General features: G+C 36.9%; 9 protein-coding genes, 1 long non-coding RNA gene and 3 pseudogenes across 10 annotated transcripts; 7 read left to right on the forward strand and 6 right to left on the reverse strand.

The window, feature by feature from the left end:
• The first annotated feature begins 1,376 nt into the window (after positions 1-1,376).
• LOC121731419 (cuticle protein 7-like) lies at positions 1,377-8,885 on the forward strand. The gene is made up of 4 exons (XM_042120832.1): positions 1,377-1,518; positions 5,510-5,656; positions 7,482-7,578; positions 8,506-8,885. Exons 1-4 carry the CDS (start codon positions 1,411-1,413, stop codon positions 8,658-8,660), a joined length of 507 nt encoding a protein of 168 aa, XP_041976766.1. The 5' UTR covers positions 1,377-1,410; the 3' UTR covers positions 8,661-8,885.
• Positions 8,886-10,491: 1,606 nt separating this feature from the next.
• LOC121731405 lies at positions 10,492-16,168 on the forward strand. Its single transcript, XM_042120812.1, has 4 exons — positions 10,492-10,885; positions 11,069-11,155; positions 14,234-14,330; positions 14,567-16,168. The coding sequence occupies exons 1-4, from the start codon at positions 10,838-10,840 to the stop codon at positions 15,532-15,534; spliced, it is 1,200 nt and encodes a 399-aa protein (XP_041976746.1). The 5' UTR covers positions 10,492-10,837; the 3' UTR covers positions 15,535-16,168.
• Positions 16,169-19,630: 3,462 nt separating this feature from the next.
• On the reverse strand, positions 19,631-19,998 carry LOC121731425. Its single transcript, XR_006036230.1, has 3 exons — positions 19,979-19,998; positions 19,815-19,893; positions 19,631-19,715 (listed from the first exon to the last, which is right to left on the reverse strand). It is a non-coding gene; the product is annotated as an uncharacterized LOC121731425 (long non-coding RNA).
• A 9,608-nt stretch (positions 19,999-29,606) lies between these two features.
• On the forward strand, positions 29,607-44,747 carry LOC121731165 (cuticle protein-like). Its single transcript, XM_042120522.1, has 7 exons — positions 29,607-29,663; positions 30,789-30,854; positions 37,873-38,160; positions 38,222-38,446; positions 43,983-44,033; positions 44,107-44,409; positions 44,505-44,747. The coding sequence occupies exons 1-7, from the start codon at positions 29,652-29,654 to the stop codon at positions 44,745-44,747; spliced, it is 1,188 nt and encodes a 395-aa protein (XP_041976456.1). The 5' UTR covers positions 29,607-29,651.
• A 4,428-nt stretch (positions 44,748-49,175) lies between these two features.
• On the reverse strand, positions 49,176-50,002 carry LOC121731414 (cuticle protein 19-like). The gene is made up of 3 exons (XM_042120827.1): positions 49,914-50,002; positions 49,505-49,828; positions 49,176-49,418 (listed from the first exon to the last, which is right to left on the reverse strand). The coding sequence occupies exons 1-3, from the start codon at positions 49,923-49,925 to the stop codon at positions 49,176-49,178; spliced, it is 579 nt and encodes a 192-aa protein (XP_041976761.1). The 5' UTR covers positions 49,926-50,002.
• Positions 50,003-54,635: 4,633 nt separating this feature from the next.
• On the reverse strand, positions 54,636-55,396 carry LOC121731416 (cuticle protein 19-like). Its single transcript, XM_042120829.1, has 3 exons — positions 55,385-55,396; positions 54,962-55,264; positions 54,636-54,878 (listed from the first exon to the last, which is right to left on the reverse strand). The coding sequence occupies exons 1-3, from the start codon at positions 55,394-55,396 to the stop codon at positions 54,636-54,638; spliced, it is 558 nt and encodes a 185-aa protein (XP_041976763.1).
• Positions 55,397-58,413: 3,017 nt separating this feature from the next.
• LOC121731424 lies at positions 58,414-61,055 on the reverse strand (annotated as a pseudogene).
• A 6,767-nt stretch (positions 61,056-67,822) lies between these two features.
• On the forward strand, positions 67,823-83,370 carry LOC121731166 (annotated as a pseudogene).
• A 3,588-nt stretch (positions 83,371-86,958) lies between these two features.
• On the forward strand, positions 86,959-111,375 carry LOC121731168 (annotated as a pseudogene).
• Positions 92,604-93,475, reverse strand: LOC121731413 (cuticle protein 8-like). Its single transcript, XM_042120826.1, has 3 exons — positions 93,464-93,475; positions 92,983-93,327; positions 92,604-92,895 (listed from the first exon to the last, which is right to left on the reverse strand). The coding sequence occupies exons 1-3, from the start codon at positions 93,473-93,475 to the stop codon at positions 92,644-92,646; spliced, it is 609 nt and encodes a 202-aa protein (XP_041976760.1). The 3' UTR covers positions 92,604-92,643.
• Positions 111,376-115,479: 4,104 nt separating the features above from the next.
• LOC121731169 (cuticle protein 8-like) lies at positions 115,480-116,267 on the reverse strand. The gene is made up of 3 exons (XM_042120523.1): positions 116,256-116,267; positions 115,816-116,160; positions 115,480-115,731 (listed from the first exon to the last, which is right to left on the reverse strand). Exons 1-3 carry the CDS (start codon positions 116,265-116,267, stop codon positions 115,480-115,482), a joined length of 609 nt encoding a protein of 202 aa, XP_041976457.1.
• Positions 116,268-116,908: 641 nt separating this feature from the next.
• On the forward strand, positions 116,909-117,763 carry LOC121731415 (cuticle protein 8-like). The gene is made up of 3 exons (XM_042120828.1): positions 116,909-116,920; positions 117,106-117,426; positions 117,509-117,763. The coding sequence occupies exons 1-3, from the start codon at positions 116,909-116,911 to the stop codon at positions 117,761-117,763; spliced, it is 588 nt and encodes a 195-aa protein (XP_041976762.1).
• A 1,499-nt stretch (positions 117,764-119,262) lies between these two features.
• LOC121731170 lies at positions 119,263-121,620 on the forward strand. Its single transcript, XM_042120524.1, has 3 exons — positions 119,263-119,274; positions 120,401-120,567; positions 121,164-121,620. Exons 1-3 carry the CDS (start codon positions 119,263-119,265, stop codon positions 121,618-121,620), a joined length of 636 nt encoding a protein of 211 aa, XP_041976458.1.
• Positions 121,621-121,896: the final 276 nt, after the last annotated feature.

Below are 121,896 nucleotides of genomic sequence, written 5' to 3' on the forward strand. Positions count from 1 at the left end.
AGTAATACACCTTTTGCGCAATTACTTCACAGCTCTTGTAAGTTCCAGTTTTGCTCAGAGTTCCAAAAAGGAAAAGTATATTTCATTTACATTGAAAAGATATTATTTAATAATTAATCTAAAAATAAAAATTTATAAATTATAATAAAAATAATTTTAATATTAAAATTAGAAAAATCTGAAATATGGTTTCCCTGGGATAAGTAATAACTAATAAGTAATAGCACAATTTACACTTTTTTGTCTACATGTATATTTTATTTATAAATCAGATGATTTCCGAAACTTTGTGCCGAGTGGAGGAATACCGTAAAATCACATCTTGTGTATACTAATTAATATTTTTGATGACCTCTGTGGCTCAGTTGGTGGGCTGTTGGTAGCTCAAGCCGGGGGACGCGGGTTTGAATTCCGCCGACGGAACAAAAAGTTTTCTAAGCTCCTGGGTCATGGATGTGATATTAAAATATATGTGTATCATATAATAAAAATATTAAATATACTTAGTATAAAAGTATGAAATATATTTTCCGTTGTCTGGTACCCGTAACACAAGTCCATAAGGTAGTTACCACGGACTGACTGGTGTGAAGCGTCCATAGATATTATTATTAATATTATCAATACTCATATAATAAATACGAATGTATGTCTGTCTGTTTGTCTGTTAACTTTTCACACCTAAACCGCTTTATCAACTTTGCTGAAATTTGATATGCAGATACATTTGACTGTCGGCAAAGGATATAGGATACTTTTTATCCCGAAAAATGAACAAATTTTCCCGCACGATAAACAAATTTTCTTGCATCGGAGTTGCGAGCATCATGTAGATTGTAGAACAGGGGTCACCAATTAGTTTTGCTCGGGGTACATTTTTAGAAATGAATTGACCTTCACGGTCCGCATATTTTATAAAAAAATATATAAAACTAAGGCAATTACGGAAATTACAAAGGTATTTACTAACACATCAATGAGAAAAGTGAAAATTTTTGTAGCTAATAATTATCTCTCTGATGTTTGGTGTGAAATTGGTGCAAGCTATTGACATTAATTAATCGTGGAGAGTAAGTCAAGACTCGAGGCCGAAAAAACTATTTGTAACGAAAATCATTTTCGAAAATATTGTTTGCGGACCGCGGTCCGCCTTTGGTGACCCTTGTTGTAGAACATTATTAATTGCCTTTTAATATTATTTCTATAGCGAATTAGGATTAACGTTTGTAACATTCGTTTGAAAGCTGGATGCAGGATAGTCTTCAGAGTGACACAGGGTAATCGTTTATGTTTTTTGTATTAAGCCTTTTTTATGTTGGGTTTACAGACGATTCGGATGTATTTCACCTCCAATGCAACATTTATGCTAACCACATAAGGATCACTTATAGAAACTCAGAGGTAAAACAAATGAGAATAAGCTGGAGTGTACGATGTTATAAAGGCTGGCGCGGTCCACGCAGCCTCAGTGCGTGCTCCCGGCAGTGGTCAAGAGGAAAGATGACGCGCGTGTATCAAGTAAGTCGCGATAGTGATAAGATTTTGATAAGAAGCCTAATATTATGGTCATCATTTTGAAAAATATAGTCGCAAAATAAAAGATAAGTTTAACAAAATTTTAAAGCTTAATCGCTTGATAGTAATTTATATCTCTAAATCATAAACGGGGAAATAACATTTTTGGTTTTTTCACAATACACTGATAAAAAAGATTCACTTAGCCATTTAAAAACCTAATTGAATTAGAAACCAGTATTTTCAGAATAATTATTCTACTTTATTGACTGATTTGGAAGCTAACCCGGAGAGAAGAACCGACGTATGTATGAGTAATCGCTTGTTATTGTTTTTTTTTTGCACGGAATATTTTTCCAACTAACACTAATGAAAATTTTGAAATAGGTATACTTAAGCGGTGACTACTTGTATCTATCTAAATAAGTTTCTTTCTACTATATTTGCATTCATACTTAATTCACCAGAATCTTTTGAAACCCGTAGAAACCGACTAGCGCAGTCTTAAGTAGATGTTTCTAATGAATTTTCTTCAGTTTTTGAACGTTGTAATGATAATGATTAATGAAAGTTGGAGCAAAATTAGTGATAATGATTTTTTCTACCAAAATTAAAGAATATTAATTACAATAATTAAAGTTGAATATAATACTAATTACTCATCAAAATATTAATGTCCTGACCTAGGGGTCAAAATACTTTAACAAGAAAAAAAAAACTTACCTTTAACCAATTTGTAACTACAAAAACAAAGTATTGTCTGTGTTTATTCGTACGTGTAATTGTATTGTATAAATTGACTGCTAATGGATACGATTGTTACGTGAATTATCGACAATTATTCATAACTTAGGCGTTGCCCGTAAGTCTGTTAATTTAAAAATTGTAAAAAACCATACTTATTCTAAACAAAAAACACGAAAAAAAACATAATATATCCGAAAATGACGGGTTTTAGTGATTAGGTTAAGATTCGAAATAGGATATAAACTTAATAAATAATAGGAAAGAAAATAAATAATAGACAGACCTGCAAATATCACATACATGCACTTGGATTACATTATGAATAAGTCATGTGAAATACCTGCCAATCAAAACGTCAACAAAGATCAGTTATAATATAGATGATGATTCGGCTACAGGCAAAATCAAACATAGATGACGTTGACAGGAATAGGATAGATGACGTTGAAAGGACAGGATAGGAAGGTTGTGCAGCGAAACAGCTGTCTCTCACGTCATGGTTTACAGGATTAGTTCTTCTTAAAGCGCCAACATTGAGATAAAAACTAGCCTCCTTTCTTAAGGCTCAAAGGACGATACTCAAACCGGTGAAGTAACAGCAGACAGACAAGCAATTCAGAATATTAGTATGAATCAATGTAAACAACAACAGGGAACACAAAGTATCATCAGTCACTAACTATGACGACAATATTTCATACTTTTCCGCGAGTGCGTCCACGCGTGGTATCCGACTATCGAATATTATATCGAGCTGATATTTCCGATATTATGAAGTATTGGTTTCCAACATCGGAAGTGTGGTGTGGCTTGGGTGTCTTAAATTACACACTGGCTTAGGATACTATAGGAAATTGTTTACATAACATTAGTAATTAATGATGACCGTAAAAAGATTTCCAACACCTTTATTAGTTACACTAATAATATTTTATTAAAAACAATCACTCCTAAAGTATTATCTAAGTGTAAAATTATACAAAATGTTGCAATTCTGAAAGTGTAGGCGCATATTATAAGATTCAAGAGTGAAGAGACCTTACATTCGTTACTATAAAACTACGAATAATAAAAATTAAGGAAACGTAGCTCCTATACTATTACCGTTTTAAAGGTTCATTTCGAACTGTCATGTAAAGTATCAGCCTGATACCGCTGAAGGCCACCTAAATATTGCAAATGTATTGAAAATGTATACCTAGCTAGGTACATATTTTGATAGGTATTGTGAAGAACATGTTTTTTGACGGAGTTACTTTTCATCCGTTTTTATTATTCGTAGCTATAAAGTCATAAAATTTTCAAAAAAAAAAAAAGAGGGTTTTTTTTTATGAAATAAGGGGACAAACGAGCAAACGGGTCACCTGATGGAAAGCAACTTCAGTCGCCCATGGACACTCGCAGCATCAGAAGAGCTGCAGGTGCGTTGCTGGCCTTTTAAGAGGGAATAGGGTAATAGGGGAGGGTAGGGAAGGGAATAGGGGAAGGTAGGAAAGAAAATAGGAGAGGGAACGGAAAAGGGTAGGGGATTGGGCCTCCAGTAAACTCACTCATTCGGCGAAACACAGCGCAAGCGCAGTTTCGCGCTGGTTTTCTGTGAGCCCGTGGTATTTCTCCGGTTGAGCAGGCCCATTCGTGCCGAACATGGCTCTCCCACGTCAGTCAGTGTTACAGTTTCTATGTCGTTCTGTCTATCATTTTGTAACTTGTAACTTTTAATGGGAATACTTTGACAAAAATATGGTTTGTGCTCAATAAACCAATTCTTTTATTCGTTGGTTACCTACCTAATTTATCAACTAGTTGTACTGTCGGGGAAATTGATTACTAAGGTATTGACGGACCTACCTCATTTTGTAAGAATATTGTGTCAATTAAATGATGTTCGCAATCTATCTGCTGGGCTGGGTGGGTTTGACATAACACAACCAAATTACGTGGGCCCGCCATCTGCTTTCTAAAGTAAGATTTATAGAAAAACAGTTAAGTGCATTTGCTTTGTGTTAATTATGGGTCTGTTTAAACATAGTATCAAATTAAACTTTGCACAAGGTGCACTACTTAGTATGATTTGTATAGCATAGTGAGCTTGTTGTTATGCAGTTAAAAGTGCTAATTGTTCACAAAGTTAGGTAATTCTTGAGCAGATTTCCACAAACATGCGTTGCAGACCTTACCGTTAAGATGAGCAGACGTTATTATAACCACTAACACGTGACATGACCTGAAATCTACAGATGGTACATAATATTATAATGAAATGAAAATATTTATTTCTAAATAGGTTAACAAAGTTAACACTTTTAGAACGCCACATCTACATGAGCCCTATCACCGGTTCGGGAACTAACCCAGCGAGAACCGGCGTAAGAAACTCGCACGGGGCCACATTTTACCAAAAAGGCAAATAGGTGGAAAATAACTTAATATGGATGTTTCTTTTTTTATTTATTTCCCAATGCTCAATACTTTCCTAGATTGATGAGATTACTTTCTGACCAAATCGATCAGATAGGACAGTGATAAAACTACTAATCAATAAAAAAAACCTTTTATCTCATGTATGTGTTTTTTCTTTATAATCCGAGTGTACATACTATGAGAAAAAATAATATGGTTCTAGCTCACACGAGATAGTCGTAACAAATACTTCCTGTATGTTTTTACATGCTCTATTGTTATGATTTAATGGCGTCCTTTGTTTACTGTGTATTTTCTGATTCATTTAATTACTTATGAGTCACAAATATGATTCATTTGTCATTACTACGATCTAATTACTTATATCATTTCATATTGGGCATTTAAATATGTAGATCATATTTTGTAGGGTTCCGTACTCAAAGGGTAAAAACGGGACCCTGTTACTAATATTTCACTTTCTGTCCGTTTGTCTGTCACCAGGCTCTTAAGAAGCACAATAGCTAGAAATCTTCCTACTCCTCCTATTTTCTTCTGATTAATTTCGTTGCGGGTCCCAAGACAGCTTTAGCATATCCCTCGGGCTCCCTGAGATCATATCAAAGGGTTTTTGTGGTTGGATACCGCTGTCGATCCTGGCGACACAGGAGATACAGTGGTGGGAATGTGTGGTGGGCCAAAGCCCGTTAAAAAAAAGCACAATAGCTAGACGCTAGATTAGGATTGTGTAGGCCTAGCCTAGTACAGTTAGTCTATTCCGAAAGCGTAAATTTGATATCAACTTAGAAACAAGACATTTTTATTACCTACTTCTTGAATGTTACAGGTATTTGTCATAGCAGCCGTTGTGTCGACAGTGGCTAGTGGTTATGTCAGCTACCCCACGTACTCCGCACCCCCCGTGGCCCCCGCGCTCGCCGCGCCCAAGTCGCCTGGAGGATACGGCTTCTACAAGGGAGACCAAGGCTATAATGTACGTATTTTGATGTGAAGGATACGAAATGGCACATCATTTGACAGGCTGACCGTCGGATAATTTATTAGAGTATCAAAGGTGGATACTTCTACAGTCTACTTTTCAAATAATAATAGTTAAAAAATCTATAAAACGCGCTTTATTTTCATCTTTTGCTAGAATTATTAGATTTTTTTTTCAAAAAACAATTAACTATTGCATTGTCATTGGCTAATACGTATGCACATGTAACAGGGGATGGGTAAAAATCGTGCTCAAAGATTCCGTTACGTACAACAGGCCAAGCTAGTAAAAGCTTTTAAAATAGACGAGATAGGTAAAGTATATGGCCAGAACTCAAACTCAAACTCAAAATTTTTACAACCAAAAATCTATAGACGACTAAAATAAAACAAAAAACTTAAGAATTAACACGTTTAACTCCGCTTTTAAACATTTAAATTCTTGTGTGTTATTTAATTTAATTTTTTAATCCTAGTCAGAGGATTTAACGGACTAAGGGCCTGTTTCACTACTTCCTGATAAGGTGCCGGATAGACTATCCATAACTTATTTGACAGATGCCCCATACTATATCTGTCAAGTGAAGTTGTGGATCCTGCCGGTCCTATCCGACACATATCAGGACGTGATGAAACATGCGGTAATTGCCATGGAAGCCATGAGACTTTTATTTTTCAACTAATACAATTCTTGATTTCTATTTCTGTAAGACCTCACTAACAGAATTAAGTTTCATAAGTCGTCAATCACCATGCATTATGGAGCTAACAAACCATAACTGAGTCACCACCGTAACATCCTGCTTGCGTTACTAGTCACCAATCACCATACGATGCAATACATGCAGTATTCAAAGACTCGAATATTCCCTGCACACAAGCACGATTAAACTACCATGGCCTTAACCAGACCACCACAGCTTAGACCCTTCCGAAAAAAAACTACGGACAAGCTTCGTGGAATTAAAGGGAAATTCAAATAAGTGCTAGGTATATACGGTATACCTACTTGAAAGTGGCCGGGTACTGGCCGAGCCCCAATTTAGGAGGAATGCATGAAATCAGAATGATTAAACCTGAATTTAGATTCAAGTACTTTTCTATAGATTTCATTGCGAAGATTATTTTTTGAGAGCACTAGTATAATATTATAAGTAGATATAGCATATCCTCATTTTTTTGCTCTATTAGAACTTTCTTGTTATTTGTTTTGTAAAGAGCAAATAACTAAATAACAATAAATATAATAATAATAATATACTGACATGACAGTCAAAGCGCCTACAAGAAATAAAATAGCAATGTTTATCCACGCAGTACAAAAGACTTCAACGCGGTAGAAGCTCTTATAAAAATATTTTACTCATAGTAAAATTATATTACACATTAGCTGTCCCGGTGAACTTCATGTCACTTTTAAACCTTCCTACTACGAATATTTTAAGACTAAAATTAGCCCAACCCGTTCAGCCGTTTTCGAGTTTTAGCGTTACTAACATAATTGAAAATCCATTTTTATATATTTGACTTTTAAGTATTATCACAAATCTTTTGTATGGGAGTATAGAAAAGTGTTGTTTTTAGACTTTTTCAGGAAATTATTTTTTTTTTAGAATTTTTCTCTCCGTAAGAACCATCCTCGTACTTCAAGGAATATTAAAAAAAAAGAATTAGCGAAATCGGTCCAACCGTTCTTGAGTTTTGCGCTTAGCAACACATTCAGCGACTCATTTTTATATTACACATTACACTTATTGTATAATTTAGGTATATTAGTGACAATTTTCTTAATTTTTAATGTATTTTGTGTATATTTTCAGTCGTATCCGAAATACGCCTTCGACTATTCAGTGAGTGACCCGCACACCGGCGACCACAAGACGCAGTGGGAGACTCGCGATGGCGACGTTGTCAGAGGTAACATTTTCACGATTATTTTATTTATTTAAAGTATAATATTTAGTACATTGCCTTAGATTTTTACACTTTTATTACAATAACTTATCATTACTTCAGTCTATAGAATTAGGAAATTTACAAAAGATATATATATTTTTTTTTTATTATAAAATTGGGGCCGTCTATGGACTGTTCGTCCATATCCTTTTTTTGTTATTTTATTATTTAGATTTTTCGCACCAAGGATATTTGAAATAATATTATGCATTTTAATTAATTGTGGTCCATCACGCCATGGACACTTTTTTTTTTTTAATATATATGTATATATATATATATATATATATATATATATATATATATATATATATATATATATATATATTTAATAGAATAGAGTATAATATGTTATACATACAATAAATAAATATATATTTATTGTTTTATAAATTGCATAATAATAATATTAATGTTTTGAACGGTGAGGTCCCAGTCGGTGTGGCAGCCAGTAGATCCGACATTTTCCGATTTCCTTAGATTTTATGCTGTTCCACCCTTTGCCTTTAGATGTTGTGACATTGGTTTGGTGGAGAGGGGTCACTCAAGCTGGGTGGAGTTTCTAGGTTGTTAAAAAGATATCGTTCTGTGTCGAATCTACCCGCCATGTGGCTTAGGACTTTATTTACAAAAGATATTGTAAAGTATTTTAGTTTGGATTGAATAAACACTGCAACTACCAATACTTTAAGATTTAAATTATCGTTAGTTATAATAATATGGAATTTTTAACCAAAGCCAAAATAATGTTTTTCCATGTTAAAATTTTTAGCGCCCTATAATTGAAAAATATTTTATTAAAGAATGCTTACTCGTATACCTAAACAATAGTGCCTCAAAATTTAAGTGGCAACATTGGTATGTAATATTTCCTGATAAATTTTTCAGGTGCTTATTCCCTCGCCGAACCCGATGGGACAATAAGACTAGTCGAGTACACCGCTGATGATGTCCATGGCTTCAGGGCTACAGTGAGGAAAATCGGCCAACCGCGCCCCCAAGTGTATAGAAAACAATACTTTGTTCCTGGATACGGCCGCTAGATGTCACGTCTTCGAGCTTCTAATAGATCACGCTAGATGGCGTTGTTTAGTTACAAAATATTTGTGTCATCTGCTAGATGGCGCTACGATGCAGTTATATTGCATTTTATAAGAGTTACCAAAGCATATTAATTATTAAGTACTATTTTAGATTTACCATTTCAAATCTAATTATATGTCTTACCTGTTTGCTACTTACATTTAAAATGTGTAATTTATATACCTATTATTTATTAATATTTTTTGTCTCCTTCAAGCTACATTTTTATTTCAAGTTATATTAAGTGAGCCTATATTTTACCACATATTTTTACTAAGTCGATTTTGTAATTATGATGCGAGAACATAAATATGAACGAAATGTATCAAAATATATACATTAAAATATATTTTTATTTTATAAAATATTTTAATTTATAGTTTTAAATCATAACAATAATTTTATATTAACCAGAATCACTGTGTGCCAGGTAACTAAAAATTATAGAAATGTGTTAATGAATAACATTATTTTTTTTGGAAAATATTCTTATACCTTACCTAAAGGAAGTGCAAAGTCCAACAACGCACAGTGGCAATCTAATGAAGTATAATATCCTAATATAATATATCGCCGTAGGAAGTAAAATTAATATAATGAGCACTTACTGTAAATCATTTCAATCGTTACGATAAGCGTCATTAATTGCCGATTAATAGTGTTCAATTACTTGATATCGCTTTGTAAAATTTTAACAGGTAGCTTAGTAGGCGAATGCGCTGTTTATGCTTTTTCATACCAAAATAGAGACAAAATACTTATTAATAATAATAATTATTTTGATCATCAGTCAATAGTAGAAAAAGTTTATAATTGAAACTATCTAGACTTTTTATTAATATATGTATTTCTATAATATTATCTCATGTAGCTGGATGAAATGACAAGACAAAATGACACCAACTGACTACCTGCAATCTTAAAGACTATGTTCAATTTCTTTTGTCTCTGTTCAAGCTGTTTAGAAGCGAGATGACAATTTTCTCATTAACATGCAGAAGTCTTCTACGCTGGCATTTACAAATAACTAATGTTATGTCCCTCACCTCCTAATATAATATGTGATATAATCCTGGTACATCATTTTCGTGGATAAGCTTATCAGTGAATCAAGACTACGGTAGTAATTTCGTGCGCGCACGCAACCCCGCCCCTCGCATCTCTCTTACGCATTCACTTTCAGTACATACTATTCAAATGTGATAAACATTTATTATGTATGCATTTCTTCATAAGATCACAATACTTGAACAGATTTTGCCATACAATTATTGTTTTCTAATGATTATAAGTGCGAGTGATACCACTTTGAAAAAAATTGATCAAAATACCGATTGTAACAGATGATAGAAATTTAAAACTGTTATAAAGAGGTATATAAAGTCAGAAGATAAATGGAGGAGTACAATAAAAATAGTTTCATTGTATTAAAATACTTTATGTGCAGTCACAATTTACGTATTTTTAATAGGTTTTTGACCAACATGTTACTTTACTTACACTAAACTGTAAAACTACAGAAAATATATTTAAATACCATGGTTTATGCATCATAATCAAAATATCACTTACCTTTATGAGTATCATGTGTTTCATGTTTAATTATTTCAATAGTTTTTTAATGTTTTTTGATTAACTTTTTATTTTTAATGAAAACTACTAGTAGTACTAACGCAGTCAGTGTTTAATCATACCTTAAAAAGTCACAATATCATTCAACTTCATAAAAGTAATACAAATGACTGAAGTGCATTTAACATTTTATTTTATTGCAATTACCACGATCTTTATTAGGCTATATTTTTAACATTGTAGGAATGTGCGGATTAGGTTACATAAATCATAATATTATCTAGGAGTAGGAAACATCTATTTTCCATCCGGGGTGCTACATTGTTTATACACCACAATAAAGCAATTATAATGCACATATCCTATGTGTGTGTATATAGGCTAGAGCCGTATAGTGTGTACGTGTGTATATAGGCCGAGATGCATGTGTGCACACATAAATAGGTGGGTGGTGGTCATCCTTCGGTGTCTTCGCGTGCAACCTTGGATATGGACAAGTTCATGTTTTGTTTTTGTAGAAAATAAATAAAAAAATACACACAAATACAGTGAAAAAACATAGTGGATGGGACAGAGAAAGACAGTGATTATGGCTAACACACTTATGGTTATGGTAGGTTAATTAAAATAATATTACTTTTCTTTATCAGTGAAACACTGTTAGATAGGCATTTTTTTTTTAGATCTAACATTTTAAGGATTCATGAGTCTTGGCTTACTTTTCTATTATTTACCTTCACGTGCTTCTTGAATAAATTATTACTTTAATGAACTTATAGAAAAAACTCTCTTATAGGTCTTTCTTACCAAGATCTTATCATCACTTGGACAAGAGGACATAGCTCATCATGAAATCGCGTATCCTCACTCTCAGGTGAACCAAGTAAGTAAACTTTTGTATTTATAAGAACTTACTAGATGACGCCCGCAACTCCGTTGCGCCAAAATTCGTTTATCGTGAGGGAACTGTACATTTTTCCTGGATAAAAAGTATCCTATGCCCTTTCCTGGGACTTAAAGTATCTCCATACCGAATTTCGGCAAATTTGGTTCAACGGCGGTGGAAAGAGGTAACAGATAGACAGACAGGAAGACAGACAGACGCACTTTCGCATTTATAATATTAATTAATTCGTTAATTAATGTAAATTAACGTAAAAATGTACATTACATTTTTACGTTAATTAAAATATTATATAACGTTAATTATATTTTATAATAATATAATTATTAACGTAAAAATGTGATGTCTTCACACTTAAATCACTAGGATCTCATTAGTATGAGACGTGGAGACACTTAATCCCGGTTAAGGACTTATGATGGCTTTTATTTCCTATCCCACGGTTCCCGCGTACCAAATTTATTTATTCTTAAAAGTCTATTAAAAATAATAACTTTAATATATTGCCTAATCTAAAAAATAAGATATCAGATAGATACAAACTGGATAGAAATGAAATTTATGTGACCAGAAATCAAAGGCACTGAACGTTACAGTATGTGGAAAGTAAAAGGTTAGTTAATTAAACATCGCGTTCGCGATGATTGTTAGCTTTGTAATTAAAGTCTGTGACAGTTTAATTAATGTGAGTGGACGTCTGACTTGCAGTTTTACGTAATTTCTTATTGTTTTATGGAGTACGGAACTGCTTCGGAACTTAGGCAAAAGACATTAGCACAATATTCATTTTACCTAATACTAAGTTTTGGTTCTAGAACGTTTTTTTTTTTATGAAATAAGGGGGCAAACGAGCAAACGGGTCACCTGATGGAAAGCAACTTCCGTCGCCCATGGACATCAGAAGAGCTGCAAGTGCGTTGCCGACCTTTTAAGAGTGAATAGGGTAATAGCGGAAGTTAGGGAAGGGAAGGGAATAGTTGAGGGTATGGAAGGGAATAGGGTAGGGGTTAGGGGATTGGGCCTCCGGTAAACTCACTCACTCGGCGAAACACAGCGCAAGCGCTGTTTCACGCCGGTTTTCTGTGAGAACGTGGTATTTATCCGGTCGAGCCGGCCCATTCGTGCCGAAGCATGGCTCTCCCACGTATGAATAAGATTAAGAAATAAATCAAGTTCTTTCATGAAAGGTATCAGAATGATAAGTCTTGAAATTTTCAAACATGAAGACCTAAAGTGACCATTTCGTTTACGATTCAAGCTTACGATACTTCTATACAATTTACATTGCGCTACTTGAGTATTTAAAAAAGTATATAACAACGTCAATTTGCGAAACGCACGTAATATTATGTTGTCGTAGGCAAATATTGAAAGTGAGTCTGTTGAAACTGTATCGCCAGATGTGGTTCACCCACTTTTCTCTGGACTCGTTTTATGTAGGTAAAAGTAATTGGAACTGGTTCACGTTTTTAATATTACTATTACAAATTATGTAATATACAGTAGCACTTAATTTTTATTGCAATTGTTTAGTGCATCAATTTAATACCATATTACGATTATATTATAATCAATAACTTGTTATGTCTGGTTTTTTTTTAATTTATTTTTTTTAAAGCAATAAAGAATAAACACAAAACTTTTTACTTAAAAAAACAAAGCTTTTTTGCAATAAAGTAAGTTGAAAATAAACTTCAAAGCAGTTTCAGTTGGCAAAAAGAAGTAGATAAAATTGAAAGTACTGATACTAATTACTTCAACTTGGAAGTAATAATTACCAATGAAGAATAAATAAATACGAAAATAAACTTTAATTCCAAAATACATTCTATACATTCGTAAGTGGTAATAAAATATTTAATACGTAATGGATACGGATATGAATGAAAGTGAATTGTCATGGTATTTAAACAGTGTAGTGAGTACTCATACTTCACACATACTCGTAACAGCCTCTTCAGTTGCCATTCATCTTGAACTTGAACTCGATGAAATGTCAGAAGGTAATGACATGATAGCACTTAAAAAGCATGAAGCGTTTACGCATTTAATTCGCTATGGTGCTGACGCGTTTGATAATAGTAGATCAAAACACAAACGAGAGAATATTGCCATATCACATCATAGTTAAAGGTTTTAATCTTAACAAAAAAATACTCTGAAGATGCTATACAAAATATTTCCAGTCATTTTTAAAATTTCATTTAATTTTCATCGATGCTCGTTGTTGTTTCTCGTTAATAAATCAAAGTCATGCGACCATTAAGAGGCACATAAAACTTAGTTACCAGAAAGAAACTGGCATTCATGAAGCGTATCGCGAATGAAAGTGTCTAGTGCGTGTTATAGCGATCAGACGGACGAACTGACATCTAAACTCTCACGTATTTTCGATTCTTACACAAGTGACATAGCGACTTTATAGAAACGATAAGACTCATTTGTTATTCTGAATACTAATACGAACGGCTCGCATGCAACAAATTGTCATAATTGAAGCTTAAAACAAAATTAATGCACGCGAGCTCATTACTCGTACTTTTCTTTTGCGAGAAAATGTCTGCGAAATATTAATCTATCTATATATCTTCTTCTTCTATATATATAAAACTCAAAGGCGACTGACTGACATGGTGATCTATCAACGCACAGCCCAAACCACTGGACCGATCGGAATGACATTTGGCATGCAGGTAGATATTATGACGTAGGCATCCGCTAAGAAAGGATTTTGATCAATTCCATCCCCAAGGGTTTAAAATAGGGGATGAAAGTTTGTATATAATAATACTTCTTAACGCAAGCGAAGCCGCAGGCAAAAGCTCGTTACTTAATAAAAGTCGTAATCATCGATGTCAGTCCTTCTTATCATTGAGCAAAAAGTATTAAACGTCATCATTATACTTGTATCATCATTATCATCATAAAAATAAGTTTTATGATACTTGTAGTATAAATAATTACATATATACTATTAAGAGTAATTATAACCAATATGACCAATGTAATTTAATTGTATGTTTTATAAATAATAAAAATATAATAATGACCTTTCAGGAGCATCCGAGTTACTCTTTTGGTTATGGCGTCGCTGATACTCATACTGGTGATATAAAAACTGTTTGGGAAGCTAAAGAAGGTGATTCCGTTAAAGGTAACAAATAAAATACCCTATTTAATATTTAGTGTTTGGTGTCTCAACTTTGCTATCTATGGATAATAAATTAAGCACAAAAATAATATTATTCCTTGTAAGTACTTAAAAACGAAGTCGATTCAAATTTGTCTCAACTAACTGGTCATAACAATGATAAAAAAAATATATATAATTTTATTCTTAATTTTTATAGTATCTGGCATATTATGAAAATTGTGCAATTTTCTTTTCAGGTCATTACAGTGTTGTTGAGCCAGATGGGTCTATGAGAAGTGTTGAATATTCCACTGGTCCTAAAAGTGGATTTTCTGCAATGGTAAATAACGAGGACATACAAATACCTAATGTCCCTGTGAGTAGTGACGCCATGGAAGAGAAAGCTCTAAGAGATTACGGAAGACAGTACGATTATTCTGAAGATCAAAATTATGAACCACCATCAATGCGCGAAAGAAAAAGAAAACGACACCCTTACGAAGCTTTGTTCAGAGACTATGAGTTTGTTAAAAGGCCGAAATATCCCGCAGATTTAGAACCGAGTGATTATACCCACAGCATCAGCATAAAACATCCCCGAGATGACATTGGGCCCGAAGCTACTGCTGAGAGTCATATCGGATTTAATTTTGACCCCGACTGTAAGCACAAGCACAAAATAAAGGAAAGTAACTATTATCCAAATGTTCCAGATTTCGATTTTCGTCGTCAAAAATATCCCCCAATAGATAGTTATAAAAGCGAATATGAGAAATACATGAGTGAATCGTCTAATAATATGGAAAAACTTGCACACATGTACAAGCATAATGACCAATATAAGCCAGTTAAACCACAAGATGAGTTCGGGGAATGGTCCCCAACGAAAAATGATTATCATGGAATACCCGATATTCCACCGGAAAAACTATTTGCAGATTTACCTCCTTTACGCCCCAAAAATAAGCACAGACCAAACAAGAATCCAGAACCGTACGAAGATCTGGATGATTATATTTTAGTACCCAAAAGAAAAAATAAGAAGCCTCCAAGGTTTGCAGAACCACCGGAGTATGCGCACGAATCAGATGAAGAATTTGACGATGCATTTGATGACGACCGATACCACAAGCCGCCTCGACCTTCCAATCAGAAGGAAGTTGTACGAAAAATTGTAAAGAAGAAGAAGCCAGTTATTAATTTACTAGATATATTCGATATTTAGGCTGTAAATACAAATTAGAAATAAGCAAACGCAGAATTTCACTTTTCGTTGTAAGCAGTGTGAAGTGGAAAGTGAATTACAGATTCCTTATCGTCTTCCGATAAAATCTCGAATTATCTTTCAATTAAGAGCTGCGAAATAATTTGTATTAAAAACTCAGACTTTATAAGTACCTATTGCAGAGCAAATAAGCTTTCACGGCTTTACTATGTATCATAGTGAATAGCACTGTGCTTTTTTGCTCTGTGTTTTGAATTCTATAGTTTATGTCCATTTCTAAGTTGAAAAACAACATAAGCTGTTTATAGCAATCCGCTGAAACCAAAGCGAACATTTGTATTGAATGCCAGACTTTTATGTGTATCCTGACGGGCATAATCTTTTTTATTATTTCCATAACTCATTGTTAAAATGAGCAAAAATCATCAGACTGTCTTAAAAATGATTATAATAATTACATAGACTGAATATATTTAAGTGTGTTTGTATTTATTTAAGACGTTTTGTATTATAGTCCTTGTTAATCCTGAATTGAATAAAGTTGTTGTAATACTCTTAGAAACATGTTTGCAACGATTCATCGTTTCTATCCAACATGACATTGCGATCCTGGTGTTTTACATTCTTTACGTAATACATAATGTTGTATACAAAACTGTTTATATCATTAAAAATCCGGCACATGGTTAACTACAGATTAAAATTATGAGATCTCATATCAAACAAATGCAATTCATAAAAATATAGTTACCGGCTACCGTCTCATTATCTTATATCTTTAAACGAGCAATTCTTGTATAAATATATAATTGGAATCTCGGAATCGGCTCCAACGATTTTCATAAAATTTAGTATATAGGGGGTTTCGGGGGTGATAAATCGATCTAGCTAGGAATCATTTTTAGAAAATGTCTTTTTATTCGTGTTTTATCGATAATCGATAAACTGAAAAATATGACTTCCTGACATCTATTGGCGAATAATAATACTATTTTGTGAGCAACTAATTACTTTAACAACACAACAACAGCTAAAGCTATTCCGGCAGATGGCGTTGTTAAGTAACATGAAGTCAATAAGTGTTTGATATACCGAGCAAAGCTCGGTCATCCAGGTACTGATATTTGAACAAAGTTGCAGAAAATATAACAGTTGTTAGTTGCACTATTTTATCTCACCCGTTATTACTATGCAAGTCGCAACGTGATTTTTAATCGATATTTTCAGTCATTTTGGCATTGTGCTCGATTAGTTGCGCAAGCGACCGTACAAAGTAAGTGAAAGTGCTGTAACTGGACCGAGCGGGATTGTGCACCATGTATTACTTCACAAGGACATTTAGGTTGTTTCATATAGATATTTTTATAACTGGTTCGTTTAGCATTAATCGAGGTTCTGATTTATGGCTTAACCTCAAAGCTATAAGCACGTAAAATATGTTTTAATCAGTTAATTACTTGAAGATCAGTGTTTTACCTTTAGTATTTAAAACATAATATTACCTATCACTGCTAGTATTAAATGAATTTGTTAGAAAACTCATGGCTCATTTTCATTGGTCGTTAACTCGTTCGTTATACAGCATGCGGGCAGTCCCCGCAGCCGAGATAACGACCAATTAAAGTTACAAGTCGATACGTGTTCGTTACACCGCCTGCGGGGATTGCCCGCATGCTTTATACCGACCGTGATATCGACCAATGAAATTCATCGGTCGATATACAGCTTGCGGGACGCGAGTTGCCACGTTTCCAACAGTTCCCAATGGCCGCCATACTACTGGCCATACAACGCGAAGAGCCGAAATTTCGCGGCGTAATTTTCGTTGCGGAACGCGCGCGTAGTGAGTATTTAAAATTCTCAAATGTAATGTGTGCGTTAACGATTTGGAGTTAAGGTTTGATTTGCTATGTTCGGTTTTGATAATTCCGTCGCGTATCTAAGTGTGTTCCTATACAAAACATTACCGCCGAATCACTGCCGAACTTTAAAATTCGGCTGGCGACGGAATTTCGGCATAGTGTGTCGTCTGTCGCGTTACGTCCGTATTTTGTATGTGTTTGATACGTGACGTAAACGCGGCGGAATTTACGTCGGAGTAATTCAGCTTAGTGTGCTTAGACACATACTGTAACAAATGATTTTATGCCTTGTACCTTGAAATCAGGTTGTTGTTCCATGGCAAGAACGTCTGTATTTGACTTGATGGTCCTAAAATATGGATTGTTCTATTTGTAGGACAATGTTACTCTAAACGAGTGAGCACACTGAGATGGGCCGTGCCGGGACTCAGCGTGCCGGGGCTCATCGCAAAAATTCGCCTCCTTACAATTTGTATGGAAGCGGATGCGCGTATCGCACACTGTGTCGGGGCGCAGCGGATTTCAGCTTCCATACAAATTGTATGGAGGCGGATTTTTGCGATGAGCCCCGGCACGCTGAGCCCCGGCACGGCCCGTCTCAGTGTGCTCGCTCCTTTAAAGTATATAACTATTAATATATCAATACACAAAATATTAGCTTGTCAGGGTTCCGTTTTAGGGTTCAGTAGTAAACCAAGTTTTGTTGATGACAAGGGACAAAAATAAATATAATACATGTGGTAAGTACTCGGGGACTGCCGCGGTTAGGCTAGCATAGCATTTTCTATCAACTTATGCACTATGCAATTATAACTCGCATACGTCTAGTTGCACGCACACAAACACCGTGCCAAAGTCTGGCAATGGCGAGCACCACACCCCGAGCCACATCGAACCGAAATCTGCCGAACTGAAACGACGTTAGACAAATGTTAGGTGTTTTTCGTCACGGAATTTCTTAATTCGGTCGCCGCGCTCAAAGCTTGCGATAAAAGCAATGCAGTAGCTTAAAAAGCTCAAGAAAATTATTGACATGTCATACACATCTTATGTATATGACATGTCAATTTTCTTGTTATATGATAAAAATTTTCGGTGTGCATTCATTGTCTGATTGCCATAACACAAGTTTTACTTAGCATGGGATTAGTCAAATCCGATTAGACGACGTGATGTACGCTACCTAGCTTTTATACTATTTTATATTATTGTATGCTTAATAAAGAATTTGAATTTGAATCTTCATATTGATACAAAAATTCTATAGCTCGTCTCATAGTTTTAGCTATAGTGTCAACTCCAGCCTGGAGACCATCAGACCACAAAGGTCCTACACACGTGCATGGAGTATGGACATTCACCTGTGGGCGCGGCCCTGACACAACCGCCATTGTCGCAAGACACCGCCACATGTTACTACACTTTTTAATTATAAAGCACTGGATTAATAAACAACGACCTAATAGCATATGACTAATTTAAGGCGTGGTATGGAAGCTTAACTTTTTGGATGTTGCAACACATAAATGGAGAACTTTTATAAATCTAACGAGCTTTCGCCCGCGGCTTCACTCGCGTTAAGAAGTATTATTATATACAAATTTTCATCCCCTTTTTTTACGAAATAAGGGGGCAAACGAGCAAACGGGTCACCTGATGGAAAGCAACTTCCGTCGCCCATGGACACTCGCAGCATCAGAAGAGCTGCAGGTGCGTTGCCGGCCTATTAAGAGGGAATAGGGTAATAGGGGAGGGTAGGGATGGGAAGGGAAGGGAATAGGGGAGGGTAGGGATGGGAAGGGAAGGGAAGGGAATAGGGGAGGGTAGGGAAGGGAATAGGGTAGGGGATTGGGCCTCCGGTAAACTCACTCACTCGGCGAAACACAGCGTAAGCGCTGTTTCACGCCGGTTTTCACACCTTGGGGTTAGAATTTATCAAAATCCTTTCTTAGCGGATACCTACGTATTTGTATTTGTTTTATGTGAATTATTATTAGATATCTGACATATTATGTAATCTTGACATGATTTAATTTATAATTTATTGGTATGTAGTATTATGATTTATGACATATTTAGTATGAGATAGGTAAGAGAATAGGTATGACATGATTACTATTTAGACATTAGATATTATTGTATTTGTTTTATGTGAATTATTATTAGACATCTGACATAATATGTACTTTTGACATGATTCAATTTATTTATTGGTATTTAATATTATACTTTTTGACATATTTAGTGATTGAATTCGCAAACAATGATTGACTGACTGAGGGTGCTTCCAATGTTAGACCATTTGTGACATCTGGTGTGCTGAAAATAAAAATAAAAAATAAAAACTAAAGTTTAACATTCAAATCAAGTACCTAGTACTTCAAACAATCAAAGATTACAGATAATTCTAAGGGTTACCTGTATTGTCTGCACCACATGCAAAGTCACTCAAAAGGTTTTTTGATGAGCTCGACATGGCTCTCCTATGGTTTGGGTGCTAAAAATATTATAGACTATAGTAAATGATGAGAAACACCAAGGACCATAAAAATAAACTTATTAAAAATTATGTAGTACCTTACCTATCACGCGCACCTCTAAGTCAAGCTATAAACGAATCATTGTATGGGATGGAATAGCTCAATGATTTTATATTAATTATCGTTTTCATGCCCAAAAATATGTTCAAATGTTGTTTATTATGATTTCATGAACACTATTTACGCCACAGATTACTAGTATATATTTGTATTTACGCATCCACATCCGCTGACATTATTTTTCTTTTTTCTTCTTCTTTTCCTTTGTCATGTCGTTTGTTCTTTATTTTTATAATGTTGACATATTATTAAGTAAGATGGAAATTATTAGGCATGCATTTATTAATAATTATTATGACAAATTATATTTAAGAATTTATCCTAAATTAATAATAATAATACTCCCCACACCGGTTTCGGTGACGGTGGCCGGTTTCATTGAAACCAAGCCAGGTACGCAGGAGTAATTTTATAGTGCCCAAGTGTGTGCGCAGTACACAAGAGCACTCTCTATTCCTTTTACTCTCATAACCCAGTGGGACGGAAGACCGACACGACTGGCGAGAGATCAGGCGCAGGACCGACTTTTTTACATGCCCATCCGACGCATGGATCATCTTACTTGTCAGACAATCAGGTGATCAGCCTGCGTTGTCCTAACCAAACTTGGAAATAACATGTTTCCAACGCGGGATTCGAACCCACGACCTCCGGAGTCGAGAGCGACGCTCTAACCACTAGACCACGGAGGCGTTATCCTAAATTAACATTTGCACGTCGAGAAAATTGACAAAATATGTGAAGCACTGTTAGAATTATAGTAACACCTTATTGTACCATATTTACGCAAATAAAGAATATTATTATATTATTACGTCATAACATCTACCTGCATGCCAAATTTCGGGCCGATCCGTCCAGTGGTTTGGACTGTGCGTTGATACATCACCATGTCAGTCAGTCACCTTTGAGTTTTATATATATATATATATATATATATATATATATATATATATATATATAGATGTAATGTTGTTATTAGGTATCTTTATGCTTATGTTTTTATGCTTTTACTTTTTTTAATATAATACATATCTATACCAAAGATCTAAATACACTTTTAGTTAGTATAAAAAGAAAAATAAGTGCTTTCTGTTAACAAAACCTTTACATTATAGAATAATACTTTAGAATAATTAAATAAGAGTCACTAATCATTAGTAACTCTTATTTTATTTGCTATTATTTTATTTGCTTGCAATACATTACAATATAACAATTATTATTATGTACAAGAATTTCGGCTATTAAAAAATCTAGATCTGCAGGTTGCGGACTAAGTCCTTGATATGCGTGACTTTTTACTGAATTTTTTGTGGTCACGACTTGCTGACACTCTAGATATTAAACTTAAACCATTTTTTGTCAAAACTCGGCCAAGGCGTTGCGGCTTTCATTCGCATTAATATCAATAAATTTTCCACTAATTAAAGTATTTCGCTATCGTAACAGAGGATATCTGCGATAAGACCTGCCTTGATATCAGGCACTTTATCATATACGAGCTTTTGCCCGCGGCTTCGCTCGCGTTAAGAAGTATCATTATACACAAACTTTCATCCCCTATTTGAACCCCTTGGGGTTGGAATTTATCAAAATCCTTTCTTAGCGGATGCCTACGTTAGAACATCTACCAGCATGCCAAATTTCAGCCCGATCCGTCCAGTGGTTTGGGCTGTGCGTTGATAGATCACTACCTTTGAGTTTTATATATATTATATATATATATATATATATATATATATATATATATATATATATATATATATATATATATATATATATATATATATATATATATATATATTCATCCCTACCCTCCCCTATGCACGCACCTGCAGCTCTTTTGATGCTGCGAGTGTCCATGGGCGACGGAAAACGGAAAAAAAATAGTCCCCTATATAGAGTTCACAGTAGCGCTAAAAGAGTTTTTTTTTTCCATCCATTCCTTCTTTGTATGGAAAAATCGATGACGCGCGGGCGCTTGCCCATACAAAACACAAATATAATGTTCTTTCAGCGCTGCTGCTTTCACAATGAACTCTATATAAGGAACACATACACATCGTAAATTATTGTCACTTAGTTTTGTAGTTGTATAAGTGACTGAGTGAAGTAACTTTCAAGAAAGAGAAAAGAATATAAATAGACTAGCTGTTGCCCGCGACTTCGTCCGCGTGGACTTCAGTTTATAGCGCGCGATGTCAACAAAATTGGTGTCAAAAGCTTTTATAAAAAAACCCTGGTACCCCTTAAATCAATACAGCTGTGCAGTGTGCACACAATAAGTATTTAATTTTTTTATATTAAACTTTATATTTTATGCCAAATTTTAAAGCTTATTTAGCTCCAATTACACAACTTTACCCATAAACTATTTATCATTGATAGATTTAAGGTTACGTCACTGCACAGATAAAGTACTGAGTTATTTAATACCGTAGAATAGATATAACAATCGAAAAAAATCGAAACTTAAATGTAAGATGATACCACGTTTTATAGGAAGACTTTTGAGCAAGCGTCAGCGCGATGTAGAAGACGCACGGCGCCATCTATTATGAATTGTTGGAATTAACTTAATTTGAACAAATTTACGCATTTTCACCCCCTTACAACCCTTTTTTCCAGTAAAAAAGTAGCCTATGTCCTTTCTCAGGCTTTAGACTATCTGTATACAAAATTTCATTACAATCGGTTCGGTAGTTTTGGCGTTTGGCGTGAAAGCGAGACTGACAGACAGACAGACAGACAGAGATACTTTCGCATTTATAATATTAGTATAGATTACGTGCACACTGCACAGCTGTTTTTGGGTATTTTGATTAATTAAGGGCCGCGCTTCACCGGAATGGCAGCGGCGAGGCGAGCACTTTCAGCGCTGCCATTCCGGTGCAGCGCGGCCCTAAGAGGGGTACCACTTACCAGGGTTTTAAAAAGTTTTTAAATTTGACACAAATTTTGTTGACACCGCGCGCTATAAACTAAAGTCCACGCGGACGAAGTCGCGGGCAACAGCTAGTATTATACATAAAATATGTTTAAGATTTTTGAAATTTTATTTTAATACACATCCAAGACCCAGGAACATTGAAAACTTTTTGTTCCGCCTGCGGGACTCGAACCCAGGACCCCCGGGATGAGCGCTGGCCACGCGCAATGCGAATTCATTTTCATCGATATTTTCATGGAAATAAGATATTTTCCCACATCAAAATGTAGCCTATGTCCTTTCTCAGACTCTAGAATAACTGTGTACAAAATTTCATTGCAATCGGTTCAGTAGTTTTGGCGTGAAAGCAAGACAGACAGACAGACAGACAGACAGACAGACAGACAGACAGAGATACTTTCGCATTTATAATATTAGTATGGATACCATAAGATAAAAAAAGGAAATCTTGCTTTTCATATTGAAAACCAGCGTGAAACAGCGCTTGCGCTGTGTTTCGCTGAGTGAGTGAGTTTACCGGAGGCCCAATCCCCTAACCCCTACCCTATTCCCTTCCCTACCCTCAACTATTCCCTTCCCTTCCCTACCCTCCCCTATTCCCTCTTAAAAGGTCGGCAACGCACTTGCAGCTCTTCTGATGCTGCGAGTGTCCATGGGCGATGGAAGTTGCTTTCCATCAGGTGACCCGTTTGCTCGTTTGCCCCTTATTTGATAAAAAAAATGAAAATTGAAATTGCTCTAGTTTCAAAAAGAAGCATATACAAAAATATTATATAGCACCATGGTTTCAGACGTAATACGTATATTGATTAAGCGTAAATTTAAATTATCTTGACCTGCTCCGTATCAGAACTTACCCTGATTAAACTTATATTATTATATACCACCGTACCGTTAGTTAATACTAATAGGCGTAAAGCGATACTAATAAAAGTGATTTCGTGTGCAATGCTTAATAATAAATCTTCTCAAAGTCGGGAAGACATTATGACGTAATTTACCTAATTTTAGTAGTAGTTATATTATTATGTCGTCTTCACTACAGTCCGAGTGGATTTTTGTGATGCCTTTATTATTAAAATACCTCAACCGTCCATACTCACGAACACAGGTCTTAGCCAACACGTTTTCTTTACGTCTTCTTTAAAGGACCACCAATAAAAATGTATGGAATTGACAGGATGTCGAGTTGATATTATTGAACGCGCATGTCAATCACATACATTTCTATCGGCGGCGATTGCATAAAGAAGATTCAAAGAAAACGTGTTGGCTAAGCCCCCTGTTCTTTTGCTCCTGATCTAAATCTTGGTCATATTTCACATTATGATAATTCTTAAAGTTTTCACAAAAATAATTACATACATATTGGAATATACCTACATAAGGTTTTTTTTTTTTTTTTTTTTTTTTTTTTTTTTTTTTTTTTTTTTTTTTTTTATGAAATAAGGGGGCAAACGAGCAAACGGGTTACCTGATGGAAAGCAACTTCCGTCGCCCATGGACACTCGCAGCATCAGAAGAGCTGCAAGTGCGTTGCCAGCCTTTTAAGAGGGAATAGGGTAATAGGGGAAGGTAGGGATGGAAAGGGAACGGAATAAGGGAGGATAGGGAAGGAAATAGGGTAGGCTTTACAATTACACACGTTTTTAACAAATATGTGTAATTGTAAAGTTGGTTAAACATAGTCGTTATTACTTAAGTTTATTGTGTTAACAATAACTAAATATTGATTCATCAAACTCTATTCATTCTCGTAGCTGTTTATCTTCAAACTGATCTCTACATCCTTTAATTGGCTATGGTTTCAGCATTATAATGGATCAAAATTAGAATGGATGCTGCTTAATAGCTTCGTCTACCACAATAAAGTTTCATAAGTTCATTATTCATCATCTGCTTGGGTAAGTAATTAATAATATAACGCTTTTTATCGATCTAAACACGAAACAAATGTTCAGTACTGATTGGTTATTTTATTATTATTAGATAGTAGTAATTATCAGAAAACCACTTTAATTCAATTTTTTTTTTTATGAAATAAGGGGGCAAACGAGCAAACGGGTCACCTGATGGAAAGCAACTTCCGTCGCCCATGGACACTCGCAGCATCAGAAGAGCTGCAGGTGCGTTGCCAGCCTTTTAAGAGGGAATAGGGTAATAGGGGAAGGTAGGGATGGAAAGGGAACGGAATAAGGGAGGATAGGGAAGGAAATAGGGTAGGGGATTGGGCCTCCGGTAAACTCACTCACTCGGCGAAACACAGCGCAAGCGCTGTTTCACGCCGGTTTTCTGTGAGGACGTGGTAATTTTAATACTTGTAGTTCATTGAAATAAACTACTACATGGCTGTCTTCTAGATTCTGTACTAAAGATGTTTACTTAACGCTGCTAAAATATTATGATGTCCTTTGTGAAATTTTTATAGAATATTCCATCAGCATAATTTTTCAATCTTTCTTCAACGCAACAATATAAATGACACTCAAATAAACACAAACAAAACGCATTTTATGAATGAAGCCCACAACATCTCGTTAACATTAATTTATGCAGCGTAAATGGCTGAGTTGAAGCGACATTAGCGTTACCCTTTGTGAACTGTAGAGTAACACGACCGGTCGTATTTACATATTCAAGCGCCAAAGGTTATTGACACCTGGATGAGTCATGACTGCTTAATTATATTAAGTTAACCTTGAATTCTGAATGTAGGTAGGTAACGTGCACTGAAAAGTGATTTACTTAATTTTTAAAAAGATCCCCAGAATAGCTTTCATCTCCACTAGTCACTAATTCAAGTAATAAGTTAAACATATTTTAATCTATATAATATCGCTAACAACTATTTGATTACTGGTAGCATATTCAAATAAGAGTTCTCTTAAAGCACTATACATATTATAAAACAAAGTCGCTTTTTTCCCTCATGTCCTTTTGTTTCCTTTAATCTTTAAAACTACGCAACGGATTTTGATGATCCTTTCAGTGTTAGATAGCCCATTTATCGAGGAAAGGCTATATTTCATTATGCTAAGTCTAATAGGAGCGAAGAAATAGAGGAAAATGTGGAAAAAACGGGGAAATTTATTTGAAAGAGCTAACTTGAACGCGCTAATCTCAGGAACTACTGGTCCGATTTGAAAAAAAATTTCAGTGTTAGATAGCCCATTTATTGAAAAAGGCTAGAATAGGCTATATTTTATTACGCTAAGACTAACAGGAGAATGTGGAAAAAACGGGGGAAATTATTTGAAAGGGCTGATCTCGCAAACTACTGGAGCAATTTTTATGTTATTTGGCACAGATAAGAAGTAGACCACGTGAAGGATCATAGGCTATCGATTTTAATCATTTTTTCACTGGCTATAATATATTTTATACCCGTGGGACGCCGGGGCGGGTCGCTAGTATAGTATATATTATATCACAAGTCTTGCGGCCGCACTCAAAGACATATTTTAATGATTACATACTTAAATAAAATTAAACTTAAGTTATGTTATAGTTAAATGTCTCTGACGTCTTTAATGCACTTTCAACGTCTTTAATGGCCGCAGCCAATAAAGACGTTGAAAGTGCAAGTGCATTTTATATCCAATACATAGGTGGTCAAATTCTTATTACATTACTTACATACTACAAAAGTTCAACGCTAATGAAATTAGAAGAAAATGTTTCTAATTCGATCAACAGTTGTAAAATTCCTCTGCACTTAGACGCCCTTTGAGGTATGTGAACCTGGTCTAATGGTAGTTAATAGGTATGGTGAGCATTCGTGTAAAATGGTTTCTTACAAACATTTACTTAGAAATCCTTTTCAATGTTAAGCATAGCCATTTAATATTTTTTTTTCACAAAAATAATTTAAGTTGACACCTTAAAATTACGTGACGTCGCAAATTTTAATATTATTGATACCTGTGGACGGTACCATCATTGCCAAATTATATTTTACGATTTGAGAACTCATAAAACCGCATCAGTAGCAAAAGTTTTATAACAAAATTAATATGCTGCTATACATTCATTATTTATTAGTAGTTGAAGGATAGTTAATTTATTTGTTTATTTCATAAACATTTTAATAAAAAAAATATTAATATTTAATTACAAGATGACCCGTGAACTTCTTATCACTTAAGTTTTAAATTTTCTCGCCGTAAAAAGGTTTACTAACTTCTACGAATATTTCAAGACTAAAATTTGGCAATTCGGTTCAGCCATTCTTGAGTTATAGCTACACTAACAAATGTTTAATTCATTTTTATTTATATAGGTATAAGATATTTAGGTAACCAAGCTAATATTTACTGTATTTTAATAACATTTGCAAACATTTACATAAGAATATTTGTATTCATTGCTATATGTCTCACGTAAGATATTCACGATTAAATCTTTCACATAAATATCTCTTTGTCCATATTACCTAACACACTTTCATCTAATTATCATCTACGATCAGAACTAGAGCATTTATAGTCCGAGTGTGTAACGCAGGTGACAGGATGCTAGCTCAATCGCTACTGACTTTAAATAGGTTTAAAATATTTGCTTGTACCAGCATAGAGTTACGCGGTGCAGATGTAATCATTATTCTCCTATTTAGCTTTTGTCGTAGTCGTATTTAAATGTATAAATTATAAAATTAAAGTGATAAAAATACTTAATTCCAATAAAACAGAAGGCTTTTCAAATGAAGTCTTCTGTTAATAACAAAAATGCAAGATTTAGGTAAAAATCTTGTGTTTTTTTAGCTTAGATAGCTAACGTTCAAAAGAATAGTATATATAACATTTTGTATCCTAGTCCTTGTGCCTGGCATTTTTCAATATTTCTCTTACTAGATTAACTTACGGGTGTGTATAGAGAGAACTCACTTTTTTATTTAGTGAACGCGTTTTGCGATTTATATAATGGCCTCACCTTAACATCCTTCAACGATGTAAAACCAGCCTTATTCTGTGAAATGTCAATAACATGTATGCAATCAGAATATAATCTATAACGCATAATGTAAAGTATGCACTATGCAGTATGTATGATAGTGAATGGCTGACCCGTTTATCAAGACCCGCCTTTGTAATGCAAATTTGTCTCCACCAAGGTTGGACAAACTTTAACCTATTTTAGGCTCTAGGGCCTAATTCTAGTAGAATTTGATTGGGTGTTGAGTTAGGTTAGGTTGGGTTGTACTTGGTGGAAAGATTTATTTAACAGATAAGTATAAAAGATAAGTTATTTAACATAATACTTTTTATACACTTCTACTTTATTTTGATTTTTACAATAAACTGATATGTACACCACCAGTTTTGAATATTTACTGATTCTGGTACGTTAAAAGCCGCATCAATCTCAAGCTGTTCTATTAACATACACACTCGAGTGAACTAAACAGCCTTTGAAATGACATTCCAGGTATTGAAAATTGAACCCTGCAATATTACATGTGAGAAAGAATGCGATCTACTTTGGTAGACTTAACCTTAATTCAACCTGTCTGTTGCCGATACCGGGTTACAAACTTTTTTAATAAAAAATGTCATTGAGATATCAAATATACTTTTATAAACGTTTTTGTTAAAACCACAAAATAGTAAGTACAGTCAGCACGAAAATTCTACGAGACAACATTAATTATGTATTGTTGGGAGCAACGCATATTGTTATGTATATTTTATTTTACTCTGTTAATATATTTTTTTGATGTTTTATGCATAGTTGCTTGTGTTTAATATTATATTAAGCTATATTTAATACAAACACAAAAATAAATATTTGTAAATATTATCATAAACTTATAACATGTAAAAGCAAAATATTGGCACATAAAATAATGAAATGTTAAAACTAAACACTTATGGCGTTAGTTGTACTAAGAGCTTAATTTAATCTAACCTACAGACACTATATAAATTTACAGATATCAAACCAATTGAGTTCAACTATAGTCGCGGTAACTTAGTATGGATAGGCCGGTATATAATCTCGTTATAGTAAAATAAAGCTTGTGTACTTTTTTATGAGAAAGTAAAAATAATTCAATACAATATTGCCTGCCACCTATACATAATGAAACCTTAAAGCGTTGTTTATAGCGGTTTAATTTTTAATATCAAATTTTCGCTCAGAACGTTTGCTATCTAATTTTAGCAATAGCCGGCATACAATTTTTGTGAGCAGTTCGAAAGAAAAAAAATAACACAATTTGTTACAACTTTCACCTATACACACCGATTCTTACTCATTAAAATATAATAATAATAATAATAGAGATTTATTCAATAAAATATGCACACATTATGGAAAATTATAAAAAGAATGATGAATGATTTTTCAATATTTTTTTTTATCTTCTATTATTTTTATTCGCAGATACATATTGTGATGTGATTATATTACGTCCATAAACAATAAATCGAAGTTTTTTTTAATCAATTGTTTTATTTAATTCACGTTACATTTAGTCGCAGGTAAGTCCATACAAATCTTTCTATTGAGAGTAGTGTTGTGTGTTGACTGCGCCCATTATACATATACACATATTTCTGTGGCCCTGCGGGCGGGTCCTAGGGTTTGTACCTATAGGTTATGTCTAATGCAGCTCGTATATAAGCACTAGTTATCTCAAATTTAGGTACAGATTAGGTTCTAGTGTCAAAGTGAGCATACGTGCAAAATAGAAATTTAAGGAAAATGTTCGCAAAGGTAAACAGTGCTTTTGGATTAGTGATAAAATCGTAAACTGAAACCCAAGGTGTCTTTAGTTCAAAAAAAATCTAAAAATTTACTTTATATTTGAACGCTGTTAAGCATTCGTGTACTAACCCACACAAAAATTACGTATTGAGTTATGAATGGAGTTATGTTCTGTAGATTATTTAAAACAAGACTGCATTCAAAATTTAACAACAAAAAAAATTGTGGGTTAGGACACTAATGCTTAACAGCGACCATTTTAACTTTTTTCTATGCTTATACTCACTCATTGTAAGCTGTTGTGAGGTAAATTTGGGATCCTGGAAGCATAATTTTTACGACATTCTCGTAGTTCATTGCACTCAGATTACGCGGTTAAGTTTTTCATCTTCTAATTGTAACGATCCGTGTGGTTTTCATCATAATCGTATAACCTCTTTTATGTTAACTACTGAGTATTTCAACTTTATTTGAAAAACGTTAACTTTTTTCGCGATTTCTTCTCTTTGAGCTAAATTGAAAATTTAAGGGTTATTAGAGGAGCTTTATCGGTGCACGCTATCGCAACAGCCACTAGCAGGGCTAGCATAACAACAGTAGACTTGGGAAGAAATCGACATACTGACAGATTTTATCAGCAAAATGGCGGATTTCCATTGTCTAACTTTCACTGTCTTGTCTAACTGTCACTTTGACTATTCTTCCGTAGAAAGAAACCGTTTCTATGGTGACCATGCTACGCCTGCAGGTCTCTGGTAGTCCTTCTATCGTATTATAAACTAATACAGCTTAATAAAGCAACCACTCAACGAGGGATACGATTAGCAGCTCCGTTAAGTTGTGCACACGCTACTTAAAAGTACGTAGTTCAATATTACCGCACATATTAAACTCGTACAGGACTTTTACCGATAAAAATCGAAAATCTAATTTATTAAATTCTCGTGTCACAGTGTTTGTGCCTGAGAACTCCTCCAAAATGGCTCAACCGATTTTAATAAAATTTTGTACGTACATTCGTTAGGCCTGAGAGTAGGTTTTTATCCACTTTTATTTTGATATTCTATGGAAAAACAACATTTGCCGGGTCAGCTAGTATTTTCTAAAATAAATTCTTAATTTCTGTTTCCCCAGGTGCTGTTAGTTTGCTCACTGGTGGCGGCGGCGCAGGCGGGGCTCATCGCAGCCGGCCACGGCGCGGTGTCCTCCCAGAGCATCGTGCTCGGTCACCCAGCGCCTGTTGTCCGTGCTGTCGCCCCCGCCTGGGGTGCACCCGCCTGGGGCGCACCCGCTTGGGGTGGACCTGCTTGGGGTGGTGTTGGTTTAGGTAAAGTAAGAGGCAGAAAATGAATCAATTGAAAATGAAGTGGACGTTTGGGTGGAAAATCTATGAACAGCGCCTACTTGACGCGGGCGTGCGTTAAGTGCTGTTCATATATTTTCCCCCAGCGTGGAAGCTCTTATTTAATCATTCGATGGTTACAAGAAATTTCTTGAATTGATATTGACGAAAAATCTATCAACTGGTTGATGGCACTATAAGACCGAAAAGGGTGACAACTGACAAATTATCACCTTTTGTCGGTCTAAATTCTAAAAATATGCAGATGATAAGAACTGACCGACAACGGACGTTTGTAGGACGAGAAGCTTTTGAGCAGCAGTGGAATATGGTAGGCTAGTAAAAATGTTCGTAATAAAAATAAATACTGAATATTTTGACTACTAACTATTATTAGCAAGTAAAAATAATTTAGTAGTCATAATGTTTTTTCTATAAGTGCACAAACAAAAAAGTTTTTGTCACTACCATTTGTGGAAGAAGTGCCATTTGCATAAAATGAACATTTTACTTGCCTGTCTTTAATGTTTTAATTATAATTTAATTATATTATGCAATATAAATATTTGTCTTAGCCTGACTTCACAGCTACAGCACAGGATTCGCGTGCGGATCAATTCGTGTCGCTATAAAACGATGTTCTAGCTTTTCATTTGTGCTCCCGCTCCGGGCGCCCGTATTGCCACTGTACGGGCCCATTTAGCCAAGACCTTTTCTTTGTAGCTTCTTTATAGAATCGTCGATCAAAATGTAGGAAATTGACATAAGCGTTCTTTAATATGAAGGTAACGTTCGACTCATCTAATGTCAATTCCATACATTTTGATCGGCAATTCTATAAAGAAAAGGTCTTGGCTACAGATTCAGGTATCCCGGATAGCTGTGAAGCTAGCCTTATTACAAATACTGTGCTGTAGTGTCGTGGTTGTTACCCAACGTGAACGCCCCCCAACCCCGCACCCCGCAGGTCACGGTGCGCTGGTCTCGCACGCCCCCGTCGCACCGCTCGCCCCCATCGTCCACGCCGCACCCGTGGCGCACGCCGTTGCCGCTGAAGTATATGTAAGTTTGAAGCTATTTCATCTTACAGTCCATAACAATAAACACCTAACATTCGTCTGATGTCGTTTCAGTTCGGCAGATTTCGGTTCGGTGTGGCCCGGATTGTAGTGTACGCTGCGTTTTGGCACGGTGTTGGTGGTTGGTGGTGTGCCATGCGTATTTTTTTATATTTCGCATTCCAAGCTGAAATCCGTTGTGTTTCTGTAAGGAAGAGTATGTGGCGATAACCACAATTCGCCTAACATTCCTGCATCGCGCTATCGAAGTTTCGGAGAACGGCAAGATATATACAACGTCTGAAATGACGTCAGTGGGCTTCGGCCTGACCGAGTATGCTATCTCTCTCGGTCGGAAGATCTTCCTTTTCGGCCGCCACGAACAATGTTAAAAGTATAATACTGGGAATGGCAATAATAGGACTTTCTGTAGGTAGTATGAACCCTTAATATGGCAATAATTGGGTGTCACGCTGTCCGAAATAAAGGCAAAGAAAATTCAGAGCGTTAAAAGTTGCGATTATAGAATAGAGCAAAAACTAAAACGAGTGTATGCTTAAATTGTCAATATCAAATAACATAACATTGAATTGCTTATCGGATTTTCTATTGTTCAGTTTTCCCGCATAAGCAAAATATCATTTCAGAATTTTCTGAATTCAGAATTTCATACACTATAGGACCTTAAAAAGAGTATACCGTGTAACTAATGATTATTATTTACTAGCTAATTAATCTAATTACGACTTGTCGTCAACGTAAGGAGATAAGATTCCTAAGAAACGTTTGAAAAGCGTTCATTTATAGAAGTAGTCTGACGGTTGGAAAGTGGATGTATAAAAATACCGATGGAAAATGTTTATGCTTTTTATTGAAATAATAACATCTCGTTAAATAAGAAATCTTATATAAGTTACTTTGTTAAATACTAAAACTTTATATTGTTATTTTGTTCTCCAGGCGCATCCCCGCTACCAGTTTAACTACGGCGTCGCTGACGGCCACACGGGTGACCAGAAAAACCAGTGGGAGGCGCGTGATGGTGACGTAGTCAAGGGCTCCTACTCCGTCGCCGAGCCCGACGGCACCATCCGTACCGTCAACTACTCCGCTGATGACCACAATGGGTAAATATAAGCATACATTTTCAGAAGGATTGATTCTACTTCTAGATAGGATCACGCAGCAAACATAACATGTAATATCAAATATGTTTTGCTGTGTAGGCTCCCAGTTGCTCCGCAATAATATCTTCTAGTATGAGATTTGAATCAGACATAACAAAATATTATTTGTCTTTGTTTTTCTCATACCTGTTTTGACTGGAAATTATTTAATCACCAGCTCTTTTCGCTAACGTCAAAATTTAAACTAATGAACAATTTTGCTAAAGAGGCTCTTGTTAAAAATTTCAGAAAACTGACATTAATAAATGCGCGCATTGGATAATGTATTATCTATACATATAAATAAAATTGGAGTGTCTGTTTGTAATATTGAAAGAACCGTTTCTTACTACATGCATACGAATACGCTACGCGCTATACGCTATATACACCAAAACAACATTTTTTACAATTTTTGTCTGTATGTCTGTCTGTCTGTCGGTTTGTTCCGGCTAATCTCTGAAATAGCTGGAGCGATTTTGACGGGACTTTTATAGGCACATAGCTGAGTCTTCCGAAAAGGAGGAGGATATATTTTACTTATTATCTTTGTTATCACAATATTTTGTTGACGCGGACGAAGTCGCGGGCAACAGCTAGTTTGCCCTAATTATAATAATCCCCGTGTCTACATTGAAGTACACGCCTGTAAAATACTGACAATGAAACTATCCCATAACATTGATGCATTCATAATGTTTTCAGTTTCAACGCCGTAGTGAGCAGGCACGGTCATGCGGCGCATCCCGGAGTAGTGGCCCACGCGCCCGTGGTCGCCGCCCACGGGGCCCTACTCCACGGTTAAACACGCCTCTGCTACGCTTAACTTAGATTATGGAATACGGATAACGGATGGACTATGGCACAGCATTTCATAAGGTGTATTCACAGTGGGACGACGGCCCAAGACTCATGCTTCAGAAAGCGATTCAGTTTGCTATCTTTTGTATTATATTTTCTTTAGTTTTAGTCTTTTACCGTTTTCTTTTGTTAGTGTTAATGTAATTGAATACATTTTATGAAACGTTTGAAAATGTTTAATGGGTGCTGGGCAAAGACGATGTTTTTGCTGAATGTTAAATACATTACTTCATACAACTCACATCTTTTATTTCCCAAAATCATATAAATATGGTGTAATCTTATCAAAGCTATGTATTGTTTCATTAAAAATGTAAATAAGGCTACAATCAGATAAAAATCTACAAATCTCTGTTACAGTAAACTTGTCTTTTTAGAAGTTATTGATACTTAGAACATTTTTTTTTTCTCTTTTCTTTTTTCTCTTATGAATGATAGTCATATGCTAAGTACTCACATACGGTTTTGCATAATAGTTTTACTCCGAATCGAAAGAAATGACATAGTTGACATATTTAATTCCATCGAGCCGGCTCAAAGCGAGCCTTCGAGCTGTCAGTTTTGCGGTCCACACGGTGGTTATTGCTCGATTTGGAGTAAAACTATCGAGCAAAACCGTATGTGAGTACTTAGCATTAGAAACTGTCTAAGTAATATTTGGGTGAATTTCCCAAACGGCTTTTTTTTGTCTTCGTTGAAATTACTATTAAAAAAAGGAAATATTGCTATAAATTATTTGTTTTACTATTCAATGGGTAGCTATAGGATTGTGGCAAAAATATAATATGCCTAGGACTATTACAAAGGTAGAAATAAATAACTTAAATATCTATTTTTATCAAATCGGTGCTGTCCCTCTACTTTTTTTACAAACAAAAACGCTTACACACTAGCAAATATGAACAATTTAAGGATATAACTTATATTATATTATTATATTATATTATGTTTCATAGAATATTAGTTTATCTATTATTATAAACCATATTTTATTATTTAATTAACGATTATAGTTACTTAGAGGCACAAATGTACTTGTCCTGAGAATTTTTCTCATATCGCTGGATAAAAGAAATTTAAGCATTATTTTTCATCGACCAGTCAGACAGTCCCCCCACCCCAATTTTAATTTACTCCTTAGTGTGTGCTTCCACGCAGTCAAGATGGATTTGTGTCAAAACGCTGCATATTCCCGTGAACAGCATAAGTATGCCATTAAAATGCTCTCGGTCAATTATTTTATAATGTCGGTGATTAAATTTTTTTAATGTAATTAATAGTTTTAAAATTGTTGTTTGGTTCTAATGAATGTAGTAAGTGATTAAGCTTCATTATCTGTAACCAAATTTATCTTAGATATAATGCATTTTTTATGATTTCCTAAAAAGTGCGTTTTTTCTCACGTCGCTGCTCTCATATCGGTGTAATCGGTGGTCATTTTAACCTCCGATATGATAATTTACACCGAAATGATAAGAAAAAACGAATCGGTGTCTTAAATCTAATATCGGTGTTTGGAATCATGACCAACGCACAGTTTTGTCACATCGGTGGATTGCTTTATCATATCGATTGATAATTTTACCATATCGGTGAATTGTTTTATCATATCGGTTGATCTAGTGGCATTTCGTTAAGTATACAAAAAAATTACAAATGCGCAAGATTGTAAAAATGAATGGATGTAAGGATGTATTGGGCAATTTAAAGTTTTTACTCAATTTTTCTTTTCACATCTAGTTCATTTTATAACGGATTCAATGCGGCGCACATTTTTGAAGACTTTCAGTCGTGGCGGCATACAATTTTCTCGTGACACGTGAGCCGTATCATACGCCATAGAAGTGGGTGACACGGCTACCGTGTCACCCGCCACGTTCAAAAAGGTTTATTGTTTTTCTTGGTTTTTAGGCGTTTTTTAACTTATTTTATTTAGTTGAAACCAAACTATTGATGTTAACGGAAGGTTACGTAGTTTTGAGTTGATTTCGAGTAGTTTTACTAAGTATTAACCTGAAAATGGCATGCAAGCGATTTTTTTATTCAGATGTTACAAACCTTTTGTAGGTTTCAAAGTTAGAAAAATGAGTACTTATATTAAATAGATCTGGGTTTCCGATGTAGATTATACGTTCGTAGATAAATTTAAAGAAGTTCGTTGTTAAGTTTTTTTTAACCGACTTCTAACAAGGAGGAGGTTATACGTTCGGCTGTGGATGTTTTTTTATGTGTGTTCAACGATTACTCCGCCGTTTGTGAACCGATTTTAAATTTTTTTCTTTTATTGTATAGAGTACTTATTCCGATTAATCCGGTTCCGAGTTGGTGCCATGTTCACAAAAGTGATGGTCTGATGATGGGAACCATGAGGATCCAGTGGACTTCTTGAAAATCAAATAATAATATGGTTATTTTGGTTATATGGGATGTATTATGATCATATGCTACCGAATTGTCTGTCCAAATTTTTCTGATCTGAAATTTCGGATAATGTACGGCCGGGCTAAAAAAGGGGACAGCCCCTACTTCCTTTCAATTCACTGAATATTCAGAGGCGAAGCCTATTGGCTTGTTTTACGTGGAAAATTAAGACGGTTTTGTTCAGAGTAGAACCTTCTAAAGTGTAATTTGAGGGAGAAACAATCGTTTCTATATGACACGGCTCACGTGTCATACTCCACACGTTAAAAACCCATAAGACACGGCCGCCGTGTAATCTGCAATGAATGCACCTTAAAAAAAGGTTGACGGCCCCTACTTTTTTTCAATTCAAAGAATATTCAGAGGCGAAGCCTATAGATTTGTTTTACGTGGAAAATTAAGACGATTTTGTTCAGGGTAGAACCTTCTAAAGAGTAATTTGAGGGAGATACAATCGTTTTTTAAATGACACGGCTCACGTGTCATACGCCATACGTTAAAAACCTGTATCACACGGCTGCCGTGTCATCCGCACTGAATCGGTAAAGACAACGATGATATATATTTTTTTAATTCTAAGTCCTTACATCAAATATTGTAAAACATTTTAAAAATATTTTAATTTTATTTTAAGTACTCTGTTCTTTATCAAAATAAATATATTACAAATATAATATTATGAAGATAATATTATCATATCGCTGGATTAGTATGTCATTTCGGTTGTTAAACTTATCATATCGGTACACAGAAATAAAAATCGGTGCCTGTTTATCATATCGGTGGAAATCAGAATTCAAACTAAATTTTCTCGTTAGTCTTTTAAGACTAACGTATCATTTATGATACGTTAATGATATTAAATTTGGGAACATTTTGTGTCCTAAAGAATACATAAATCCTGAAAAGTATAGAAATTATGTATAAATAAAAAAGTTCACCGATATGATAAAAAAGGTCATTTGTTGAAATTCACCCGTTTATAAATTAATTACACATGATTAATTTTTCATATCTTTATCAAATTATGTATTCTACAATGCGTCGTAGTGAGTGTAAGTATTATGTTAGGTCATGACTCGACTTCTCAATTAAAACCAGTTCAATGTCCCCAAACAAGTATAAGCATGTAATTTAATTTTCGAAATACTGTTGCAGATATTAATATAAAAATCCGAGTTAATACTCATACAGCATCATTCAATAATCAAGTGTACTACAAGAACCACCAACATGATTGCCAAAGTGAGTCTTTGAACAAAGTTAATCAGGAATATCAAGGAGTCAGCTAAAGAACTGCAAACTAATCTAATACGTATCATTTTCAGATCGTACTTCTGGTAGCGGGAGTGGCGTGTGTGAGCGCGCAGCACTACTCTCACGGCGCGGCCGTGTCCTCGCAGTCCATCGTCCGCCATGACCTGTCGCACGGCCAGCAGTACGCACCCCTCATCCAGCACGCCGCCCCCGTCATCCAGCACGCCGCCCCCCTCATCCAGCACGCCGCTCCCCTCATCCAGCACGCTGCTCCCCTCATCCAGCACGTCCAGCACGTCGCGCCCGTGCAGCAAGTCGCCCACTCCGCGCCCCTCGTCAGCCTGCAAGGCGGACACCAGATTGAGGCGTACAACGTGAGTCTACCACCTGACCTTACATATATTCGAACACGCAATGTGATCGAGCACCATAACTAATGCCGCGTGACGTTTCCAGACCCACCCCAAGTACGAGTTCGAGTACAGCGTGTCGGACCCGCACACCGGCGACATCAAGTCCCAGCACGAGGCCCGCGACGGAGACGTGGTCAGCGGCTCCTACAGCCTGCACGAGGCCGACGGCTCTGTGCGCACGGTGCACTACAGCGCCGATGACCACAGCGGCTTCAACGCCCAGGTGGAGCACTCCGGACACTCGGCGCACGCGCAGCCCGCGCATCAGCTGCTCGCCCATCATTAACTCTCACCACCTCAAACAATACCTGTAGGAATTACGTGTTATGTAAATAATTGTTACCAATAATAAAGTAATCAAAAATATTTTTGTATCCTTGATTATCTCAATCGTAAAAGCGTGATCAAAGTGAATAATTTGAAGCTCTATTTGTATTATTATAGTACAGTGTTCCGAAAAGGTGTGCCGCGGCACACTGGTGTAACATGGCCAGTAGTTGGTGTGCCTCAAAAATGTCGTCGTGTTATTATAATAGTATTCCTAGTTTAAATAAGAACCAAAAAAGGGAACATTTTAAGACGATCGACGAAGGGATGGAACCACAGAGCACCCCTGTACAGTGTACCTCCAAAAATTTTCATTTTACTAGATGTACCTTGAAAACAAAAAGTTTGCGGAATACTGTAATAGTAGATACTGAAACATCATCGCCATCGAAATTATTTTTCCGAAATTGGTTGTCCTGACTCCTGAGTCTTGACTTGTTTTATATGAATTTATATTTCTTTCTTTTAAAAAGGAGAGGTTACGTTTTATCGCTAAATCCCTATACCCTGATTAAGAATAAAGATTTTTATTTCGACAATTTTTGAGTTTGACACGTTGACTAAGGTGTGCTCAATACTTTTCCTTTTCAAGACCAGTTAGCGACTCATTTCTTATAGTTTAGATTTTCAGTCATACCTTAAAATACTTATGAAATATATTTAACCCTAGACTACTAATATAAAATTTCCACCGCTTAATACTAATGATCGCCTGGGAGGCTACTTTTGTTTTGTTTATTGTATTATTTATTTGCTACATTTTTTAAAATATAGCATAAATTAAAAGGCTAACCACTTCTTTTTTGAAAGCTAAAACTCAAATTCTTCTTTAAGAAATGCATTAATAATAATAATATCTATGGACGCTTCACACCACGTCAGTCTGGCCCCGTGCTAAGTACCTAAAGGACTTGTGTTACAGGTACCAGACAACGGAAATATATTAAATACTTCTATACTATACATATATTTAAGATTTTTATTATATCATACACATATTTAATACACATCCAGACCCGGGAACATTGAAAACTTTTTGTTCCGTCGGCGGGATTCGTACCCGCGACCCCCGGCTTGAGCTACCAACGCGCTCACCACTGAGCCACAGAGGTCGTCAAGAGTCGTCAGACTTAAAACTTAAGCTTTAAGTCTAATTTTAAGACTAATGTAAGTAACATGATACTTTTATCCACACAATAATTTTAAGTTAGCCTTTAAATTTTTACTATTTGTTGATCAACCGATCGATCTTAACTGGTGAACTTGACGAATTACTTGTGGTTTGGTGTGGTACAGAAATATTCGAGGGTCATCTACTGCTTTATTTTGTAGGTCTTCTTTCAGCCAGAATAGAACAGAAGAAGGATCTACCGCGCTATCGGCATAGTCAATAGTCATACAGATCGACTCCAGTTGATCCTTAGTTTCGCTGTCCGAATACCTATTTAATAAATATCTATGATCTGGTGTTCATTAGGAATTATATAAAAATAAAATAAGCATTTGGTAGATTATAATATGCTACAAGCTGTAAAAAATCGCAAAATAAAACATGTTACGGGCGAAAAAAATTTACCTCGATATAACCTACTCGATCGCCTCCAAGGCGATCGAGTAGGTTATATTTTGAAAACGGGAAGTCTGGACCGGATCCTGTTTAATCTTAGGTCTGCAGCAATATGTATGTGGAGTTGGCGCGAAAGCACAATTTGACTCGCGAACGTGTTTATGAAATAATTGAAAAAAACTGACCGTACACGGCCTGTCAGGCGATGATTAGATGATTAGTTAAAATACTAGCTGTCCCGGCAAATAAAGTATTTCGCCCATATTATTTTATTCATCGCTATCCCGTCGCACAAACAATGGTCGCCGTCAGTCTCGAGTTGTACTCATTTACTATTATTTATTCAAAAAATGCACCTATCAATATAAAAAGTAGCCGATTCTCAGATCTATTGAATATGCACATAAAATTTGGTAAAAATCAGTAAAGCCGTTTCGGAGGAGTACGGTAACTAACATTGTGATTCGAGAATTTTATGTATAAGAATAAATTATATTTTTATATTCAAAATATTTAAAATCTAGACTAGTTCCAAGGAAACCATCACCAACCACAAAATTGACGAAAAATCTATGTTATAATGGACAAATCCATAGGCCGTTATTCTGTAAAGTAATAAAATTTGCTACGTCTATAACAACCTTTTGTTGTGATTTATAGAAAAATTTGCTCTCTGAACACAGGTGAAAAAAAATTGTGGCCAAGTGCGAGTCGGACTCGTGCATGGTTCCGTGCCGTTATAGAGCGAAAATAGAGAAAAATTGTGTTTTTTAAAGGGAGCCCCCCTTATTGTTTATTTTATTTTAGATAGATAGATAGATAGATTCTTTATTGCTCACATTAACTAAATAATACAATAATGTTACTAAAACTAAACATAACAAAAACATAAATGTGGGCAAGGGCGGCCTTATAGCTATGAGCGATCTCTTCCAGGCAACCCTACGAGAGAGGAAAATTTAAACTAAAAGTAGTAGGTATGCGGGGTAAAGAATAAGTCAGCTAAATTAATAAAAAATAAATAATAATAAAATAAAAATGACAAGAATATTAAATAAATATAGTTTACAATTGGATATCAAACTGAGCAAAAACGCTATAAGTAATGTAATGATTGTTAAAATAAATATATTTTATAGACTTACATTCTACTTGTAATATTACATACTTATTATATAATATTCTAAATAAATAAAGACATTTATACCCATTATAAAATTAAACAAACAGTTAATATCAGCGATTACTAGCAAGAGACCTTACTCCTCAGATGGATATGTAGCTTTGATTTAAAAGAAGCTAGTGACTGCGACTCGCGAATCTATAGTGGCAGATCATTCCACAAGTGGCCTTCACGGCGAAAGAATCCGCAAAATATCCCGACTTTGTAAAAGGTGCTAATAGTTTATTATTATAAACAGATCGTAACACACGCTTATGGTCTGCACTACGATACTGAAAGCGATCCTTAAGGTAGGGGGGAGAGCGGGGATCATTAAGGATATTATATAATAGGACCAGGACATGCTCCTCCCGGCGGAGTCTGATGGGCAGCCACCCGAGTTTCTGGCGAAATTCAGTGACGTGGTCGAACTTGCGCAGTCCATATACGAATCTGATGCAGATGTTTTGTAATCTTTCGAGTTTATTGAGTTGTGCTTCGTTGAGATCTATTAAACAAACATCTGCATAGTCGAGGATAGGTAGAAGTAAAGTCTGCGCAAGCTCGATTTTAGTCTTTACAGGGAGTAAATTTTTCAAGCGATTTAGTGAGCCCACCGCCGCAAAAAACTTTCGACTGGTTTCAGAAATGTGATGTGACCATTTTAAAGTGGAGTCGAAGTATACACCCAAGTTTTTTGCCACATTACTACAAGGTAAGGCTACATTGTTAAAGGTAATACTAGGCAGAGTATCATAATTAGGCCGGTTTGTTTCGAACTACCAATAACAATAATTTGAGTCTTTTTGGGGTTGACCATCAGACCATGGCCCTGGCTCCAACGAAGTATAGTCGCAAGATTCATATTGATAGCTGCAATTGCAGACTTCAAATCATTTGCAGGTGCATGGGTGTAGATTTGAAGATCGTCTGCATAGAGGTGGAAGAGGCAGGTGAGGAGTGGAGTGAGGAAATTAATAAAAAGGGAGAAAAGGAGAGGGGATAGGACACCACCCTGAGGAATGCCAGCTGCAATATCACAGTTACCAGATATTCGATCATTAATTCGTATACATTGCTGCCTACCAACAAGATAGCTACGAAACCACTCCATCACAGGATCCGAGAATTGAAGCGCACCTAGCATAGCGATGAGGATGTCGTAGTCCACGGTATTAAAAGCATTACTGAAATCTAGCAATGCTAGAACAGTAAGTTGCTGGTTAGACATGGCAAAGCGTATGTCATCAGTCACCTTGGTTAAAGCAGTCACAGTACTATGTCCCGGACGAAAACCATATTGGAAAGGACTAAGCAAACCATTGTAATTTATGAAAGAATTTAATTGCTGGTAAACAAGGCGCTCGAGTACCTTCGATAGGAACGGGAGAATGGAAATGGGTCATTATTTTAATTGTATTATTAAATATTAAAGTACACACATAATTGAGGGTTGCATGAAAATTTCTCTAGAAAGTGTCTATCATGTTGCCATTATGGATTACGTGACAAAAAGACCAAAAAAGTAACGTTTGGTGTTTGGGAGCCCCTCTTAAATGTTATTTTTAGTCTCAGTAATAGGGTCCCGTTTTTACCCTTTGGGTACAGAAACCTAAAAACCAAATTAATTTTGTATTTTATTGAAATAATGCATTATAACCTAAAATATTTTGTTTTGTTTTGTAGATACAGTTATACATAATTGTATTGATACATTTTGCCCCATACTTAACTATATTATACTTATTTGTAAAATTATTACGTCCTGAACTGTGAAATTATCAACAAATACAAGGATTTTTTTAAAATCTTATATCTTTAAACGAGCAATTCTTGTATATATTATATATATATAATTGGAATCTCGGAATCGGCTCCAACGATTTTCATGAAATTTAGTATATAGGGGGTTTCGGGGGCGATAAATCGATCTAGCTAGGAATCATTTCTAAAAAATGTAATTTTCATCGGATACCGAGCAAACCTCGGTCAAACAGGTAATTACAACGTAAGACGTGCGGAAGGGAATCATAAGAAATCTATTAATTATAAACTTTTTCATATTTTTGTTCGAAGTAGAATTCGTTATGATATTTGGTGAGAAATCCTGATATTTTGTCAGATCGAACAGCTACCTCATGTATCATCACCTCTATTTATTCGCGACACACTTTGTTTCAATTTTGCGTAACGCCTCCGTGGTCTAGTGGTTAGAGCGTCGCTCTCGACTCCGGAGGTCGTGGGTTCGAATCCCGCGTTGGAAACATGTTATTTCCAAGTTTGGTTAGGACAATGCAGGCTGATCACCTGATTGTCTGACAAGTAAGATGATCCATACGTCGGATGGGCATGTAAAAAAGTCGGTCCTGCGCCTGATCTCTCGCCAGTCGTGTCGGTCTTCCGTCCCACTGGGTTATGAGATTAAAAGAAATAGAGAGTGTCTTGTGTACTGCGCACACACTTGGGCACTATAAAATTACTCCTGCGTACCTGGCCTGGTTTCAATGAAACCGGCCACTGTCACCGAAACCGGTGTGGGGAGTATTATACAATTTTGCGTAGCTAAATTAATAGCTATGCTTGCTGCAAATTGACACATTATGAGTTATCTTGTTGGGTCATAACACACGTAGCACCTTCTCAATTAAAACCAGTTCAAAGCCCCGAAACAAGTAATAAGTATGTGAACAGTAATTTAATTTACGAAATACTTTTGCACATATGAATATAAAAACTGAGTTCATATTCATACAGCATCATTCAATAATCGAGTGTACCACAAGAACCACCAACATGATCGCTAAAGTGAGTCTTTGAACAAGCTTAATCGGGAATATCAAGAAGTCAGCTCAAACAAATAATATAGTTTAATTTTCAGATCGTACTTCTGGTAGCGGGAGTGGCGTGTGTGAGCGCGCAGCACTACTCTCACGGCGCGGCCGTGTCCTCGCAGTCCATCGTCCGCCACGACCTGTCGCACGGCCAGCAGTACGCACCCCTCATCCAGCACGCCGCCCCCGTCATCCAGCACGCCGCCCCCCTTATCCAGCACGCCTCCCCTATCATCCAGCATGCCGCTCCCCTCATCCAGCACGTCCAGCACGTCGCGCCCGTGCAGCACGTCGCCCACGCCGCACCCCTCGTCGGCCTGCACGGTGGACACCAGATTGAGGCGTACAACGTGAGTCTACCACCTTTTTTTTTTTTTTGACCTTACATATATTCGAACACGCAATGTGATCGAGCACCATAACTAATGCCGCGTGACGTTTCCAGACCCACCCCAAGTACGAGTTCGAGTACAGCGTGTCGGACCCGCACACTGGTGACATCAAGTCCCAGCACGAGGCCCGCGACGGAGACGTGGTCAGCGGCTCCTACAGCCTGCACGAGGCCGACGGCTCTGTGCGCACGGTGCACTACAGCGCCGACGACCACAGCGGCTTCAACGCTCAGGTGGAGCACTCCGGACACTCGGCGCACGCGCAGCCCGCGCATCAGCTGCTCGCCCATCATTAACTCTCACCACCTCAGGCAATACCAGTAGGAATTATGTAAATATAGTCTTTCATCGTTAATATAAATATTAAAAAATATGAACTGTGTTTTAAATATTGAACCAGATGCCTTTATCAAACTTACACAAAATAAAATTATGTTATCACTAGAAATTACGATTTCTGTTACTGTAAGCACAATGCACATCATCAAATATAAAATGAAACAGCCAGTAACTTTAGATAATTTTAATATTGTGTAAATTTAACGCTAGCACCCAATAACATGCCCTAGCACTTTACACATGGCAAATCAATGGGAGACATGGGTCTGGCGACCCCACTAGCTGACAGCTAGTAGATTCGTCACATAACGATATCTTTCTAACATCCTTGAAACTCCACCCAGCCTGAGTGACCGCTCTCCACCAAGCCACAACATCTGAAGGCAAATTGGGCAGCATCTTACCTGAAGAAATCCAAAAATTTCGGATCGGCTGGCTATACTGGGACCACACACGCCCCTTCAGGGCATCAAACATTATAAAATAGTGATCAATACATGCGCGGTCCGAAAGGGGGGGTCACAGGGGATATGACCCCCCCCCCCAAATCTAAGGTCAAATTGAAAAATCTCAAAATCTTTCCAAATAATAAAAGGAAATTTCTAGTTAATAAGACAAAGATAATTGTTAATTGAATGTAAAAACAATATTTACTTACATTCAGTTTTAACCACTCGACATGCTGCTTCAAAAAAGGTGCCAGTCGATAATAAATTTATTACATATGATTAAAGTGTGATGGGTGCTAGTGTTTTTTTATTACAATAATAATTGGGGTCGTCTACGGGCCAGTCGCCCATACTCGTATCTTTTGTTTGTTTCATTTACATAATTTTGTCGCGTACCAAGATTACGTTTTCTCTTAATCTACTGTAAGTCCATCACGCCTTGGACCTTTTGAATTATACATTATTATACTCTTACTATTATTGAAAACTACCTAACTTAATAAATATAATATATTGATCCAGGCGCGGTCACAGCCTGAAATTTGGGGGGGGGGGGTCACTCACTAGTCACTTCACTAATATTTTTTTTTATCTGCCCCCTTGGACGGTTCTGGGTTGACAGCTGTCTAAGGTCGGACGCAGTGGTGGTTAGGGGTTAATAACTATTCATAATATGCAATAAAATATATCAAAATATTAAAAAAAGTCCTCCTTGGATGAGTACGTATTCGTAGCAACCAAGGTGCCTGTTTCTGCTCTGTAGTAGAGCAGGACAGTCAAGGAGAAGGTGTATAGATGTCTCGTCCTCCTCCTCGCTGAATCTGCAAGTTGTTAAGCTACTAACACCTATTCTGTTAATTAAGCTTACAGTGTCCAGTTAGGCTTCTGGTAAGGATTTTTAAATGATTCCTACTCAGTGAGCACTAATTCTAACAGTTTCTTTTTAAAGCCAGGAATTAGTGCCTTGGAGTATTCGAGGCCAGGGATCTCAACCCATTGTTTTCTGCTTAGTTTGCGAACCCATTCCTCGAGCACTTATTTTGTAGTTCTGGGAGATATTCCACAGACTGGTTCTGGGTCATGTTATAATATGAGACTCTCAGCCCCAAGCCTAGCCAGTTTGTCAGCGGTTTCGTTGCCGGGGACGTTACTGTGGCCCGGGACCCATACTAAGCGGATGTTGTTGTTTTCTATACACAATGTTAGATTAATAATTATTATCTGCGCCAAAAGTAGACTGGCCAAAATCTGATTGAAATTGACCACAGATTGATTATAACTGGTGTTATAACGACCTCTATATAGCTTTCTTTAAGTCTTAGACTTTAAGGTGATCTGGCAGTGGAAAACAACTATTTAAAATGTCCGGCATTCGAAGATGAGATTTCTACAGGTATCCCCAAGAAAATAAGATAAAAAATGAGCTTTTTCAAGCCGTTACAACCCCTTCATCTAATAAAAAAATAGTCTATGTCCTTCCTTTAAATCACTTTCGAAATTATTAAAGAGAACGGCATCAAAAGTCGTATTGTTATTTTAAAAATTTAAGCATACTTATAGTGGCGGACAAAAAGCAAGTTTATTGTTCTATTATATATTAGACTAAGAGCCTGTTTCACCACTTCCTGATGAGTGCCGGATAGGCTATACACCACTTTACTTGACAGATAAAGTATGGTGAGTCTATCAAAAAAGTTGTGGATAGCCTATCCGGCACTTTATCAGGAAGTGGTGAAACAGGCCCTTAGCAGTGATTTCATTGATTACTTGATAGTATTTCTTTAGTACTTTTAAATTTTATTTATATTATGTAAATATTATAACGTAAATAAAATAAGGTATAAAAAAATAAAAATAAAAAAAAAATAAAAAAATGTTTTATTTCTGAGTAAATTTGAATCAAATTTTTTCAGAATGTCTACCTGATGCCTACCACCGGTTCGGAAACTACCCCGGCGAGAAGAACCGGCGTAAGAAACTTGCACGGGTTCCACTTTTTACCAAAAAAGTGAGAGAAAAATTATTCTTTTAAAATAAAGTTTACAATTTTGTAACTTAATATTATATACAATGTCAACATACATAATTGTAAGTCATAATATAATGATGTAGAAGTAGCCTTGCAAGAAGCCATCCTACTCCCAAGATGTGCCATCTTCTATGAAATCATTGACCTTATAATAAGCTTTGGCACACAAACGCTCTTTGACTACTTTTTTAAATTTATTAATGGAAAGATTTTGAACGTTTTCAGGGATTTTATTGTAAAGGCGTATACATTTACCTTTAAAAGATTTACTGACTTTACTAAGTCTGATCACTGGCATGTCCAGCTTGTGCTTATTTCTAGTATTTCTACAGTGAATGTCACTTTTAACTTTAAATTTATTTATATTTTTTCTAACATATATTACATTATCCAAAATGTATTGAGAAGCAACAGTTAGAATACCAATTTCTTTAAATTTATCTCTCAGAGATTCTAAAGCAGACATTTTATAAATAGAACGTATGGCTCGCTTCTGCAGCACAAATATTGTATTAATGTCGGCAGCGTTTCCCCATAAAAGGATTCCATATGACATCCTACTATGAAAATAACTAAAATATACTAATTGTGCCGTGCCTTCGTCAGAAATTTCCCTAATTTTTCTGACTGCATATGCTGCAGAACTGAGCCCACCTGCTAGATTAGCAATGTGAGGACCCCACTGTAATTTACTATCAAGTGTAATACCTAGGGATACAGTGTTATCTACCAAATTCATCTTCTCATCATTTAATAGCACATTGGTTTGGACTTGCCTAACATTGGGCAAAGTAAACTTTATACATTTAGTTTTACTAGAATTTAAAAGTAAGTTATTAACATTAAACCAATATACTATTTTTGAGAGAGCACTGTTTACCTCGTCGTAGTTCGACTGTTGTCGCTTCACTTTAAAAATAAGTGAAGTGTCATCAGCAAAAAGCACTATCTCATTATTATTATCCTTTACTAGATAAGGTAAGTCATTTATATAGATGAGAAAAAGAAATGGGCCTAAGATAGATCCCTGTGGGACACCTAATTCTATTTTGGTTCCATTGGACCTTTTACTATTTACCTCAACCCTTTGAGGTAAATAGTAAATATATCGTATAATATATCGTAGGGTTGTAAAGTGAGGTACCGTATAGTTAGAAATTTCACTCTGGAGTGAGGACAGATAACATTTTTCATTGGAGTGAGGACAGATAACATATTGCGCAGAATAGAAGCATACCTACATAATACTAATAGTGCAGTCAATATATTTATTTAAATAAGTTGTCTTCTAGGATTTTTTTCTGTGTTATTATATTTAAGTTGCAGGTACCTCCCGTTTGTTTCCCTAATTTTTGACTTCGTAAATAGGCTAAAATTTTTAACATTTAGATTACAGTAATATGGGTTTGTTGGACTTTGCCCTGTAAAGTCGCAAATGACGAAAAATATTTATTTTGTATTAAAAATGTAATGCTAATTACTCACATACGGTTTTGCTCAATAGTTTTACTCCGAATCGAAGGAAATGACATATTTGACATATTTAATTCCATCGAGCCGGCTTGAAGCGAGCCTTCGAGCTGTCAGTTTAGCGGTCCACACGGTGGTTATTGCTCGATTTGGAGTAAAACTATCGAACAAAACCGTATGTCAGTACTTACCATAACGTTATGAAGTACATAATATACTTGTTATAAAATCAAGGTCGTATAGGATGTATAATATTACAAAATAGAATAAAATATTTTATGTATCTTTCACTTTGATTACATAATTTTATTTTGTGTAATTTTGATAAAGGCGTCTGTTTCAATATTTCAAACACAGTTCATATTTTTTATGTTTTTATTAACAATGAAAGACTATATTTACATAATTCCTACTGGTATTGCCTGAGGTGGTGGGAGTTAATGATGGGCGAGCAACTGGTGCGCGGGCTGCGCGTGCGCCGAGGGTCCGGAGTGCTCCACCTGGGCGTTGAAGCCGCTGTGGTCGTCGGCGCTGTAGTGCACTGTACGCACAGAGCCGTCGGCCTCGTGCAGGCTGTAGGAGCCGCTGACCACGTCTCCGTCGCGAGCCTCGTGCTGGGACTTGATGTCGCCGGTGTGCGGGTCCGACACGCTGTACTCGAACTCGTACTTAGGGTGGGTCTGGAAACGTCACGCGGCATTAGTCATGGTGCTCGATCACATTGCGTGTATATTATAACATATGTAAGGTCAGGTGGTAGACTCACGTTGTACGCCTCAATCTGGTGTCCGCCTTGCAGGCTGACGAGGGGCGCGGAGTGGGCGACTTGCTGCACGGGCGCGACGTGCTGGACGTGCTGGATAAGGGGAGCGGCGTGCTGGATGAGGGGAGCGGCGTGCTGGATGAGGGGGGCGGCGTGCTGGATGAGGGGGGCGGCGTGCTGAATGACGGGGGCGGCGTGCTGGATGAGGGGTGCGTACTGCTGGCCGTGCGACAGGTCGTGGCGGACGATGGACTGCGAGGACACGGCCGCGCCGTGAGAGTAGTGCTGCGCGCTCACACACGCCACTCCCGCTACCAGAAGTACGATCTGAAAATTACAATAATACTTCATTTGTTTGCACTTCCACAGCTAACTTCTGGATATTCCCGATTAACTTCGTTCAAAGACTCACTTTGGCGATCATGTTGGTGGTTCTTGTGGTTCACTCGATTATTGAATGATGCTGTTTGAATATGAACTCTGTTTTTATATTAATATCTGCAGGAGAATTTCGTAAATTACTGGTCACATATTTATTACTTGTTTCGGGGCTTTGAACTAACTGGTTTTAATTGAGAAGGTGCTACGTTTGTTATGACCCAACAAGATAACTCATAATGTGTCAATTTGTAAAACTTATCAGTTAACGCCCCATTATTTTTAGGGTTCCGTACCTCAAAAGGAAAAAACGGAACCCTTATAGGATCACTTTGTTGTCCGTCTGTCCGTCCGTCCGTCTGTCAAGACCCTTTTTCTCAGGAACGCGTGGAGGTATGAAGCTGAAATTTATATCAATTACTCAGGTCTACTGTCCCTTGAAGCTGTGAAAAAATCAAACTTCTAAGCCAACGCAATCAAAAGATACAGCCGTTTATGCCGCAAATTTTCGACACTTGCAAGGGAATCAAAACCTACAGGGTGCTTCCCGTGAACTCAGAATCTTGAAATTTGGTACGAAGCAACGTCTTATAGCATAGATAAAGGAAAAATTACGAAAACCATAAATTTTTAGTTACATCACATAATATATATTTTTTTAATAATTTTAAACTTACTACCCATTTCCTCATAAACGCGTAGAGGTATTAAATTGAAATTCATACCAAATACTCAGGTCTATAATACCTTTAAGCTGTCGGAACCCTCGGTGCGCGAGTCCGACTCGCACTTGGCCGGTTTTTTATTTATCATCATACGTAAATATTATGTACTATCAGAGAAATTGATTCATAGGCAGATGATGGACCCATGTATTGGGATATGTCAAGATGAACTGACAGATTACAAATGGCATTTACTTGATACGAGTACAACTCAACCAAATTACGTTCGTCAGCCCCGCCTATAAAAAGGTTTTTATAGGTAGACAGAGAGAATTTTATAGTTAGAAACTTATTCATGATAATCTGTACTAATTATTCCACTTAGACGTGGGAGAGCCATGCTTCGGCACGAATGGTCCGGCTCGATCGGAGAAATATCACGTTCTCACAGAAAACTGGCGTGAAACAGCGCTTGCGCTGTGTTTCGCCGAGTGAGTTAGTTTACGGGAGGCCCAATCCCCTACCCTATTCCCTTCCCTTCCCATCCCTATCCTCCCCACCCTATTCCCTCTTAAAAGGCCGGCAACGCACCTGCAGCTCTTCAGATGCTGCAAGTGTCCATGGGTGACGGAAGTTGCTTTCCGTCAGGTGACCCGGTTGCTCGTTTGTAAATATGTTTTGCGTTATTTCATAAAAAAATGATTATATAATAAATATGAAAGTGAGTCTGTCTGTTTGTTTGTTTGTTTGTTTGTCCGTCTGTCTGTCTGTTACCTCTTCACGACCAAACCGTTGAACCGATTTTGTATAATTTTGTATGGCGATACTTTGAATCCCGGGAAAGAACATGGGATTCTTTTTATCCGGTAAATATGTATGTACGGTTGTCGCGCGATAAACGAATTTTAGCGCAATGGAGTCGCGGACACCAACTATAAAACTCAAAGGTGACTGACTGACATGGTGATCTGTCAACGCACAGCCCCAACCACTGTACAGATCGGGCTGAAATATTGCATGCAGGTAGATTTTATGACGTAGGCATCCGCTAAGAAAGGATTTTGATCAATTCTAACCCCAAGGGGTTAAAATAGGGGATGAAAGTTTGTATATAATAATACTTCTTTACGCGAGCGAAGCCGCGGGCAAAAGCTCGTTTAAAAGTAAAGACAATCATATCGTCGCACGGCGCATCTTCGAGGCAGATCGCATTTAGAAAATTTTCGGCTCGACCATTTTCAAAGTAATTTTGTTGATAGTATTGTAGGGACCTCAGTAGGGACAATGTTCGTGTGAATGTGCAAATGTCATCAGTTTCGTATCTAGAAGTCGATAATTGTTTGTGACGATGGGCATTGGGCAGTAACTGCGTTTGGCCTTATCAGTATGTACTAGTATTAGTTTCGGGATAATAAAAGGCCAACTAGAATATGGAATGTTTGTTACATTATTGCAACCTGAGGACCAAGTAGCATGAGTTACTAGTCTGATAATACAAAAAAACTCTATTCATGTACTATCAGAGAAGTTGATTCCTAGGCAGATGGGGGACCTACGTAGTTTGGTTGGCGTTACGTCAAACCCAGCCGACAGATTACAATTAACATTGAATTGACAAGATCCCACCAAATGACGTTGGTCTGTCAACTGCCTAGGAATCAATTTCCTCGATGGTACAAACATTTTCAGAATTGAAAGTTGTAAAGTTTTTGAACTTTAGAACAAAACAAGACATATATTATTTTTTTAAACTATCCATGATTCCAATATAAGCTATTCAATCCTTCGATCGTGGATTCTTGGAAATCTTTTGTTATTCTATTGTGTCTCGCTCATCGGTGAGCTTATGGGGCTTGATGGGTTAAAATGTTTGTTTAAAACATGTTTTTTTAAATGTTTCTTTTTGTGTCAAAGAAAATAATAATAATACTTGCATGGTAGGCTAATATTATGTATTCCGTAGCAACTACATTGAGCCCTTTATTACTTTTTCCTATTCTTCGTTGTCTCTTAACAACTTCGGTATTTATAAATACTAGAGATCGCCCAGTGGTCGAAATTCGACCTTAATTTCAACGACATTAGGACTACTACGTTTAATTTGTAAAAAAATATTGACTATCATTTTTTTTCAACTCTTGTCTCTGGGACTCAGCTGATCTCAGACTGGCTGTGTGTAAGCATAAGTATCTAAAGGGCCCCCAAGACGATCAAACGGTTTGATTCAAACCTTACGTGTTTGATGCAACCGTTGGTTGTCGGTTTGAATGGTTTGTCAAACGACACTGCGCAGTTTCATTCAATACGCGCTGTCGAGTACACGTCTTGTGATGCAGAAGATGCTCTAGACTCTAGAGTTTAGATTCTAGAACGAGGATCGCGATTTTCTTATCTTATGTTTATAACGTTAATGTCCTGCGTTAGAAGAGAAAAAAAAGAAAACGACTTTGGTCCAAATTAATGGTATGGCGGTATGGCCTATCGACTAAGATAATATCGTTTTACCCACGAACATCTACAGAAAGTGCTAGAAACTACAGGTTCTTTTTTTCTTCTTCATAATCTAGCACTAAACTAAGAGGGTTTGATCAAACGTGTCGGAATAAGATCAAACGGCGCGTCAAACACAACGAAAATATGAAATTTCATTAAACAAGCTTCAAACAAATGTTTGACAAACCGTTCAAACTAGCTATGTAAACGATCAAATCGGTTTGAGTCAAACCAAAATTTACGTGTTTGAGTCAAACCGTTTGATCGTCTTTGGGGCCCTTTATAGATTCAATAAAAAAAACTATAATCCATTTTCAATTTGTCAACTTGTTGTCAACAGACTTTAACCATAAATAAAAGAGTATAATTCGTATGTATAGGCTTGTCACTCAAGAATCTGTCATTTCTCATGTGTGTGTGTTGTAGTGTGTGTAATGTTTTATTTGTTAAAAAAATGTATGATAAAAGCATAATTTCAAAATAATATTAACTCGATGCACTCCTTCACCATATAAACTATAACTGTGCAAAATTTCATGCACCTACGTTTCCTAATTTTTCGTAAAAAGGGTTACAAAGTTTTTCGTTCGCGTATTATGATGATGATGATAAATTGACCAAATAGTAATCGTTCTATTTTAAGGTATAAATGGCTTTATTTTTGGCATCGTAAAATAAATACAATTTTGTGTTTTAGGCGCTTTGCAGACGACGGCGCGGGCGGGCGATAGCAGATAGTTGGAAATACACTTGTGTTATACCGTATTATTCCAGTGCCTCCTGATAGTACCTAACTGCATTTCCATTAACTTGGATTTTCTTTGTTTTAGTCGACTGATAGTCAACAAGCCTTAGGGCCTGTTTCACCACTTTCTGATAAAGTGCCGAATAGACTATTCACAGCTTTTTTGACAGATTCTCCATACTTCATCTGTCAAGTTAATTGGTAACAGTGACAGTGGGAAACTAGATTACATTTGACTTGGCTAGTTTTCATCAAAATTATAATGTTCAGTAACTTTATGAAATGACTGATGTAATGAAAACTGACTAAGTTAGATCTAATCTAATTTAAGATCTCACATTATTTAAATAACATCAATTGTTATAGATATTCAATAAAGCAAAGAATTATACTCTATTATATTTTGTTCATAATGTTATTTGGTTCCTATACATACATATTATATTTTAATTTTCCATAGAACTTGGCACTCATTTAGATCTCCATCCTTTTTACGGCGAAGTCCATAGACCATAATAATGTTTGTACGGAACTTGGCTCTCCATTTTTACATTTATGTTTTTGGTGGGATAATAATAATAATTATTATTATTATAGAGAAAATGAATAGTTTGCGAGTATGTATGTTTGTTAGCTCTTAACCCAAAAACTGTAAAGAGATCATTGTATTTCCTAACCAAGTCTTAGGTAAAGTTTTTAATAATGTACTGAAAATAAAGTTATTTCACAAAACTCAAATGATAATATATTTTTGTAAAGAATACGATAAGATATTTTTGATTTCTTTTATTATTTGTAACAACTATTTTACTTAACACGTAATTCCTACTGGTATTGTTTGAGGTGATGAGAGTTAATGATGGGCGAGCAGCTGATGCGCGGGCTGCGCGTGCGCCGAGTGTCCGGAGTGCTCCACCTGGGCGTTGAAGCCGCTGTGGTCGTCGGCGCTGTAGTGCACCGTGCGCACAGAGCCGTCAGCCTCGTGCAGGCTGTAGGAGCCGCTGACCACGTCTCCGTCGCGGGCCTCGTGCTGGGACTTGATGTCGCCGGTGTGCGGGTCCGACACGCTGTACTCGAACTCGTACTTGGGGTGGGTCTGGAAACGTCACGCAGCATTAGTCATGGTGCTCGATCACATTGCGTGTTCGAATATATATAAGGTTAGGTGACTAGACTCACGTTGTACGCCTCAATCTGGTGTCCGCCTTGCAGGCTGACGAGGGGCGCGGAGTGGGCGACGTGCTGCACGGGCGCGACGTGCTGGACGTGCTGGATGAGGGGAGCGGCGTGCTGGATGATGGGGGCGGCGTGCTGGATGAGGGGGGCGGCGTGCTGGATGACGGGGGCGGCGTGCTGGATGAGGGGTGCGTACTGCTGGCCGTGCGACAGGTCGTGGCGGACGATGGACTGCGAGGACACGGCCGTGCCGTGAGAGTAGTGCTGCGCGCTCACACACGCCACTCCCGCTACCAGAAGTACGATCTGAAAATCACATAGTTAATTAGGTATTTTAATTGTTATCAAATAGTGATTTTATTGTGTTATGAATATGAAAACAAATATTATTAAAAAACCAAAAATATTTTTGCCCAGAAGACTTACTTTGGCAATCATGTTGTTCTTAATGTATTCACTTTTCTGAATGATAATATTACGAGTATGTATCTGGTTTTATATTAAGTCTCAATTAGCAAATTGCTGATATTGCAAAGGTTCAACAGGTTTTAATGTATTACATAATTCCGAAGTCACTTAGTAACATGAGTTAGCTATCGGGTCGCATAATTGCAAGTAATATTAAAGAACCTGTTCTGTGAGGCAGTTTTCAGTGTCAAATTTTTAAGACATACCAAATAAAAGGTATTTAAAAGACTTACTCGTACCTTGAAAATTATTTAAATTTAAATATAATTGTACTAAGTTCTACTGTGATACTGATGACTGTAAGGGTATCTAAACATATACCTTAAAACTGTAGAGACCATCATTTTGTACATAGAAACGTTACATGAACCGCATCATGGGCATGCTATAAGTAAACTACAGTACAATCAGCTACATTTTGTTCTTTCATCCGTTTGTAAATATTGTGTTGTGTCATGTGTGATGTGCAAAATAAACGTTTCGTATTCTTATTATGTTTCTTATTCAATATAGTTTCAGTCTAAAATAAATGCGAAGCAAGCAAAACAATTTTAACATCACCAATCAACAGAATTATACTTTTTTTTTTAATCTACACATCTACATTTCAATTAGATGTGCAGCTGTATATATTATTATAGCTATACAGCCTTTGAATAATAAAAACTATATACAGCTATAACCCTATTATTATAATTGAAGGCGTGACTGGAAGAACCAGGTAAGTAACAGTTAAAAAATTCCCGCATTTTTTTTTTTAATGAAATAAGGGGGCAAACGAGCAAACGGGTCACCTGATGGAAAGCAACTTCCGTCGCCCATGGACACTCGCAGCATCAGAACAGCTGCAGGAGCGTTGCCAGCCTTTTAAGAGGGAATAGGGTAATAGGGGAAGGTAGGGATGGAAAGGGAACGGAATAAGGGAGGATAGGGTAGGGGATTGGGCCTCCGGTAAACTCACTCACTCGGCGAAACACAGCGCAAGCGCTGTTTCACGCCGGTTTTCTGTGAGGACGTGGTATTTCTCCGGTCGAGCCGGCCCATTCGTGCCGAAGCATGGCTCTCCCACGTCAATAATTTTTGCATAAATGGAGGCTTTAGGGCCGGAAAAATGATTTGAAAAAATTTGTGGATTTTATGAGTAGCCAGATATAGTACCCAGATGGTAAGTTTGTTCAAATTCAAAAGGTTTGTTCAAATTATATGGGAAAAATGAGTAATTTTACTTGTGTTATAAACTGTTAGTTATCTTATACTCACTTCTTTAATTATAATCCTCCATCGGCTCGGGTCAAACGCCAAACAGATGGCTTCTGACAACATGAAGTATAGGTACTAGTACAGTCTTAAAACATGTACGTGGCAGAGCCATGCTTCGGCACGAATGGGCCGGCTCGACCGGAGAAATACCACGGGCTCACAGAAAACCGGCGTAAAACAGCGCTTGCGCTGTGTTTCGCCAATTCAGTGAGTTTACTGGAGGCCCAATCCCCTACCCTATTCCCTTCCATACCCTTCCCTATTCCCTTCCTTACCCTCCCCTCATAAAAGGCTGACAACGCACCTGCAGCTCTTCTGATGCGATTGCGAGCGTCCATGGGCGACCGAAGTTGCTTTCCATCAGGTGACCCGTTTGCTCGTTTGCCCCCTTATTTCATAAAAAAACACAGTCATGTCACTTGTCATTGTCATGTCAGTATCTCAATTTTTCAAGACCTTTATTATCTATCTTTAGAATTGACATTTTACAAGACACTAATTCCAAAAGACCCTAGTCAGTTAGTACAGTAGTTAGTCTGTACAGGTAGTTAGCTAGTACAGTATTAAAACATAATGTAACACAGTCATGTCACTGACATTGTCATGTCAGTATCTCAGTTTTTCAAGATCTTTATTATCTGTTTTTGGAATTGACATTTTACAAGACACTAATTTAGACACTAATTCCAAAAGACCCTAGTCAGTTTATAAGATCATTCTCTTTTTCTTCCTAAACGGCAAAAGGATCGAGATAAATTTTTCAGAATTTTATTGTACTTTTTAACGCACAGTTGAATAATAATGATGACATTAGACAATTAACAGTAACAAGTAGTGTGCTCAAAGAGGAAGGCTCTTTATACACTCAACTTGTTGCTATCGTTTACTAAGACCAATAACGAGAAGAGCCACAAAATTCTATACAAATCTGGACATTAATTCATTAAGTTTTGTGGAGGTTTTGGACCAAAATAATATAAGAATAATCCCTATACTTAAATTTAGAATGGAATATATCATATCTCTTTTTTATTGTCAAACAAGTATCCTTTTAATTCATTAGTTTGTAACAGTACTCCAAAATTAATAATGCGCATGGAAATCTTGGATGCGAGTAGCAGGAGATCGGTCATCTTGGCGTTCATTGAGAGAGGCCTATGTCCAGCAGTGGACGACTATAGGCTGACATGATGATGATGATGGAAATCTTCGCTAATTGTCGTAATCACGAAAACATCTGAATCTATGAAACTTGCATTTTGCACCTTGTTCAAAGGAAATAGAAGTAAATATCATATAGCCGGTGGCAAAAGCTCACCGGGAAGCCATCGCGGCGTTACCACGGTAACGTCCAAGCAACGTCAGGCGCCTCTACGTCGCTGCGAAGCGCTGTTTTTCTTAAAATTAAGTTTAAAACAGCGCTTGCAGCGACGTCTTCCGACGCTCGGGAAATACGACCGTTGCCGAAAAATTAAGATTTCAATGCGCATTATCACTTTGGGAGCACTGTAAGTAAGGAGCCTTCTTCAATATTTTTGAAACTCTCAAAATAACAGACAGTACTTTATTTTATAATATCATGTTACGAATTAAATTAATTGGTAATCAAAATTAGGAACACAGAAAGTAATTAAAAATCATAAAACGTTATGTATATTTATAAGCATTACATAAATATAAATTACACATCTAAAAACAAGTAAAAATAAGTTAACAACAGTCTTGTATTATGTAACTAGGCATCGTGGTGACTTTCAATTTGTGCGTGATGGCTGGGAGCTGAGTGTTTTACTACTGCATTGAATCTGAAAATAATAAACAACATTTTAATAAATATTATAATAATACTAGCTGTCCCGGCAAACGTTTCTTTACCATATAAAAGGCCGGCAACGCACTTGCAGCTCTTCTGATGCTGCGAGTGTCCATGGGCGACGGAAGTTGCTTTCCATCAGGTGACCCGTTTGCTCGTTTGCCCCCTTATTTCATAAAAAAATAATTGTGTGATGCTAAAAATAAATCCATTCTTATTCTTATTCTTATTCATGGCAACGTCCATCGCTATCCCGTCGTACAAACAATGGTCGCCGTCAGTCTCGAGTTGTAATAATATACTATTATTTATTCAACAAATGCACTTATCAATATAAAAAGTACCCATTAGCCGATTCTGAGACCCACTGAATATGCATACCTATAAAATTTGGTTAAAATCAGTAAAGCCGTTTCGGAGGAGTACGCGGCCTAACATTGTGACACGAGAATTTTATATATAAGACTAGCTGTTGCCCGCGACTTCGTCCGCGTAAACTGCATACAAAAAAAGTAAGATATATCATCCTCCTTTTCGGAAGTCGGTTAAAAAGTAGCCTAAGTTATTCCTTACTACATCAGCTATCTGCCAAAAAAAGTCCCGTCAAAATCGCTCCAACCATTTCGGAGATTAGCCGGAACTAACAGACAGACAGACAGACATACAGACAAAAATTGTAAAAAATGTTGTTCTGGTGTATGTAGCGCATATACATTTACATGCATGTAGTAAAAAACGGTACTTTCAATATTACAAACAGACACTCCAATTTTATTTATATGTGTATAGATGTGTATAGATTAATTACGACGACTTCAGTGATATTTTAATGTACAAAACTGATTTGCTACTTATCAAATCCACTTTCCTGCTACAAAGCTTTTTTTTTGTTTTCAACAATATTATATAACAGGATTAGTAACTGAAACTAACATTGGCCATAACGTTATTCAAAATGCATCCTCCAAAGGTAGTAAAGGATCATGCTAAAATTAAGGATTTCATGGCTAGGGTATAAAAGCCAAAAAAGTCCTAAAAACATTGCTGTTAATATTTATAGTGTTACGGTACGGCATCAGGTGCGCAAGTACATACTCGAACCTTCTAGAAAGGTCCAATGTTTGTTTACGTGTTTACCGTTTATTTGTTAGCGTGTTTACGTGTTTTAATTTAGACCTTATGGACTCAGTCATAAGGTCTAAATTAAAACATCCTCGAACCCTAGCACGTAACAATATTACACTATTTTCACATCAATGAATTTTTTGCCCTAAAATCACTACACCTTACCCGTGCAATTTATCGGAAGTATACTCCACAGTTCTGATGGATCCGTCCGGCTCTATGAGGGAGTAAACTCCCTTCACGCTATCCCCATCTCGGTGCTCGTGGTGGAATTTATTGTCTCCAGTATGAGGGTCCTCAATTTTGTACTCATACTCATATTTGGGGTAGGCCTGAAACAAAAATTAGAACATTTGGGTTCACTTTTGCCGATTCAATTTAAAAATAACCCTGTGTTAAAATAGTGTGCATTTTTTGCGTAAAAAAATATGAAAGAAAGAAATATCATAATATTATAAATAACTTCATCCAAACTGGTGCATTTGGGCCTTATGATCTCAATTTAACACCTATTAATATTAATTGCACACTACATAATTTAGTTTATTTTATTAGTGATTTTGCAGTAAACAGTCGTTTAAATTAGAAAGTGTTACAAAACTTTCGAAGACAAATTGATGTTTTGAATGAAATATAGCGTGTGCACTTACATAATAGTCCACGGGCTCATCGTGCGACTCGTGTTTCTCAGTCGAGTGTTCCGATTCGCTGTGATGGTTGGAGACGTGATGGTATTTCACCTCACTCTGCTTTTCGCTATGGGCCGAGTGAGGTACGTACTTCTGCACATGGTCTTGCAGGTTGACGTGGTTGCTCGGTATGTACTGGTATTTGATCTCACTCTTCTCCTCACTGTTAGCCTGGTAATGCGGCTGGTACTGCACATGATCCTGGATGTCAATATTGTTCGAAGGTGTGTGGTACTTGACCTCGCTCTCTAGTTCACTATACTCCGGGACGTGGGTCACTTGATAGTTTTTGACCTCCTCGTGTTGGTACGCTGGTTCGTTTCCTTGATAATATTGGTTGTAGGACACCGGGTAAGCCTGCTGAAAAGCGTAGGATTCAGCGGAAGTAGCTTCCTGCGGTAGGAAGTAGTTAAGGCTCTGAGTGGAAGCGGCCGCGTGATTTTTTAGTGCGTGCTCCACTTCCTCATTGGTAGGCGCAGGTTCCCTGTGCTGGTAGACTCTGTGGGTTGGACTCTTTATCACGTACTTCGCGGGGCTCACATGATGAGGCTTGTATCGATACACAACACGATCTCCACAATAACACAAGTTCACTGTAACGGCCAGCAGGATTATCTGGAAAAACATTTTTCGTTAGATACATATTTCTTAAACTTCAATTTTGTTACAAAGTATTTTTTTTTACTTTTGCTAACGTCATGTTGATACGGTGACTTCCGAGCTAATACTGATGATTCAGCATACAATTAAAGCTTAATATATACTAGAGACGTCGGAAACGTGACAAGAGAGAAATGAATCAATCTCAACGTTGGAGCTCACAGTTTGATAGTAGCAGCACGTGCGCGCTTTATATTGTATGACGTAATTTACGTAATCAATGTGAAGGTTCGATTGACAGGAAGTTATCCCGATATTTTGTAATTTAAATACAACATTTTTTGCACAATCTTCTAGACCTATATATGCACTAGGTACGTTATTTTTATCATCTCGATAAAACCTATATGTCTTAACAAATTTTTCAATGTTTCACAATTTGCATGACTAGCCAAGACTTCTTAGGAGAAGACACTTAAGCAATTATTACTGTTCGATAAACCTCTCGGACAGAAACATTTGGGATTCAAGATACTGCTATGAGGCTTACTATGATAATTGATAATACAACAAAACACCATAGTCAGAATTGCATGTCATTATAATTTTTGCAAATTTAACTTTCTACAAATTTTGAAAGCGTAAAATTGTATTATATTACATTTATGACTTTATTCTATTTAATTATATTATAAGTGAATTATTTTTGAACAGATAACAAACAACATTTCAAACCCTGTCATTGGATAAAATCCTAAAGGTTTTTAGGACATCACGGAAAACTTAGTTATATAATAGAAAGTTGATGAAATATTCAGTTTTTTAATATCTGACAACGACAAATTGCCGATCATAAACATTTAGTATCGTAATGAATTAGAATTATACTTTTATTATGTGTTATAAAAAATAAAGTGACAAATTATTAAGTGATAATATAAATTGTTTCCGCAGTTAACACAACTTAAAAATGTTGCGTTAGAAAATAAAATTTGGTACCTGCATTTTACGTAAATAGCTAGATGTATTTTTATTATTAAAATTTAATTTCCTCCTTTCCCTCATAATAATAATTAACATGACTATTAATTTTAAGTAAAAAAATTAGTCAATTATGATTTTCAAGTTTTACGCCAAAAAATTTGTTTATAATTATATAAAAATTAGCATATTTTAATAAGTTGCTTGAAATAGCATCAAAGCTGTTAGCTATGATCTACGATAAAAATAATAATAAGAACATTTTTATTTTGTCACCACACAACACAATATTATGTAAAACACAATACATACATAATATTGTGTGATGTCAAAATTGGCCCAAGCTCAGCTATACGCAGCAGCCAGCAAGCTAGCTCGCTGCACTGGTATTCTGGTATGATCACGAATAAGTTTTTCCAGAAATACGTAGCTTACGTATAACCTACTTAAATTCTATTTCAAGTTTTTTTTTTTACAAATTAAAATTGGCTAACTGCGAGTTAGACTCGCGCACGAAGGGTTCCGTACCATTTATAGAGCAAAAATAGGTAAAAAATATGTTTTTTGTATGGTTGCTCTTCTTCTTGTTTATTATTTATTTTATGTTTATTTTTTTATTAAAGTATAAATACAAATGAGTATTTTGTGAACATTGCAAGTGCCTACATATTGCCATTATTAATATCGAACAAAAAAAAGCAAAAAAAATACGTTTGTTGTATGGGAGCCCCCCTTAAATTTTTGGTATTTGTTGTTATATCGGCAATAGATACACACAATCTGTGAAAATATTAGAAATCTAGCTATAGCGGTTCTTGAGATGTATCTCAAGAACCGCTATTGCTAGATTTCCGTCCGTCTGTCTGTCTTCAGGCTACAGCCTGACAGACGGACAGACAGACATCGAAGTCTCAGTAATAGGGTTTTTTTACCCATTGGGTACGGAACCCTAAAAAGTCGCGTGACACAAATCCAATGCACAAATCCATCATATTATTTGATAAGCGACCGTCACATATAAAGTTGTAGAGCCACAAAGACAAGATCGAAGTGTCGTTGAGCGTTCAACTTGACGATCCATAGTCGTCAACAGTGATACAAAATTTTTCTTTTTTTTTGCATAAGTAGTGCCTCGTTTCATTTCATTGCGTTGTGAACTGATCCTTGTTACAATAAATCTGTTGCGATTTGCGACCTTTTTTAGGGTTCCGTAGCCAAATGGCAAAAAACGGAACCCTTATAGATTCGTCATGTCACAGCCACTTTTCTCCGAAACTATAAGAGCTATACTATTGAAAATTGGCAGGTAGATGTAGTCTGTAATCCGCATTAAGATTTTGATACAAAAATGGAAAAATTATAAAAAAATTTAGTGGTAACTGAAACAAAAATTTTTTTTCATCTAACCTATACGTGTGGAGTATCTATGGATAGGTCTTTAAAAATCATATTGAGGTTTCTAATATCATTTTTTTCTAACCTGAACAGTTTGCGGGAGAGACTCTTCCAAAGTGGTAAAATGTGTGTCCCCCCTCTAACTTCTAAAGTATAGATAAGTCTAAAAATAATATATGATGTACATTACTATAAAAGCTTCCAACGAAATTTGGTTTGGACGATATCTAGCAAGTAGTTCTTTTATATGTCATAAATGGTAAACCTTAAATCAACTGAAATATAAAAATAAATCAAAAACCTTTTAATTTCATTAAAATAAACCTTATTGCTGCTGCGGAACCCTTCATGGGCCAGTCCAACTCGCACTTGACCGATTTTTTTAAATTGAACGTCCAAATAGGATCTGAAATCTGTCATTTTGATGCTACTGATGCAAATAAATTTTCCATACTTAATAGTAATTACATTTTGTATAAGGTGATGTTTTTCTTTTTCATAAGTCGAAAAGTCAACTACTGGAAAAACGAAGGTATATCTACATATAACTTCAAGCATTTGGGTATTAAAATAGTGTTTTTATTCCAAGCTATCTAGAAATTTACTACTTTTAGTGTCTAAGCACATTAAAACACAATATATGAGTATTCAGTACACCCAATCTGAATAATAATAAGAACATTTGAATTTCAATCGTTCTTTGATCACTTACTTTATATTTAGTTTCTCTTTATGTTACTCACCATTTATATAACTTTCTGGATTAAGCACTTTCTGGATTAATAACTTCTTAATTAGTTTATGCTAAGAACTAGGTATGTGTCAAAGAAAAATGCAGAATATTACCAATGATATATTATACGAATTTATACTTTGACTATTCTTAAGACATTTTTTTTTCATATTGCGACTTTCAACACGTAAATATGATGTTTTTTTTAAATATGAATCGAATTAGCTAGACATGCCTTACTAGAATATGATTTCAGGGCGAATTCACTGGAAGTTTTAAATAAATCTATGCTATAATATTATGAATGCGAAAGTGTGTCTGTCTGTCTGTCTATCCATCCGTCTGTCTGCCCGTCTGTCTGTTACCTCTTCACGCCCAAACCGCTGAACCGATTTTGCTGAAATATGGTATAGAGATACTTTGAGCCCCAGGAAAGGACGTATCATACTTTTTATCCCGAAAAATGTACGGTTCCTTCGCGATAAACGAATTTTGGCGCAACGGAGTTACGGGCGTCGTCTAGTAATTGTCATAAAAATAAAGCTCTTAAATTAATTGTCAGATCGTGACTTAGGTAATGTCACTGAATATTATAAATAGGTCCATTATGTCGGCACTACATATAGGCGAACGCGTTGGCCGACGCGTTGGCCGGCGCGCTGGCCCAATGTGCAGAACGGGCGTTCGCGCGTTGGCGGTAGGAATTTCGCCCGTTCTACACATTGGGCCAGCGGGGCTAAAATGGTCACATTTAACAATTCCTCCAAATCAATTCAGCAAATGAATTGACAAAACTGTCAAAATGACAAATGTCAAATCAGTACAAAAATACAGAAATGAATTGCAAGCAGAGTTGCATTTTGCGATTTTATAAAAATGAATAATATTATGATTCATATCATGATTCTTCAAAGCGACCATATTAGCCCCGCAGCGCGCTGGCCAACGCGTCGGCCAACGCGTTCGCCTATATGTAGTGCCGACATTACAAAAAACTTCATTATAGATTATCTGATTTAATTTTGCGATATAACTATAGAAAGGGATCTTACCGCAAGTCATGGTAAAATATATTTTTTCTCTGTCAATCAGATGAGGTCACCGTTCATAATAGCTTTATTAGCATTCTACGATTATGCAATATCACTGCACCAGAATTCGTATACTGTATACAAAAAGTACTTAAAATACTATGGTAAATTATTATGCCAAAATAAAAAATGAAACAGGACGTGGTTATGAAAAATTATGAAAATACACACAATATGTTTTTTTTTTTTTTTATGAAATAAGGGGGCAAACGAGCAAACGGGTCACCTGATGGAAAGCAACTTCCGTCGCCCATGGACACTCGCAGCATCAGAAGAGCTGCAGATGCGTTGCCGGCCTTTTAAGAGGGAATAGGGTAATAGGGGAGGGAAGGGAATAGGGGAGGGAAGGAAATAGAGTAGGGGATTGGGCCTCCGGTAAACTCACTCACTCGGCGAAACACAGCGCAAGCGCTGTTTCACGCCGGTTTTCTGTGAGAACGTGGTATTTATCCGGTCGAGCCGGCCCATTCGTGCCAAAGCATGGCTCTCCCACGTATAAATATGTTACATAAGACACATTTTTTGTGTGATGTAAGAAATGTAATACATTTAAATAGTCTACCTTTATTTTTTAACGATGGTATGCGATGATTGCACATCCTTCGATTGGGGATTCTTGGATATGCTATTGTATTCTATTGTTGTCCTTATGATGCTTGAAGGATTAATGTAAGCTAATAATATACAGTTGACATAATATAATATTAAATATACAGTATATCATGTCATATTTTGACATTTGCTTAAAAAAACAAAGATTTTCGCTCACAGTGTATCTTAATATACATCGAGCTGGATTACATACGATGGTTGATCACAGTTAAGCAATGTATACTGAGTTGATCAATCATTATTAACGTTTGGCACCTCCTTTGCGTGATTTACTGACAGACGTTCATTAGTGTATCTTTTAAATACATAGCTGATAGCACATATATCTTGTAATTTAATAAGGGAGTTTTACGTAACCTATAAAATAATAGCTAGATTTCTAAGTAGCATAATAGTCCTAAAATTATATATAGATTGTGTTTTTTTTTATGAAATAAGGGGGCAAACGAGCAAACGGGTCACCTGATGGAAAGCAACTTCCGTCGCCCATGGACATTCGCAGCATCAGAAGAGCTGCATGTGCGTTGCCGGCCTTTTAAGAGGGAATAGGGTAATAGGTGAGGGTAGGGAAGGGAAGGGAGTAGGGGAGGGTAGGAAATGGAATAGGGTAGGGGATTGGGCCTCCGGTAAACTCACTCACTCGGCGAAACACAGCGCAAGCGCTGTTTCACTCCGGTTTTCTGTGAGAACGTGGTATTTATCCGGTCGAGCCGGCCCATTCGTGCCGAAGCATGGCTCTCCCACGTATATACGTGTTTTATACATTTTTTGGTATTAAAACTATCCACGTGATAATTTTATGTCCCTTAGATAGTTTTATAATAGTTTCAAAACTATAGTCTCTTTCGAATTGCTTATGAAGTTAAGTTTATTACACATGTATTTTCCTATGAACAATTTTTTTTTAATTAAGTGTCAAAAGGAACCAATTAATAAAATTTACAAAATTACATTAAAATAAAACCATAGCATAATATTAAATAGAGTAAGTGGCAGTTTGTCGGGTTGTCTAGTATAAAGATACCCTACTGTATACAATAATAATAATATCTATGGACACTTCACACCACGTCAGTTTGGCCTCGTGCTTCGTACCTGAAAGACTTGTGTTACGGGTACCAGACAACGGAAATAAATGTAATACTTTTATACTACACATATTAAATTTAAGATTTTTATTATACGATACACATATTTAATACACATCCATGAACTTTAAAAACTTTTTGTTCCCTCGGCGGGATTGGAACCTGCAACTCCCGGCTTGAGCTACTAACAGCCCACGAACTGAGCCACAGAGGAGAGAGATAACCTGCACCGTTATCGTATATTTGAATGAGTACAAATTTAATTGTCTTAAACATTTGCTAATTAGTTATAATAGAATAAGTAATGCTGTAATTACGTGGATTTCTAAGGCAGGAATGAGCAAAAACTCGTTCAAATAACCGCATTAGTTATATAATTATATCCGGTGTTTAACCATTGTTTGCCTTATTAATTTTGAAAATAAAAATTAAATATTTTTTATTCTTTTGCTAAACAATTTTTTCTTAAACTTTCTTTCTTAACCGACTTCCAAGAAGGTGATGGTTTTTCTTTTTTATGTTTATTTCTTACTTTTATAATACCGCAGATTAAAATATAAAAGCCATCTACTACGTCATACGCATCTATACGAAGTCACACAATCCTGTTTAAAAACATGCTGTATGTATTATGTAGTTATGATAAATAATGTACTTTTGATGAATTATCTTCTGATATGTTCTGAGACATTACGTCATATTTCCATATAGGTTCATAATAATTAATATTATTTTTAATAGTTTCTACTAAGTAGCTAGTGATTAATTTAAAAATACCTTAAGCGCTAATTAGATTTACTAATATTACATCAATGCCTGACTTTAAGGACAAGGATAAACAAATTGTAGACAACAATAACACGCGAGCATGTAGTAAAATAATAGCTAAAATTATATTAGATTATAGTGAAATCCTAATTCACCTTAATCGTATTAAGTTTGGATATATAAGACGCGATTTTTGTTAACATGTATCAGTTAGCGAATAGCTACTAGAACAAAAATCAAAATGTACTCAAAGGTATACATTTTATTAAAAATGTTTTCTTGAATATTCATTAGGAAAAAAATAAGTTTTAATAATATATTTAAAGAACAATCGCAAAAAAGTTTCATTTCTCGTTTTGAGTGATTTTAGTTGTGATATTGTGCTACCGACATGTCAAGTGAAAATAATTGTCAAAATAAATAGAATCTAGCTAACACAATAATTCCTGATATAAGGGAGTGAATAATTATTCTACATCTTTCGGGGCGTCTTTTATCGTCAAATTTTTTTGGCTTTAGGGTTCCTTATATTTTTAAAAGCTAATAGTTTTCTTAACTGCAACAAAAGTTCGTTCCTTTTTAAATATTGTGTCTATTTTGTGAAAAATTACAGATAGTGTGCCTCGCCGCCATAGTCGCTGTAGCGACAGCGAGCATCATTCCCGTGCACTCGCCGGCGTTTTCGTCCGTGCACATCAACAAACACGACGGCCACGCGGTCATCGTGCCAGTGGCGTACGCGCCGGCGCACGGCCATGGCTACCACGGGCATGGCCACGGACTCGGCCACGGTCACGGACTGGAGCATGGCCACGGACACGGACATGGCCATTACAGACATAGCCACGACTACTACGTAAGTTTGATGTTTCGATATTGTTATTACTTTTTCTCTGCTAACGATATCTGCCAACCTGAACTTTTAAATTGTTGAATGAGCAAAAAAGAGCCGCTGCAGTTTAACTTATTTTGAACGTAACAAACAATTTCTTCAAAATTTTGCTACCAATATAAGACCTAAAAAAATAAAGTAGCTACAAAGTTAACGTTTATTACCATAATTATTTATAATTACTTTTACTTCTCTATTTTATGTGCCCTAAACAAAACTTATTTTCACAGGCTTATCCCAAATATGAATTCGAATACAAAGTAGTAGACCACTACACCGGGGACATCAAGGCTCAGGCCGAGCGTCGTGATGGCGACGTAGTGAAAGGCTACTACGCGCTCCGCCAGCCTGACGGCTCTGAGCGCTCCGTCCACTACGCCAGCGACGATCACGCTGGGTGAGTGGATCGTTACGATGCATTACGTTATGATATAATATAGCAGACGTAGTACGGTGATGCAGTGAAGGGCTACTACCTCCACCAACCCGACGGCTCTGAGCGCTCCGTCCACGTTACGATGCATTACACTACATAATGTAACAGGAGTAGTAGAGAATATCTTCTCTTCTTTTGAAAGGAAAGTATGCTGTTGGGATAATTATAGTGATATTGAATGACTCTTATGTAGCTCATAACATGATCCTAAAATATTGTTTAATCAGATAGCTTAGTGTATATCCATAGATTTATTGCTGTAAAAGTAAAAACGCTTGAGTGTAACAATAAACAGCGAAGTAATGAAGCAGCCAAATAATATTTGTACAATCGAGGAAATTGTTTCCTAGGCAGACCAACGCCATTCGGTCGGATCATGTAAATTTAATGTTAATTGTGATCTGTCGGCTGGGTTTGACGTAACGCGACCAAACTACGTAGGTCCCCCATCTGCCTAGGAATCAACTTCTATGATGGTACAAAACCGCAGGGGAACTAAATGTATTATTATATAACCAAAAGTGGCGCATCGTGGTATGACTCCACTGAAATGCAGCTACGCCTAACACAGCTGTGCCAAATAGAAAAATAATTATATATTTATTGTTACAGCTTCCGAGCTGACGTGAAATACGGCACGCATCACCTGGTCCCCAGGCACCACGCCCCTCTGCATCATTGAGCCTACCGACATGTTAGACTTAGATGGATTAAGACGTCACCCTAAATACCTTCCCTACTCCCTTCATATGCAATTTTATTTAAAAAATAGTAAAAAATATATCAATAAAAACTATGAATATTTATATTGTTTTTCATTATACAATTTTTTAACTCTTATCTTCATAGTTAAGTGTAAAATAAACGTAATATATAAATATACAATAATAGAAAAATCAAACTAAGATTATAAGTAGGCTTTCTCATTAATAACATCTTGAAATTACAATTGAAATTTTAGAATATCTTAAATAATTTCTCATATCGTTAAAACTGAACCTATAAAAACGGCGGAGCTATCCCCAAACAAACATAAAATGAACATAATATTATGTACGGTCGAATTGAGAAACCTTCTCCTTTTTTGGAAGTCGGTTTAAAACAAGAAATAACTAGTTTTAAAGTGTTAAAACTTGTTATTTCTTGTTTTAAACCGACTAGTAAAAAAATATAAAACGCATTTCAAGATGATAAGTGTATCATCTTGAAATGCGTTTTATATTTTTTTACTTATTTATACTGCCAAAATAATAATAAAAAAACAAAGAACAATATGAGACAAGCGCGTTGATGTCTTTTGGTCGAACGCACTACGCACCCACAAAAGACTTCAACGCGCTCTCACCTTGACCGTGGCGAGATCTAGTTTCCTCGGTTACGATATTGACATCGATCTCATACTTATTGTTACAACTAATTGGTATCGTATCGTTTCGTAAATACCTAGTTTAAATATCTAATAAGTATTTTGTAATGTTTCGTAAGTACAGTCACGATACATTTTTATTACACATTGACGAAGTCTATGATTTTGGTAATTATTTTATTCAGAACTTAATTTAATCCTACTAATATTATAAAGGTGAAAGTGTGCATGAATGTGTGCATGTAAATATAGATGTAAAGCAATTTTTTTATTTAAATCAAACAATGAAAAATAAGTTCAAGGTAGTAATAACGAATTCAGTACGAGTTCATGAACTCGTTTTACTTGAATAGAAACTGACCAGCGCTTCAATTGTTTTAAGAACTTTTTTCTTAATGACAGTTATCGAATTAAATACACACTAGCTATTCGACCGAGCTTTGCTCGGTATTCGATGAAAATGACATTTTATAAAAATGATTCCTAGCTAGATCAATTTTTCGCCCCCGAAACCCCCTATGTACTAAATTTCATGAAAATCGTTGGATCCGATTCCGACATTCCGACACACATTTTCATAAATAAAAGATTCTTTGATAACAATAATAATAATAAATTAAAATATCGATTAGTATTTCGATCTGAATCATGAATCCGAAAAACAATGCACTTATAATTTATACACTCAATTAATTTTGCAAAAAACTTTTATCGCCATCAGATATAAAATGACACTGATAGGTTAGCATTAATATTAGAAGCTTTATTTCGTAAGTGATAACAAAATTAATTCAAAATTACCAAAACATTGTCAACCAAAATACCGCGAATGCTTCTATGAACACTCAAAGACAGATTAACCATTTTTCGATATTTTTGTAACAAATTGGTTCCAAAAAGGTTATCAGGATCATAGTCAACCGCAGCCGCTGATATGCTTTCCTGACCAACACGAATACAATATAGGTCTACCAGAATCTGATGGCAAAAAGTAAAAAAAAAAAATTGACTGTAGCAATACCGAGGTAATTGGAATAAAACATTTTGATCCTTTTTTTTCTTATAGCTGCTGATTATGTTAAACATGCAAATATAAAAATTTATCCAATGATCAAGTATATTTTTTGAAAATCTGTTGTCAAAAGATAAAAAGATCAAAAAAATAAACAATACTCTTTTTGACACAAATAAATAAAATGTTACTGTCTTAAAGTATTTTTTTTAACTCTTTTGTACATCACTCATCTTCTTGCCTAAAGGAATATCTCACATTCAAAAATGAAATTATTTTTAACATTTCCACCTTATTTAAGATACATCTTTGCCTATATACTATACATGAGCTTGTGACTAACCAGAGCGTGCAAGTGAAAAATATTTTAATGAAAGAGTTGCCCAAACCGAACGTAACACCCTCCACCGCAGTTGCGATACATAGACAATTTGCTACTCTAAATATATCGAACAATAAAGCCAATAATTTTAAGCGATCGAGAGAAATCTATATTGTCAAATACCCTTGTTATTTTAATATATAAAGCGGGCGTTCCAACGTCACAGCATCAGTTCGCCAAGAAACTAAACAACACAATGTTCTCTAAGGTAAGACAAAAAATTATTACCTCGGTATCAATTGTGCATATTTATCGGTGGAGTTTCATGCTTCATGGAGCTGTAATTGTTACTAGATCTGGTGTAACATGAGCACTAGAACCCAATAATTACTTTTCGATTTGCAATCGCATCAAAGCTTCGCATAAGCTTTATACTGCTATTTCAAAAACTTACTTCATATGTTTTATAGTTATTGATAACAATTTTGTCTAAAAGCTTTATTTTAATTATCGTGATAATATGCTCATCATTAAAATGTTTTCCTGAAGACTTCACATAGATCATTAGACATCAGCAGCTGTGATTATTAAGCGATAATAATCGTTATTTATAATTGATGATAATTATTAATTGGCATCATCGTCATGGCAATCAATTGATGATTAAGTGATAATTCATCATCATTACCATCACCATCTCTAACATCTATCCCATGTCAGGTCGTGTGCATCGCCGCCATGTTGGTCGCCGTAGCGGGACTCGTCCGCGGTCACGGACACGCGTACTCATCCGCGCACATCTCCCGTCACGACGGACATCCAGAAATCGTGCATGTGCACGGACACGGACATGGCGGATACGGACATGATCACCATGGACATGTTGACTACCATGTAAGTAGTGCTATTGTGGTAAACTGGGCTATTTTTCAGAAATTCAACAAAAATTTTAAACACAATCTGTTAAAAAAACACGACAGCCGGGATTAACATGAAATGTTGCTTACGCCAAAGAATACTGTTTAGTGTGTCTTTTGGCAATGGCAATATCTTCCAAAAGTTTATTTGCAATTCTCCGATAGTATCTTGATTCTCGAATACCTATAATTTATCTATTTCAGGCCTACCCCAAGTACACTTTTGAGTACAAAGTGTCGGACCCCCACACCGGTGACATCAAGTCCCAGCACGAGACCCGCGACGGCGACGTCGTGAAGGGCTACTACAGCCTGCACCAGCCCGATGGACATGTCAGGGATGTGCACTACCACGGCGACAAACATACCGGGTGAGTTACACATCAAGAAAGATTTAGATGATGATTATAGCTCTTGTCTTATTGACAAGGTTCCTAAGTAATATAGCCCTTGTTATGTTGTCATAACAAGGGCTGGAACTATATAATACTTTGAAACCTACGTCTATTTGCTTCTTCTACAGTCTTCTAGTTAAATCTAAAATCTACAAGTGGAAAATGGCTGTAGTCGTAAATCGTAATATAGTAAAGTTGTCATAATATTATATTCGTACATCTTTATGTACAGTGTATATGAAGCTTTAATATAGCTTATGAAGAGACCAAACATTTGCAATGTTATTCTTTTCTTTGTTCTTCATCAAACACTTTAAAAACAATGCATAAGACTTCTGCAGTCTCAGGGCTTCTTGACTAATAGAATTTTTTTGAATATCTATTAGTCAAGTTACCGTCAACGTTCTTATTTAAAAGAACAAGCATCTGTGCTTGTCCAGTTTCAAAAATTCTTGTCTAGAGAAAAAATGAGCCCATTTAAAACAGGTTTTATTTAAATAGAAAATCTATAAATAGTTTTTTCTTTTTCAGTTTCCACAGCGACGTGAAATACTCCACCCACCACCTCGTGCCCCACCATCACCATTACTGATAATATTTTATGAATATTATTTGTTAACGACTTGTTTTCTATTACTATGTTTTCTAATTTTCTAATACACGTTTGAAAGAAAAAGTTACAGTTTTAATAATACTTACCTTATCATAACTTAATCTATGCAGTTAAAGTTTATGAAGCAATTGTATAAGTTATGTGTATTATGATTCTAAGAAAATATTGTGCATGATAGTTCTCACACTCCACGTGCTACGCAAATTTCTGCCAAGTAATTGAAAAATATTAAATAAGACATTCAAAATATTAATTAAATAAGAAATAAGTCTTCTGAGAAAAACATATTTTCTATAGAACTGCTATTATTTTTTAAAATAGTTACTATAATATGTTTTGTATTTGTTATTTATACAAGAAAATCGATGATGATCGACATTTACCATAAAACTACCAGCGGAAATTGGTTTGAATGAAATCTAGCTACTCAGTAGTTTTATTTAAAAAGTCGCAAATAGTAAACCACAATTTATCTTTTACTTGATCAACTTTATTACAAAAAAAAATTGCCTATTTATTCCTCGACTAGATGCCGCAACTTCGTGCGCCAAAAGTTACTTATCTTCGCTTGTTATTACGCGGGAACCGTACATTTTTCCGGTGGAAGAAGTATTCTATATACTTTCCCGGGACTCAAAGTATCTCCACACCAAAAAGCAAAATCGTTTCAGTGGTTTGGGCTTATAATAATAATAATAGCTCCCACACCGGCTTCGGTAACGGTGGTCGGTTTCATTGAAACTAGGCCAGCTACGCAGGAGTAATTTTATAGTGCCAAGTGTGTGCGCAGTACACAAGAACACACTCTATTCCTTTACTCTCATAACCCAGTGGGACGACCGACACGACCGGCGAGAGATCAGGTGCAAGACCGACTTTTTACACGCCCATCCGACGCATGGATCATCTTACTTGTCAGACAATCAGGTGATCAGCCTGCATTGTCCTAACCAAACTTGGAATTAATATGTTTCCAACGCGGCAATCGAACACACGAACTCAAGAGCCGCGCTCTATACCACTAGACCACGGAGGCAGGGCCCCCGCTGCCATATGTGCAATGTGTGCAATGCACACGGGCGCCATCCTCTAGGGGCGCCAAATCGCCATCTTTAGGGGCGCCAAAACCAAGGACCCAAAAAATTTGCCTAAAGGGGCGCCAAAATGCTTTTTTTTGCACACAGGTGACAGTAGCACTTACGGGGGCCCTGCATGGAGGCGTTAAGTTTGGGTTTGTAGAGGCAACAGTATAATTTCTATGGTAATTTTTACCCTTCAAAAGCAAGTTAAGGGTTTTTAAGTAAGTGTCTACTACAATGTCAAACTAAATAAAGATCCTTTTTTATGGTTCCGTACCCAATTTAAGGACGGCACCCTATTACTAAGACTTAACTGTCCGTCCGTCCACCTGACTGTCCATCCATCTCTCTGTCACCAGACCATATTATCTAGGAACCACGGCTAGTTTAAATTTTAACAAAGTATTGTATGTATTTTTATTTTTGCTTTAACAACAAATTCTAAAAAGAAGGAAAATAAATAATAATTAACCCTTAAACGCGATTAAACACGCAATAGCATTTTACATTTAATAAAAATAAGAAAATTATGGAACAAATTAAATATAGGTATTTTTTAAAAGAGCTTCTGTATAAAAAATGTCATTTTATGTTACCTTTGTTCGTGAGTTCAAAATTCGAATCATGGTACTTATTGTTTAATTTTAAGATAATATTATATTTTTTTAGTTCTAATATCTATCTAAATAATGCATCAAAATGATAGAAGTTAACTTTAATCGCATTATTATACATTGATCAAATTTGTAATGAGAGCCCGAAAAAAACTAAATCTGTCTCTCACGGTTGTAAAATTAAAAACTAATTTTACAACCGTGAAAGAGAAAAACAATGTGAAAGCCAATTTGTGCATAAATATGTGATCATGATATTATTAAAGGATCGGACACTGGTGTCGGGACTCGGGACATATCGCTGGCCCCGGGCAACAAAGCGGTAAACGCCGGTTACGCCCTTTTCAATGTTATTTGATTTTTGGCTTCTCTGAGTATTAGTCTATCACCCCTATTTATTTCATATTTTTAAAATAATATTTTGGGTATAATAAATGACAAAAGCTTTATTTAATCGAAAATTCTCTTACGACTAAAACTGTATTCTTGCATTACTCTATGAAACATAACTAAAAAACCGGTGAAGATACGATACAACTAAGCTTTCGCTGTAAGATTCCCCAGAAGAACGGAGTAATCGGCTGGTACGCTCGAAATCTAAAGCAAAAAATACGTCGTATTATGTTCTTACAGCCGTAAATCTCAAGCGGTTTGGTGTTTATAAAAAGTCAATAAACAATGTTACAATTGAAACAATGTCGCTTATTAGTTGTATTATACTTTTTTTTTTATTATTTCAATATTTTTTATACTATTACAATTATTTGGATATGGTTAAATAGGTTAAAAAATTAACTTTCATATGAGACATCACACATTTGTTTTGGACCACTGTACGCTGCACTATAAACAAAATAGCTTATTTTGTCTCTCTTGAACAAAACGATTTTTGATATTACGCCTTTATTGCCCGGGGCCAGCGATATTGTATAGTTTTAACATTTGAGAAAAATATAAAGCTTCATATTACACACATCAACAACGTCTTGAAATATTGGCTATTTCATGAAAGAACATAGTATATGGCAGCGTAATGGCAGTTTGTTTTAAGGTGTTTAAAAATAAATAAAATTACTTTTCTGGATTCCTTTGTTCCGAAGTAAAATTCAAATGTTTTTGGTAGGGAAATTAAAGTTAAAATTTACTAACAAAACATTTTATTGAGGCTCAACATTATTAACAAATCATTCAAACGTAACAATAGATTTTGTCATTCAGTAGAAAGTCAATCAGTGATGATGATGATGCATTGGCACTATGTGATGAGTATCATACTTGACATCAGCGTGGAATCTGTAACAAAAATATATAAAAATAAAGAAATGGAAAAACTTTATTCTCTACTTAAACTTATAAATAATTACCATCATGGTAGGCACATCAAAAATGGTAGCACCATGGTAGCATGATACCTTGACCACGTTACTATAGTTTTTATCCCCCGAGGAAAACGTAGGAACAGAGGGGTGTTATTTGACAGATAAATAGACATGTTTATCTGTCTGTCTGTTTATATTTCTGTCCGTAGCATTTTAGAATCCACACAGGTAGATGGATTCTGATCTAGTTTTTTTTTGCTTGAAGGCTGACAAGTGACATGATTCAGATTTTTCTGGAATATAATTATTCATTATCATCAGCTCTCTCCCTGCTGAAAACACTCCCAGGAGTAAAATGTGAGAACTCTGAGAAATAGACGTAAGGTCCAGAGCAATATATGTGGTTCTTGTTATCTAAAGCTTATGAGCGACATTAATGCTCTGAGTTTGTCCTAATGGGTTTTACTTACCCGGTATGGTGATCGCCGTGGTAGTGCACTTCCCTGACATGTCCATCAGGCTGGTGCAGGCTGTAGTAGCCCTTCACGATGTCGCCGTCGCGGCTCTCGTGCTGGGACTTGATGTCGCCCGTGTGGTCATCCTTTACTTTGTACTCGAATTCGTACTTCGGGTGGGTCTGAGGTAAAAATACAATAATTGAAATATAGTATACATGAAGATGGAATCCTCTTACTCAATTGCAAGTAATGAAGGGTTTTCCAAGTGTAAGCACATAAGTTTTTTTTATGGCACGTTCTTAAATCAAAACGGCTAGTCGCTTTTGTGATTGAGAGATGAAATTCTGCGCGAATTGACAATGCAATAAAAGCAACATAAAACGTACAAGTCAGACCCCCTAACATTTAGATTTTATATCGTCATGTCTCGTTTTGCCGTGAACTGACCGATAAACATTAAAATGATACTGTACTAAAAGCACTCAGTTGTTTAAGTTATTACAACAATACTAATTACATGATAATCAACATGGTGATGGTGACCGTGGATCGTCTCTGGGTGGCCGTCGTGTTTGGTGAAGTGCACGGATGAGTAGCCTTTGTCGTATCCATTGACGAACGAAGCAATGACAGCGAAAACGAAGAATACCTGAAAAGATTAGAATGTAAATTTTAAGTTTTTACTTTTTAGAAGTTAAAGTAGTTTTTAAGATAAGTTTGGTATTTATTTTAATACTTATTTAGCTACGTATTTTTATGACTAAATGAGTGTCAATAGAATTCATAGCTGAGCAGACAGATTAGGTATTGAGTTGTTTTAAAAAAAAGTATAATTTAAGGCAATAAGTTTTAGTTGCTATCTACATTTTTCGATCTCTACCTTCTACGCTACCGTAGAATTCTACGGCACACAGAAGCATTCAACTTATAGACCACGCATAAATAGCCTTGTTCTTAGTTTAAATTGAACAATTTTGAAGTTTTAAATATAAGTTTTTGTATATTTCAAAAGTGTACCTGTATTTGAGACATGTTTACTCGAGTAGCTCAACGATAAGTGATACTAGACCTAAGAATGGTACTCAATATATATCTACTGAAAGCTATAAAATTAATTGGCTAGTTATTGATTTCATACAAAACTTTTTGCAACACCAACAATAACTGTATGAAATCAACCGCGTAATCAATTACAATATCTAGACTTAAGTGACGTAGTACGTAACTTAATAAGAAATATAATATGAAATATAAGAAGGCAGGTACTTCAGATTAATTAAGATGAGAGATGAGTTCCAACAACAACTAACTAACAAACTGTACGTGGGAGAGCCATGCTTCGGCACGAATGGGCCGGCTCGACCGGAGAAATACCACGTTCTCACAGAAAACCGGCTCGAAACTGCGCTTGCACTGTGTTTCGCCGAGTGAGTGAGTATACCGGAGGCCCAATCCCCTACCCTATTCCCTTCCCTTCCCATCCCTACCCTCCCCTATTTATACCCTATTCCCTCTTAAAAGGCCGGCAACGCACCTGCAGCTCTTCTGATGCTGCGAGTGTCCATGGGCAACGGAAGTTGCTTTCCATCAGGTGACCCGTTTGCGCGTTTGCCCCTTTATTTCATAAAAAAAGGTGAGGTAACAGAAAAAAGCTACCCCTACATAGTTCATATTGAACACAACTACAATAATAATTTTAATAGTGCTCGTATGTGTATGTATTCAAAAATGAAAGTATATCTTCAGATGTCCTCTAAACTATATTGTGTAATTGTGATTATAGAAGTGACTTATTATCCTTTCTACCATTCAAAACCATCATAATATAATAGTATTTATTGCACATACATTTTTTTAAGCTTAGCACTTTAAATTATTATATTGGTATTTTAAAAATCTCAACTTTTAACTTTTGTCGTTGCCACAAGGTTAACAAAACGGGTTACCGCCGTTAAAATTACTATAAATACGAAGTGTAAGTAAAGAAATGTATCAATTAAGTCAAGTGCACGAACTGACCAAAATGTTCTCAAAAGTAAGGCAAATCATAATATTAATAAGTATTATATTTTTTGTGTAAAGCTTAAAAGTTCAACAATTAATAAATTGAGTCTGCTGGTGTTTTTTGCTTCATAGTCCGCTAATTTTGTTACATATTTACGTTTACTGTATTTAAGTGTCCTAATTGTTCATAAACAATTGATTCATGGGCAAATAAAGGACCTACATCATTTGAGCGGGCTGTGTCAATTCAATGTTAGGTGATCTGTCGGCTGGGTTCGACATAATCTGATCATAAAATGTAGATCCGCCATCAGTCTATGAATCCATTTCTTTCATAGTGATAGGGAATAATAATTAATCTGTAATTTTTCAGATCGTCCTAGTGTCGTGCGTACTGGCCGTGGCTAGCGCCGGGCTGCTACCAGCCGCGCAGTACGCGCCGGCAGCCGCCGTGTCCTCGCAGTCCATCATCCGTCACGAGCAGCCGCATGGAATCGCTCCCCTGGCTTACCACTCCGCACCCGTCGCCTACGCCGCCCCCGCCAACTACGCCACCCAAACCGTCCTCCGCAATAACCACGGCCCTCTCCTTGCCGCCACCCCCGCGATTACCCTCGCCCGCTCCGCTCCCTACCTCTCCGCCGCCCCTGCGATCACCCTCGCCCGCTCCGCTCCTTACCTCTCCGCTCCCGCCCTCGCCCACTCCGCTCCCCTGCTGCACGCCGCTCCCCAGGAAATCGACACCCACCCCGCCTATGAGTTCTCGTACTCCGTAGCCGACGGGCACACCGGCGACAAGAAGGAGCAACACGAAGTCCGCGACGGAGATGCAGTCCAGGGCTCCTACTCCCTCCTCGAGGCTGACGGCTCCATCAGGACCGTCCACTACTCCGCCGATGACCACAGCGGCTTCAACGCCGTCGTCAGCCACTCCGCACCCGCCGCGCACCCCGCGCCCGCGCCTATCGCCGTGGCTCACGCGCCCATCTTAGCTCATCACTAACTGATACATGCTACGTACCTCACGATATGATACGATTTACTTAATTTAAATAATTGTTGTGTAATGTTGTAAATAAAGTTAATGTAAAAAAAGTTTTTTTTTCTTATTTAGAGAAAAATTGATCGTGATTATTTCTGAACATAAAGATAACAAAAATCCTGATCCTCGTCATTATAATTGACTGATCGGTCATGGATGATGTAAATTAAGTAACAAAAATTTACGGATGGGGTGACACAAAATTGAGTGTAACTGAGGACTAAGATCTTATATTGTTTTCTTATCAGTATCCGATTTAGAATGTTTGACAACAATTCATAATTATTGATAAGCAAAAGAAACCGCAAAATATATTTTTCTAAATGCCTATAACAAATATCAAGCAACGCAACATTACGACACAATAACAATTAGTTCTACACTTATTCCATATAAAATAGTGCTCAGGCATTCATATCTATCATTTACAACTAAATTTATCAAGAAACATGTTCACTCAGGTAAAAAGTACTTAGTTTTTATTTCTGTTTTCTAGAGTTTCTTTATCAAACATCAAATCTAAAGTCCAAAACAATCTTTTATCAACGTTTTCCTTTTATTTCTTTGTTCAATCATCAATTATGTCATATTAATTTGTCGTAATGTTTAGTTTTTTTAATATACCCAATCAGTTTTTTGGTTTGAAGGTAATTTTCAGTGCCGCTATCGCGCTGGCTGCAGCTCAGTTTGTAGTCGCGCACAGCACAGCGCACTCCTCTACGCACTTCTTCAAACACGACGGTCATCCGGAGACAGTACACGGTCATGGTCACCACGTTGATTATCACGTAAGAATTTTAAAAGGGTTTCAAAGAAAGTGACAACATGAAATCCATAACTTAGTTCGACGTTGTTAAAAAGAAAATTAAAATTGTATTATGTGTTATTGTGCTCTCGTTACAATCGTTAAGAGAGAAAAAATCATTTGTCTAGACGCATTTCACAGGGAATAAATCGTTTGTTATATAGGAATACGTTTGTATGTAAAAACAGTGTAAGGGCCGCTCTACACCGGAATGGCAGCGGCGAGGCGAGCACTTTCAGTGTCATGATGATTTTAAACTTTATCTTCATTAGTGTAATACATAGTATCGCTTGAGAAGTTTACGGCCGCCCGTGGCCGCTCGTGGCCGCTGCCGTTCTGGTGTGGAGCGGCCCTTACACTGTTTTTCCATACAAACGTATTCATATATAACAAACGATTTATTCCCTGCAAAATGCGTCTAGACAGATGATTTTTATACAATATTGGGATATGTTAAAGCTATGCCTCTACGTTCGATTTTTTCTAAATTTAGTAATGAATAAAGAATCCCTTCAAAAATCGCAAAAGATAAAAAAATAAATGCCCCGTACCCCGCCAATCCACCGACCATAAAAGATATTTGAAAGATCTTCAAGATAAAATAAAAACGTAAGGGCATAGACTCACTCTTCCTGAAGATAGTTATAAAAATAATAATTAGATAGGCTCTATTTTGAAGGAGGAATCAGAGGACTACGTTACCTCGATTTAGTGTATCTGTCTCTATCACAATACACGTGCCGGCGCAGGGTGAAGCGTGAAGGCAATAGTTTCTTAGTTTAAATTCTACTGCACCCGCGTTCCCTCTTAATAAAATTCTTTACATACTGAGCATAAACACAAATATGGAAAATATAGTGACTTAATGTCATTTTATTTTCTTCCTCTGCGCTGCTACTTTCACAGTTCGATCTACAGAAGGGATACATACACACCCTTAAGAATTATTATTTCTGTAAGTTACGTCATGTATGTATGTACCTTCGAAGAAATTGATTCATAGGCAGTTGACAGACCAAAATCATTTGGTCGGGATACGTCAGTTTAATGTCAGCTGTAATCGGTCGGATGGGTTTGACTGAACGCGACCAAATTACTTATATTATAGGTCCGCCATCTGCCTAGAAATCAACTTTTCTAATAGTACATTAATATGTTATCCCAAGGTACGAGTATATCATATTCACCTTTTAATATAAGAAGCCTTCACCCACACTGTATTGACGGTTTCCAGACGCACCCAAAGTACTCGTTCGGTTACAACGTGGAGGATCCCCACACTGGCGACATCAAGTCCCAGCACGAGTCCCGCGCTGGTGACGTGGTGGAGGGGTACTACAGCCTGCACCAGCCCGATGGCTCCGTCAGGAAAGTGCACTACGAAGGAGACCATCATACTGGGTAAATGAGACAATATGATTTTATATTTTGACTAGCTAAAAGCCAAGCTTTGTGCTTTTCTGCCGAGCCGAGTTTTTGTGCGTGGTAATAATCTTTAAGGTAGTTTCTTTTTTTTTATATTTTAATCTACGAATAATAAATAGTTTTTATTATTCGTAGATTTTAATAGTAACCAAACCTTGAATGACCGATGATAACACATCTGCATATCTTAGATGTTTTTCTTAGATGTTAAAGCACAAATCAATAGGCGTGATAGTTTTTCCGTAAAGTGTACCACAAAATGTTCAGGTTGTGGGATATACTAGACGTATATGACGATAATATGACGTACATACTAACAGGTCGTACAAATAACTTTAGATATACCAACTATGTACCAACAGAACTGTTGTAACAGGGTTGGTTATTTAAACATGTTTCACTGCGACCCCTTTAATAATAAGCAATTTTGTGCCGTTCTTTAAAACCTATAAGTAAATTATTATAACTGACTGATTAATGCAAGAATTAATGTGCTTGTGTTTCTGAGCACAGCTTATGAAATCGAGACTCCAGATTAGAAATGTCTGCTCATATCACTTTTTTTAACACATTTTATTTTTGAGTTGTACTTGTAAAATTACTAAAGACAGAATCAGTGAGCAAAAGTCTTGTAAAAATAAGTAAACGACGAATCCATGTGCAAAAGTGTGTTATGTATTTGCCTTATTTTGATGAAACTTTGAGTCACGAAAAAGGACATTGGACGGTTTTAATCCTGGAAGAATGTACGGGATATTGTGGTTATTATTGTATGTAGCAGCTAGTATTATTCATTTTCAATAATTTTGTTAATGTTCTTCTAAAAATGCATTTAATAGGCGCGTAAAGTAAAACGTCAGCGCAGACACAATATTTCTCATGATATCTTTTTACAAATAAAAATGAATTTAAAATTTTGTTAGTCTCACTAAAACTAAAAGTTTATATTAGAAGAAAAGTGATACGAAGTTCACCAGGTCATCTACTTTTAAATAAAATAAATTATAATATAATTATTGATTGTTACAGATTTCACGCCGATGTAAAGTATGACACTCACCATATCGTGCCGCATCATCATCATTACTAAGAATTTGTTAGAAATAAACAATAAATATACAATTAAAATTAAATACTTTTGAGTTTTACACTTTTTATCACTTTTGTCCATTTGTGATAACATCTTTGCCAATTTGTACAAGGGCTACGACTTAATGTCATAGCTCAAAACATCTAGGGTATATTATAATAAGAATTCATAAAATTGCACTAAAAGGAAATCATCAATTTTTTATAAATAGGATAATTTTTTTATATAAATAATAAAAACTAATTTTTTTATAAATATTATAGTGCAACCTATTTCAAAGTATTAACTATTTCATGCTGTTTCACGACTTCATATTATTATTTTTAAAAAGAAATCATACAAATATATTTTTTTCAGACTACATTTGGCCCAACTGTTAGTAACACTTTGTTCATAATAGCTAAGGTTAGTAATTAAAAAAACATGAATTTTTGAAATAACATGAGTTTTCTGATTTTGAGCATACTTTCTGCTCTATTGCATGCCTTCATTACACCCAGTGCCTATTTAATGTAAATACATTCTTCAATATTTGTTCCTATGATAGATGTAAAACCTATAGTGAAAGGTTTGCTTGAGGGCATTGTTAGACTGAGAACACATAACATCGATACGTAGACATTTAATTATGAAGTTATATAACAAATGACTACTAATGGTAGTATATAAAAGTGACAAGATAGTATTCGGAACTCACTTCCGATCCTGCCTCTGTTGGTTTGTTGGTCGCAACATGTATTATACAGTGAGTATTGAATTTATTAAATTATTTTATCATTATTTTTCTAATCTACCCAAAAAGGAAATTTTATATTTTTAATACAAATTCATTGCCTGTCGCGTCTATAATAGTATGTTGCCTATTATTATGTCCTACTGACCCGTGATCTTCGTATTACTTAACTCCTAAATTTTCTCACCGTTTAAACCTTCTCGAGATATTCACGAATATCTCGAAATAAAAATTTTGCATGTCGATTCAGGCATTCTCTAGTTTTAGCGAATCTAACAAAAAATTGAAAGTTCATTTTTATTTATATTCAAATATTACAAAAACAAATAAAAAAATCAGTATAATAAAATACTGTAATAATTGCTATGAAGCGGTCTGACACATTAGCCTTATAGGTTTTTTTAGTTACAAACGTTTTTTTTTCAGATCTCAATCAGTATTTGCCTAGCAATACTATCAGCTTGCGCTGCTGATAAAACAGAACAAGCTTATTCCTCAATAAGTTACCATAGACACGATGTGCCGCTATCATATAACTTTAGCCAAGTTCATATTTACACCAAATACCCAGAAAATACTCGAATGAAGCAGATAAAACCACATAAATACCAAATAGAGCAACATACAAACACAATTGACGTGGAGAAGAAACATGAAAACATACAAGAAGATATTCCACAAGAAAACGAACATGATGACAATGAAAGAAATACACAGTCACAACACATTCATATCAATTTGCCTTCTGATATCCTACAAAACGTTGAAACTTTAGAGGCAGTCAATCATCAAGCACAGGAGGAACACATAAAAGAACATCCACAAGGGTTTGCTTCTCAAACTCAAGAGCACAGTACGGCCGCTTACGTAAGTAATATTTTTTAACAAACATTTTTTGGTATTTTTTTAATTATTTAAAAAATGTTATTAACAGCAATTTAGCAATAATTAATGTAAATAATTAAGCATGCACATAAAGTAACAACATAATTTTAGTAATTTTTGTTTTTTGCAGAATAATATTCATTTTCACGGCATTCCCATACAATATTACCTGAACAGAGCTACGAATCTAAAATCGAAAGCTCCTGAAGAAAGTATTAATACAAACAGTTTGGGACATCAAAACGAAAATGTGCATTATCTGTAAGTATTTTTTATTAACAAGCACTTTTAGTCTAAACATAGGTATTTCTCCTAAACAAAAGTAAAAGGCTTTGACCTATCAATGATTTTTTTCAGCCAAAACAACATAAGGAACCAAAATGTGCAGCACCCCAGCTTGCAACGGCCATACGATATACCCACTGTTCAACTGAGCGACGCGTACTCTCACAACATTGCAAATGTTCCTCACAAGGCGTTTACAAAATTATACAAAGTAGAAAGGCCTCAATACTATCATGAACGACATTAGAGAGATGTACTATCAGAGAAAATAATTCCTAGGCAGATGGGAGACCTACGTAGTTTGGTCGCGTTACGTCAAACCCAGCCGACAGATAACAATTAACATTACATTGACATGATCCGACCAAATGACGTTGGTCTGTCAACTGCCTGGGAATCAATTTCCTCGATGGTAGATACTATCAGAGAAGTTGATTCCTACCTAGATGGGCGGACCTAAGTAATTTGGTCGCGCTAAGTCTAATCCACCAGACCGATCACTGCTAATATTGAGCCGACCAAAATATGACGTAGGTCCATCAACTGCCTAGGAATCAATTTCCTCGATGATACAAAAGACGTATTTTATAAGTTGTTATTTAATCTTAAGGTCTTTTATTTATTCAACATTTTAAATATTGTTTCCTGTGTTTTATTTATATAATACTTTCGAGTTTCTTATGACGGTTCTTCTCACTGGGTTAGTTTCCGAACCGGTGGTAGGTCTTATGTAGACGTTCTAAAAGTGTTAATTTTTAACCTACCACGGCAGTGCCCCAGCCAAGCTTTTTAGCAAAGGTAAACTATTTGCGACCATTGTTTGTGCGACGGGATAGAGATGGACGTTGCCATGGTGCCATACTTATTTAGTCACTTCAATAAAGTAATATGAGCGAAATAGTTTATATATGGCAAAACAACGATTGCCGGGACCGCTAGTAATATATAATTTTTTTAACCAATTTGCATCTCAACTTTCTTAACTGCATCGAAAAACAGAGATTTTTTTCCATATAGCCTCAGTTAACTTATTTTAGTAGATGGTAAAATAGGTAAATTATTTTCATAATTTATATTACTTTTTTTTAATCATGTTACTTGTAATAACTCGTAGCGACAAAGATCCTTCTGACAGTGCAAAACGTGTAATATTCTAAACATTAACTACGTGTTCGTCGTTTTAAGCAACAAGCTGGTTCCAACCCAAGTAGGTAAATTGTGAATAGTGTATGGTATCAAGTTAATGACAATCGAATCCTAATAACTGCAGAAAAATATCCTGCATATTATTATTATGTACTAGTACGGGAGCCCTAGAACATTTTTTTTATTACTATCAAGGTAATTTTTTGTGACTAGCTTCATTTTGATAAGACGAACAACATTTTTATTTGCGAAAAATCTCGAAAGAGGTAGCTAACAGAAATAGAAAGGATTTCATACTTATCTTTCATTTCTATAGATAAAAATGTTGTTCGTTTTATCAAAATGAAGCTACTCACAAAAAATTTGCTTGATAGTAATAAAAAAAATTGTTCTAGGGCTCCCGTACTATACCTGATGAGCACCGAGCAAAAGATGACATGACTCGTGCCTAATCGTCGAGGTCTGAGAAAGCAAAGTACAAAATCTAATATTACCAGTTATATGTCTCTAGTTTAAGGTCACGTGCATTTCATTCATTTGTTAATGCTAGAAATATTTGACAGACACGATCGATGACAAGGTGATCTAAAGCCGGTTTTTTTGCCAGTGGCGTTCATACACGCAGTATAAAACTATCGTTAGGTGTCCACGAAATTATTCAGTGATCAAACACAGAACAAAATATATCCAAAATGTTTACCAAAGTAAGTGCATTTTTACATTATATATTTATACTAGATGTCCCGCGCGGCTTCGCCCGCGTAAATTAGGAATTTTACAGAAACCGTACATTTTCCCATAAAAAAATATTTTCCCCGTTTTTCCCGCATTTTCCTGAGTTTCTTCGGTCGTATTAGTCTTAGCGTGATAATATATTATATAATATAGCCTATAGTCTTACTCGATAAATGATCAATCTAACACTGAGATAAGTTTTTAAATCGGACCTGTAGTTCCTGAGATTGACGCGTTCAAGCAAACATACTCTTCAATGTTGTTATATTAGTAAGTACCTGATGGACTTGTGTTACAGGTACCAGACAACGGAAATATATTTAATACTTTTATACTATACATATATTTAAGATTTTTATTATATGATACACATATTTAATACACATCCATGACCCAGGAACTTTGAAAACTTTTTGTTCCGTCGGCGGGATTTGAACCCGCAACCTCCGGCTTGAGCTACTAACGCGCTCACCACTGAGCCACAGAGGTCGTCAAACTATTTTTAGACATAAAATAAAGATTTTTTTTAATTATCGCTTGACAAACTCGAGTCTCGATCTAAAAGACTATGAAATGGTATAATATGGTAGTGATGATGATGATGATGATGATGATGATGATGAATGTAATTTGCATAGTAGCATATGGTTCCTGTTCTTAAAACAACGCCGAAACTCCCAAACTTGTATCTATAAAGAATCAAGAGTTCTCTCAGCACCTTCCGAACCACGGTATACCAGGTATATCTCGGTGCAAAATCTTACTTGTTGGTAGCATATGCTTAGAATACTTCTCACGTAACCGAAGTCACCACACGTTTCCCTATAAGTTTTGAGGAGTTCCCTCGATTACTTATGGATCCTTCATCAGATCACCACTTTTGTGAATATAAAAATCGGGTAACATACGGCGGAGTAATCGTTGAATATAAGAAAACGAACATAACACCTCCCCCATTTTGAAAGTCGGTTAAAATTGTAGCCTATGTGTTATTCTGATGTATAAGCCATATTATTGTAAAGTTTCATTAAAATCCGTTCAATAGTTTTTGCGTGAAAGAGTAACAAACATCCATACATCCACACATCCATACATCCAAACAAACTTTCGCCTTTATAATATTAGTAGGATGTAGCCTATAATATATTATCACGCTAAGACCAATAGAAGCGGAGCACCAATGAAGAATGTTTCAAAATCGGGTGATTTTTCCTATTGTGCTGCGTAAACGATAAAAGTTTCGCAAAAATTGGCAGAATTTTCTTTATTTACCCATGAATTAGTTACTCTCTCGGGTCTGTGGCTGTTTGGTTGTTCGTTTTGTTCGGTGTTGCTATGTGTCTGTGCGGATGATTTTCTTGCTCTCTGTATTCGATGCCTATCCCTATTCTGGCTGAGGCGAGCCTCACGCTCTACAGATGATTCTCTTTCTCTCTGTATCCGAATTCTATCATTTTTCCGACTGAGGCGAGCCTCACGCTCTACAGACGATTCTCTTTCTCTCTGTATCCGAATTCTATCATTTTTCCGACTGAGGCGAGCCTCACGCTCTACAGACGATTCTCTTTCTCTCTGTATCCGATTTCTATCACTATTCTGGCTGAGGCGAGTCTCACGTTCCGTTGACGATTCTTCATCTCTTGCTGAACGTGCTCTTTTGGCATTCACTGTACTACGACCTAAGCAACAAATAACCCAATCGCAAAGCAAAAACAAAAGTCCGTTTTTCTAACGCAAGTCAAATATATTTTTATCGACAATTCAGAAACCAAAGAACCAGAAACAATGAATATCTGAAAGAAAGCGCTGTGGTTGCTCCTCTGCGTTACCGTCTGCACAACCACACAATGACGAAATACACTATCTACTACAATAACATAAGCCCGAAGCTTATGAGAGCCCCCGGCCGGTTCTGCCGTAACCGCTATGTCCCTCGGCCGCCGCCGCGCGACATATTTTTTGATTCCGCGTAAGTTTATACGTTTGAAAACTTCTAAAGTATTGATCGAAATTGTATAGTGTAAAAGACAATTATAATCTACATTTAATGTCTTAGCTTCCAAACATGTTTATTTGGATAAGGGTTAATGTTGTAAATTGTTAAAATCGCTTCGTAAATAAGCCATTATTTTTCGTAAAAAGTAAAGAACAAAAATGGCTATTGTGAGTTATCCCTAAGAAATAGACATATACCATCGCGGACTTTTTTGTTTACCTAATTAAGGTGTACAATACTGTAGTACATTATTTTGATCTATCTCGTAGGGTTTAGCCAGCGTTTGCAATATAAACGCAAAAAAATGAATTTATTTACGACATAACATTAGAAACCTCTAAAATTATCAGTGTTTCTCTACCATATTATGCATATGTTATACATATAAACCTTCCTCTTGAAACACTCAATCTATTAAAAAAAACCGCATCAAAATCCGTTGAGTAGTTTTAAAGATCTAAGCATACATACACACATACAGACAGCGGAAAGCGACTTTGTTTTATACTATTTAGAGATTATATAAATGTTTATTGCACATTGATGCATTTTTCATAAATAGTAAATACATGTACCTTGAAAATTTCATTCATTTAATACTTTTTTTAAATTTTATAGGTTTTAGCTCTTTGCGCTTTCGTAGCGGTGTCGTCAGCGGGTCTGATCCCCACTGAAGTCCACTACTCCCCCGCCAGCGCCGTCTCATCCCAGAGCATCGTGCGCAACGACAAGAAGATCTTCTCCGCCCCAGCCCTCGCCTACCACGCCGCCCCCGCTGCCGTTACTTACCACGCCGCCCCCGCCCCCGTTACCTACCACGCCGCCCCCGCTGCCGTTACCTACCACGCCGCCCCTGCCGCCGTGGCCTACCATGCCCCAGCCCCCATCGCCTACCACGCCGCCCCAGTCGCTAAAGTGATCGCCGCTGAGGAGATCGTAAGTGTCGCGACATCGAAACTATACTGCAATGTTGGATATCTCTCAGTAATTCCCAACTCACATGCTCGCTTTAATTTCTAGGCTCACCCCAAGTACGAGTTCTCGTACTCCGTGGCCGACGGAGTGACCGGTGATAAGAAGGAGCAGCACGAGGCCCGTGACGGAGACGCAGTCCAGGGCTCCTACTCCTTCCTCGAGGCCGATGGCTCCATCAGGACCGTGCAGTACTCCGCCGACGACCACAACGGCTTCAACGCCGTCGTGTCCAACACCGCCCCCACCGCCGCCCCCGCCTACATCAAGGCTGCCCCCGTAGCGCACTACATCCACTGAAACAATTACTGAATTTACTCGCTAAGCAATGAAACGTACACGAATGCATGGAAAGCCATGAATGATAGTAATAATTTATTGTTGTATATTTTTAATATTTATTAAATAAATCAACGTATCAAAGTAATTTGTAGTTTTGTTTCATGACTATATATTTTAAATACATTTTTTAACAATGTTTAATCGACATTAAGTCTTTATAATTTCATATTAGTCGAATATACCTTAATTTTCTCTGATCTGTAGTGTGTACCAATCAGAACAGGGTACCCTAAGAATAGATTGGCCAGCAGACAGTGTTTTCTATGTGGGAGCCAGCAAGTTCTTAACCAGTGGTTCTATTTACCCAGTTATCCTAAACTAGAGACCGTCATTATGGATTATAAAGAACAAACATTTAGAAAGAGTTTCTTATCGATTAAGAAATAAAACATCTTCGTTTCATTTATTTATCTTCGTCAGCTTTCTAAGAAAAAAGAAGGACCTCTCGATAATCATCTCGATACTAAACCGGTGTTATTAAATATCCTAATAATTATTATTATCATCTATACTTATGCGACATACTCATTTTGGTAGTTTTATATTATGTAAAAATAAGTTGTAAACTATGTACTTGTTTCTTTTTCATTACAGCACCATAACTGATCTAATTTTAATTTGTATTTTCTGGTAAATCAATTGATTGTCTCGTATAGAGTATAAAATATTATATTACTTAATATAATTTATACCTCAAAATCAGCCAAGTGCGATTGGACTCGCGCACTTGCGGTACCGTAACATAAAAATTAAAAAAGAAAATGTATTTATTTTTATATCTAGTTGATTGAATGAGGGGAAAATGGTGATTATTGTTTATGACATAATATAAGGAAAAACTACTTATTAATATGTCTCATTCAAACCAATTTTCGGTGGACATGGGGAATATACTATCAGAGAAGTTGATTCCTAGGCAGACGACGGACCTTCGTAATTTGGTCACGTTATGTCAAACCCTGCCGACCATAATAATTAATTAGATAATAAAGTTAAAAAGATAAAATAAAAGTTAATAAGTTAATATACCTAGCGGAATAGAGAAACTAAGGCCTGAGCAAGAGAGATGTCACTATCAGTAACACTGCGTGGTAAAAAGAGACGTGTGATACATGACAGCAGCACTCTTTTTTTGACGTCCAGTCAGCACGTGCCGCACGTTGTCAATTTAATCTCATAGAAATCATGTTCAAACATGCTTGTGTAAGTGTATACATACACATAATATTGTTACACACAGATGAAACCAATTTCGGTTTCGTTTGACAGCTCGAGATTGTTGCTCTATTCCGCTAGGTATATTAACTTTATGGTCAAACCCTGCGACAGACCACAGCTAACATTGAACTGACGTAATCCCAGCAAATGCCGTAAATCCGTCAACTGCCTATGAATCAATTTCTTCGATGATACATCATAATATCGAGCCTTTACCGCCTTTTTAGCGCAATCGACTAAAACAAAACAGGAAAAGGTTTTATTTTTATTTTAGAACAGAAGTAAATTTTTTAATTACATTAATGATCTTTGGACATTGAAACAATGGACATTGAAAAACTTGGTTGACTACGGAACCCTAAAATCGAACCCTAACAAGCAGATTTTTTGTATATTGATTTGATTGAGGTTAATAGTTTATTTTTTGAGAGTAACATTGTCCTACAAATAGAACAATCCATATTTTAGGACCATCAAGTCTAAATATGAAATCCTTTCTACTTCTGTTAGCTACCACTTTCAAGATTTTTCTTAAAATTAACTTGATAGTAATAAAAAAAATTGTTCTAGAGCTCTCGTACTATTAATGAAACTGTTTTATTTCTAAATCGATAAGAAATACTTTCAGAATAATTGTGCTTCACGACCTACCTTGATGGCCACCGCTTTGAGGAATCCTGCTAGAAAAAATACTGTAAAGAACTCGCTGGCCCTTTCAGAGACTACCACGTCAGCTGGCTTATTTCTAGGCTGTGCACAAAGTAAAAAATAAACACCCCTTTCGACCATTCCACTCCTATTTTAATGCGAAGGTTTTTTTGTAAAACAAATTATTTTTATAATAAGTTGATTTATTAAATATTAAAAATATATGTACAACAATCGATTAATATTATCATGCATCGCTTCTCATGCATTCAGCGTTCGTTTTATTGCTAAGAGAATAAATTCAGTCATTGTTTCAGTGGATGTAGTGCGCTACGGGGGCGGCCTTGATGTAGGCGGGGGCGGCGGTGGGGGCGGTGTTGGACACGACGGCGTTGAAGCCGTTGTGGTCGTCGGCGGAGTACTGCACGGTCCTGATGGAGCCGTCGGCCTCGAGGAAGGAGTAGGAGCCCTGGACTGCGTCTCCGTCGCGGGTCTCGTGCTGCTCCTTCTTGTCACCGGTGTGGCTGTCGGCCACGGAGTACGAGAACTCGTACTTGGGGTGAGACTGGAAATTAAAGCGAATACGTGAGTTGGGAATAACTGAGAGATAGCTATCGTATTGAAGTTAGAGTTTCGATGTCGCGACACTTACCATCTCCTCAGCGGCGATCACTTTGGCGACTGGAGCGGCGTGGTAGGCGATCGGGGCTGGGGCATGGTAGGCCACGGCGGCAGGGGCGGTATGGTAGGTAAAGGAAGCGGGGGCAGAATGATAGGTAACGGGGGCGGGGGCGGCGTGGTAGGTAACGGCAGCGGGGGCAGCGTGGTATGTGACGGCGGCGGGGGCGGCGTGGTAAGCGAAGGCTGGGGCGGCGAGGATCTTCTTGTCGTTGCGCACGATGCTCTGGGATGAGACGGCGCTGGCGGGGGAGTAGTGGACCGCAGTGGGCACCAGACCTGCCGACGACACCGCTACGAAAGCGCAAAGAGCGAGGACCTGCAATAAAAGTCAATGATTGGTCAAATATTTTGTTCGAAACCGTTATATTTTTTGTAACTGTGTAATCTCAGATTTTGAACGTATTCAAAGCAATTATATTAAATTGCATTTGATTATTAGGAAGGTAATTTACCTTTGAGAACATTGTGATGTGAGGAGTTGTCACTGAATAATTTCTAACGCAACACCCAGATATTATATACCTATCGTATATGTGCCTCTGGCAACATAACTAGCTGAAGTTGACCTTGACTCAGGCTATAATATTATCAAATCTCTTATCAGTTGCAGAAAAATATCATGCAATTATTGCACATTATTTATATTTTTTCTGAATATGAGTGAGACACATCATAACAATATTATCATGATACATACTAGTGCATAAGAGGCTACAGATGTTCCAAGTTAATTTTGATTGAGGTAAGCATAAGCTAGCTCAGACAGCAAAACGCAACTTAAGCTTGGTTTTCACCGGTTTTCTACGAGACCATCTTATTGATCTTTCGAGCCAAATAATATTTACTAGATAAGAATTCAAATACCACGCGACGTGTGAAGGAGGTTGCTCGAGGTGGCCGGGCGGGCTGGCTGGCTATACGCACCGTGAGAAGCCAGCATTTATAGGTAGGCAGTGTGGGAGGTGCTGTAAACGCATGTGGAATGCCTATGCTTACACTCTTTTATTTACTTACAGGTTTAGGTTTATTTCGTGGGATATTGTTTAAAATATTTTTTTATGTGCCTATGCTATCCCACTGCTGGGCAAAGGCCTCCCCCAAGGTCTCCCATCTGTCTCGCTCCAACGCCACCGCGGGCCAGCCTGGCTTGTAGGCATCCAGTTCATCTCGCCATCTTTTTGGAGGCCGTCCACGGCGGCGTCGTCCGTCCACTGGTACCCACTCTGTGGTGACCTTTGCCCAACGGTCAGGATGCATGCATGGTATGACCCGCCCAGTCCCACTTTAATTTTGCAGCTTTCATGCCGACGTCTTTAACACCTGTTTTGGAGCGCAGCGTGCTATTTTTTATTCGGTCAGCTAGTCTTACACCTAGCACACTGCGCTCCTTGCTCTTTGACAAACCCCGAGCTGGGACCTTTGCGACTCAGTCAATGACCAAGTCTGAGCACCGTAGGTTAGGATGGGCAGAATAGACATGTCGACGAGTCTGCGTTTCAGGGAGATTGGCAAATCTCCCTTCATCAGCGTTTTCATGGACCAGTAGCTCTTCCAGGCGTTTTCAATTGGACGATTGACTTCCTTTCCTAGTCTATTGTTAAAGGAGACTATCTGGCCCAAGTAGATATACTCGTCGACATATTGTAATTCTTGCCCATCTACCTCGATCTACCATCTACACATGCGGTATCTATCTTGATCTATGTATGTGGCAAAAAGTGCGTTACAACATTTTGGTCTTAATTTTTTCTGTCTAGCCCCCTTTCGCAATGCGCGATAAGGAACTTCGTTACAATATATTTGTTATGTGAATTACATAACATGTTCAATTTACCTAAACGTGGGTTAACTTTAACCCAAATCTATGCAAATAGGCCTGAGGTATTGGGTGGTAGCATTCCTACATAACAACATTATATTCGATGCAATACCAGATTAGACAAGTAGCACACGCTCCTACACATTAATTAATCTCTACTAGCCGAGGGCAAGGTCACTGTGTGACACCGGTTAACGTGCCTTTGGCATCTGGCCATTGGCATCTAGCTGGTTACTATAAAACAATTCAGCTGCCACTTTAAAATTATTCAGTCTACAGACACGAAAGAGCAATCACAAAAATGTTCTCCAAAGTAAGATCTGTGAACTTTTTCTTGTTACTAACTTAATTTTATAATTTATTTTTTTTTTGTTTATGCAAATTAGCAAAATAATATTTGATTACAATGATTCATAAGCAGAATCCCCGAATGACATATAAATAATAAATAGTTTAATTTAAAATTTCGAATAATCTCTATCACAAAAATATAAATGTATTTCTTTCTCCTTACAGGTAGTCATTATTTGCGCTTTAGCCACGGTCGCATACGCAGGCTTGGTGCCTGCTGCCGTGCACTATTCGCCAGCCACCGCGGTATCATCTCAAAGCATTGTACGCAGCGACCAACCTAAAGCCTACGCCGCCAAAGTTTTCGCTGCTCCAGTTGCCTACCACGCGGCCCCCGCTGCTGTAACCTACCACGCCGCCCCCGCCCCCGTTACCTACCATGCCGCCCCTGCCGCCGTGGCCTACCATGCCCCAGCCCCGATCACCTACCACGCCGCCCCAGTCGCCAAGGTGATCGCCGCTGAAGAGATCGTAAGTGTCGTGACGTCGAAACTACTTTAATACGGTAGCTATCTCTCAGTAATTTCCAACTCACAAGTTTGCTTTCATTTCCAGTCTCACCCCAAGTACGAGTTCTCGTACTCCGTGGCCGACAGCCACACCGGTGACAAGAAGGAGCAGCACGAGTCCCGCGACGGAGACGCAGTCCAGGGCTCCTACTCCTTCCTCGAGGCCGACGGCTCCATCAGGACCGTGCAGTACTCCGCCGACGACCACAATGGCTTCAACGCCGTCGTGTCCAACACCGCCCCCACTGCCGCCCCCGCCTACATCAAGGCCGCGCCCATCGTCGTCAAGTCTCCGGTCTACGCCGCCCCCGTAGCACACTACATCCACTAATATGAACGAATTTAGCCTTATAATCGATTATTTATTTATTACAATGATTACAAATGAAACATACAAAGTATTTTACTGTCACCTACGTTCCTACCTACATTCGTAGTATACAAGATGTTAGTGTAAACACCGTTATCCTTGAAACCATCAAATGAGCCCGTCAAAATGAACAACTTTTTCTATGAGAACAATGCTGAGAACTCAAAAATCCGTCTTCATACCCATACAAATTGCCGATCCGGGCATCCGTATGGGTATGAAGACGGCTCATTTGATTGTTTCAAGGATAACGGTGTTTACACTAATATATTCTCGTCATTTAATACTTTATTGGTTTGAATTTGCCTTACATTGGGCAAAGTAAACTCCATACATTTTGTTATACTAGAATTTAAATTTCATTATCCTTAACAAGGTAAGGTAAGTCATTTATATAGATGAGAAAAAGAAATGGGCTAAAAATAGATCCCTGTGGGACGCTTAATGCTATTTTAGTTCCATTGGACCTGTTTCCGTTTACCTCAACCCTTTGGGTCCCATTTATAAGACAAGAAGTCAAAAGACTGAGAGCTTTATGCCAAAGTTGCACAATTTCCTGATCAATGTAGCATTATCAATACAATCGAAGGCTTTGGAGAGATCGCAAAACACACCTAAAGCATCCTGCGACTCCTCCCAAGCTTCAAATATACTGGAAAGAAGACCTATACCAGCATCCGTTGTGGATCGACCCTATTTACTAAACAAGCTATATATTATAGAAAAGTTTATGATATAACGTTATTATCATTATATTTTGAAAGAATTTAAAATCACTTATTGGTATGATTAAGTCCTTTCGTATTGATTAATAGGTATAATTATTAATTTTGAATTATTTCATTTATTTTTAGTACGTTTATCTAGACCAATTAATATATTTTTATAATAGACAAGACAAAGAAATAGACCAACGTGTCGAGAAGGCATGGATAAGCTTTTGGTCAATGAAAGATCTGATGAAAGGAGACCTATAGTCCGTGCAATCCACGAAGACGCGCACCACCACTTTTTAGGTGAGCATCTTTCCCTTTGACCGTGACGCTTTTTTTTAATTGATCTATTTATTGTAGTGTGCGCGTGCACTCATAGGTAATTAGTGAGTACCGATAACATTCAAACATTGGCAAAAGCTTGCACATATATATTATAAACGATTAGGAGGAATAGTGGGGCGCGTCTTCGTGGATTGCACGGACTATACCAATATGCCTAAAATGTAAATTCGTGGACATATTGTGTATCTTGCCAATTCTGACCTACGATGCCCAGTCCTGGTCTTTGACTTTACAGAAGTCCCAACTCGGAGTATGCCAACGAGCTATGGAACGCAGCATTTTAGGTATAAAAAGGATTGACCGCGTCTGGAATACCACCCTGCGTTCTCAAACGATGCTCACTGACGTAGGCAGAAAGGCGGCTAGCCTGAAGTGGAGCTGGGCAGGGCACGTCTCCCGTATGCACCCGGACAGGTGGGCGGCGCGCGTCTAGTTTTGGAGTGGCTACCGACTGGTCGGCGTAACAGAGGTCGACCCAACATAAGGTGGCGTGATGAACTGGATGCGTTCGATAAAGAGTGACCAGTAACGTCACAGGATCGTGAACTTTGGACAGAGTCACGAGACACGTGCGAGTGCTCGACCGAAGGCAACATGTTCGAACAAACCGCCCATCATGTTCTCTGGGAGTGTAACCTCTGGCAAAACGAAAGATCTATAATGCTTAATAACATACTTTGTAAATCTGGAGTCCCATATTACGATGATCTCGTAGACAGCGCAAGGAACTTCCGTGCCTTTAAGAGTTTTTGGCATAATTATTACTGGAAACAGTGTAACACAACGAATCCCAACATTAACTTAGATCTAGCTTAGTAGTCATAATTAACATTAATTATTCCCGTGGTGTTTAGTTCTTTGACTTTCGGTCATTGCAACTTTGTGCTGTCTCCCGCTTTTTATGGGGAGGGAAAAATGTATACTTCCTACTCCTCCTATCTTCTTCTGATTAATTTCGTTGCGGGTCCCAAGACAGCTTTAGCATGTCCCTCGGGCTCCCTGAGATCATATCAAAGGGTTTTTCGTGGTTGGATACCGCTGTCGATCCTGGCGACACAGGAGATACAGTGGTGGGAATGTGTGGTGGGCCAAAGCCCGTTTTAAAAAAAAAAACTTTGGACAGAAAGAGGGGAGGCATTTGCCTAGCAGTGGGACACTGTAGGCTGCTAATTATAATAATAATAATTTATTTTACCACAAATTATAAAATTATTTTTAGATTAACTAATTATACTTTGACGCTGCGTCATTCTTTTTGCGTTTTGTTTTTTTTTTTAATGTATACTAGTCTAAAAATTCGTTTTATAATTATTTGTGGTAAAATGAAAAATATAATTCAAAATAATTGCCTATCAATCGATATAAAAGGACTTCATACTGTTAACTGATTTTAGTAAAATGGTGTTATAATCTTATTTATAGCTTGTTCAGTAAACACTTAACTCTTATTATTAGTATTTTACTTCTTAAATAACTTTTACATACTACTTTCTTTTGCTATCAGTGAATATTGTTAAAACCACATGTTAGAATTTTTCTAACTTATTTAAAAAAAAACAACTTGTATTTTCATCATATTATGAGTAAGACATTAAAAAATTATATACCTATTATTTGTTCCTATTACAACTTTAACAAAAAAAATTAGAAATATAATAAGGCAAGTAGTGAAACCTATAATATCAATCAACATGTTTATGAATCTGTAACGTGCAGCGTAAGCAGTTATACACATAATATTATGCAGTTGTATGTGACGTATAGTAATGAGGGATTTTCCTACATTTTTAATTTGATTGTCAAACAGTTTCCATTTTAGTAACTAGATGGCGTATGGTTAGACAACTATCGGTAATACCAGGGAATACCATCAATAATTGCTACAAAACTGGGCAAAAGAATGTAAAACTTGATACATTTCAACTTGAAAAAGACGCAATAATATTCCAATGAATAGGATAATAAAGTTATTATAAAGATGTTTTAGCTAAAATTCACGGAAGAAATAGCCCTATTTACCGATATTCACACCAAATGTCACAGGAATTATACATTTTGGTTTCGACAACATCTTACCTGCACTTGTGCAAGATAACGGATATTAAATGGCTAATATTTTACCAATAATGAATATCAAAAACCCAAAAACCACAATTTGGGAAAAAATAATAAAAACCACACTAACAATAAAAAGTAGAAGAAGTTTGAAAGTGACATGCCCGCCAAAACTCTTTCAGTTGTCAAGTTTCAGTTTGACAAGTTTTTATTATGTCAGCGTGTTCTTAAACTATTACCAGTGTACTGGCCTAATCGCTGCCAATGATCGTTTAGGTTTAAGATATTTTGATTTATGTCACACTTGACTGTACACTGATATTTTTTGGAAACACAACTCATATGTAGTGATGCCAACCTGCAGATAATTTCAGATCGGTGAGGAACCAATAGAAAATCTAGAAGTGTCCTTACGCCATCTAGTTAAGATTGTTAAAATTAAAAAAAATATATAAATGAAAATCCCTCATTATTATGTGTTGATTTTAAGAGGGTAACTAACCCAAAAAATTAAACATCGTCCTTCTCTCTTCACACTCACGCCCGTTTTTCATATGCCACGTGAAAAAGGACGACGCGGAATCATCGCCAAGTTAGTTTTTTCCATAGACATAATATATACTGTCGTAAAGACCACCTGACAACTCGAAAATGCATGACCATTTTTGATCTGTCAATGTGTGCGTGTGCTAGTGATGTATATTTTACTATCGATAGTATAGTATTTTGCTATCGATAGTTTAGTCCGTTCGAGTTATTTTACCTGAGTTTCTATAAGAAATAAATAATATGCAACTTTGATAGATTTGTATTTGAAATTAGGTATCATAAATTTTAATTGGCAAAAAAAGGTGACGATTGAAAAGTAGATACACATTTTCTTTTGGAATGATTTTTCAATCGTCGGATATGTTATGACATGAGGTTCTTATAGGGGTAAATAATTTACACTTAACACATTATAAAGTTACTTATTTATTACTCAGATAAAATCTATCTGGTAAATCAGTCCTTACATTGAAAGTAAACGTTGAAAGTAAACAACACACATAGTATATTATATTTTATTCTTAAATTAAATACATATTATAAAATATCATAATATTTTATTACAATTATTTTGAACCGACTTCCAAACAGGAGGAGTCTAGACGTTCGCCTGTGGATATATTTTTATGTATGTTCAACGATTAGTCTGGTGATGGAAACAATGAGAAATCGAAGTGACTCCTTGATATTCAAATGGGAACATATGGTCCCAGAAAACGTTCAAAATCTTTCGATTAATAAATTTAAAAAAGTAGTCAAAGAACGTTTTGTGCCAAAGCCAAAATGATTTCATAATTGATGGCACATCTTGGGAGTAGAATGCTGAATGACTGCTTGCAAGGCTACTTCTACATGACTTACAATTATTATGTATCTATCTATGTTTACATTGTATAATTTTTAGTTACAGCATTGTAAATTTTAAAGAAATTTCTAAAAAGCATTAATTGCTTATAATTGCTTATTTTTAATAATTGCTTCAGTAACAAGTGCAACAGTATGTCAAACTTACTGGCACAAATAAAGTTGGGATAGCTCCTTTAACCAAAATAGTATTTATTCTAATTTTTCTTTAAAAATTTTCAATGAAATGTTTGCCTACATATTGTTGAATTTTTCTTGGGATTCCAACCAACACGCCCAATTAATTTCAGTCATTTTCCTCTTATTAAAGGATCTTGAGGGAATCTGTAAAACAAATGATTATGATATATAAATATAAACCTTCCTCTAGTTTTAGAGTCACTCTATATTATAGTAGTTATATTATATTAGCTATATTATACTATACTATATTATATTAGTTAAAATAAGATAATATGTCCTTTTTAGTCCGGCCGCACATTTTTCGAATTTCTGATCACAAAAATTCGGACGCCCCGCCCCGCTCATACATTTTGACACGTCAGAAATTCTTTTAGTATGATGGGTCTACAACAAAATGTATGAACAGAGTGCGTTCCGCCGGGCGTCCGAATTTTTCTGATCAGAAATTTCGGATAATGTGCGGCCGGGCTTAAGGTGATAAATATAAAGGTAAATGATTTTTATTTTAGATTTATGTTATTGTAAAATATCGATAAGCATATCGATAAATTTGATTCAAGCACTAGCGTATATGTAAGAAATTTTGATGAAAAATTTTTCGTCAAAATTTGTGTAATATAGGAACAATAGTACCTTTAGTTACGCAAAATATGAAAGTAAAAGGGAGGATTCACAATATTTTATTTGAAATAGAGAACTAAAGACCAGAATATAGCAAAAATAAACACATCGTAGCAATTAGGACATGAAGATTAATTACGGGTGAAATGTATATTTTTCAGGATTATTCCTATGATTTACACTGCAATAACTCACAGCACAAGTTATTATTGTTATATATAATAGTATTTGTTGAAAATAACATACGATTTAAATAATAAATTGCAAATACCGAAAGGGCATAAAAACGATTGACGACTTTTGACGACCTGTCAAATAAAAGTTGTTACAATTTTCATTAGACTGCCTCTCTCTTTTCATCTTGTTATAATTCCATAAAGGATTTTCTTCTCTCTCGCACTCTTTGTTGGTCTTTAGCATTATATTATGTCTATGGTTTTTTCTTAATAACTCGATAAATATACAACATTTTAAAAAACCGCTAGGTCAGTTTCTCAATGGTAGAATTTTGTACAATATCGTGTTTTCGCTCAGATCAAATTCTTTGAAATATAATGTAGTATCTATGTTTAGAAAATGAAACAATTCGGGGCTTATTTTCAAGTATAAAAATATATTATAAAATCGACACGACGACGGCTAGTCGCCCCCTTAAGCTTAAGAGGATACACCAGGGGCGAGAGAAATTGAAAATAGGTATTTTGAAATGTATTGCTGTCTCACCAATCTCAAGTCTCCCACCGCAGAGCGCGATAGAGACAACACGACAAAAGTTCTAATAAAAGAACAGAAAATCTTCGATTCGTTTTCCACTGATTCCTTCTCCAAATTTTAACCGATTTAAGTACTTTTTTCATCAAAAATTAAAGCAAGGCTTGAGCTATGTTCCAATGTTTAATTTTTTTTTGTATATTTTATCCAGTTTTGTTTTCTGGGTGTTTGAACACAGAGGAAAATCTGGCCATTTTTTTTTTTTGGTTTTTGGACGTTCTTATCTTTTTTAATAATAAACTTATGAAAAAAAGAAAATATAGGGACATGCTAATAGTAGCCATAAATATTCAGGAAAAAAATCATAACTCTACCGGCATTATCCAGGGAGGAGACAGGGGACAACGTTTGTATGGAAAAACGGCGGTGTGGACTCCTCTTAAGCTAATGCCTAACAGTCGTCATTAAATAACTTAAGGCTGGTTTCACAACTATTCGGGACACCCTTACGGGCTGGCAATACGGGCGCCCGGAGCGGGAGCACATAATATTATGATGAGACGTTAGAACATCGTTTCACAGCGACGCGGATTGGCCCGCACGCGACCCGCTCTGCATCGCTGTGAAACTATGTTCTGCAGCGCGTACAGATGTCATCCCGGATAGCTGTTAAGTCATCCTAAGGGTCAATTTATAATAGCGCAGAATCGAAGCGCATCGAAGCGAATTATTAAAACTCAACATAACAAATTCAACTTTAACTCCAAAGCGTTAACGCACTTTATTACTTCTGAGAATATAAAATGGCGCACGCATCCGCGCGAATTCGCGTCGATGCGCCCGACCAACGCTGATTGGCCTCGCAGAAATAATAATGTATGCGTTACGCTCTGGAGTTAAGGTTGAATTTTCTGTGTTCAGTTTTTGGGAATTCGCGTCGCTTCGCTTCGACTCTGCGCTAATATAAATTGACCCTAAGAGGTGCGCTGCTCTACGAGCACCTATCTAACACGCATAATATCACATTATAGTGTTAATAAGTTGATAATATTATACAAGTCCAGAGCAAATTCATATATTTCCTGTATTTCATTTATCTCCACGTAGGGCACACCTTCTTACAAACCCTTCATGTGCGAGTGTGAATTGGTCTTGGGGGTTTCCTTTTAAGCTAAAAACTAGATTATAATATAACTAGATAACATTTAAAAAAAAAAATTTAGTTGTTAAGAAACAAAAATATATCGAAAGACTTAAGAATTCAGATGTATTTGATTGATTATACATATTATAATTAGTGACAATAATTAGTATGTTCAATTATAGAATAGAGTTTTGGATTATTAATAAAAGTCATGGCTACTGTCTGAAAGTCTGGAATAAAAAATAAAAAAAAAACTAGGCTTTACATGCGGCTCTGTTGTAAATATATTATATTCAATTAGATCATAACAATATCCCACGGGATAAAACGAGATGCCTAGTTTTAAACTTAAAGCCTAGTACAACGCAAAATTTTATCAAAACTAATTTCATTATTATCATTATTATTATGATAATTATCATGATTTTTATGACCATCATTATTTATTTTTAAAATATTCGAGAGTTTTCATGAACACTGATTTATATTTTTCAGTTTTTCTTCAAAAGCACTTACTACTACTGCGACTCTGGATATTTACTAAACTATTTAGTAGCCTTAAGCGAAAGTGTTACGCAAAAATTATAAAAGTAATGACATAGTTTTTGCAATGTTAGAGGTCGTTAGAATAAGCTCCTAAGGTCACCTTCAGGTTTGACAGCTTCCACCACTGGCGTGGGCAATTATGTGTCACTACCTACTGGACATATAAATACTGAATACTATTGTTTGTAGGTATCACTCGCAATTAGATCTACTAGCAACATGTTCTCCAAAGTATGTTTAGTTAAGACTCAAAGGTCCTATAAAATTTAGGATCTATTTTAAATTTTTATCGATAATAACTTAATTATTTTATATGTAATTTACCTGTTTCCTAATGATTTCTTCTTTTATTCCTTAGATCGTAACTTTGTGTGCCCTTGTGGCAGTTTCGTCTGCGGGTCTGATCCCCACTGAAGTCCACTACTCCCCCGCCAGCGCCGTCTCATCCCAGAGCATCGTGCGCAACGACAAGAAGATCCTCGCCGCCCCAGCCTTCGCCTACCACGCCGCCCCCGCCGCCGTCACATACCACGCCATCCCCGCCCCCGTTACCTACCATGCTGCCCCCGCTTCCGTTTCCTACCATGCTGCCCCCGCTTCCGTTACCTACCATGCCGCTCCTGCCGCCGTGGCCTACCATGCCCCAACCCCGATCGCCTACCACGCCGCCCCAGTCGCCAAAGTGATCGCCGCGGAGGAGATCGTAAGTGTCGTGACGTCGAAACTTTACTTCAATACGTTAGCTATCTCTTAGTGATTCGCAACTCACATGCTCGCTTTAATTTCCAGTCTCACCCCAAGTACGAGTTCTCGTACTCCGTGGCCGACGGAGTGACCGGCGACAAGAAGGAGCAGCACGAGGCCCGCGACGGAGACGCAGTCCAGGGCTCCTACTCCTTCCTCGAGGCCGACGGCTCCATCAGGACCGTGCAGTACTCCGCCGACGACCACAACGGCTTTAACGCCGTCGTGTCCAACACCGCCCCCACCGCCGCCCCCGCCTACATCAAGGCCGCCCCCGTCGTCGTCAAGTCCCCGGTCTACGCTGCCCCCGTAGCCCACTACATCCACTGAAACTGTTACAATCTTACGGATATAGCCAATGAATTATTATTTATTAAAAAATTAAATAAGTAGTAAAATATATACATTATACACCCTTTTATTAGCTTTCATAAAGGTTTTTGTATATTATCAAATATTTAAAGGGCGATCCATAATATGCATAAATGGAATGGAATTTAATAGATATGCACCACCGCTAAGTAAGTAGGTACATGGATGATATTATATTTTGTGCCCGAACTGCAATACATCGTGACAAGGAATTTTGAAACATAATTATTAATTATAATATTTGATAGTGGTTTGTTCAAACATACTGCCTTCGGTCAAGCGACGAGCACATAGGGATGCTACTAATTTAGATCCGTAAAGTTTGACTTTAAAATTTCCATGGCCAGTAAGGAACTGAGATAGGCGGCAGCGGTCAATTTCCATCTAGTGTTTGAATAATCGTTCATGAATATTAGGGAAAATTTATAAAGAAAACCTTTGCTGGAATTGATAATCATTTTGTGTGTCGTTGTAGATTTCGTGGAGTTCCTTTAATTCAATTACTAATAGTTCCCATTAGGAAATTTCCACCTTCACGACCATAGAATCAAATACAAATTATAATCCCGTCGATCGTGGAAAAACGAGACACAATAGAATTTCTATTGTGTCTCGGTCACCGCGCGGTGACCGTATGAGGCTTGATAAATTAAATTAATAAAAGAATTTTACAAATTTCAGGCACAGAACCGGCGAAATAATATTTATCAATTTCGATTCTGATCCTTCCGATGCAAAAGAATACAAGAAACAATAAAAGCATCATTCTGTGGTTATGGATTGTGTAATGATGGTGGTGATTATGATGATTAATATAATTGATGTTGACAATCGGACCACAAACAACAAAGTAAACATTAACTCCTCCTTTTTTGGAAGTCGGATAAAAAGTATCTAAGATGCTGACCGTGGATGTAAGGTATCCCCATGCCCATTTACTTTACGTAGTAGAGCCATGCTTCGGCACGAATAGGCCGGCTCGACCGGAGAAATACCACGGGCTCACAGAAAACTGGCGTGAAACAGCGCTTGCGCTGTGTTTCGCCGAGTGAGTGAGTTTACCGGAGGCCCAATCCCCTACCCTTCCCTTCCCTACCCTTACCTATTCCCTTCCTTACCTTCCCTACCCTGTAATCCTATTCCCTCTTAAAAGGCCGGCAACGCACCTGCAGCTCTTCTGATGTTGCGTGTGTCCATGGGCGACGGAAGTTGCTTTCCATCAGGTGACCCGTTTGCTCGTTTGCCCCCTTATTTCATAAAAAAATTTATTGAAATCTGTCCAGCAGATTCAGAGATTAGCCTGTACAAACAAACAGACAGAGAAACAAAAATCTCAAAAACAGGATGTTCTATAATTACACTTCTTACATACCTTTGACTAGTTTTTTTTCAATGTACAAAAATTTTATCTCTACGATTTTATTATATGCATAGATTAATTGCCAACTGAACATTGTTAAGGAACCTTTATAATTTTGTTCATTTTGTTCGTCCATTTCTTCATCGTCATAATCTTCGGTAATTATGATTAAAAAGTAACTAAATTTTTATAGTTGTAGGTTGTATGAATTATACACTAATAAAAATTTTATGTTTTAAAGGTGGCTCCCCATACATGGGAATTATGGGAATTATAAATATTGGTTTGACGAGCTTATCTTTTTTTGGCCATATCCCTTTATTTATTTTTTACAAAAATACCAAGGATCAAATTTGTTGCAAAGATTCTCTAAAACTTTGAATTCTATGATTTTCATCATACAATCAATATTTACGAAAATAACAAAAAATAAGTTAAAGTATAATTTCGCTTGTATGACCTATATCTCGATTATTATCGAATTTTGCAAAAAAATATGTGGAAGCAAAGTTATAGATCTTTAATTTTCTACAAATTCGATTCTTACATTTTTGACCGACTGCCGAAAAGGAGGAGGTAATATGATCGGCTGTATGTATCTTTTTTTTTGTATGTTCAACGATTACTCAGCCGTTTATGATCCGATTTTCAAAATTATTTTTGTGTTGTATAGGGTTTAGCTTGAGTATGGTACCATGTTCACAAAAGTGGTGATCTGATGATGGAATCCAGGAGGAATCGAGGGGACTCCTTGAAATTTGTATCGAAACATATAGTGATTTTGATTTTTTCTGAAGCATTTGCATCTCAAGTAAGCAGAGGTAAATACTACCAAAAACAGTAAGATTTCGTACCAGGTAAAACCCTGGATCCGAAGGTACACAACAGAACTTTTGAAACCTTATAGATACAGGTTCGGGGATTTTGGCGTTATTTAAACAACTGGAAACATAAGCCAATATATCAATTTGCTTAATCATCATCATCACAACCATAATTATACCATGAGTCATCACATTATGACCCTTTTTATTATTACTTTTCGTGATATTTTGCATCGAAGCTGATGTTTTTGATTATTATTTCGATGTTTGTAGACCGATTTTAAAAATTCTTGTATTGTTGTATAGGATATAATCTAAATTTTGTATAACAGTTACGAAAGTGGTAATCTGATGATGGGATCTATGAGCAGTCGAGGTAAATCCTTGAAATTTATTAAAATTCAAACGGTGGTTAAAAAGTGTTTCTAGTAACTTAGACATATTATGTTACAAATAAGTGAAATTTCAGACAAAGATATCTCTTGATCCGAAGACATTGAACAGAACTCCTGAACCTTTAAAGATAAAAGCTTGCAAATTGCGGCATCGCTTAGATAACTGCAAGCATTTACCACAATTCCGCTTACAGTAACATAATGTGAATATGTAGTTAGCATTCGTAGTGGTTATTTACGCATGAAGCCTTATCTTGTAGATAACTAAAAAGAGTAAAATTATTATTTTTAACAAAAAATTGAAACCGACTTCCAAGGTAAAAACAATAGTCTTAAAAATATGATCTAAAAAGTATGAAATAATTCTTATTCTTCATTAGCACCTTTTTCGAAATTCGACTAAACCTCAACCAATTCTGTTCTCAATTTTCATTCGTTTGAAGTCGGTACTGGCTGAGTTCCATGTCAAGTATCTCAGTATACATGAAGAAAAATACAAGAAATACATCTATGCGTTACGTTGCTGTCTGAATTGACCTTAAGGGTTGATTCAGACCGCAACGCGACGCGTAGATGCATTTCTAAATTTATATGGATTTGATATTGATATATTTAATTGCGTGAGACGTCTTGCGAATCTGTCAAACCCATATAAATTTAGAAATGCATCTATGCGTCGCGTTGCGGTCTGAATCGACCCTAACACTATCATTGAATTGACAGAAGCCGACCGAATGACGTAGGTCCGCCAACTGCCTAGCAATCAATTTCCTCGATTGTACAAGGTCATACAGGCGGAATTATTTTTAAACTTGTTTTTTGCAATAACTTCCATAGATAGTGATATTACTATGTACATCACAAGGATCAAAGTTGTAGAGAATTAAATTTGCAACAACTTTGATTCTTAACACTTTTGTAAAAAAATAATAATAAATAAAGCAGATGTGGTAAAAAATAGGCTTAACCTTGATACTAATATGGTGGCTAACGCACCAGTCACAATTTGGTCGAATTGCAAGAAGTGATAAATTACTTAAAAATTTAAAAAGAGAAATATGCAACCTAAATTTTATTTTAATAAATTACAATTTGTTATCTAATTTCAGTACATATCTAATTTCAGTCATTGTTTCAATGAATGAAATGCGCTACGGGAGTGGCGTAGACTGGGGACTTGACGACGACTGGGGCTGCCTTGATGTAGGCGGGGGCGGCGGTGGGGGCGGTGTTGGACACGACGGCGTTGAAGCCGTTGTGGTCGTCGGCGGAGTACTGCACGGTCCTGATGGAGCCGTCGGCCTCGAGGAAGGAGTAGGAGCCCTGGACTGCATCTCCGTCGCGGGCCTCGTGCTGCTCCTTCTTGTCACCGGTCACTCCGTCGGCCACGGAGTACGAGAACTCGTACTTGGGGTGGGACTGGAAATTAAAGCGAACACGTGAGCTGGGAACAATTGAGAGATAGCTATCGTATTGTAGTAGAGTTTCCATGTCGCGACACTTACGATCTCCTCAGCGGCGACCACTTTGGCGACTGGGGCGGCGTGGTAGGCGATCGGGGCTGGGGCATGGTAGGCCACGGCGGCAGGGGCGGCGTGGTAGGTAACGGAAGCGGGAGCAGCATGGTAGGAAACGGAAGCGGGGGCAGCATGGTAAGTAACGGCGGCGGGGGCGGCGTGGTAGGCGAAGGCTGGGGCGGAGAGGATCTTCTTGTCGTTGCGCACGATGCTCTGGGATGAGACGGCGCTGGCGGGGGAGTAGTGGACTTCAGTGGGGATCAGACCTGCCGACGACACCGCTACGAAAGCGCAAAGAGCGAAGAGGACCTGCAATATAAACCAAAAATTTATAAATATATTTGAACAACATAATATTATAAAAGTACTAGGTATTGTGCAATATTGTGAATATTAATTAGGTAGTTAATTTACCTTTGAGAACATTGTGATATGAGGAGTTGTCACTGAATAATTTCTAACACAATATTAAGTTGTTATATACCAGCCGTAATTGTGCCTCGGGCAAAATGTTTGACTGGAAGTGACATTGTCCTAGGTCACTTTTATGAAATATTTGATCAATTAACTGGTTGTGTCTGATAAAATACTTACTAAAAATACCTGAAAGATAATAAAGAAACAGACGACACTTATCAAAGATTCGATGTATGAAGAAGACTTAGATAACGTGTTTCGAAAAAGACAGGTTACTGAGATGGATTAGACCTACATTTTTGTATGGTATTACAGCATACAAGTGGTTAAAAAAATAGATGCTATGCGTTATGCCTAATTTGACATGTAAAGTTTAATTATTTATTCGTAAAAAGGTTCCTAAAAGTCTGTGACCATTTTAGGAAGGAATTTATTTTAACGTGGGAGAGCCATGCTTCGGCACGAATGGGCCGGCTCGACAGGAGAAATACCACGTTCTCACAGAAAACCGGCGTGAAACAGTGACGCTTTTTAAACTGCTAAAGATAATGTTAAAAAAGTACTAAATCTTTGAGTTTTATAAGAAATATTATCATTGTCTGTTTGTTTTTGTGTCACGGGAACATTTATAAAAAAGGCAATAGGCATCTAAATCAAAACGCTGTTACAGGATTTCTGAAGGTTATAAGAAGACAAAGTTAAATTAAATTTAGCTCAATAAATTATACTTAAAACACAACTAAAATTAAAAATTTGTACGATAACATTTTTATGGAATAGTTGATAAATCAGAATAAATGGGCGGTAGAATCAGTCTTATATTTTGTCCATAAAATAGTTTCTGTAATGAATGTACAATATTCTCTCTAATCTCGTCTAATTAAAAATGTAAGAAAGTAGATACTCAATATGGTGATAGAATTAATTAAAGTAAGCCGAGGTCAGGGTCAGTTTTAACCGGTTGATTCGCCAGAGGCGATGACACAGCTGATATATATACACTTATACGTGTGTTAGAAATTATTATATTACAAACACACAAACCAAAATGTTCTCTAAAGTGAGTTTAAATTAATTTGCCAATTAATACCTCATCAATAATAATTATACATTCATGCATTAAAGGAGGACTAGAGCATAATCAGCAACTTTAAAGACGCTGGAATGTTCAGTATACCTACAACATATTTAATTACTAGTTTTAAAACGATCGATTAAGTTATCTTATTTTTATTGCAGGTCCTCGCTCTTTGCGCTTTCGTAGCGGTGTCGTCAGCGGGTCTGATCCCTACTGAAGTCCACTACTCCCCCGCCAGCGCCGTCTCATCCCAGAGCATCGTGCGCAACGACAAGAAGATCCTCGCTGCCCCAGCCTTCGCCTACCACGCCGCCCCCGCCGCCGTCACATACCACGCCGCCCCCGCTGCCGTTACTTACCATGCTGCCCCCGCTTCCGTTTCCTACCATGCTGCCCCCGCTTCCGTTACCTACCACGCCGCCTCTGCCGCCGTGGCCTACCATGCCCCAGCCCCGATCGCCTACCACGCCGCCCCAGTCGCCAAAGTGATCGCCGCTGAGGAGATCGTAAGTTTCGCGACATGGAAACTCCACTACAATACGATAGCTATCTCTCAGTAATTTCCAACTCACAAGTTCGCTTTAATTTCCAGTCCCACCCCAAGTACGAGTTCTCGTACTCCGTGGCCGACGGAGTGACCGGTGACAAGAAGGAGCAGCACGAGGCCCGCGACGGAGACGCAGTCCAGGGCTCCTACTCCTTCCTCGAGGCCGACGGCTCCATCAGGACCGTGCAGTACTCCGCCGACGACCACAACGGCTTCAACGCCGTCGTGTCCAACACCGCCCCCACCGCCGCCCCCGCCTACATAAAGGCCGCCCCCGTCGTCGTCAAGTCCCCGGTCTACGCCGCACCCGTAGCACACTACATACACTGAGATTGTTATTGACTCACGCATATAGCCATTGAATTATTATTATTTATTAAAATTAAATAAGTAATTAAAATTACTCATCATTTTATTTACCTTTTATATCTGTTTCTGTATGTAATCAAGGTTCAATTAGAGTGCTTACAGACGAACGGCACGCGTGTCAAAAAAATCAATGAAAAGAAATGAATGATTGTCGTTGACTGCCGTTGACGCGTGCCTTCGACTGCCGTCAACGCGTTACGACGACGCGTTCCATCGAAGCGTCCTGCCGCACAGTGGAAAATTTGGGTCCGTATCGGATCAAAAATTTGTAACTTCAAGGTTTTTCATCGTATTGTATTGAGATTTGGCACATGTATACAGTGATATACAAATATTGTAAAAATAATCAATTAAGTATATTTTTCAATGTATACATATTTATTTTAGGTTAAAAAAAATAAAAGAGAAAAAAATAATACGAGTAGTATTTATATGTTTATTTTTTATAAATAAGTACCTACTAATATGAGTAAAATTAAGAAAACTTAAACAATTACTTATCACACAAGCATAATAAAATTATAAAATCGTATAGTACCTTTCTATACTTCACACCAAACTAATTGATCTTAGATTAGAGAAATCTTATAATATTATCGGTTTTAGTTACTTATTTTATATCTAATTGTAATTATCCTCGCTATTCCTAACTAAAATTACTTCCGGTGTAAATGTAGGATCAACTTCAGGTACCACCTTCAAAAGACTTAGTGCTTCTTCATCAAGATTCTTCACATTTCTCACATAAGGTTTTCTTAAACTTGGAATGTATGGGTCTGAAGTATATAGAAGGATCTGAAGTATAGAGAATTTAAATACGTTTTCATTTGTAGCTGTACGGAACATTTTCTGGCATGGTGCAGGCGCATATTTCTGTAGTCTTTATTGCGCGACTCTTGTGCATCTTCCGACTGTTGCCCAATAGGAAGAACAGAAAAATGTTTGATCACGTTTTCTCCGTGTATAAGTAATTTATGCACGGAGGATGGCATGTAGTACCAATCATTTACTAACATAAATTCGCGCAGTTTCTACGGCATAAACTCCAAATTTTTCGGGATCGATCATCATTCCAGAAGATAGAGCTTGTAAAATAATAATATACAAGCGTTTAATCAATGTTTCATCAACACCTGTTATGTTCGCTGAGCAAGTGTAATTGTAAAAGAACCTTCGTACTGTATTTCCATCACTTGAGTTTTCACTTACCTGATAAGGTTTATCGATAATAATTAATCCTAGCTCTTCCCTGAAACGTTTTTTAACAAATTCCTTCTTTTCTTTCTTCAAGGAAATATGGATTATCCAAATTCCAGGCATGCAATGTGGATAATCCATATTGGTAAGCACTTTCATTTTCAAGTCACTTTTAATAGGTCATTCATATCCTGATTCCAGCCAGCTTGTATTATTCCGAATTTGTCCTTTTTCCGTGTTGCTTGAGCCCAGCGCTAGTTGAAAGAAGGCAGAATATGTCTTTGAATGTCCACCAATTACAAAACACAAGTTGTTTTCAGAAACATTTAATGTTTGCTGTAGAACTATGGACAACGATTCCAAGGTTCTACCACGCTCGATATCGATCGGGAATGATTAAATCGCCCTTAGTACAGTTGAAAGTTGACATTTTAATGGAAATAACCAATTTAAATAAGTGTCACTTAATATGAAATACACGCTGAAGTGTGCAATTTGAAGATATTTGCTTCCCCTTATATACTGGTTTTTTAGATAATAAATACGTACTAAAATCAATGTTATGGTATATTTACTCACGCAGGACGAGTGCAGAATAGATGATAAGCTATTGCTATCAAAATATTGTGGTTAATATTGTTTTTGTAAACTATGTCAGCAGTAACCGCAAAAGATACCGAAAAGAAACTATCTACTCCGACCTCTATCACATTTTTGCCCATAACTTCCAGGACCGCAAACTTCCGAAGCCGATTTTTTAAATTTTTCATTTATGAATAGTTAGGCTATCAAATAACACATAAAGTTGAGCGTGGGGAGACGTGGGTAAATGTGAAAACCTTCGACGAAAAAAAAAAGAAGTGAAAAATAGGGCATGTCAATTTTTAAGTACTTACTCAAAAATAAAAAGCATATTACAAAAAATTAATAGCTCATTGTTAAGAACATAAAATATCCTTTTTAAAAATGTATAAAACCGCATGAATGTGCAAAATATTTTTTTCACAATATTCATTTGAATTATGTGTATGCAAACATTTGAATGAGCCATCCGCTACTTCAACTTATTTCAACTTATGATAAAAAAATATTTATGCAGTTATAGTAGAAAAAAATGTCTGATTAGGATTATTTGGTTATTAGAGTATCGAATTCAATAAATATTTCATTCAAATTGTGATATTTTTAAAAACCATTTATGATATGCTCTAGTTCTACCATTTTCCATAGTGCGCCGGCGCGTTCCGTCGACGCGTGTCATTGGTCTGTAAGAAGCCTTAAATGACTAAAGGGCGATCCATAATATTATAATATACATAAATGGAATGGGATTTAACAGATATCAACTACCACTAAGAAAGGAGATACATGACTACAATGTAATACTTTGCGCCCGAACTGCAATATTACACAATACAACTTACGAGAAATTTTAAAAATAACATATTATCTTATATCTTTAAACGAGCAATTCTTGTGTATATATATATATATATATATATATATATATATATATATATATATATATATATATATATATATATATATATATATATACATAAATTTTACATACTGAACATTTTTAAGGTTCTGTAGTAAACACAAGGAACCCTTATAATTTCGCTCTGTCCATTCGTCCGTCCGTCCGTCCGTTTGTGTTCACAAACACAAATCGCTACTATTTTTTTTATGAAAATGAGGGTACAAACGAGCAAACGGGTCACCTGATGGCCATGGATACTCGCAACATCTGAAGAGTCGCAAGTGCGTTGCCGGCCTTAAGAGGGAATACGTTCTCTTCTAGAAGATCTGCAGGTCGTATTGGTCCTGAAATACCGCTGACTACCAGTTCGTTGAAGAGTTTTTCTATGCGTGGCAGAAAGTTATACTATGTGAGTCATCTGTGTTTGAACTAAATAAATCTGTGTTTCTGACCGCCATAAAGTGATACGAAGTTCACCGGGACATTGAGCCATTAATATTTAGAATAAAATTAGCTAGCCGTTTAGCCTTGCCCACTTTATTGCACGCCAAAAACTAAAAACGTTTAAATAACAATAATAATAATACTCCCCACACCGGTTTCGGTGACGTTGGCCGGTTTCATTGTAACCAGACCAGGTACGCAGGAGTAATTTTATAGTGCCCAAGTGTGTGCGCAGTACAATGGAGCTCTATTCCTTTACTCTCATAACCCAGTGGGACGGAAGACCGACACGACTGGCGAGAGATCAGGCGCAGGACCGACTTTATACATGCCCATCCGACGCATGGATCATCTTACTTGTCAGACAATCAGGTGAACAGCCTGCATTGTCCTAACCAAACTTGGAAATAACATGTTTCCAACGCGGGATTCGAACCCACGACCTCCGGAGTCGAGAGCGACGCTCTAACCACTAGACCACGGAAGCGTTATAACAATACGTAAATAACAATACAAGTTATTTAAACGTTTTAGTGATGACGATGATGATGAAACACAAAAAGAAATTGTTAAGTTTTTCCATAAGGCTGCGTTTCCATCGAAAAGCGTTGAGAGAAATGTGTTTTAAAAATCCAATAGAATTGCTGCGCTGACCGGGATCAGGCAATTGAAGAGGTTCTACTGGTTTCCAAAACACATTATTCGCAACGCAGGTGGAAACCTACCCTAAGAGGTTTACGCTAGGTGCTTTTACCTCTTTAATTAATATTATATGAAATCCTTTTTCTGTATGAACAAGTCAACGTTTAGAATTCTAGGAATTATAACCTTACAAGTCACGTAAAAATTTAAAAACAGAAATATGCAACCAAATATTTATTTAATTTCAATAAATTACAATTTGTTCTCTAAATCATACAAGTCTAATTTCAGTCATTGTTTCAGTGGATGTAGTGCGCTACGGGGGCAGCCTTGATGTAGGCGGGGGCGGCGGTGGGGGCGGTGTTGGACACGACGGCGTTGAAGCCGTTGTGGTCGTCGGCGGAGTACTGCACGGTCCTGATGGAGCCGTCGGCCTCGAGGAAGGAGTAGGAGCCCTGGACTGCGTCTCCGTCGCGGGCCTCGTGCTGCTCCTTCTTGTCACCGGTGTGGCTGTCGGCCACGGAGTACGAGAACTCGTACTTGGGGTGAGACTGGAAATTAAAGCGATTGTGAGTTGGGAATTACTGAGAGATAGCTATCGTATTGTAGTAGAGTTTCCATGTCGCAACACTTACGATCTCCTCAGCGGCGATCACTTTGGCGACTGGGGCGGCGTGGTAGGCGATCGGAGCTGGGGCATGGTAGGCCACGGCGGCAGGAGCGGCATGGTAAGTAATGGAAGCGGGGGCAGCATGGTAGGAAACGGAAGCGGGGGCAGCATGGTAGGTAACGGGGGCGGGGGCGGCGTGGTATGTGACGGCGGCGGGGGCGGCGTGGTAGGCGAGGGCTGGGGCGGCGAGGATCTTCTTGTCGTTGCGCACGATGCTCTGGGATGAGACGGCGCTGGCGGGGGAGTAGTGGACCGCGGTGGGCACCAGACCCGCCGACGACACCGCTACGAAAGCGCAAAGAGCGAGGACCTGCAAAATAAACCAAAAAATTATAAATGGATTTGAACATCATAATATTTTAAAAGTACTAGGTATTGTGAACACTAATTAGGTAGTTAATTTACCTTTGAGAACATTGTGATATGAGGAGTTGTCACTGAATAATTTCAAACACAATATTTAGTTGTTATATACCAGGCGTAATTGTGCCTCGGGCAAAATGTTTGACTGGAAGTGACATTGTCCTAGGTCGCTTTTATCAAATATTTGATCAATTAACTGGTTGTGTCTGATAAAACATCACTAAAATATCTGAAAGATTAATAAAGAAACACACGTCAATTACTAAAATACTATGTATGAAGAAGATAAAGGTATATTTCGAAAAAGACAGGCCACTGCGACTGGTTAGGTCTAGATTTTTTGAATGGTATTGCAGCACACCAATAGTTTACAAATAGATGCTATGCGTCATGCGTTATTTGACGAGTAAAGCTTAATTTATTCGTAAAAAAAAATCCTTAAAAAGTCTGTGGCCATCTAATTATATTTTTTCAATTCCTGATAAATCTGAATAAATGGGCCGTTCAATCAGTCCTTTTCTCTATAATTAATAATGTCAGAAAGTAGATACTCAATGTGGTGATAGAATTAATTAAAGTAAGCCGAGGTCAGGGTCAGTTGTAACCGGTTGGTTCGCCAGAGGCGATGACATAGCTGATATATATACACTTATACGTGTGTTAGAAATTATTATATTACAAACACACAAACCAAAATGTTCTCTAAAGTGAGTTTAACATTAAATTAATTTGCCAACTAATACCTCATCAATAATTATTATACATTCATGCATTAAAAGAGGACTAGAGCATAATCAGCAACTTTAAAGACGCTGGAATGTTCAGTATACCTACAACATATTTAATTACTAGTTTTAAAACGATTGATTAAGTTATCTTATTTTTATTGCAGGTCCTCGCTCTTTGCGCTTTCGTAGCAATGTCGTCGGCGGGTCTGGTGCCTACCGCGGTCCACTACTCCCCCGCCAGCGCCGTCTCATCCCAGAGCATCGTGCGCAACGACAAGAAGATCCTCGCCGCCCCAGCCCTCGCCTACCACGCCGCCCCCGCCGCCGTCACATACCACGCCGCCCCCGCCGCCGTTACCTACCATGCTGCCCCCGCTTCCGTTACCTACCACGCCGCTCCCGCCCCCGTTACTTACCATGCCGCCCCTGCTGCCATTACCTACCACGCCGCCCCAGTCGCCAAAGTGATCGCCGCTGAGGAGATCGTAAGTGTCGTGACATCGAAACTACTTCAATACGATAGCTATCTCTCAGTAATTCCCAACTCACAATCGCTTTAATTTCCAGTCCCACCCCAAGTACGAGTTCTCGTACTCCGTGGCCGACAGCCACACCGGTGACAAGAAGGAGCAGCACGAGGCCCGCGACGGAGACGCAGTCCAGGGCTCCTACTCCTTCCTCGAGGCCGACGGCTCCATCAGGACCGTGCAGTACTCCGCCGACGACCACAACGGCTTCAACGCCGTCGTGTCCAACACCGCCCCCACTGCCGCCCCCGCCCACATTAAGGCCGCCCCCGTAGCGCAGTACTACATTCACTAGTCAACTAAAGTCGTTATGTTACCCAGAAACTATTTAAGAATAATTTATGTAAATAATATAGTTTTTTGCAATTACTTTCCTATTTATTTTAAACTTCCTGTACACAGACGGTGCATCAAGGAGATACCATACACACAAACTGACATAATTTTGATCACTGTACCAGAAAAAATATACCTATACTAGATGCCGCCTGCAACTCCATTATGCAAAAATTTGTTTGTACATTTTTTTCGGGATAAAAAGTATATTTTGCCCTTTCCCAAGACTTGCAATATCTCCATACCAAACAAAAACGGTTCAGCGGTTTAAACGTGAAGAGGTAATAAACAGATGGACAGACAGACATACTGATGCATTTATAATATTGGTATGGATATCATAAAAATAGCCAGTTACATTATATTATCTGAATGAAAAGTGAGTGGTGTCCATTCTTCATAATGTTTTATCATCGGCAATATCTGTGCTTAACCTACCAAATGGTACCATTGTTCAAATACAATAAGCATTAATAGATTTATGTTAAAAGATTATACCCTACCTTCTTTACGCAATTCATATAGCATATATTATACCACACATATCGTAACAAACATTGGCTTCTACAATAAAAAAAACTTGTGGTTCAATTGAAAATGTGGAGAAAAGTAAAGTTAGATCTGTACTACCCAATTATTTAATAATGACGCCCCTAATATACATTTCAGTGTGTTCAAAATAACCTGATTACATTTGCATGAATAAAATTTACTCTCTACTTTAAGTTGTTTTTCACTAAGTAAGGATGATATGTGTTGATGTTTTTATAATTTAATTACCTACTCAACAACATAAATCAGCCAAACCGGCCTCGACCAGCCAAATGGGCCTCAGTTTTTTCTTTTGAGTTTTGAAATTTTACCAATTTGTGAAGAACTTATACGTGGAAAAGCCATGCTTCAGCACGAATGGGCCGGCTCGACGGGAGAAATACCACGTTCTCACAGAAAATCGGCGTGAAACAGCGCTGGCGCTGTGTTTCGCCGAGTGAGTGAGTTTACCGGAGGCCCAATCCCCTACCCTATTCCCTTCCCTACCTTCCCCTATTCCCTTCCCTTCCCATCCCTACCCTCCCCTATTAACCTATTCCCTCTTAAAAGGCCGGCAACGCACCTGCAGCTCTTCTGATGCTGCGAGTGTCCATGGGCGACGTAAGTTGCTTTCCATCAGGTGACCCGTTTGCTCGTTTGCCCCCTTATTTCATTAAAAAAAACTTAACAAAAATAACCAGTTTCTAACTTCCGAGTGCTCACAAAAAGATTTGAGTTAGCGATAATGTTCCGAGAATCTTTAACTAATTCTTTATATTATCCAATATCAATTAGATTTCTGAGGGTGATAACTTTATATAACGAAAAACTATAGATTAGAAAAGTATAAAATCGGAATCGATGACAAACAAAGTCAACAGTTCGCTAAGTTTCTTCTTTAGCGACGGTTCATCTTAAGAGTGCAACATGGTTTTAAAAGTGAGTTTAAATAAAAATTGAATAAATTTTAATTTCGAACTTATTTTTAATAGATTAGTTTTTTAATAGTTTAGTTAGTTTAATAGTTATAGGTAACCACATCTGCGAATAAGACTATCGCAGCTGCACAAACCTCATTGGTTTTAAATGATGTTTAAGTTATTTTTTTATAATTTGACCCCCTTACTTATAAACGTTGTATAAGCTTTGAATAGTTATACAGTGTTTTGTTCCTGTCACACAAGTGACATTTTTAATTGGATTAAAGAAGACAAAACACTGTATAACTATTCAAAGCTTGTACAGCGTTTATTAGTAAGGGGGTACATGTTTTATTTGATGAATAAATAAATAAAATAAAATGAAGTTGATAGAATCAAGCGTTACTTTACGAAAATCCATAGCCATAACGCATGCATATGCGTACATTCACTCATTTACTTACAGGTTGAGGCTTAATTCGCGGAATATAAAAAAATATACTAAATTTTTAGTTTATGTTACTAATCGCTTCGTTTTTTTAGACATTATTGGTGGCCTGCATCGTAGGAGCTTGTTCCGCAGTAATAATAGATACCAGTGAAAATTTATTTAGAGATCCGTACAAAATTTACGAAACAAAAGGATATCATAAGATTTCGTATCACCCGCCTGCGAGATCCTTTAATATCTACCACGAAGACTTTGTAAGTACCGCTACATACACTGATTTTATGCAATTATTCTACTTTACTATTGTTCCAACTTACAAAAACATTAGGGTTACCAGTATAGTATCCTAATACTTTTTATAGTGTAGTACAACTTTTATACCAAAATAAAACTGTTTTCTACCAAATATCACCAATTAGCATTATGATTCATGATGCAAATTGATATTTGACATTTATTACGTGCATTTATTATTAGGATGAGTAGGTACCTACATTATCAGTATTCATGAGAATCTCAATTCTCATCTATAACAATAAGAAGCAAAATTTAAAAAAAAAAACTTTTTCAGTAAATCAGTTCCACTTTTATACGTGGGAGAGCCATGCTTCGGCACGAATGGGCCGGCTCGACCGGAGAAATAATAATAAAAAACTGAGATAAGAAAATATTTAACGGCTTATATAATTTTCAGGCCTACCCAAAATACGAGTACCAGTACGCGGTGTCAGACAAGAAGACCGGGGACCACAAGTACCATCACGAGGCCAGGGACGGTCACCGGGTGAAGGGTGGGTACGGCCTGGTGGAACCTGACGGCTCCGTGAGGAAGGTGGAGTATGACGCTGATGATCACAATGGGTATGTACTGATGTTATCTTATTTATATATAAAATAAGGGGTGCAAACGAGCAAAACAAGTCACCTGATAGGAAGCAACTTCTGTCACCCATGGACACTCGCAACATTAGAAGAGCTGCAGGTGCGTTGCCGGACTTTGAATTTATGTACTAATTGATGCCCGCCGCGACGCCGTTGCGTAAATATTCGCTTATTGTGGGAGAGATTAAAAGTGAAAAAATAGTAGAATAAGTTCCAAAATTGTTAATGCTGATTTTGATCCAATTTGACACGTATAGAGACTAGACTAAGAAATTGCAATGAAAACTAGCATGTGTACTTTACACATGCTAGTTTTCATTGCAATAAAATTTTCGGCTATTGCAGGATTACTTCTGGTGCAAACTACATCGTGATATTTCTCTAGTTCAATAGTAAATTTACTTAAAACATAGTAACGCAGTTCAAAATGAGTATTAAGTAAAAGACTTCAACGCGCACGATGCACTTAGAAAAACGCTTTTATATTTTTAAATTTTTTAGGCATTCCAATACTTACAAAACTGATAATGTATATATTAATGTTTTATGAAATGACAATATTTTATAATTTGCAGTTTCCGTGCCGTTGTCAGCAAGAGCACGCACATGCATGGTGACAACGCCTATTCAATGATGGGACATGCCCGACATTTTTCACAATTCGGCAGTGGTGTGAAAATCAATCATTATTTCCCCAAGAAAGTCACCGAAACGAATCAAGAGGCGACCACTACCGAAAAAGCTCCAGCAACTGAAGCAATGACTGTTGTAATGGTTAAAGAAAACATGGAAGATGAAACAAATGATAAGAAACCTGACATGAAACCAACAGAATCAGTGGAAGAAAGTCAAAATAGAGATATGGAAAAGGATGCAATTAGTGAACCAGTAGTGGTAATGCCAATAGTCCAAGATCTAAAGGATGAAGCACCAGCGATGCAAACCGCAGAACCCATGACCGAAGCAGCTCCTACCGATGCTGAGGGGGCATCTTCATTTTATCATTCAAGAATGTATTTCTTATCTTACTAAGTAATAGGTATTCTTCTAAGTCGTTATGTAAATAATTTAATTGTTATCTTTTAAATAAATATGATTATTTTTGTATAATAAATTAAGTTGTTACTATTTTAGTGTAGTGTTTGCTTTCTAATAATACAGCGCCACCTATCTCACAAATGAAATATTATTTCAGAGTAGAGAAGTAATATAATTTATGGTAGAAACGTCTAGATGACGTGTAATCATACTTTGATATCGAATTAAATAGTGTAAGTTAAAAAAACCGACTCCATGACAAAGACGAAT

This window comes from Aricia agestis, chromosome 10 (genome assembly GCF_905147365.1).
Source record: "Aricia agestis chromosome 10, ilAriAges1.1, whole genome shotgun sequence".
Taxonomy (NCBI): domain Eukaryota; kingdom Metazoa; phylum Arthropoda; class Insecta; order Lepidoptera; family Lycaenidae; genus Aricia; species Aricia agestis.

Coding starts and splice junctions, on each gene's coding strand:
- LOC121731419 (XM_042120832.1), top strand. CDS start 1,411: ATGAGAATAAGCTGGAGTGTACGATGTTATAAAGGCTGGCGCGGTCCA. Junction 1,519..5,509: donor AGATGACGCGCGTGTATCAA/GTAAGTCGCGAT, acceptor TGAATGTTACAG/GTATTTGTCATAGCAGCCGT. Junction 5,657..7,481: donor AGGGAGACCAAGGCTATAAT/GTACGTATTTTG, acceptor GTATATTTTCAG/TCGTATCCGAAATACGCCTT.
- LOC121731405 (XM_042120812.1), top strand. CDS start 10,838: ATGGGACAGAGAAAGACAGTGATTATGGCTAACACACTTATGGTTATG. Junction 10,886..11,068: donor CTAACACACTTATGGTTATG/GTAGGTTAATTA, acceptor ACTCTCTTATAG/GTCTTTCTTACCAAGATCTT. Junction 14,331..14,566: donor AGAAGGTGATTCCGTTAAAG/GTAACAAATAAA, acceptor TTTTCTTTTCAG/GTCATTACAGTGTTGTTGAG.
- LOC121731165 (XM_042120522.1), top strand. Junction 38,447..43,982: donor AGCCCGCGCATCAGCTGCTC/GCCCATCATTAA, acceptor ATATTCATACAG/CATCATTCAATAATCGAGTG. Junction 44,410..44,504: donor ACCAGATTGAGGCGTACAAC/GTGAGTCTACCA, acceptor TGACGTTTCCAG/ACCCACCCCAAGTACGAGTT.
- LOC121731414 (XM_042120827.1), bottom strand. Junction 49,419..49,504: donor ACCAGATTGAGGCGTACAAC/GTGAGTCTACCA, acceptor TGACGTTTCCAG/ACCCACCCTAAGTACGAGTT.
- LOC121731416 (XM_042120829.1), bottom strand. Junction 54,879..54,961: donor ACCAGATTGAGGCGTACAAC/GTGAGTCTAGTC, acceptor TGACGTTTCCAG/ACCCACCCCAAGTACGAGTT.
- LOC121731413 (XM_042120826.1), bottom strand. Junction 92,896..92,982: donor TGATCGCCGCTGAGGAGATG/GTAAGTGTCGCG, acceptor TTTAATTTCCAG/TCTCACCCCAAGTACGAGTT.
- LOC121731169 (XM_042120523.1), bottom strand. Junction 115,732..115,815: donor TGATCGCCGCTGAGGAGATC/GTAAGTGTTGCG, acceptor TTTAATTTCCAG/TCTCACCCCAAGTACGAGTT.
- LOC121731415 (XM_042120828.1), top strand. Junction 117,427..117,508: donor TGATCGCCGCTGAGGAGATC/GTAAGTGTCGTG, acceptor TTTAATTTCCAG/TCCCACCCCAAGTACGAGTT.
- LOC121731170 (XM_042120524.1), top strand. Junction 120,568..121,163: donor GACGCTGATGATCACAATGG/GTATGTACTGAT, acceptor TATAATTTGCAG/TTTCCGTGCCGTTGTCAGCA.